Source organism: Corvus moneduloides, chromosome 12, assembly GCF_009650955.1.
Source record: "Corvus moneduloides isolate bCorMon1 chromosome 12, bCorMon1.pri, whole genome shotgun sequence".
Lineage (NCBI taxonomy): Eukaryota > Metazoa > Chordata > Aves > Passeriformes > Corvidae > Corvus > Corvus moneduloides.
Window position 1 is genome coordinate 20,909,948 of NC_045487.1, and position 143,061 is coordinate 21,053,008.

Genomic DNA, 143,061 nt, shown 5'->3' on the forward strand with positions numbered 1-143,061 from the left:
CAGAATTGTTAGTTCAACTGTAAATAAAAACAAAGGAGAGTTCAGTGCAGAAAGCATGCTTTCAGGTTCAATATTCACAAGGCTATCTGTTGTATGTCTCCAAGCCACAGGTACATTTTTCCCTACAGGACTGCTATCCAGTTACTTGAGTTGCCTAACTCAACAGGCACCGTTAGGGTGTGACCCAAGATTAACCTGCTGGCAGCAGTATAGGAGTCATCTGCAGTACAGCATTCAGATCAGAAGTTGCAAAAGAAAACAGCCAGCTATATCACAGTGTAGAAATTCATATGAGCCCCTTGCAGTGAAGAGAAGAGGAGCTGTTCCAGAACAGCAGTGGTTTGCAGTAACACTTTTTTCATATTGTGGAGGGAGCAAGAGTTGTCTCTGATCCAGTAATGAAACTAGGGCGGTAAGAAATAGCTCCCCACTGCTTCCACTCAGACACAGGTAAAGGAAGCAATCTGATTATTTCTCTTTATTAATCCAAGCATCAGAGACATCAAGTTACGGATGCCAAATTGTCTTGCTATAGAATCGTAAGTACCATCTGCTTCAAATATGGCAGTTCATGTGCTCCATCAAAGCAGCTGAGAATATCCATTAAATTTTTCAGATGTGTATTACTGCCATGTGTGGTTTGGGCTGTGGGTACTAAAAAATACATACACATTTTCCTAATTATTACAGATCAGTACAATATTTACTGAAGGAGTTTTTTCTAACCAGCTAATGTTAGGAGAATATCTGTGAGTGCTACATTAATCTTCTAACATGGTGCTGTGCTTTTACTCCATTATGTTCTTACTATACTTCTTGATGGATATATCAATTAAGTAAGTGTTCAAGTTGTCTCATTTAGACAGAACCCAAACCATCACTTTCTCATTATTAAATGTGTTTTTCTGCAAATGATGAATTAATTACCTACATGATTAGAGTGGTCACTCATGGTGTATCTGAGATGTCCTGCAGATAGGTGTTGAGATACATCACCCACTAGTATTGATATACCTCTCTGTCTTGGCTAAAAAGAGAGGAACTAACAGAATCCTCAAGTCCTTGGTTTAAGGAAACAGGTTAATGACATTAAAATTCTCCTGTCTTTATATCCCATATTTTTAAGCTTTTGTCCCAGGGTGCTGTGCACAAGTAATGACTATCAGCAGCAAAACAGCAATCTCACAGAGCATTGCTGCCCCCTGACACACAGATGAAGAACAATGAAGAATACAGGAAGAGTGAGCTTTTGTAGCCACTGCAATCTGTCAAAGAGCATCCTGCAAATTTGTGATCCCTGTCTCCATCCAGCAAAGCATCAGAAGCATATTCTGAATTTTAATCACACGAATAGTTCTGTGAACTCTCTGGAGCTCCTTACGATCTCACATCCAGCAAAGGCTTGAAGCCTTATTGAAAGGTCATTTTGCAGGACTGAACCCAAGTTATTAAGGAACAAATGACCAGGTAGTTTCTGTGTTAAAAGCAGTTTAACAACAAATTGTTTAGCAGCTACAACACACCTGCATTTTATTACATGCATTTATAACGTACATTACAAAAACCAAAAAAAAGCTACCCATTTTTCATTAAATAAAAAGCATCCATCTACCTCTATGCATAAATTTCAACTCAAATATTCAGAGGAAAGATATTTTAAAAATCTAGATTAAAGTCCAGTTTTCAAAGCAGTCCGAAAAGAAATCTGGATGTTCCAGAACGCTAGTGCTTCCTGAAATCTACAGAGGGGAAAAAGATTATGAGCATCTCTTGCAGGAAACAATGCTGTAGTCACTGCAATTTAAAAGAAACCTCGCATTGTTTTAGATTGAATGTCCCATCCTATCCAAAGTAATTCCTAATTCTTCAAAGACAATTTTATTATAGTGTCTAGAGGCAGATTCTCTGTGATTATTGCTTTAAGAATGCAAAGGTAAATTGGTTGAGTTTATTTAATGCTGTCGATATTCTTAAGAGTTGATTTGACATCTCTGTTGTTGCATCCTTCCTTCTTAGAATTGTAACAATGCCCTAAATTGACATAATGGTTTTCCTGTATGGCTGACTTCAAAGCGAGCTTACTGGGTGAAGACTCAGGAGATCATGCTGAGCAAGGCTTCTGGCACTGGGAATGACCTTCTTCAAAAGCATATGAGGAAAAATGATATGGAAAAAACATCTCCTGATAGTGTCACCTAGAATTCTAACTGTTACAATCCATTTGGCGCACTTTTTGTTTTTAAATCTAAATGAATTACCATCAGGCTCTGATTCACTGGAGCTAACTTTACATTTGTATGGCTGCTTATATATTCTCAAGACAATTCTTAAGGAATGTCAAACTCACTGACCTGAGTGGAAGCCTGTCTCAGTTTTGAGACAAATTTCAGGAGAAAATACCCTGGAATGAGCATTTGCTCTACCAAAAAAGGGCTTCAGTAACTCCTTTTTCTTCTGCCAATGAGAGAAATGGATACCAGAGGGTGAAAGTGAAAAAAACCTGTTTATTAACAAAAAAATAAAGGCACAGAAAAAGAAAGAAAAAAACCTGAATAAATGCTAGATATTGAAAGTGTGGATGGAACCTTACGCCCAGGAACCCAGCACCAGCCTCTCCCGGCCGCAGCCCTTTCCCCTGGGTGCAGCTCCGCTCGCGGCCGCCAGGGGCGCTGGTGGCTCCCGGCCGGGCAGGGCGGGTGCGATGGTTCCCCCGCGCCTGCAGGGGGCGCTGTGGCAGGGGGTCCGGCCATGTTTCTCCACATCTACAATGGCTGAGGCAGCCGGCAATAGAGATGGAGAAGGCGCTTCCTTTACAGACTCACAGCGGGAGCCGATCCTGGTGCCCCCTCTGGATAGCAAAAGGAGCTGTAGCAGGAACCTCTGGAGAAGCAAGGTGGAACTACAGGGCGGACTTACTCGGAGGTAGCAAGCAAGAGGCAGCAGAAGCTCCGCAGCTGTAGCTGGACCCACGGGTCCTCCTGGCAGGTGTGAAAAGCTACAGTGGAGCACAAACCTGGAGCAATGGCAGGGGTACGGCAGGCATTGGGCAGCAGCAGCCTGGCTCTTGAACACGGCAGGGGAAGGGTCCCCCGGGATTTCTCACCAGCGCTGGCTGGTCCTTAGGGTCCAGGCTGTGTGGAGGGTGGGAGGGCAGCCCCTGGTGGGAAAGCAGGGTGGTCTCCGGTACTGGCGCAGCACGCACTGGCTCTGGGCTTCCTGACAGCAGAGCAGCAAAAGAAGCCAAGGCAGTCACAGTACCGCAGGAAAACAAAAAAAAAAGAAGCAGGCAAAATCCACAGAAAGCAGCAATATCCCCAGTCAGCGGTACCAGCCACGTGTGTCCAGTTGAATAGCCTGTGCCAAAAAGAAAGGGCCTGCCCCTCAGCCTGCCCCAAACTCCCTCCGAAGCCCCAGGCTAGCTCCCATTCATCACGATAGTCCTGGAGCCAGGGAGGAGGGGGGGTGAGGCGGAGACAGCAGCCACCCGAAGCACAAACAAAACAAAAACAGATCAAACCCCCCCCAAATTATGAGATAATAAACCATCTCCCAGACAAAGCCTCACAGAACTGAGGTCTCAGTAGCAAAATTACCTTCAAAGGAAAATTATTGTTCAAAAAACAATCACTGTTCAGTGTAATTTTGGCCCGTTATCTCCTTTTTATAAGCATATGCTAAAGAACCCTAGGTTTAATGTCTTACAGATGAGTCTTTTTGCCTTTCTTAAGTAAGAATCTTCAAACAGAATGAAATTAATTAATTTTCTCAATTTTTTTTTATAACACATTTTTACAAAATCAAGAGCTGCATTAACAAGATGTAAAAGTCATAAATCTTGCCTTACCTTGGATATGTGCTGTTATTGTTGGATGTATTGCATCAAAAACATCCATGGTATTTTCTTTGTCTGAACCAGATACCCCATACTTCTTGTCACAGGAAATATTACATGAAATTACATCTTCAGGTTCTACTGTCCACTAAAGAGAAAATAACAATGCTTGAGGGTTTGAGAGAGTTTTATGGCAGACTTTCTATAACCTATAAGCAGATTAGGAAAGAAATCCTTAGTACCTTGTTTTGGTAAAAGCTGATTGATGTCTTTAAATCAAATTTTTCTATTTTTTCATTAGTAATAAACTTAGAATTAGACAAGGACACCCTGTTGAAATATTAAAATGTTAATTTAATCAATCTTAAATAAATCTTCTGAGATGGATTATTATTATCATACCCATTTGCATATGAAAAAAGCAAGACATGCTCATATTCAGACTTACCTGAGAGCAAGCAATCAGCAACACCAAAACTAGAATTGAAATCAAGCCTACTTACCCTAATTATATTTTATTGTGCTAACAAAGAATGTTTGTTTTCTTATTTCTCAATAACAAAGCAATAAATAGAAATTTTGCAGTTGTACCTTCTGCAAGATGCATTTAAAAGGATATATACAAGTATTCTTCAACATTTAATTCTGACAATGGTTTAACCTTCTCACATCCACTAACTGAAAGTAGATTCTTAATGGCTACAGCAAAAATTATTGCACAACTTAGTTGAAAAAGGGATTATTTATATTTCAGATATAAACTAAGAATAAAAATGTCATGTATGTAACTTTCAGTGCAAGCAGTCAATTCAATTTCATTTCATCATTACAATATATTTCATTACTTCTAACATTAGAATAAATATGAAGAATAAATAACCACTGAATAATAGCCATATGAAGCCATTATGAATATTTCTTTAATGAATGTGAACTGTTCACATCAGTAGGGTTTTTTGGATTTTCAGTAGTTATGTTGCTGGGTAACCCTTTTCCACAAATGCTGCATTAAACATCAAAGCTATTCAATAAAGTTTACTAAAAGTGGCAGGTTTCCATTAAATGGGGCAAAATTTTTCCCCTCATGCATTTTTATTCAAATATTCCCAGATATCCAAAGTAATATTTATATTGAAGGTCACTAGATGTGAAAAACATTTTAGTAACATTTTCTCTTTTTATTTTATGAAGTGCATAAACTATCACTTTTACATATTTCATCTGAGAAATTTGACTTGTTAACAAACAACTAAAAATACAACTATATTACTAAAATTTTTTTATTTTTTCCATGTGTGCATAATTCCTGCAACCAACACAATCTCTGCTCCTAAATAGAAATACATAAAGCACAAGACCACATGAAGTTTATGAACTGGCAGCATTTTTGATTGGAAAATTGTTTCACAGAGCTGTACACAATGGTATTTTACTTTCTGCTCAGCAATTTTAAAAAATATACACAATTGCAATACACAGCATAGCATGTGTACTATTTAGTGATCAAAAAACATATCAGTTAACATTGCAATCTGATAAAAATTGATTTAAAGTATGATTTAGGAATAAAATATGCCAGAAATAGTACCAGTGGAGGCACTACATGGCTACTTAACCAAATGTTAATATATGCTGCAGTTATTTTAATTATTATGTCCACAGATTGACACTGGATCAGGATACATTTCTTCTTTAATTGACAAGACAGGTTTAATGGAAAGGCTATGGAATAGAGAAAGAGAACTTTTCTGAAGGTATAAATCTCACTGACAAACAATTCCCTGAACGTTGGCTAATTCAATGTTGTTCTTTTATATAAGTGATATATATTTATATATAACTTTCAGAACACAGGGCAATGAGACTTCCAGCCCTGTGGAACTCGGAAGCAGATTTAGACAAGTCCTTTGCCCTGAAAGAGGCTACAAACTATCAAACTATTCCAACATGCATTTAAAACAACAAAAAGATTCCTGTTTGATTCAGCAGACATAATATGCAAAACAGAAATGATTTAAGAGATCCTCTATAAATTTTAGATGAGAACAAGGTGAGAGTTATGGTAGTTCATGTGGATGAAGGAAGCTGGTGGTAAACAGTCTGCTAGCAGAGTATGCATAGGATAAATGATTGTGCAATGATGGAGAAAAGTAGGAGCATGGAGGAAGGGAGTTACAAGACAACACTGGAACACGCTTGGAGCTGTGACCTCTACCCTGGGAAGGCTGTTTGAGTGCCTGACCACTCATTGCGGGAGAAATCTTTTCCTGACAGCCAACCTAAACCTCTCCTGATTCAGCTTCATGCTGTTTGCTCGGAGTCCTGTCCCTGGTCACAGAGAACAGAGATTGGTACTTGCCCTTGTGCTGCCCCTGGGGAGGATGTTGAAGAGCTCAGTGAGGTCTCCCCTCAATGTCCTTTTCTCCAGGCTGAACACATCAAGCGCCCTCAGCTGCCCCTCATAAGGCCTCTGCTCCAGACCCTTCCCCATCCTCATGGCCTCCTTTGCACACTCTTCAATGGCTTAATGTCTCTCTTATGCTGTGGCTGGTGATGTTGGGCCTGATGCCCTCAGGACAGGGATGTCCCTCCTGGCTGCCAGGGCACTGCTGACTCAGATCCAACTGGCCATCGACCAGGACCCCCAGGTCCCTTCCCACAGCTGCTCTCCAGCCTCTCATTCCCAGTCCATCCACACAGCCAGGGGTGCCCCCTCCCAGGTGCAGAATCCAGCACTTGCCTGTGTTAAACTTCCCATGGTTGGGGATTCTCCATCTCTCTCATTTGTCTGGGTCTCTCTGTAGGGGTTTTCTGCCCTCAAGGGAGTCAACAGCTCATCCCAATTTAGTGTGACCAGCAAACTTCCTTAGTGTTCTTTGAGCCCTGGGTCCAGGTTGTAATGAAGATGTTGAAGAGCACAGGGCCGAGGATGGAGCCCTGCAGAACCCCCCAGGCCCCCAGTCTGATGTCACCCCAGTCAGTGTCACCCTTTGTGCCCAACCCGTGAGCCAGCTGCTCACCCATCCCATGGTGTGTTTATCCAGCTGAACACTGGGCATTTTGTCCAGAAGGATCCTGGGAGAGACAGTATTGAAAGCTTTACTGAAATCCAAAATGATTACATCTACTGGCTTTCCTAAATCAACCAGGTGGGTTACCCTGTCACAGAAGGAAATCAGGTTTGACAAGCAGAACTTTCCTCTCATGGAGCCATGCTGGCTGTGACTGATGACTGTGTTGTCCTCAAGGTATTTTTCAATACTTTCCAGTAATCTTTTCCATGATATTACCAGTCACTGAAGTGAGACTGACAGGGCTGTAGTGCCCTATTCCTTCTTTTTAATACCAGCTGAAATAGAGTTCTTCCCCTATCACACACAGACTTCTATTTATCTCCTTCCTATCACAGCAGTTTTCACCAGAAATTTCTTGAAAAGAGTTCTCCTTAGACTCTCACATCCATGTCCATACCTAAATCCTAGCAAGTCTTTATTCATAAATTATGTGGCTTTCCATTTTCCTTCACATAATTAAAACTCAGGCTCTCAAGGCCTGCCATTCCTATATCAGTTATTGCAACATCATTTTCTTCATGAGTGCAGCCTCCCATTCTTGTATTCATGTGCAACACTCCTCCACCAGTATCTTGGTTTGAAAGACAGGTCTCTGCCAAGGAAGGTGGGAACCTCCCTTGGAGTGGAAAATATGACCCCCTTCCCTCCAAATTATTTTAACTTTGAAATTGAGGGGTTTTCAGGCAAAGATACGGGAAAAGAAATAACGGTGCTTTACTAATATGTATGACAAGGCAAACAAACAACAACAATGGCAGCAACAACAAACAAAAATCCCCAGAAAACCCAATAACCGTTCTCTTCCCCCTCTTTAAGCACGTTCCCCTTTGGCACAGTCCCGGTCACAGCTGGCAGGGGTGCTGTGCGATGACTCCCCCGCAACTGCAGGGGCACCGTGGCGCGAGCCTGGAGACCACGCGGTTAATGGCAGCTGTCATGGTAGAGGCAGGCACACCCAGGGTGACAAACCAAATGTAGCAGGGACCCAGCAGCCCTAGCAGGAGCTGTGGGGAGTTGGGCAGACACGGGGTGTTGGGTTAAAGTGTAACGAAAATGCCGGAGGCAGGGGCAGAAAACAGCAGGGCAGGGCAGTGGCAGCTGGGCTTCTCTGGAGCAGCTGCTGCACGCAGTAGGGGATGATAGACAGAAAAGACTCCACAACTCAAAAGTTGCAAAGTACGTATGTTTTAATCAGCTAAGGTGCATGGGGGAATCTCTCCTCCAAAGACATGCGCACGTTCAGTGGCTCTTGGCTTAGTATTTATCCAGTTACAAACTACATATGCATCAAATTACAAAATATGTCTATACATATTCATTGCCTGTCCCTGCTTCATATTATAATTAGCTCTGAAGTTATTAACATATCGGTGTGCTTGTGCAGTGCCACCTGGTGGTCGCAGGCTGGGGTCTCTGGGATGAAATAAAGGTCTTCCTCAGATGAAGTAAGTACTCGGGCTGAACTTTTTTACCTCGCCTTCTTAAGCATGCTCTCTGAGTTCCTGGCCCAAGTCCAAACTTCAGAGCTGGTTTGGGCTGGTTTCAGGGTCCGAGCAGGATCTTCGGTCACGGTTTCTTCCCCTTGCCAACGGTCCTGCATCCTCCCCTTATCCTCCCTTATATCCTTCCCTTCCCTTTGCCTGGTACACGCAATGAGTGTTAAGCAAGCAATATACATTGTTGAGCAAGCAGCTGCAAAATCTAGCAATACTAGCAATACCACGGTCAGTAGTTAACTCTTAAAATTCTAAGCCCCCTGTATCAGGGAGATGCGCCCTCCAGGAAGGGGTTCAGGGTCCCAGGTTTTTCTCCTGAGGCACCCAAGTAGATGGTGTCAGGAAAATTAATTCACAAACACCAGAGGTTTATGTCCAAAAAGGAGACAGAGAAGTCCTGTAACTTTATTTGAATAAAGGGAGAGGCCATGGGCATTTCCCATGGGGTTTCTCGAATTGTTGGGGGATGCAACCCCCTTTTTATCCTAATTCCTGGCTGCAGCACCCTCTTCCCCACTGGCTGAGGTACTCAGAAGGTACAGACTTCTCAAATCGCCTATTCTATGCCCCCCTCTGATATGCACCCCCCTTTTTGTTATATAAAAGAATAAAACCTATTAATAATTCTATTAAGTCTTTGTTCTTTTTCTCTAGGTTCAGGAATGCCTTGGCTGAGCAACAGTCTGTGTTGATTAGTAACACCTTCTAGAACTGAGAGTTTTCTTCTCTTACTTCCCTATCTCTAAGCTCCTAGCCCTATCTACAAGCAGATTCGCATGGTCTGTTTGTAAAGACACATTCATCTTATTCCTTTCAATGGTCCTTTCCAGTCAGATCCGGTGTTAATAAGGTCCCAGTTCAACAGCTGCTTTTCCAAGCAAAAGCCTCACTCACGGTAGGAGAAAACAGTAATGGGCTGGACTCCGCGATGGCGGTGAATTCTTCCACAGTAGCAGCAGCTTAAGTGTTTCCTCTGATCCGAGAGCAAGAGGAGCCAAGCCCAGCTCCTCGACCCCAGCCAAAATCTCGAAGTATCTCTGCCCTTCCAAGAGAAAACTCCTCAGCTACTAGAGTGCAGCTGCATCCTTCCCCCCAACTTGGCCACTTCTTTTGTCTCCTAAGTAGCAGTCATTATCATCTCTTAGCAACAAATGGCACAAAATTCTCTAAGAGAAAGGGAAAAAATGGAAAAATCTTAACCTCCAACACACAGATTCCCCTCCAATGTCTATTTTACGTCCTTCCCTGTTTTTTCATTGATTCCTCATTCTCAGTCACAAATACAAGCTCTTGTCTTCAAATACAAAGCTCTGTGATTTAGTCTCAGATATTCATCTCCCTTCTGCCTTACCTCTGATGCCATCCTTTGTCATTTAGTTGTTACATTTTCAAAATTTATGGGGTTCTCTTTGCTGTCCTTCATGATTTGAAGGATTCACCTATAAATATCTGGAAATCTCTCTCATAATAGAAAATCCCACTTGAACATCTGTTTTGTTTTGATACAGGAGCAATCAACAGATTGCTGAAATGCTGAGATAATGACCTATACTGAATTACTGGCTCATTTATCATAGAATCATTTGGGTTGGAAAAGACCTCTAAGGTGATGAAGTTCAACCAATTACCTACTGCTGCCAGGTCCACCAGTGAACCACATCCCTTAGTGCCACATCTACAATACCAGTCCCTCTGGGTATGATTACACCACCACTGCCCTGGGCAGCCTGTTATAATGCTTGACAAGTCTTTCCATGAAGAATTTTTTTCAAATATGCAAATTAGACCTCCCATGGGGAAACCTGAGGCCATTGTACTTCCCCATCATCGCCTATCTATTTACCCTGTTACACACAGAGTTTTAAGTGATTTCAGGAAAAGGGCTATCTTCTTGTTGTATCTGTATGACATTCAAAACATAATGCAATCCTAACCCATAAATAAAGCTTTGAAGTAACGCATCAAAAGCAGCATGGCCAGCAGCTCAAGGAAGGTGATCCCGCCCCTCTACTCTGCTCTGGTGAGATCCCATCTGGAGTACTGCTTCCAGCTCTGGGGTCCTCAGCACAGAAAAGGCATAGAGCTACTGGATCAGGTCCAGGGGAGGTCACCAAGATGCTCAGAGGGCTGGAGCAGCTCTGTTACATAGAAAGACTGAAATAATTGGGATTGTTCAGCCTGGAGAAGAGATGCTTTGGGGTGACCTAATTATGCCTTTCCAGTACCTGAAGCAAGCTTGCAAGAAAGATGTAAAGAGATTTACAAGGGCCTGAAGTGACAGGAAAAGGGAAAATGGCTTCAAACTAAAAGATGGTGGGTTTCAACTGGATATTAGGAGGAAGTTCTCTGCTGTGAGGGTGGTGAGGACCTGGCCCTGAGGACCTTGGCCCTCAGGTTACCCAGAGAAGCTGTAGCCGCCCCATCCCTGGAAGTGTCCAAGGCAAAGTTGGACAGGGCTTGGAGCAACCTGGGATAGTGGAAGGTGTCCTGCCCATGGTGGGGGGGGTGGAACTGGATGATCTTTAAAGCTCCTTCCAACCCAAACAATTCTATGTTTCTATTAAGTTCTATAGTAAAACAAATAAAAACATGAATCAAGATTTACAAATGGATCATGGTGCCCACCTGACTGTAAGCATCTAACACAAAAACCCATGAGGACTGCTGACGCACAGAGTAACTCACATTTCAGAGTATCACAGGATCAGTCATCATACCTTCACCTAGGTAAACCATCTTCCATTTCCATGATTAACCCAATTATTTCAATCAGATTTTTGTTTGCCTAAGTACAAAGATATTTTAGAATCAGTTAGAAAGTAGGCAATGTAAACTCCCTTCATGATGTGTTCTTACATTTGTCTTCAATATGAGAATAAAGTCTTGTACCTCTGACTACAACTGCCCTTTTTGCCATCAAGCCTCAGATCCAGAGCTGCTCCCTCACAAGGACTTTCACTACAAGCAGCTATCCTGCTAACTTGGCAGCTCTTGATAACAGACAAAACTCGAAAGTAAATTTATTTTTAACTTTTTCACTTATTTTTTCAGTGTGTGTCAATGTACTAACTGACACCAGAATGATTAGGAATGTCTCTAAGATCAAAGAAAAAAAATAGATCAAAGCTACTGCATGTTCTTGTTCTATCAAGCCAAAAAAGTCTTGCAGTCAAAACTACCCTTCTAGACTTACCCAGTCTTTGTCTGCTGCATGCACTATTAATCTTTGTTTTCCAAAAGGTATGTGGACTGTCAGTTCACAGAGACACTGTTTGTTGTCAAGAAGAACTTCAAATGCTTTCTCACTACAGCCAGTCATTTGGTATCTACTCTTTCAAAGGGAAAAAAGGAGAACGCCAGAGTGAAAATTGTCAGGGCTGGCCTAACCCCCCATGATCCAAATCCACCATACTCTCCTGAATTCTAATTGCTTCATCTGTTCCTGTAGGGGAGGAAATTAGGCTTGTCTTAATAAATTTTACATAATCTTGCCTATACATTGCTGTCAGAAAGTTCCCAATATTCAGGCAAATACTTTGAGATAGATTCTGAAAAATAACTATTGCTCAACAAGTGTTAAAGAAAACTTCCTTAGATAAAAATTACGAAGACAAAATTTCTTAAACAGAAATTAGATGCTCCGGGCAAGTGGCACATTATCTTTCCAGCAAAAAGAACATTCATGGATTTACTGTACTTGAAAAAAATTAATGGATTATCTTCTTATTTTCTGGTCTTGATTTCAGTTTCCTTATATGTAAGAGAGCTGAATAGCATTTCGCTAAAGACAGAAAAATGAAGTTCCACTTCTGAGTTCAGACAAAGCAGGAAAGTTTGGAACTCTCAATCTGACAGTTATTAAACTATAAATGTCATGACTAACACACTGAGACACTTACTTTTATATGTCCAATCAACAATATATGCTTACAGTTGCCACGTGCTGATTTACTTCAGATCTCATCATTAGAAGATGTGACTTTTTTCCTTCTAGATTTCCTGGTTTCTTTGAGCTAGCCATCCACAGCTCTTGGATAACGTAATGCTGAACTTTGTCTGGACTTTTTATGCTTTTGGGCTTCTTGGGCTTTTTCAGTATGCCTGGAAAAAGTTTTTGGTTATAGTAGAAACCTAGCACTGCACAGCAGAAAATCAAAATTTTACATACTTGATTAAACTATTTCATCTGAATTCATATGACATTAATGCACTACTACTCATTACCAATTCTTAGATTAAATCATGACTGCTTAATGTATGCCAGATCTCAACACCTGCCATCTGCTTAGCACAGATACAGCCATTTGCTTGCATAGCACTCACAGGTTCACATAACTCTATGTCTCCAAGCTATCTTAATAGACTTAATTTAGATTTGATCACCTGGAATGTGTACACTTTCCCAATTCAGATCTCACCATTCCTCTCCCCAGGGTGAATGGAGTTTTAGAGAAACCCAGCCAACTACACAAAACTCAAGAGGAGCAAGAAAAGAGTGCATGTCAATTGAGATTGAAATACAAGGAAAAAGACAGTGACAAGTATGAAAACATGGCAATGGTGGTAACAACTGTCCCACCCCTGACTTCTCCTACTCCCCAGTCACGTACATTAACAAGTCAAAAAAAGGAACTTTCAGGATAACAAGCAACCTTTGTGTATCAACTTTCACATTTTAAAATATTAATAAACTAGAGATCTTAGTGTATGCAACATGTGCTTACAATAGTCACCCTTTAATGCCAACGTGTTCTAAGCATGGAATAGGTGTTCTCCTATTAACTGTGATTGCAAAAACATTTACAGCCACTATTTTTAAACTTCGGTAAAATACCTTCAGAAGGCTCCATGATGATTCAGTCAATCTTCATGCCTGTATAACATTCTTGCCTAACTTCAGCTTTGAGATTCCTTGTTTTTTTTAATTTGTTGTTGCTGCATTCATAACATACGAAGAGCTTCACTGCCTAAGAACATGAAAGTATTTTTGTGTCTTCAAAGCAAAAATGGCAGGAGCTCACATTATCAGTGTCCTCCCAGAATTTTAAATGGAATCTGTAAAGAAACAATGTTTAGGAATAGTTTTCCTTGAGATAATTTTTGACAGTTTAGTCCATGAGGGGGAGTATGAAAGCAGGAACCATAGGAGAATGTATCCTAAATTCCACTTGACTGAGCAAAGTTCACATCCTTGGTACTACCTTGGAGCAGATTTACCGAATCTGGTTGAGAAAAGAAAATGTTGATGGATGGGTATATTGCATTTTTATTTTTCTGGAGGTTTGTTTTGGTTTGTTTTCCAACTCTTCTTCCACTCAAAAAAAAAAAATCTTTAAATCTCAGGAAGTCTCTCAAGTCTTTCAAACACTCGTTTCCTTGATTCTAGTCCACCAAAACGCAGCACATCAAGCTCTTAGGCCACACGTTTTAACCAAGACTGTTACAAATTTTGGCAAAGATATTTTGAAAAGTCATTTCTTCACTCATTTGGGAGTTTGCTCGTGACTGTCAAGCATGTATTTGTGTGAACAGAACTAACAAACACCAGCTGCTATAAGCATTAACCACACACAAAGGGACACAAAGCTTTTCATCCTCAGACTGCCCCGTGGGTGTGGGGCCTGCCCCAGCCTGCTTGCCTTTCCCGGACCACTTGAACGAGCCAACTCCTGCCAGGGCTCCAAGCTGGCCCCAGAGCTGCTGCCCACCACCTCTGGGCAGCTCAGTATTATTTCATGGCTCATATTTAAATTATTCTGCAATATGACAATTGCGGACAAAAAGTAGCATGAACAGTTTTCTTTGTAACTACATAAAATGAGGCAGATTATAATCATCGTACTAATGTTTTTAGCACATTAGCCATAATAATTTGTGTGAAATGAACTGCGCAGGGCCAGGACTTGGACTTGATGATCCTGATGGGTCCCTTCCAACTCAGCATATTCTGTGATTCTATCAAAGGTTTAGAGCAGCTATAGTAAATGTTAGACAATTTGGAGAGGCATAAATAATACCTGGATACTCAAAAACTGCAATGCGAAATTCTGCATTGGATTCAATAAAAATACGTGCACCCAATAAAAATTCTACATTGCTTTAGTTTTAACTTTCTAACTTAACTCAGACTGAAACTGATTCTCCAGCGTTTTAGAGGTCCTAGGCATAAAAAATTATCACTATACAAAGCTTATTTGCAATAACAAAGTTTATTAAAATGCTTTGTTTAATTAATTAAAACAGAGCCTGCAGTATTTCAGATTATTATGCCCAGAAAGGGGTCTTTTCAATGTTCTACAATCCATACATCTGGAACTCATGAAACATCATAAAATAAACATATGCACATTTACTTTCAAAGAAATTCAATATGAATACTGTATCTATAGTGCTTCACATTATACACCACTGATCTACCATCACGGAGGAGATCAAAAATTTGAGATCAAGTCACACAATACTGAAGAAAGCAAGAGAGCTCTTCAATACTGAAGTTGTTTTAACCTAAAAAGGAAGGAAAAAAAAGTCACACTAAACAGTCACACACCACATTAAGAACATTTCATTACTTGAGCAGTTTCTTAAACCTTAGTTTCAGAGAGAGATCTGAGTTACATTAGTTAAAAACATTTTCTCAGTGATGAGACACGCAAATGTGAAGATTCCAAAACAACTGTTTGTACAAAGAAGTCTCTTTTGTGCAAAATGCATAATAACACATTTTAGCTATTCAGAAATCCAAGTAGTAGATTGTTTTTTTAATAAGAAAACACCAATGCATAACTGACACTCAGTTCCAAAGGAATGGAAGGCAGAGCCCTTTCTAATGCCAGTTGGTACATCCATTCTACTCCACACCTCAACCCCAGTCACTCTGCCATTAGACCAGAGGGATGTGGTATTCAAGAAATACCTTGACACCTCTCTTTCAGCTAGTAAGAGACATTAAACAGATGCCAATATAGCAACTGTTCCACATGGGACGTGTTTGAAGCTGACTGATCTGCATCAGACACAGTTACGTTTGTTCCTACCTTACTTGAAGCATGTAAGCAAAATATTGTGAACTGTGCTCTTCTGATTTTCACATTTATGCTAGCACTATCTTCAAGTCTCTAGTTTATAAAAATGTAATGGCAGTCTAAATTTAGAAGACATGTACATGACTCAAGCATTGTTCTGCTTGCTTCACTGTCCCTTGCTGAAGCGCAGACTAGCTTAAGCATTGGTGCCACACAACAGATCTCTCTGAATGGAATCTTAGCACACAATGTTTCTTCAATGTTCCCAAGTAAACAGAAGTACATAAATGAAAATATGAATCTCCACCTGCACTTGTTCTATTTAAAATTCCGATTCAAAATACCATCCAAAAATATCAATCATCTTTAAGTATAATGTCCATTAGCCCTACTAGGGCTGTGTATATGGTGGCCTTTACCTTAAGAGGCTATCCTAGAATTAATTACCCTCTAGATTAAAACGTCTAATATTTGTACTCTTTCCTCACTGAAGTGAGCAATATTTTACCTTCATAAAGAAACTGGCTTATTCACATTTGCTGCAAATAGGTTCACTAGAATGACAACTCATAAATTGATGCTTTAATTATTCACTGCAAAGTTTGAAGTGTTAAAGTAACCTTTCTGCTTACCTTCTTAGAAGTTCTTTAGGTGACAAGCCTGTGGTATCCATATCACTAAGGCTGTCACTGCTATCTGTAGTGTCTGAGCTGCTGTCTTTTTCTGGTTTTTTGTTCTTGTGTTTTCCTTTGTTTTTCTGCTTCTTATGCTTCTTTTTCTGTAAAAAGAAGAGAAATAATCCTTTATCTCCTTGTGAAAGACTTGGATTTTTCAGAATGTCAACAAAAGACAAAAGTTTATTTCAGTATGGACCCAAAGCTTAACTGAAACAGAACACTTATCAATGACTCTTTTCCACTACTCAGACTGAGCTAAAAAAAAAAAAAAAAAGATAAACCAAAATTCATTTAATCCAAGCACTCAACTCCCCCTAAAATAGAAGTTTTATTACAGTTACTTGTATATAAGCCATGAATGCAATTCCCAGAATATGCCTGACATCTTCCACATAGAACATGAAACTACCCACAATACCATACCTGTAGTCACATATGTATATATGGAAAAACCAGCATCATAGCAGGATAATTTTCTGGTTTCAAAACATTAGAGAAATTCTGTTGCTTACATTCTAGTCCCGGTGTATGTATTTTTTTTTCTAAACCAAGCATAAATAATAAAACATTTTGAAAGGCAGATCAAAGAATCAACAAGTCAAAAATCAGTATTTAAATTTAATACCTTTTCCTTTTTGCGTTTTTTCTTAGTCTTGTGCCTCTCTCTGATTTTCCTATGTTTTTCTTTCCTACTAGGTCCAGGAAAAGTTGGTGGCACCGCTGTTTGTTGCTGCCAAGTAGTGCCTAAAGTACAAAGCAAATGCATAAAGAATAAAAAAAAAAAAAGACCAAAGAAGGGTAATTTGGTTATTACATTCTGTATTACTTTTAACCTAATATAATAGTTAAACAAACAAAACCCCTAAGCTTTAGAAAGGAAATTACATGTCTAAAACTCCTAACTGCAACATCCCTATTGTAATTAAATGACTTTGCAATCTGTTACAAAGTGAAATTGCTATATTTTCACATCAATTTTTTATCACTGCCTCTACAGACTTGAAACAAAACTGGTACACAGGCAAAGAGGTTCCTGTTGGTGGGTCATAGCATGGCAACAAAACGTTTGCTGATGGCTGTTTGACATAACACACACATTTAAGAGATAGAATGCCTACTCAGAAATGCCTTTTTTAAAGAGAGGTTATCATATATTTTATATACAATTTCAATGTGCAGAATTTACACTCTAGATGCTTACAGAACCTACCAGAAGAAAAAGCTGGTGGCAACTTTGGTCCGAATTCCTCTGTTGCATCCAGTTCCTCCTTTGAAGTAGGCAACGAAGAATCAGTTGCAGCAGTCACACTCTCTATGAGAAAACCAAAACTTGCTATATTTGAAAGGCAAATAAGGAAATACTTTTTCCAAGAAGTGTTAAAGAAAGTTCAAGGAGGCTTTCAAAAAACCTTTAAGAAAGCAAACTGATCAGCATCCTCTATGTCTATGGACTGCTTTGGCCAACTGGGTAGCTGACATTCTGAAACATGTCGACACACTGTGGTTTTTTTTTCTTTTAAATCAAAATTTACCTTTTAAATTATACAATTATTAATTAAATTATTATCAGTGCATTTGTTTGCTTCCATTTTGTAACACAGTACTATTTTTCCACTACTCAGAATGAATAAAAAACTCCATGAGATGTGTAAGGTTAATAAACACTGAAAGTTAAATGTCAATAGAACCAACTGTGACAGTAAGTGGACAAAGTATTTTCATTTTAAGCATGTTCTAACACTAGATGTTTTGTTCCCCCTCACTGTATAATAGGCATATTCCATACAGCAGTTTGCTTGTAAGATCTACACAAAAGGTACGTGGCAATGCTAATAACACTGTAACATGCAAGGCCTTATGCAGTGCTGTATTATTCACATTTTCTACATGGCCAGCTCCGTCAATCTCAGATGATCTGCACGGGAGCATCACATTGTGCTAAGAGTCCAAGAATGCGTGATTCAAAAACGAAACTTTTACAAGGTATTTATTTTATGCTGCATGAAAATGAACATCCATTAAGTATTACCTTGTACATTAGAGGAAGAACTGTCTGGTACATCAACTTGCTTGGTGGTTTCTGACTCTCTTTCTGAAGTAGTTGGTTGCTGTTCTTCATCACTCTCTTCTTCAGAGGAAGATGATTTTTCATCTGAGGAGCTCACAAAGATGGCCTTAAATAAGTCCATGGGTGGTCGCCCGCTTTCTTCCTCCTGATTCTTATCTTCATTAGCTACCTGCTAAATAGCATCATAACAGACTGTATTTAAACACTAAAGAAACTAACAATCTCTCTCTGATAAGGAATAACTTCAAGCATGCTGACAGGTATTTACAAAACATTTGGATGGCACAATAGCTGCGAAATAAATCTTAGTCCCAAATAGTAAAGCTCTGAAACACTGCAGAACTAAGCCAGTGTCCTGTAAAAGTAGTGCAGTTTGTGATGACAGATCCCCAGATATTATAAATTCTAATTCATTAATTCAAAGTTCAATTATATAATACTAAATTTAAGCAAAAGGAAAACATCACCTTTCTCTGCAAAACATGCACTCTCCTCTATGGAAAGGAGAAATAAATACATTCTGTGCCTGTGAGCAGAGTGGTGGTAAAGTCACTGAACTAAGTTCCCAGACTACTGAGCTACATTTTTTCTTCTTTTAAGCTCTACTTCAGGTATAATCAGATCTGCAGTCCTTGTAAGCTGCAAACATCTTGCATCCCAGATTTATAACCTCAAAATTCTTCAAAGTGCCATCTCATGCCTTTGCTCATCCTGAGCTAGCTCTCGTGCACACTGACCTGTATTAAATCAATTCATATATTGACCCATCTTATTTCTGGGTTGTCAAGGTTTACAGCAATTCCCTTTAAGTACAAATCCTATTGTACACTCACCGGAGTGGGAAGAGGTTCACTTGTCCCAGTTCCACATTCTTCTGTTATTGGCACTGGTGGCTGCTGATGAACATCAGCTTTTGATCTAGCAAGACTAATGAATTCACTGATAGAATCTTTCTTCTCCTTCTCTTTATCTGACACATCCCACCTTGAAGGTTTCTTTGGTTCTAAAACATCCAAAATATTCAAATCATCTGCATGCCAAATTGTTCTGCATTTCATGGCCTACTTGATTTTAAATTACTCTGCTTCTTCAGTCTGACATTTTTAAAATCTTTCTAATGAATACTTGACCTATAAATGTCTTCCAGGTAGAAGAAATTAGCATTATATCACTAACTTCAGTTTTTATGTCCGTGAATTTTTATTTTCAATTTCTTTGTTTTGGTTTTTTAAATGAAAAAAAATCACATGGCTAGGTTCTCAATGAAAAAGATGCTTTTTCTGTACTATTATCTCATGTATAGCTAAATTAATAAAGTAACAACAAACTTACTGTTGAGACTGTTACTCTCTTGGATCTTTTCGTTTGTTGCTTGAGTTACAGATGTGGTGGGCTCAGGCACAGTTAAGAAATTAAAAACAGAATACTTGTCTCGTTTCACTTTTGGTAAACCCACTACAGAAGAACTAGAGGGAAATAAAAGTGTTTGCTGATTATTGTTTTCAACACAGAAAAGTCCTCAAATTATCTACAACAAGCTGAAGCACCTACAGTAGTCCTTCAAATGCATGCTATTTTATCAGAGGTCACCATATTTCATGATGCAAATAAAAATATTAGGCAGTTCTGTATTCCCTCATAATACAAGAAAACATCAAGCCAGATTTTCCACAAGCAAATGAAAAACTCAGAATTTTAAAAAAAGTATTAAAAATGTAAGTATCAATTATCTTACTCAGGATATGGATCACGAACATTAAATCTTTTACACAGCAGCTTATCAGGATGCCATTCAAACTTGTCTCTTGTGAGTTTGCCAAACATCTTCATCTTCACAGCTGTTTCCTTATCATCAATATCATTCTGAAAAAGGTCAAACATTTATAGCTGCTAAATAAGTAACAACTTAATGAACTGCTGTAAGACTTAAGAACAGGACAAAGCCATAAATATTTAAATGCTGTTTAACAAATCACTACTCCGTATGCACCGAGCGTTTTCAAAAGCTGCTAAACAAAAGGGCAATAAAATAGCAACATATCTACCTAACAGTTTAAAAGAAAAACAATGTCAGGGCTAAGGCAACAACTGCAGCTCCAGTGTATTAAAAGACTGTAAACAGCATATACCTCTTGGTCTCGGGGAACTTCAACTTTGTCAACATCATCTTCATACTTGGCCCGGGTAAATCTGGATGACAGTGTTGAATTTGAGGATCTGTAGAACATCGCTGCACGAAAGAACTCCTCCTGTTCTCTTCCTCGCTCCCATTCTGACATATTCGGGTCTAAAAAGCGCTCCAATGTATCTATTGTAAGATAGGGAGAGAAATGCTTAGCAGAGATTACAGCTTACTTCAGGTCAACACTTTTCAAACAAAAAATAAGGTAATAAGCAAACATCCTTGCAAATATTTAATGTGTATTTAGCGTAAGGGTAGTATTAATCTCAACTGTTTTAATCCCTGATAAATGGAGGTAGTTTTTCAAGACAGCAAGAATGACAGCATTTGCCAAATCCAAAATGGATATTTTAAATAATTTTACTTGTAAAACTGATTCCTTACTCATTGCCCTCTAAAGAATGTTCAAAATACTTAACGGATTTCACAGGTGATTAAAACAAAAAGTATAATCCAAAGCTTCATCAATAAATAAAATACAGAATGAAAGAGTTTACGCCTGGCTAGGCTTTGGTAACTTTCAAGGGGCTTTCTGGTACATAAAGTGCCCACTGATAAATACAGAGTTTGGACACAGGTTTACAGCAACAGGTTCACTTTTTCTCCCAGAAGGAAGAGGAAATAATACCAGCCACGCAAATACACTCACAGTAGAACAGACCTTTGACCATTCCAGTTATTTATACATTCCTACATTTTCATCATTATGACTCAGGAGGCACTTAGAGTCATATAGTCATAATTGAGAATACTCAATTTTACCCAGGGAAAATCCCAGTCCTGAACAGAGGAACTATGGGTTCAAAGCTCAAGTAGTGTGTCCCAATGCGGCAACCAGAAGAGGCTACTGACCAGAAAATATTTATTTTATATAATGAAAAGGATTTCTAAAAAAACCCCCAAAAAACCCCAAACCACAACTAAAACAACAAACCCAGGTTTTCTACCTATCACTATGTGCCTTCCTCTGTCAAATTTTCCTGGTGCCCATCTTCTTCTTCCCCAATAGCCCCTGTGTACTTCAAAATTTGAAAAAAAACCCCAACCCCTTTTTTTTAAAGTTTATTTCAAGGCAATCTAGAGTCATGAGCTGATGATGAACTCCCTAGATCAATTTCAGCTTTTTATGCCTTACAGAAAAATCACAGTACTGGAAAACTCACCACAAGGCATCGCCAGTACCTGGTTTAATCTCAGATACACCACAGTATATAATTTAATAGCAAAAACCTAAACAAAATGGAAGGAGACTGAAACAGCATGAAAAGAGGTGATGAAGGAGATTGGATTTTTTTTGGTTTTGAGTAAGAACTCTGCATGTATGCTGTGTTTTTACAGTCATAAATTTTTCTGAGAAGAACATAAGTGACAGCAGAAGTTTGAGTATCCAAATGACGTATAATACAAGCTCTGACAAGTGTGAAATACTTCATTCACTTTAGGGTCCTTATCTCCCCCTGGTGCAGAGTGTATGGGGTTTCTTTTGATTCTACTGTTACCCAATTATCTTTCTGCCTTTATATGATCTGTCAGTTTAACTCCTCAAAGGGAAAGAAACTAAAGGAAAAGGCTTGTTCCTCTAACCAAAGCTGAAGTAAGGGAAATCCAGGAAATGAAGTAGAACTTAACTTCTGCTACATTGTAGAAGTATGAAATGTAATGCCTAAAATCAAGACTTTCTGACAATTGAGTAACAGAGCAGTTTTCCTGAAATCAACATGACTAAGTATCAGTAAAAAAAATCTGTTAACATTGGTCCTAAAAGAAGTAAAGGGAGAAATGCTGTGGAATTAAGGAAGAGAACTCATAGTGAATATAAAATGCACTGGGACAAAAAGAAAAAAACAAACGGGGAGGGGGAGAAAAAAAATTAAGCAAGCAATATTTCACCTTTTTCTCCTTTTTGAAGACTTTTCACAAAATTTTCATATCTTTTTTGTTTTTCGGGATTTTTTGCAAATGGTTTGAAGTCACTAGAACCAGCATTTGCTAACTGTCCCCCCAGCAGCATTTGCCATTTGTGAGCAGCATCTTCTGAAGAGGCTGGCTGGAATCTGTTTTTTGGTGACTGCTGAGACACTATTTTTGCTTTCATTTGTTGTTCAGATGCTTGTTTAATTTCTTTGAGTCTTTCTCTATCTTTCTCAGACAGATATTCCAAAATAGAAGGAGCTGGACCTAAAGCAGAAAGAAAGCAGTAAAAGATAAATAGAAATGAAAAATTACTAGAACTATTTCTTCCCCTTTAGCAGAGGAAAAAATCCTTACCACATGCGTATACAGTCAGATAAAATGCTCTTAAGCAGAAATTAAAAATAAAATGGCATACATGGCAGATAAAAATTTGGCCACTATTACATCTTTTATGCTATTTACATATAACTTAATAAAGTTTGCTATTGTAGATAAAAATGTGAGCCACAGTTACAAATTATCTTTTTAGTATATTTGAATGTATTTCAGTGAAACCTCATTTTACAGAAAAAATCCTCACAGCCTAGGATATTCAAAAAAGGCCACAACCCCCTCCACCCCCAAAACAAAACAAAATCCAATACATAGTTTTTGTCTTTAAGTAAATGAAAATACAGACAGTTATGTCAACAATTCAACTGCTGAGATCAAACTGAACAATGAAATGGTATTCTTGCTATGGTAACTAGATTTGATATATTTATGTTAGAAAATAAGCATTCAAGGCCAGACCAAATTATTACCGTTCTATAAACAAAAGGGGACCTGGAACACAAGCAAGAATATGGTCACGTATCTCAGTACCTTTCAGCTCAGTCTCTCCTAGCTGTTCCCTCCTCTGAGCTGCATTCAAAGCATGCCTGCTTTGCTGTGCTGGATCACTCTCCAGTTTCCCAGTCGATTCCTCCAATGTCTTCTGTAAATGGCAGTTTTCATTCCCAGCTATTATCACAGGTCGAAAGTAATGGACTGGTCTGTAATTTCGTGGCAGGCTGGGCGGTGGATAAACCTGGGGGGGGGAAAGGGGCAACAAAACAAAAAAATCCACTGAGGGAGACAACTTTGTATGCAATAACTATTGTGTTTCAGAAAAAGTCAGTTCAACCTAAGAATTCCTCAATTTACATCTTAGCAGTAAAAACAAATCGTACAAGCTACCAATTCCTTTAGACCCTGTCAGTAAGCGGCCCTGTAATACAAACTCTGGGAACAAACACATTGACAATATATTGTCAACTATGAAAAAATAGGAAAACACGCACATTAAGTGACAGAAAAATTAACAAGAGTCTTAAGATGCACTGCTTTTATTTGAGAAAATACCTCTTAACATTGCTTACTATTTTTTTTAACTGAAGTCAAATGATTTAATCAATTAATTGGACTACTGAGTACTTCTGTACTTACTATATTTTTATGTCTCTCAAAGTGTTTTTCCCCACATTCTTCATATAAGCTGTTACTTCAAAGGTTCTCCTGTGTTCCCTATACAATGCAATTTTATATACCACACAAATATTCTTCCTTTGAAAGAGGATACTGTCATACAATTTATACATACAATTCATACAAATATGTATGGCATGAATTATATCAACTTGAAGACAGGACTCAGAAATTAAATTGTCACCAAAATAGCAAAGCAGACAAAGCATGAGGCCTGATTCTTACAGAAAACTGAATGTTACATATCAAAGATCTAGAACCAAAATATGTAATTTTTTTTATTTTGCAGTTTAATTAAACCATTCCTCCAACTTTATGGCAAATAGCAGTGAATAGTCTGGAAGGCACTTGTTCAAAGCCAGTACACAGGCAAGGTTCAAATACCTTCAGGAGTCTGATAAATTTTAGGTTTTTCTGTTGAACAGCCCCCAATGCTACAATTTTGTTCATTCAGCAATTTTTACTGCTGACCAGAACATTTATTTCTAAGAACAGAAAAACACCGAGAAGTAGTAGAGTCTGCACAGTTCACATGATGAATGATGCTATTCTTAATACATAAAACATCACTATCTGCTTACCTTGATTGGAGCTGATGATTTTGATGCCAAGGAAAAACCATCCAGGATTTTTCCTATATATTTAAATTCTCTTTCAGGCCCTACAAAATGATCACAAAGTTGGTCAATATTTGAAACATGCATGTTAGGCAATTCTTTTTTTTCCTGAATATTTTCCATTTGTCACTGTCTATTATGAGTTATAATTGTAGTTCGTTGTTTTCACCACCTTTCATTTAAAATTAAGGGTTCTGATTCTGGATTAGTATTATACGAGTAAAAACTGCTACCAGAGTGATTGCTGCAAGTTCAACATGGTTTATAGTGAAGCAACAGTGTCCATACTGTGCACAGCAAACACCAGCAGTGCCATTCATGTGTACAGCCAACATGAACAGGTTCCCCAGAAATTACTACAGTATTTCATGCACTTAAGTGGTGCAGTAAAAATAAAGTGGTACCAAGATAGAATTTGCAAAAATTATCTGAAAATACAGAAGTTTATCTAAAAAAAAGGTTCTCTTTTCAAGAGCTGGATCATATTTTGTAACTGTGGTTCACCATCACTTGTTTTCTTCAGTGAAACCGAATGCTGTATCTCGCAAAGCAGCACATATTGTCCTTTTGAAATTATGCTTTGAGGGTTTAATCTGCACTGGGATTAGTGGAGGACTTTGGAAATTATTTCTGTAATTGAACACTTCAACACAGAAGGAGGACTAGTTGAATTTTCAGATATCAAGGCTGAAAATTAAAATACATAGCAAATAGAGACTACATTTGTGGGTTTTTTCCCCCCATATTACACTCACTCTTTAAACAGAACCACAGTTCTTACTTTTTTTGGATTTATACTGTTTCGGTGCTGTCCAGCCATACAAGCCATCTCCAGGCTCCTCATCCTTTAGAACTGTATCATATTTTGACAGTGTGTCAGTTGCATAAATATCATCATCTTCTTCCTCTAAAGCTCCTACACCAAAAGCCTAAAATATATATTTTAAGTGAGAATTTGAAAGTGTAAAAGTATTTTTAAGTCACGTATCAGAACACATCTGCATGTGCATCTATTCAACTATATAAAATCTACAGTACAAATATATATACACTGGGAAAAGTGTAGTTTCACCACAAAAATCGAGGTGGAAAAAAAGAACACACCTTAGTGAGCACAAAAGCAAACACATTCCACTCCCTTGGCAGAGAGGGACAGCAAGTTTGGTCTGTACAGGACAGGGACAGCAGACTAGTTCTAGTAAAATAACATGTGCAATCTGACTAAGACCAGGTTAAGTTCTCAAAAGGAAAAAAATACGTCAGTTAACATGGAAATTAAACAAGTAGAATTCCCAGAAAACATAAACTGACAGTGCTTCTAGATAAGAACTACAAATACCCTGGAGCAACACAAAACCTCTCTAGCTGACAGATACAGCATTACTGAAAGTACAATACACAAAACCATAAACTAAATCATACTGAATATTAGTTTTATCTAATCAAAGTAACACAAGATGTTTTTCCATCCAGCTACTCAGAGTCAGGTATTTCTTAGAGTTGTCTTTTATAGTTTCAATAAGTGAAGGCATTTGAGAGTTCTAAGGATTTTTCCACACATTCAAAGTAAGTTCTAAAAAATCCTATTCTCAAACCACACTTAACATTTTTTACAATAATACTACAATGACTAGGAGCTTTTCACGTAAGAAAAAACAAAATTATTTGGATTTTACTGCACTAATCATAAAACACATTAAAAAAATGTCCTCACCTGACCTGTAATACCTAGTTTTCTTCCTTTACTGTGTCTCAGATCACCAAGTAAATTGCTTGTTTCCTCAGAACCACCTGTGAAAAGATTCAGGTGTTCTCTTCCAGATACACCAAACAAAGCTTGTGAGGGGTCCAAACCCTTATAGCCAAGTCCATGGACATTGTCCTTTGGAGTCAAATCTACAGGCATTACATCTTTCGGTGCAAACGTCACATTCTCTGGCTGGAATTCATCCTCTTCATCCTTGTATAAAATAAAAGTTTATAAGAGCAAATATGACTAAAAGTTCTGTATGTTGAGCTTATACAACATTCAGTTAACATGAGCCTAGGCAAGTCTGCATTTCCTGAATTGTATATGAACTATACCTGCTTACGTAGCAAAAGAAGAAATTTAGATATTAAAACCTTTCTTCACATTAAACATAAAAAGTATTTATAAACACTTTTAAGAAGATTTGAAAATGCATTTTTAAATACTGTTCAAGGACACTGAAGAATTTGTTTTGTTTTTTTATATGTTATCACATATTCTTACATAAGTCAACAAACCAATTGTGCCTGTTCAATACCTCAGAAGCCTCAGACAGTCCAGGTGGTAATGCACAACCATATATTTTCACTGTAGGATCTGTAAGAGACATCGTAACACCACATTACATCAATAAAAGGAGAAAGTTGAAATCAACTTTCTAATCATTCTACTAATATTAACTTTCTACTAACAAGACAGTTAATTAGCTCAGGAACTTCCCTGAACTTACCAGGTTTCTGTCTGCATGGCTTTCTTTTGACTCGTGGTCCAATACCTTGTCCTTCTTTCCAGCCCATTTTTCGTAATAGTTCAACCCCAACTGTTATTCTACAAAGAAAACAAAAGGAAGCAAAACCCAAAATTACTTCAAACCACACCTTTATTATTTGTTGATAAATAATATACCTATATAATATTTGAACTTCTGTTTTTACATCCCACTTTAAAATCAAATCTGATTGTATTAATATTTGCATACACACTCCCATTTATAAATGTTTACGTGGTACCAGTCTGCACATTCAAGGTGGAGGCCACATAGGAAATGTAACACTGCAGGATCTTCCAGTCTCTCACAATTACTGTGATCAAACATTACTTTTCTAAGCAGTACAACACTTTTAAGTGAAAGGAACTGTTTGGCAAACTTTTATGTAAATTTACTTACTTAGATGGTCCTATTAAATCATCAAATGCAGTGATTCCTGGAATGGGAGCAATTACTCCTGCAATCTGTCTAGCTTTCTCCTTTATTCTGTCTTTAGCTTTAGATGCAAAATCATCTGTAGTTGTAATATCTTTTGGTGCTATCCCAAACTCACTAAGATCCTGGAAATATACACAAAATGAAAACATTTAGATTAAACATCCCTCAAATTCTTACTTACTGTAATAGTAAAGTAATGAAAATGGCACATAACGTTCATATTGGCTAATTTTCTCAAGCTACTTATACAGTAGTTTTTTCAATAGCTTTAGTGGAAATATCTTAAACCGCTTCAAAAGCATTTGCATTTTCTGATAAAGTGAAAGGGTTGAGTTCTGGTTTTATTATTTAATACTGACATTACAGGAGCTTCTTAAGTGAACCCGTGAAACCATCTATATGACCTAGTAGTATAACACCGTGTACAAGAAGTAATTTTAAAGTTACTTCAATTTTTGCTGTTATGGCAACTATTTACACAAGTTTTCGATTCCTTTCTAAATTTACCTCTTCATCCATGAAGTCTTCTGGTCCAAGAATGGTTCTATCTGCTCTCTTCTGCCGTGATGACACAAAAGCTGAAGGTGTCCATCCTTTAAAGAAGATAAATATTTAAGTAAGGTACTTAAGGCAACATGGTATTTGAAAACAATCCAAATATTTCAACCTTACATCTTAAGTATACATCAAAGAACATTTGTAAAATTACAGTCCAAAGACTCAAGGAGAAATAACTTCAGCAATACTGGCTCAACTGTTCACAGTATAAGGAATAGCAAGAACAAAAATGCTTAATGACAGTTAATTTGCTTTCACTAATGTGAAAATATGGTTCTCAATTTAACCATTCCCAGAAGACAGCAAAATATCTAACCTTCCTTTGTGCCAACAGTGTTAAAGTAACCAGCTGAAAAGCCACCAGTAAATGCTCCATGGAAACGCTGGTATCGTCCCTTTGCATCTTTAACAGTCTGCTCTTGAAGAGGAACTGGCTTTTTAATTCGTTCACCTACAATGAAATAAACCGAGAAAGTAAGACACAATTTTACATGAAAAAGAGACTTCCCCCTTCCTCCAGAAGCCGTTCCTTCAAGTAAGAACAGGATCAAACGCTAGCCACCCTGAAGTGGAAAGCATCAGCAGTTTACATTTATTTCCACCGCACTGTAACTATTTGTATACACCCTTGATGCACATCGCTAAAGGAAAAGCATGAAGCATTCACATCAAAACTCTTAATTCTACTGACTTCTGAGAACATTGGGGGTTTTTTCTGTGAAAGGACATTTTTAGTTTTTAAGTGTGCAAAATCTCTGGCAGGATTTCTTCAGTAATTGCTTGAGAAATTACACATCAAAAGTGTCTAAACTAAAACAAAACATAAAAGCCACAGACTTTGACATAAACATTTTCCCCTTTTTAACAATATTTCTTGAATAAAGTGGCACCGACTTGGGAGTCACAACTGTACATTAGTCCTTCAACGACGCCCTGTTCATCTCATCAAGATAAGCATCGGACGGTCAGATTAGCATAACTGCTGCGTACACTCGAACTTTTATACTTGAACTATACTGTCTGGGTGTTTTTGGTTTTGGTTTTTTGTTTGTTTGGGGTTTTTTGAGGCTTGGGGAAAGCACAAAAGCAAAGACTGGCACCCGGCTCCACCCAGTGCAGCGCCGCCACAACCCGGGGGTACCCCAGCCCCACCCGCAAACCGCTCTAGTGCCGAGGCCTTTCCCACTCCGCTGCCAGGCGGCTCGCTCTGTGTCGGGCCAGATCCTCTCCCAGGGCAGCACGGCTGCCGAGAAAGGCCCCACGCCCCGCGGCAGCAGGAGGAAGAGGAAGCAGGTCTGCGCTGAGCCTACACGCCGCAGTTCCCCAAAGTAAGGGATGGAGGGCCTTCAGCCGCGAACCGGACCGGACCGCGCAGGCCCTTCGGGATACCCTGGCCCCAGCGCCTCACGCCGGGCCGCTCCCCAGTGCTCGCCACAACGATTGACGAAAGGACGGAGGAGGAACAAACGAACCTCCCGGGGATCCCTTACCCTCCTGCAGAGGCTGCAGCGCGCTTCCATAGCTCACCAAATCCTCCTCCTCGCTGTCGCTGCTCTCCGCCGCCATCTTACCCGACGGTGGCCGCCTGGGTCGCGGCGGCATCACAAGCGGGAGGCGGGGCCGCGCCGCGCCCGGCACCTCCCGCCTCCGAGAGCGGCCGCTGCGGCGGATCGGCGCCCGTCAGCCCCGGGGCGCCGCCGGACGGACGGGAGCGGCGGCATCGCCGAGCGCCCTGGAACCCTTCAGCGCCTCTCGGCCTCATCGCGGCATTGGGCCTGCCCGCCGGGCACAGCGCGGTCCTGCGGGCCCCTCTCGGTCCCCCCTCCTGCGGGGAGCGACGGTAAAGCGGGGAGGGCACGGCGGGGGCCGGACCGTGTCCCGGCCGCGCGGGTCCCTCCAGCGCAACCGTGTTTGGCTGAAAAATTCCCAGCCCCAGCGGTCTGGGAGCTCTGCGGAGCTGCCGTGTGCGGCTCCACATCAGTGGTCCGATGGTTGTCTGGTGTCTTTAAAAATTACCAACGCTACATAATGTCAAACTCTCGGTCATCAGTAGCCATGCGATACTCCCTCGAATCATCGAGTGCACCAGATAGATCAGGCCCCCGCAGACTCAGGGCTAGGAAAAGGGCAGCAACGACTCTGAGAAACAGATTTTATTTAAATCAAGGTGTAAAGCGGACTCCATCCTGAATCAAAATCAAGGGAGTTGTGGATTTCATTGTACTCTTAACCAAATACATGTCAAAATTTGCCTAACCACGTTGTTTTACGAGCTGTTCAAGAAGAATTTGCACAGAAATCAGGGCAGAAGTCAGAGAGTTCAAACCTTCCTTCAAAGAGCTTCACCCCTGAACGCTTTCAGGTATCTCTGTACCTCCTTGGGAAGTCCTGTATTGAGAGAGAAACGTTTACTGAATGTATTTTGTACAAAGACCAGTATTCACCAGTAGGACCCAAGTGTTCAAAATTTGGATTTTAATTTCCAGTGTTACCTCTTCCCCCCCAAAAAAACAAACAAAAAAGAAACACTGCAATTTGTGCTGAAGATTCTATCAATCCACAACTTTTGTAAGTATCACCAGTTTCTTTGAAATCCTTGAAAGTAAATCAAAACAGAGTCTTCAGAGATTCCTGCCCTTAACAGGTAAGACTTCTGTATATTTTCTATTTCTGTTCATTTGTATTCATAGAATTGGTTTCTTTCAAAGTGAAACTACTGGAGTTTCATGTGATTTCAGGTTTCCATAGGAAATATTTACACGGTTCCGTGCGAATAGGGAGTGCTCTGTTTCATTTAGGTCTAATTCACTTAGAAACGATAGAGTGGAAGCCACAGACACGTATCGATGAGCATTATCTTTTCTCATCATTACTAAGCACTTAGCTAGAACATACAGTGGCAAAATGAGTTGTTAGTGTGTTTGCTGTTTCTGTTTGTTTAGGAAATAATTGTTCCTGAATAGTCGATACTATGTGACTTTGACTTAACACACCGGTTTAAATAAACCTTTTTTACACAATGTTAACAGAAAATCTTTTGAGCGTTTTGTCTGATGAATTCAAAGAGTTGGGGTAATCAAATACTGAAGCTTTTTTCCCCATTTTTTGCATCCCAGTGGTATTTCCTTCTCCATGGTAAACTCTCTCGTTTACAATTATTAAACCAGGTGACAATTGCTATTTGTTGCTGTTAAGTAAGACAATAACTCCAATGTCTTCTTTTTTAACTGCAATGAAACTAAAATATTAGTAGAACTGAATCGCTTATGTTTAAAATAATTTTTTATAGAAATTTGTCTGGTGAAAAAAACCCCAACAGTCTGCATTTTTTAATGAAAGGTCACATACTTGCCAGTGGATGTAAGGCTGAAATTGAGCCCTAAAGCCATAGGTGGACTTCAGGCTTTTGTTTTCCAATACATAGTTTTCCACATCTGGTTCTGTACTGGTTCATCAAAAAGATCAGGCATAGAAGTGTCTTGCTGTGTCTTTTGTTGTGTTATTTAAAACCACTTCTTCAAATAGATTTGTTGCTTAGTTGTAAGTCATGCGAGTCACTGGAACTTCAGACTAAAATTGGTATAATCGATGTATAAAACAAAAAAGCAAAAACTTGATTCATTTAAAGGCTTTTTAAACCACATTAAAGAAAGAAAACAAAAATATAAGTACAGGAAGTATAAAAATCCCATCTTTTTACAAACAAACAACAAAAAGAGACAAACTAATCTCTGCCTTATCTTGCATTCAATAGGAATGTTTCCCTGAATATTCCTCCTGACAACTCAGGGCTGTTGTATCAGTTGACAAAACAGTCACCTGAAGGTCAGCCCCTGGGGCATTGCTTTAGCTTCTCCAAAGTGCTACTTTAATTTTTTAAAGGATTGGAAAAAAAAAGAGATAACACATATTGTTCTTAAATACACAGACTTTCATCTATCGATCTCAGTTAAAGGCAAGGCATTAGCTGGGAAAAGTGGGGATGATTTTGCCCATGTTTCGTCTCAGTTTCCACATAAACTGCAATGTCTTGTTTCCATTGTGATTTCATAGTAGAATAGGCAACGTGTATTAGTTATTTAATAGTAAATGGGATTTTTTTCAGTGAAGATAATGCTGCAGTTGATACATGCAGTTAATACCGCTAAGGTGAAGAAGCAACAGTGGAGCGCTGCACCTACAGTAAATCATATTGTGGTTATCCAAAGCCCTGATACTGAGTTTGTGTACCATTTGCATATCATTTTACTGTTGCTCAGTAAATTTCTTGGCAAGGAAATCTTCTACACCATCTTGTAAATTTGTGACAGTGTCAAAGCAGATTCACATCACTGCTACTACTGTGCCTCATGCCCTATTTTTGCAATTTGCAATCTTTTTTTTTTTTTTTTTCTCCCCACAAATACTATTTGGAAAGAGAGTGGGAAAAAAATCGACCTATGATCACCTTTTCTCACTCCTCACCTAGTATTTGCCTACAGTAGGCAGACATTTGCTTCATTAAGAACTGCAATCTTCAGAAATAAAAGACTATACTAACTCAACTGAATCACTGCAGTGAAATTTATTGACATAAAGCAACAGGCTGTCAGGGTTACTGATAAAATCTTTTTGTCTTTCCGATCAGAATCTAGATTTAATATTCAAAGCCACCAACAATAAGAACTGAAATGTGTAGCCATCTGTCAGGTTCAGAATTCAAAAACCTACCTTGAGAAACAGCAGGAGTTGATGCATACTTCTCCCTTCATACAGTATAACTCTAAGGTGTTTTTGCTGGTAAGCCTCTGGGTCTCTCTGGGACAAAAGATGTCTTGTAGGCACCTGCTACCACCATGTAGCCAAAAGGTCTGTAAAATCTGAGATAAGAAACATTGTCTCACCAGAGAGCAGCCAGATTCCTATCTTGGGTATGGAACAGTGCATCAACAAGTACCCCAGCAGGAAATTAAATTCCCAAACTGGGACTATTTCGTAGTGGCCAAAGAGAAGATTATTGATGGGATTTCATATATTCACATAGTTTTTCATATGATGGGGGAGGAGAAGGAGAGGATTAAGAGACTGAGTGGAGTGATACAAACATATGAGAAATATGTACATATATATCATATATATGTGTCTGCAGTAAGGGTGTTCAGATTCTGGTCCCAATTCTTGTCCCTCTTACCTTTAGTATTGTGGGACAAAGAAATGGGACAACTCAAGCTCTGCCAATTTCCAGCATGGTCATTGTCTAGATCACCTGGCTGCTTTATCTGTGAAAATGCACACAGCCAGTTAGCACCTAGTTTTGCAAAACTAAGAGAGATACTATGCAGAGATAAGAATCATTGCTTTCAGATTCAACACTTCATGCAGAACTGTTTTGCCAATTAACGGGGCAACTTAAAGGACACAGACACCAATGGAAAGAATGCTCTTATTTTACTATGAATAGTAAGGCAACACAAAAGTAAAATGATACATTTACTAAAACGATAGCAACACACTCGGCTTTAACAGCAAGCAAAAATAAGCAAGTAATGCACTTAATCATTACTATGGAAGAAAGAAAATAGTGACTGAGAAAGATACATCACCAAGTGCCTAAATACTTTACCGTCATCCAGAGTCCACAATTGCAATCGCTGGGGAGCCCCACTTCCTGGAGAGGACCTGGAGAATTCTTCCTGGCAATTGGGAAGATCCTACACAGTGTGTCTACCCATAGGTGAAGTCTCCAAAATCGCCCTGAGAGGGAGTCCAGTTTTTATAGGCCCAAATCAGCCAGTCAAAGTGACTTGTTTATATTTTTAGTGCAGAAACACCTGGGTCTGATGGCCCACTTCCCAACTAGATGGGGCCAGGGCTTGGCCAGGGCCCAGGCATCGGCTTCGGAGGGTTTTCCCTAAAATATCATACAAACAAGCCTCTATTAATGTCAGTTGGGAAAGTTTCTTAAAATGATACATTTCTTGCAAATAACTACACAAAGTTATGTGAAAGTTTCTAAAGAAGCTGGTTTGGTGTTAAACAGCTACCTTAAGTGTCTTGGTCATCTATTTTTAGCTAAGTAATACTGATGGTGTTAGTCACATAGTGCCCAGGATTCATCGTGTAAGTCAGCCCTGGCTTGGGCCTGCTGCTCAGGCCTCAGCACATTAAGAACATATTGATATTCTTTAGATGCAAATTCTTAAGCATTTGATGCTTTCTTACAGATAGTGCATGTCCAGTGCACCAGATCATAGATTTTACTCTCTTGTAATATTAAAGATAAATGTCAAGCAAACATCTGTACCTACACAACCCATTTTCTGAATGCATTAATCTATATTTCTAGCCTGTATATCTCAATCTTTACAATGCAGCAACTAAGCCTTCTGATTCATGCAGTAATCATGAGAAAGTTTGAACCCAACTCTATTTAGGGATTCTAATAGCAACCAAAAAGTTAGTGGAGACAAGATGATGAAAAGAGCAGGGACATGGTTTTTTTGAGGGTAATCGAGTTTTGGAATGTTCTAAACTGCAATTTACATTCCAGGGTTAGAGAGCACTCCCACCCAGTCATTACACAGCTGAGCACTACTGAGACCATACAATCGATATGTGCCTTTTGCAAAAAAAAGCATCTTCACCATATGCAGACAAAACCTACAGTGACTTAGTTAAGAAATACTCTATCAGTCCTAATGCAGTCATGATGAAACACTGTTTATCCAAGTAAGGGGAAGGCACAGTCTAATCTGGCAGTTGTGAGGGTGCTGGTGATACACCCTGGACACGGACACTAACAATGGGGAGGAAGCATGTTATCTTGGACTCCTGATTTTACCACAGAATCTTACTAGATGTGCTGACTTTGCTTTATTCAAAGAATCCCCCAGCAACGAAGAAAGGCTGCATTTTGTCACCAGCATACATTAGAAATTGTCTTTGGTATTGTATCATGCAGAAATTCCTGCAAATTTTTATTTTACACATAACCATGATAATCATCATTGTTGTTAATTGAGCCTTTGGCCTGACTACAGGCTCTTAAGACTTTATTTGGAGTAATAGCTGTAGCCTTTCAATGAGATCAGTTTTCACTAAAGCCAGTGACAGCAGTGCAAACTCGAAAGATGGTCACATTAATGTTGTTTTAATTGCCAGATTGTATCAGCACAGCCTGCGCAAGCAAATGACTCATTTATCTTCAAATAGTTTCTATGTATTGCATTGGAATTTTATACTGATTTGCAAAATTTTAATTTTAAAATCCTTTTTGTCAGATAAGTACCTTTTCTAATAGCATAAAATTTAAAACATTTTTACAAACTCAGAAATTGGAGCAAGTTTCCTACTTTCACCTATTTATATTTAATACATATTTTGATACATTCATCCAGTATCATTAGAATTATTGGGGGAAAAAAAGTAGTGAGGTGAGAGTGAGCAAAATCACAGAAAACAACATTCAGTTGATTTCAAGACAGCAAATCTTTGGATCCCAATTTCTGAGTTACTGACTCTAGCATTCTTCCTTCAAAACGTCTAGTAGACACACAGTTTAACCAGCCTGCCCTGTAGAACCCTCTGGAGACCCCAGTATGTTCAAAGAACCGTTTCCTTTAAGGATATATTTCCAAGGATATTTTTTCATTTGGTAAAAAGATGTTGTCTCCTCAGAGTTTTTTGCTTCACACAACTACACTGTAATTCTAAGAAAGCTAAAAAAAGAGAGAGAATAGGCCAGGGGAGGTGGGGAGGAAGGTAAGTTTGGTAAATACCGATAGAAGTATTGCCATCTTTCAATGCTAACTATGCAGCAAGCTCTGTAGGTTAGGCATGGCTAGGAATAGGAACCAATATCGGCAAATTCCTCACACAAGTGTCCAATAGTATTTGTGAAACCGGTTACGCAATGGAGTGTTTCAGACAGGTTGTCTCTCTGCTGCACGAAAAACTGCAGATGTTGAGGTGGGTCCCGTAGCAGTTTCCCGGAACCTTTCACCGAGATACCGCTGCCCTTTTTTAGGGGCCCGGGCTCCGGGACCTCTCCCAGGCTCCTGCCCTTACACATATCAGGGTGCGGGCGGCCGGGGCCCCCCAGAAAGCCCAGGGAGAGCCCAGTGCTGCGAACCGTGCCGGCAGGTCGATACGCACCCCAAAGCCGGTCGCTGCAGCGCGATGTGGCCGTGTGGGCCCTGGGCACCACGACGGTGGTGCTCCTCGCTGCGGGGGGCACCTCCGGGGTTGGGAGCATCCCTCCCAGATGAACGAGCCTGCTTTGAGGGGCAGCCACCCGCGGGGAACCTCGTCTACCCAAGGCGGACCCCAGGGAAAGCTGGTGGCGGCCCTACGGTGCCGTCGCCAGGCTGGGCAGCGCGGGAAGCCGCGGGGAAGCGCCGGGAGGCGAGCGGTGCCTTCGCGGCAGCCAGCCAGACTCCGGCACGCTCCAGTGGAGCACGACCGGAGGGCCGAAAAGGAGCGAGCTGAGCTGCCACCGCGCAGCGAGGCACTGGGCTCCGCTCTCAGTCAGCCACAGCCACCGCCCGTCTCCGAACGAGGGGAGCCTCAGCCGCTCCGCCGGGGCTTTTACAGGAAGTGGCCCGGGGGTCGCTGCAACGACCTCGACAGGACCACGGGGCGGCGGAGGAGCAGCGCCGTGGGGTGGGGCAGCTCCTCCCCGCCACCACCGGAGGTGGGGCTGGGCGGTGCCGTGGGGCAGTGGCGGCATTTCCTCGGGGTCGCGGCTTCGACGGGAAGAGCTCGTCTCGCAGGAGCGGTGGAAGGACGGCCGGCCGGCCGGCTCGCTCACCCGCCCGCCCGCCCAGAGATGACAGACGCCCTGTTGTCCCGCGGCTGCCAGGCGGCGGAGCCGGCGGGGGACGGCTACTTTCGGAAGGTGGGAGGCTCGGTGGCTGGCCTGGGGCGGGTGGGCTGCGTGCACAGTGGGCTGTGTGCCCGGGGCAGCGCCTCCCGAGGATGGTTCAGGGCTGGGGGGCCCCCCTCTCCGTCGCTCACGGTCTGCTTTCTCCCGGCGGAGCGTCGTGGGCTCCGTCCCATGGCAGCCCACGGGGATGGGGAGCAGCCTTGGGGGGCGATGGGGCAGGGAGGCGAGATGGGGACCTCGCTCTGACAGAGCGCGGCTGCAGGCGCTGCCCGGCCTGGACTCCGGCGAGGGGATACGCCTTGAGCTGGCGGGGCGCTGCGCGGGGACCCGGGCGGCCCTCCCCTGCTTCTGAGCTGGGCGTCACCCTGAAGGACAGGAGCACTTTTAACTTCACGAAACGAGTCAAATTGCGCTTGTCGGCCTTCTTTTTGCTGCCTTTATTTCCCCCCTGCAGCCACCCGCTCTCTTCCCCGTTTGCTTCTCACTGCGTCTCCTCGCGCGCTCTCTAGTAAATTGCCTTATGTACCTGTAACAAAGTTTACTGGAATAAGGTAACGAAGTTAACAGATTCGTTAGGAAGTTCCTAATGAACACTTGCCCTAATTACTTTTCAGACTGACTGGGCGGCTTATGCCATAACCTGCACCCGAGTTCTTTCTTCACAACAGTAATTATAGTTAAGTATTGCTGTAATGCAGGCAGCCCTGTGGGGTCCTGTGAACTTCACTGGAGGTAAAGGGCAGTAAGTGCTGTTTTCAGAGAGCTTTGATTCGGCCTTCCCTGGCTGTTTTTAATGTTCTCAGCACCTGTAACTTTCGTCCATAGGTTTCAAGTCGGGGTGTAGGTACACGGGGGTTTTGGTGTAGATTCTGGATCCAAAACCATGAACCGTCTAGTCTGTGGAGGAGGGGGGAAAAAGCTGCATACATCAGGTTGTTGCTGCCCGCCTTTGCACAAAAATAGCCCCATTACACACTTCAGCAGCCACCTGGATGACATGGTAGGGAGGCACGTATGCTTTGCTTTGTTGCCATCTTTACAGGCTGTTTGATTTTTTTGCCGTAGTATTTATCAAATTCATAAGCTTGCAGGAGCTTAAACAACACCATTGCCCTTTAGCAGAGGAACTGTTTCTAGCTGAAAAGAGCCAAGCTTTACCTGTGCCAGCCATGCTGCAAGGAATCACTACCACCTTGTACATAACTAGACAGACTGAAACAAAACTTTGCCCAAATCTTGTCTGGCTTCTTCATTTGAGTAATTCTACTATAATATTTGGTGAGTAAATTACTTTTTTCTTAGTAGTCTGTAGCAGCTAATCATACAATGTGGCCAAGTTGTAGTTACTTAGTTTTCATAGCTATGTTTTCTACACTGTAGGAAGCTCATAGGCTGCCTTGAGGCATGTTAGTAAAAAAGTTGACTTTTCATGAACTTAAGTTAAATAAATCAACTTTTCCACCTATTTGTTTTTACTGATAAGGGCTAACTGAAGTTTAGTAGCCAAGTTGTGCCTCAGGTCGTAAGAGTAGTGAATCTCCTACACTCAGAGTTGCTAAAGGACTGAGTTATTTAAGTTAAGTTATTGTATGTTACAGTTAAGGTCACTGAAACAGTGTTAGATCAATGTAAAGCCTATAGGACAGGAATGAAGTTTTTCTCATATATGAAAATACTGTAAGATCAATTTAATATCTAATGATGAGCATCTTTCATATTGCTTACTGCTTTAAGACATAAGTAATGAAAATGTGGGAATCTGATAAAATCTGAGTGAGCTAAGTGCTGCAGTGAAACATTCTTTCCTCTGTTCCCTCAGATCTTGGAAAGGTTCAACCAGCTCCTAAGTGTCTTTAATAATGTTATGAACTTCAGATTAGGCTTGATGCTCAGAGCCTTCGGTCCCTAAAAATAAGCAGGAAACCAGCATACCTTGTTATACATTAGTTGAATGGTCTCAAAGGTCAGAGCTTTAATTCTGACTTACAAGTTCCAGGTGAAGGGGGGAGGAAAAACAAAACACCAAAAAAACCTCACTGAAACAATCCCACTCCTGGAATCTTTAACAGGTACAAGCTGTGAACCCAAGGAGATGCTTTAAATGCAGTATATGCATGTCCCTGTGAATGGTATACTTGGTGATTTCACGTGACTGAAATGAGTGATGGAGCTTTTGGTGGGTGTCCATGGGTCTTTCCCCCTTCCTCTCTGAGTTACCTTGGTATTGCTTTCTCCTTCCTTTTTAAATCACACTATTTGTTTTCCCGAAAGGATTTCAGGGTTGGTTTACCCCTTTTGTTGGTGCAGAATCACATCAATTTCCAAGGATAGTCCTTGTGTTTTTAGGTCAAAAGATGCTTACTTAATTGTTTTTGTTTTTTATTCTGTAAGTTGTGGAGCAAGGTGAAAACACTTGCTTTGCATCGGTCCTGCTCAAACATGGCTTCCAAGCACTATGTACACAATGAGGTTGCCTTAGACTCTTGATGTTTTCTTTTGATGAATGGATTACTATGGGAAGTGGGCTCAAAGTCTGTATTGCTCTGTTGTGTATTATGCTTTTTTTAAGTTTTAAATACAGCATACCAGAAAGCAGCCCTCAGTATCCCCAAGATGCAGTATGTAAAACAACTTATTTACTTAATTTTTGTTCAGTGCCTTTTTTCTTTTTTAACGTAGGGAGGGAGCCCCATAAAACTGTGACTGGCTAAAAATAGGGACACAGATGCACAGTCATGTTTCCTGCTCTGACTTCCATTGTCACACTAAAAAGTGACTCTGCCATGTGAGTCTGAGATGTGATAGGTGCCAGCAACTGAAGTCTACTTGCACCCTTTCTCAGATTTACCCTCCCCATTCCCTTCCAGTGATGTCACAGCTGCTCCAGAGAGACCTTTTCCTCTTTCCCTTACCTTGTCTTTTTCCATTATCTCCTTTTTCCCCATGGCAAAGACCTATCATTTATATATGCAAAATTAAATTTTTCCTTAAACCTGAAAGATGCTTTGAGCTGGCTCAATCCTTGTGTGTCTTTTGTTGGTGGTTTTCCTTTTTTGATCACCTAATTTAAAGGAAATTTACCTGTGCCACACAGGGTATGTATAACTCTGTCACTGTTGCCCCTATTCACTTCCTCTTATATCACCCCTCCAAAACAACCCTCTTCAGCTGTTTGATGAGCTGCAACCAAACTTGTGAGAAGAATTTTACTTTTAAAAGCAGAACAGACAACAACAAGAAATATCCTTGCTGGTGTCCTGAAGAGGATATGGCAAAATGGAAGAAGCACCTTACTTCCCATCAAAAAGAAGATGGAGCTTCTGCATGGAACTTTTTAAGTAATGTACCAGGAACTGGTTCTGCTACTGTTCTGTTTATCTTGCTTAGTTTAGTGTACATTGCCAGGGCAAACTGTACCTGTTCTCCTGGATGGTGTGAGTCCTCTTGGACCATCACCCTCATATCTGGACCTACTCTGTATGGAGTTTCACATTATTTCAGTTACTGATCTGTGAATCAACCATGCATATCCCACACATCCATCCAAATTTTGCCCCAGTCTTTCTTCCCTATGAAAATAATGACAAAACTAATGATAAGAGCAAAGAACAATTTGTTTTAAAAGTAGAGCAAAGCATTTAGACAGGAAGGATTTTTTCAACAGACCAATAGTAATTAAAGCAGGTCTGTTGTCATGTGCAGCTTTGCTTACATGAGATGCTTCTCCCAACCATGGTTATTTTTTACACGTGCTATGGTTGGTTCTGTGACGTCTTTCAGGGTTTTTTTAGTTACCTTAGAATTTTTGTGAGAGAAACAGCTTTCTTTCTTTTTTCAAGCTCCTCTCCCCTTCTATTTTCTTCTTTCTTTTTTTTTTTTAAATAGCACACCACCACCCCACTTAATCAGTAAGCTTTTGCAAAGTAAATATCCCCGAGACACATCAGCATGCAGAAGTCAGGATATTTATAATACAGTATTCATCCAGTCACAGGATCCAATGCTTGTGTGATGACCTATTAGTAGGGCTATGCCTGCCTTGTTTTTTGGGGGCGTTTTTTGTTGGGGTTTTTTTTTTTTCTTGTTTGGTTTTTTGGTGGATAGGAGCCGAGCAAGGAAGAGATACCTAGCAAGTTCTTTCTGCTCTATTTTTCCCACCTTGACTTACTGCTTTGTCACACCTTACACTGGCCATAACTTTTCAAATTTCTCTCATCAGTCAGAAAGTTGCAATAAATGGTAAGAAAAAGCCATAGTTAAATTTTCCAAGGTTACCATTTCTGCAGCTCTCTAGGTATTGGCTGGCTCAGCATGAAGCATCCCAGCTTCAATTTGGTTGTTCTGGATAGCAGTCCACTGTGCTACACAGAGGCAGAAGCAGTAGGACAGCTAGCTTAATGAATCCTTAGATTCTGATCAGTTGAACAACAATGCATATTTTCTCTTTTTTAAAGCTTTGCTTCCATCTGTGAGGCTAGATACTTATCATATAGACCAAGCCGATTCAGAAAGAAAGACTGTATATTAGTCCCCTGTGTCAGGGAAGAAGGCTAAAAGCAGAAGCAAGCAGTTCCATAAATGAAGCACCAGACTGAAAATGATAGGTATGGTAACTAGCTCATGAATCAGCACTTCCCTAATTAGCTCTGCATGTCCTTCCCCTCTTTTTGGGCTTTTTTCTGCAGGGCTTCCCCCCACCTGTTGTTAATGTATCAGTTTACCAACCTGCCACACCTGTCCTTCCACTGAGGTTTAGCTCATGGGGTTCTTTTAAAGTCATTAGTAGCCAGGCAACCGTCAACATTAGCATTGACACAGGAATATTTATTTGGCTATTTGTTCTCTTTCCACTTGTCTTGCAGGACAGAAACAACATAGCAATGATTCATAACCCTTGTCATCCCATATTCACACACATATACAAATTCATAAAACCTAAAACAGAAAGTAGGCCTTCATGTGAAACTAAGAATCATCTGAAACTTGGTTAGTCAAGAGACAGATGTCTCTGATGAAATATGAATGTTGATTTTGCTTAGTGCGTGGAGTTCATGTAGGAAATGCATCTTTGGAGTTCAATACAATTAGTTCTCTAACTTTATATTACTCTCTGGGCCAGGCACTTAGAACTATAAAACACTTGTTCATGGCACAAGTAGACCAGGCTGTGGAAGACCAGTTCTTCCCCACCTCTTTTCTTAAAACAAAAACCAACAACAACAACCAAATCCCTCAGATAAACCTTGTACTTCTGAAAGATCTACAGTATATAGCTAAATTTTCAAAATTGACCTAGTGGTAACATGCAAAAAGAAGCACTAATTGTAGTACTGGAAGAAAGTAAGGAAATGACGATTTAGCAGGACTTGGGATCAGTTCTAGAAATGCTGGTGTGAAATACGCTGTTTGCTGCAATTGGTATTAGAGCAGTTCCATACATACTTGTTATTTAAACATACATGTTTACATACCTGGAGGATATGGCCAGTTGTGTACACTGTTGGGCTTGACAAGCAGCACAGGCTTCACTGGCTGGAAAGGAATGTTTTCCTTTAAGTAAGGAGGCACACCCAGTTTCAACTCTGTGTCACCTTCAGACAGTGTGGCTCATCTTAAAAGTTCAAACCAATACTTTGTAAATCATATTTATGTTAATTTCAAATACTTACTGCTATTACTCATTGCTTGGCAAACAGTCATGATTTTTGCGTTCATCATGACTGATTATCTGATGTGAGCCATGTAGAAATGCTGTTTGGGAAAGCAATCTTGTACATGGAGGAAGATGAAACTAAGCACTTGTTTGGACCTGTTTGCTAAATAACTTTAGTATGCAGAATTTGTGCTTCACGCAGAGGGGTATCTTTCCCAGATGGTGTATTTCTTGTGGGGTTTTTTCACATATTGGTCATTTTTGCTGCCTTGTACACACACTTCTACCCATCAGTTTTATGGCAGCTTGATTACGATAAAGAGTTTAAACGTGCAAATGAACACAAACTAGCTGAGTGTCCTCATCCCCTGTGCAGGAGATGTAAAAAGCAACATTTTCCAAAAAGTGAAATATTAATTTCTTATAGGCCTTGTGAAGTTAATGGGAGGCATATGCTTGCAACAGGTGAGCATATCCTGAAAACAGACTCCTCTATCCATAAGAAGCCTTTTATCAAAATTGCTGCACTTGCAGGCACACTGGAGGTTATACAGATACCTTGGTCTGTCAGTGCCTTGTCCTCTTAGGGCCCAGGGTTGGTTTTCCTTCCGACAGAGATTAGTGCCTGGGGACCTGAAGTGCAGGGAAACGTCTCTTATGCTTTTTCTCTTTGCAGAGAGTTTCAGATCACTGCTGTTTCGTACTCATTGTTCAGTGGGAGCTTGATCAAAAGTTCATTAAAATGAACAAATCACTTCTATGAGCTTCATGGGCTTGGGAATGAGGCAGTGGATCTTCTGGAAAAATTTTCCAGAAGCGAAGCTGTAAAAGAAGTATTTGAACAATGTCATCAAACATGTTTGGCACACAGAAAGGGAAGGGAGTTTTGGGATGAAGCTGCAGCTTTACAGAAAAATAATGAAGGGCAAGGCAAGGATACATTTTAGAAGGATGCTTGAACTAAGTGGTCAAGAAAGAAGGTGGAAGGAAATACCTGTGCATGAATATGGAGATGACAGGTCTGAGATGAGAATTAAATACTCAAAGTGAATGCAAGGAAGAGGAAATAATTGGTGAGGTTCAAATGAAAAATGTCACAGATAGAATGGAAGAAGATGAGGCTTTGAATAGCAGTAGTAAAAAAGACTATACAACACAAAATGAAGGAGAAGCAAAGTGGGAAAGAACAGGTGCATCCCAGAAAAAGAACCAGACTAAGAGCAGAAAGCAACTTGTGGCTACAAGACCATGTTATGCACTAAAGTGTGCCTTGCTTATGTGTATAATTGTGTGTAAAGGAGCGTAAAGTATTTGGTAGTTAAAGGACTACTTCTAATCTGATGTGAATGAATGAGTTTGTGTGTGTTCTCTTGAGTAAAAAGTTCATCTTCTATGTGTCGAGCTTGCTGTGAGCGCTTTCTCAATGAAGAGAACTGTAGGCTTGTGCTGTGGGTGGTATTTCAATGCAGTAATGCAGTGTGGTGTGTTTTTTCAAGTTGTGTGCTTCTGAGGATGTTTGCACAAGGTTCCTGTCATTTTACCTATTTATTACAAACTTTTCAAACTACATATGTAAAATTAACAGTATTGGGTTATGTGCCTTCTCAGTTGAACTAGTGTAATCTGGTTTGATGAGCTCATTTCTCTGTTGTCAAGTCAACTGGCTCTCACTTGACAACAAAAATAAGAACTGAGCTTCGTGATTAGAATTTCATGTTCTATTTAAATACTTGCTTTTGTTTAGCTGATATGTCATTGCTTCAGCCCTCATAATTAGAGCTTGTCGATAGACTTTTAAATGCTCTTATATCAAAACCAATTTTTTCTAGTCAAAACTAAGAGGGAGAGGTCCAAAATAGCTCATAATTTAGTGGCTGGAATAGTTGAAAGAAGACTTGGAGAGGTCTGAGCCTCCTTCTTGTGTAGCATACAATCCAGCAGGACTCTGATAAGCTTTGTAATGGTACCCAGTGAGGCCACTCAAAAGGACATTCTTCATTTAAGGGTAAGCCTTAAAACAGTGGTTTTATTTGCTTCAGAATTAGTCTTAAGATTCAAAGGCGTTTGATACCTTTTAAAAAAGGGGTGGCAGGGGCAAAGAATAAAGGTGTGGAAGGGAAATTTCTAATGTATTTTAAAAAGGTGTTAAAATTGTGTTTCCCTTAAACAAACAAAAAGGACAAGCATGCAGTCCTATTCATCTGTATCAGTTTTAGCTTTTCAATGCTCACCAGAATACAATGGCTCAGTCCTGCTCAAACACAGGTTTCAGTAGTTTGAGTCTTTTACTTGTGTAAGGTATGCACATATACGGGAGCATTCTTGTGAATTCCGGATTTCACACTTTACTTTTTAAGAGCTTAATTTGATAAGAGTCTGAAGGTGTAATCATCTTACCCTGTTAAGCTCTATTTAGGTAAATTTGAGATGTAAAGAGATGAACCCGGGGAAGGAGGGATAGGAATTGTACTGAAGGTCTGAGCTACCAGAACGAAAGATCAGAGATCCTTTGAAAGGTTCCTAAAACTGGGAGCAGATTTTTGAGGCCCAAACTTTGAGCACCAAAGTCTATTTTGGACAGAGTTGTACTTCAAGGCTGTATATATCCCAGTATGGAACTCTGATACTTTGCAAGGGTTAAGCAGAAGCTTTGATGGGAGCTGCTGTCTTTCCAGATACTGTTTTCATAAAATCCTAGAAATTTAATAACATTCTGACAAATTTGGTTGCATTTGCAAAATATCTTGAAAATATTTTTAGGGGAGAAGAGACTGTGTACTTAAGATTTAAAACAAGTATTTTCTGTCTGGATTTTAATGTTAAAATGTACTGTGGTCATGGTTTCTTTTGGTTTAAATGACCAAGTTTGAGACGAGAAATACTGTCATCGATGTCAGATCATCACTGATGTCAATGTAGCTAATTTGTATTCATACAGAACGTATGCCATTAAAGTTCATTTAAATTCAGTGTTAGTCCCTCTTAAGTTTCTTCCGACAGCAACAAAAAACTTGTTTTCTTAATTCTAGGGATGTAATCCTCTTGCCGAAACTGGACGAAGCAAACTGCAAAATCAAAGAGCTGTTCTAAACCAACAGATCTTAAGAGCAGTGAGAATGAGAGCTGGTGCTGAAAATCTTTTAAGGTATAGATCATGCTTTCTTAATTCTCTTGCCCAAGCAAGAATTGGTTAATTTTCTTTTAATTTTGTAGGAGTCTCTTAGCTGTTGTGTTTTCTCCCTTTTCCCCCCAAACATGCTGCCTCTATTAATGTAGAATGATTTGTGAATCTCCCTGAATTTTTTCAAGCTATAGCTCTATAGAGTCATTACTTTCTCTCAAGTGCACTTTCAGTACTGCTATGTTGCAGTAAACGAGCTGAACGTTATTCTTTCTTAGGTTGCTCTCTTTGTTCAGCTTTATTGCTTGTGATAATGGCAAGTGAACCCTGCTGAATATTGCAATGAGTTCCTTTTACTCCTCAAATCAAATAAAGGTATTGCCACTATGCTCTTGGATTTTCCAAAGATCCTTTAGTTCTGTGCTGCATAGTAGGAAGGACTGTCAGTTGTCTTCTTTATTCCATGTAGTAGTAATGATAGAGGAATAGCAGGGTGGCACACATGTAATTTGAGCTGGGTTACCACCAGTTGCCACCAAATTCTTCTATGGTTTGGCATAACTGGAAGTGATTTTGGTCTTCATCTATTACATTTTTTTAGGATATGTTTTCATATGTCGCTGTCCCCATAGGCATAGCCTTATGTTGACCCTGTCTTAAGGCTGTTACATCCCGTGATTAACTGCTTGGCAAACAGTCTGTAGCTTTCCAATCTTACACAGAAGAACTGAAAACTATCCCAGTGCTCACCTGCAGTAGTTTCCTGTAGTGTCTGTTCCTCTGCAACTGAAGCAACAATGGGTCTTCAAAAACAAAACCTAGTAAATATACTTAAAGAAGTGAAAATGCTTGGATAAATTCAATTTTCTTAAACTTGCCAATAATCAACAGGTTGCCCATTGTCTGTTACCTGCTTTTATCTTCACTCTTGCAAGAGATGTGACAGGTTGAAAACTTTGGTAGTTTTAGCCTCTGTGGCTGACTTAAGTTTGCTTTGTTTTCTGGTAATTGACTTGGAATTTTACTACCTTTTGTATGGTTAACAATATTATTATATCTGTTTTTGAAATGGAATGCTTCATTCAGTTAATGTTTCTGCTTGTCTATTCAGGAGTGTTTTGGAAGGGCTAAAGAGATGAGTAATAGCTCATGTGAAAACTGGTAGCATTTCACCTAAATATCCTAAAGTTCAGTTTCTGGTGCCAGTATTTCTGCTGAAATACTGAAGCTGCTATTTACAGGAGTGGGAACTAAATCTACTTAAAAGTAGAGGAACGGACTTATTTTTAAGATTTTAGAAATCTAAAATGAATTTATACCTGTCGGACTATTAAAACTTGCTAGTTCTTTGAAAGAAGCAATTTTAAAAGTAACCTGATGACTAGTTGTATTTACAGTCTCATAAGGAAAAACATAAACAAGCTTTATGTTTGCAGATTCTATTTGAATTTCATCAAGTTCTAAGAGAAACTGAAACCAATTGCTGTCCACAAGGAGCCTCCTGCAGTAGGACTTGAGAAAAAATCTGGAAATGCAGGTTTCTTTACTTTTGGCTGAAAGCAAGCACTAGGCTTGAAGCACATGGTCCATATAGAGCAAAGACTTTTGTCCTTAGAATTTCTAAAAGTCGCCCTCTCCTTTTCATTGTCTTTTTGTTCTGAGAGTTCTGAGTTAAAATTAAATTCAGAGTAGAGTTATACGGATCTCAACAATATCACATTGTCCCTTTTGCCTGGTTGTCACAAAAAAGTATGTGTACAGTGTAAAAAAACATGAAAAGGTAATCAAATTAACTCTAATTGAAATGGATGTTCATAGCAATAGAGCCAATAGAGAAGTCAATCTGGATGGAACTTTGGGGTTTCTGAAAAAGATAATAGAATCCCTCCTGTGGAGGATGGTAAGCTAGACCAAACATGGAGCCTTAATATATCATAATTAAAGTGCTTGTAGCATCAAAACTTGCCCATTTATCTCTGTGGTGCTGCCTTTTTCAAGGAAGATCCACTCCACCATATGTTTGTATCCAGTTGGACTTATGAAGGCAACAGATGTTAACATTGCCTAATTTAAGCAATCCAAGGTATTCAATAAAGTACAGCATAGAAAATTCAGAGACAACTAATTTAGAATATAAAAAACAAACTTAGAATTTTAGTCTTGGAATAATTAGTTCTTCACCAAGGTGCTCCATAAAACTGGAGAACTGCTCCAAGCGGAGCCTAGATTTATGATGTGGTTGTTCATCAATATTCATGAGGGTGACTTTTGTCTTAAAATAAAGGTAAATGCAAAATGCTGCAAATTTAAGTTCGTTATTGTCTTAAGATTTGGACTCTAATATAAGGGTACAATATCTTAAGCATGGATACCTTTTATCTTAAACTCATACCTGTGGATTTATAGATACAGATTATTTAAGTATCTTGAAAAGAGTAATATTCTAATGAAATTGTCAGTATGGAGAATCAGGTTAGAAATTGTGATATAAATACACAAGTCATCACACAGAAGTGCTCAGGGGGTGTTAAATACCAACATCCATTGTGCTAGCAGTTCAAAGTGTTGCCATTTAAATACATAAATGGCAAATAAAACAAGCAAACCAAATCATATTTACATCCCAGAAAATCAAATTATAGAGAAAGTTGTCTTGTATTAAAAAGATGTGGTTGAAAGATATTTCTTTCTGTAATAACTTTTGGGATAAAGTTATTTTATTTCATTCTTAAGATCAGAAGTCTCAACAGATCTTTACTCAATTTATAAGGTGGGAAAGTCTCTTGAAAAATGTCTCCTGACTTCTCCCACCTCCACCCACCTATCTTCTTTTGGTGGGGGGGGGGGGGGGAAATCACATAATCTGAAAATAGGGTAGTGATTCTGTTTAGGATGCTTTAGTTTTGTTGATTAATGTATCTGAAAAAAGCTTAACCCTTAATCTTACATGGAAAATTTGGCATATAGAAAATCTTCTGTGGCTGCATGCTATTATCTGGAAACTATCCCAGGCACTCTCTTGACAGAAAAACCTAATAAATTCTGAAACATGAGGTCTGGTATCATCTCTTAAGGAGATAAAAAAATCTTAAAAATGCTGAGAATGCTTGCATTGAAGGTTGAAGGGGGGGTCAACCAAGCTTGTAGAAAACCTTTTCCTCAGCAATAAAAAATTGATATGTCTCTGCAGAGCAACCACCAACAACAAAGTACGAGAGCAGGTACTACTGGAATTGAGTTTTGTAAACTCAGACCTGCAGATCTTAAAGGAAGAATTGGAAGGACTTAATATCTCAGTAGAAGTTTATCAAAATGCAGAGTAAGTATAAAGCTAAGTTACTCAATTATTAACAGATCTTCTGTTTACCCTTCAAAATTGTTTCTAGGTGAGTGTGAATGTTGGACGCGAATCATGTGAAAGAACAGAGGGCTTGATAGGAAGAGCACAGATTTGATGGTAGATTTTGTTGACTAAGGGTTAGTCTGCTTATTTGTCCTTCTCTTGGGAAATGTATGTACCACTAATCCTTGGATATGAAGTTCCTTTGAAGAGAAGAATATAGTGAGAATTGAAGGCTCTTGAGGCTATGCTGCAAACACTTGTCACTTAGAATTTCCAGTACTGGAATGGCTAATTGGCTCAGTGCATTCTGGAGTGAACGAACTTAGTGATATAGTAATATTTCTTTTCAAATGTGGTGCATACAACAGTCCTCCCTAGCTGGAGAACAGAAACACAATACTGATTTGATATTCAGAGCAGATTAGGTAATCTTGAATGTGTGCCCTTCAGTGACAGAAAACCACAAATTCCTTGGCTAAAGCAGAGGAATTTCTAGTAGATGAAGTTGGATTTTTCCCAAGATATTTTTCTCCACTTTGAAGAGCACACTAATTTTTAAATTGCAATGGATTATCCTTCAAAGGTAAAACTTCAAAGTTAAGGAGTATTCATTGCCTGCATACTGAAATAATTTCTGTGACAGTTATATGTCTTGTTGCTCCTAAACCAAAATATTTTCTTTTTAACTAACAGCTACTCAAGGTACAAAATTGAAATACTTCATGTGATGGGGGTATAGTTTTGGGTCCCTCTTAGCACTGTTCTCAGTTATTTGTTAAACTTCGTGGTGGATTACAAGGAATTCTTAATGTTGAAGGATGAAGCACATTTCCAGAGAGGTAACTTCCAACTGAATGCTGACTTAATGCAAAACATCTACGTTGTAGTTTTCTCTAACAGAAACTTTTGATAAACTTCCTACCCTCCACCTCCATGGCAAACTTTGACAACTGTTTGATGCAAAAATGTTTTAGGGTTTTTTGGTTGAGGTTTGGTTTTGATTTTTGGGGTTTTTTTGAGATTTGAGGTTTTTGTTCAAGATTTTACTGGTCTTCATAGATGCATGTGAGCACGGAGAGCAGTTATGGAAATGAGAGCAGGGCTCCACAAGTACTATTTCTTCTTCTAGCTACAGACTATTAAAAATATTTGGATTCTCATTGAAGGATGAGCAGTAGGTCAGGCCCCAAGGCAGGCAGAAGCCTTGAGGCTGGACAGCAGTATGCTTGTTATTTTCTCCTGATCCTACTTGCCCAGTCTGTTTTGAATGGAGTTTTTCCTTTCTTATGCTTTTCATTCTAAGCTCTAAATGCTTTTTATGTTTCATCAGCTAAAATAATTAATTTACTCATAACTGCTCTCCAACCTTTAACAGCAAGTAGCTATTAATACTTGCTCTCTGACTATTGTGCATACAGTTGTCAACAGGAGGTCACACCCATGGTTTACTGGATTAACCTGTATTGTGTTAAAACAGTCTGAAGGGCTGGCCTTCCCCGTACTTGCACACATCTCAGCTGGATTGAGAAGCATGATGCTATTTCTACTCAGTTCTGGAAATTCAGGGTCACTTCCCTAACTGTTCAATACACCCATGACATTGGCTGCATGAGTGTGACACCTTAGCTATGGAAAAAAATTAAATTTACTTTCTTTAAGTGACCAGTGCTGATATCTACAAGGACTGTGGGTGGTACTAGAATTGATTACATCAGTAAGTTAGGGTTTCTTTTCCATGTGTCTCACTTCCTTTTTGAGGAAAAAGTCTTGATATAATCTGTAGTGGAAGTGTTGAGGTTTCTTCTAAAAGCCTCATCAAAAATCAGATCATTTGCACTACTTGAAGTGGTGTTTTGGCTCTGTATGCTGGAAGTCCTTTTCAAGCTAGCAGAGCCACTTTCTGGATTATGAAAGACTCTTCCTCTGCTTAGGAAGCTGCATTCCTACTGCCACCCTGTTAAGATGGAATAAGAAAGCTGGTTTTGCTAATGAGACCATAAATGAATGGGGGATTTTGTAGTTGGGAATGGAATGCTCTAAACAATGATTAGACAGTCAAAATGTTGTTTTCAGGAAAAATTAAAATATTATATAAACCTTATAATTACTTAAAACTGATCTGTTAAATCTACACAACAAACTATATATCTGGAAGCAATTCTGTTCTTTTTTTAAGTCAGTTCTCATCCTTATTGCTCTTTGATATTCTAGAGGTTGACTTGTCTAGAGGCTACCACCTAGCATTGTCTAGAAACTAAGTAGTTTTTGGACTTTGTACTCCTAGACCTTTCGGTATACTTTGGCCGTGCTTCTCCCTTTGTTACATACATCACTACATGTGAAACCATTGGTAGCACGTAAAATATAGATTATAACTACTGATACTTACCGTGGCTCTTACTGTGGCATATCTCCTAGCAGCTGTGGAGCTAAATTGCAGTGAGCCAGCCTTTGAGAGTCTCCTTTTCCTTGCCTGAAGGAAAAATAGGCTTAAATGAAAAAAAAACGCAGGCAAGGAGCTTTCTTCACTCTTCTTGAGAAGTCACAGGCCATTAGGCAGATTTTCTTGTGCAATAGGGAATTGTTACAAACTATATACTTTTCCCTTTACCCCATCAATGTACAAACTTACTGTCGTCAAATAAAACAAAAGTAACTATAACAGACAAGCAGAAAAAAAATTCTGAATATTTTTGCTTTTTTTCCATAGAGAGACTTTCAGTATTCCCTTGGTACCTCTTGGCCTGAAGGAAACCAAAGATGTAGACTTTTCACTCCCCCTCAAGGTAAATTTTACATATACGTTTCAGAATGAAGAGTTAACAGAGATAACTTCCATTTCAGATTTGTTTAAAGAAACAGAAGTAATTTAGGTACAAATTATTTTTTGTTTTGCCCTAAAATCAAGATCATGCTATGTTAAAAATTAACTACCAATTATTTGGGTCATTGCTCCTATCTAATCAGGACAAGGAGTCCGAAAATATTGTAAGAAATTCCCCTTTGGAGACAGAGTTAAACCAAAGAGAATAAAAATTCCTTCCGTGGTTTTGTTTCTAATAAGAGTATTGATTACTGATACAAGTGTGAAAGGAAGTAGTAATGAAGGTTTTACTCAGCATAATGTAGTGATACATCAACTTGCACTAACCAGGGTAGCTCAGTTGGGAAGCAGTGTTGAGCACTTGTTTGTTGGCTAATACACTTTGCTGGCTATTTGAGCCATTGTCTGTATTTTTTGAACTACTGTGTATTGTGCAATATAGATTTTTATCTCACAGTAAACCATCTTGTATTACTGTAGCATTTGTCTCTATTTTTACTTCTGTGGGTTAAATTCCATGGTCAGATCATGGTACCACTTCCTGTCATTGCAGCTTTGTTATTTTAAGTGGAATTGCCCCAGTACAGCTTACAAGAATTTGGCAGTCTCTTTCTGTTAACAAGTTTTTATGGTCACTTGATCCCCTTGTCATTTTAAATAACAGGGTCCCTTTCAAAGTGGTGTTATTTTAAAACCCACTGGAGCTGATGTAGGAGATGTTTGGTTCCTTTACATCACAGTGAAATTTCTTGTCTAAGATACCAAATCAAATTATTAATTCTACTGTCTTTTTGTAGTCTCGTTGCTAAATGTTACTGTACTATTGACTGGAAGGGAGTAGACACTGTTAAAATCACAACTGAATCAATTTTGTACCGTTTACAACTGCAGAAAAATAGTTTAGGCTAGTTTTAGATACTCCAATTTTTTATCTTTTTTTCTCTTCTAGGACTTTATTCTGGAACATTATAGTGAAGACAGTTCTGAGTATGAAGATGAAATAGCAGATCTCATGGATCTGAGACAAGTAAGTTCAAGTATGGTGTACTATGAGGTCTTTTAATATACAGTTGTAAATAACATTTGTATGGAATCAAAATATGATATTATCACTTAGGGCTTACTATGCTCTTACCGACTTCATTTCTGTGACATGGTACATGAATCTCCATTGTTCAAAAGCTTTATAATCTGAGTAAAGAAAAAGTGAAGAAACAGATGAGGTTATGCAAAATGATTGAGCTATTGACACAACTTTGTAAATCTTGTTGATCCAAGGCTTGTCTTACCTTACTACATTTTATTTTAAAGTATTTTAAATTTAGCAGGAAGAATGTTGAAGTGGATTAACCTGGCAAAATATTGTTTGTTTCCTGTATTATGCTAGAAACATAAGCCTTCTCTGTAGCCTTCATAATTAAATAAAGACTGTAGGTATTCTAATTTTGAGACTTGCCAAACAGCTTCTGTTTGCTTTTTTAAAGGTTACGTGCTACTTGTGTGCAGCTGAAAAACTTTTTGGCATGAATCCATATGGCTTTAAGCTTACTGTTCTCACATTGCACACATTTCTATAATATGCAGAAGTCCAAAGGAAGCAGAGCTTTATCTTTGGGATTTTGGTATTCATCCTGTAACTCAACAGTATGCACTTCATTTTAATCTATTGTATTTCAAGGCCTGCCGCACTCCCAGCCGAGATGAAGCTGGCATTGAGATGTTGATAAGCTATTTCCTGCAACTTGGTTATGTAGAAAACAGATTTTTCCCACCCACCAGGCACATTGGAGTTTTATTTACGTGGTAAGTGTGTAGTTCATATTTCTCTTTAGTCCTTTTTTTCCCCCCAGAACACTGGTTAATTATGAACTGTCTTTTGTTTAATCTGAAGCACCTCAGTGTGTCTCTCCTCCTGAATCCCTGCAGTGTGTGTTGTCAATTTTTTTTTTTTTTTTAAGTTAAGAGTAAACCCGAATACAATACACCCTTTTCGTGCTTAGAGTGAAACCACTGACTAGATTATGGTTTGGGCTACAGGTTAGCACAAGGCAGAAATAGAGAAAATAACCTTAATTTTGGACAGCTACAGATGTTTCCGAATTCTGAACCTTGGTGTACAAAATGAGGACAAGGAATGGAGTCAGACCTTAATTCCCCTTCTACAATTTGTTAAGAAGACCACTTGGGCCAGAAGAAAGAAAAGAGTGACTTCATTTTTTATAAGGGAATATTTACTACAGCTGTGAGCCAAATTTGACTCTGAATTGAAAATTTTTATGATGAAAAAACATGACTGCCATGTAGCCAAAAGGAACTGTTAAATTTCTAGTCATAACTGCAAATAGAAACTTTAAACACAAACAGTAGAGGATCTGACCATGCCAATGTTTGATCTTTGGCAACATATAAGTAGGAGAGCATAGCAGCATATATGGATACTTTCCTGGTATGCTTTTCACCTCTGATATTTTATAGGTACTTCTGAGTTAAATATAATGACATTATGGAGGCATTACTGTAAAACCTACTGAAAACTGTCTCAAATAATGCTGTTCTCTGGCTTACGTTAATTATGTGGGCTGTCCTTGCAGAACATAGTGGTGTTTCTGTTCACCTTCGTTTTCACTGTGGCAGAACAGTTAAGAATTCCACTACTCAGAAAAACAGAATGAAAATACTTGTTTTTTCAATGGACTCTGCCAATCTTAACACTTCTTCTAATTTTTGTTTCCCAAGGTATGATTCCTTTACAGGTGTCCCAGTGTGTCAACAAAATCTGTTGCTTGAAAAAGCTAGTGTTCTGTTCAACATTGGAGCTCTCTACACCCAGATTGCAACAAGATGCAATCGTCAGACCCAAGCTGGACTTGAAAATGCTGTTGATGCTTTTCAGAAAGCTGCAGGTACACATCTTGAAATACTGGAAAGATCTTCATGCAAATGTTCACAATCTCATTCTGATGTTGTACAGATTTCTGCATTTGCTACTGAGCTCATTACACAAAAAAAGAAGAACAGGGACATTCAAGAAGCCTAGTGAAGAGCTCAGGTGAAGCTTCAATTCAAAACCTGGAACTGTAGTCTGAACATACAGATAAGATAGTGAATACTGTGGTTAATGATTACTGAACTGCAGTTCAAAGGTCCAAGTTACAGCACTAGCATTAACTGCTTCATTCCTTCTTTCACCAACTTTTAACTGCTTTTACCTCAGTGATAGCACATTGGTGTCAAATCTGTACAAGAGACAATTTACAGCTTTGATAAAAACCCTTTAAGCCTGGTTTTTTATATGGGGGTCTTAAAAATTAATCTTGCTTTTTTCTCTGGTGAAAGTTGAAATTCACTGGGAGCTGACTACCTGTTTTCCATAGATTCCAAAGGTAAACAGGTCCAAAATAATCAATCTCTGTCCCAAGCAAGGAGAAATAGAAATTCCGTTAAAGGGAATCCTATCCCTTGAACTAATATGTTACAAAATCTTTTGGTTTTGTTGGGGGCTTTTAAATAGGTTTTCTGATTTGTTTTGTAAGTATCATCTGTGCTACACATAATACTTAAAGACGTGTCCTTTGTAATTAATATGTACTGTAAGATTTATTTCTGCACTAACAATATGTGGCTATTGGTTTGCACTGTATGGGTAGCTTTATCAGCTAAAAACTGTGGAGCACAGAGTTGAATTTGTATAAATCCCCTCCTTTGAATACACAGCTGTCAAAAAAAAATTATAGTATTTCTTCGTGCATATTTAAAATAAATTCTTTTTCAACCTTTGTATTTCATCTAAAAGAAATTTCAGTAGTTGGGAAATTTCTCAATATTACTGCTGCTCCTTCCATTTTGCAAATAAAAAAAAAATCACTGCTTTTCACTTCAACATGTTTGCAGAACAGAATTAATGCAAAAGTGGAAAGGTGTTATTTACTACCACATACCTTTGCAGGGCCCCATGTGCAGGAGGCATTTCATTGTACCTGTGCATGGTGCCGTAACACTTCATTGTGTTGGCAGAAGCATGATAACAGAGTCTGTGTTAACTGTTTCTCAGTGTTGAATGGAAGATGTTGCACAGAATTTTTCCTCAATATAAGCTGAAATATTTTGAGAACAAAAAACCCCATAATTTTTTCCTCCTATACTTTCGGTCTCTTTCAGTAGGGCACTCCATCAGTACTTGGGATATGCCTGGTAAGTCTGGGATTAATTTTTTTAGTGCAAAAAGGTAGGCATGGCCATATTTGAAATTTGTGTAATGGCATGTTAAAAATTCAGATAAAAGTGTAACATGAAAAATCAAAAATCACAGACACCGTTAGTAGGAAAATACTGCACAACATGGCCAGAACTGAGTGTAGTGGCAAGAAGTAAGATTACAGAAGCTGGAATACTTAAAAGGCAGAGGTCTTACTGTTACACTTTTTGCAGGATCGTCAGCATTAGCAAGCTTGTTGAACTCACTAAACCAGTCGGATGGCATGCCTACTGAAGGTTATGTTTCCATCCATGAAACTGTTACTTAGTATTGCACTACAGTTAGTGTTTGTTTTAAATTTGATATATGATAGAAATTATTAATATTTTGGTGGAACCAAATGTCTAGAGAAGAATCTTATTTTTACCCTGTTATATTTATAAGTATAAATAAAAATTGTAGTTTACAGGCATGGAATGGAGCTTTCACTGGGACACACAATGCACTTAGCAGCATTTGAGGAGGAGATTAATATTTCATTAAGTTTATATGCTTGTGTCTTTTCCTTCTATCCAGAGGCTCTAATACTGTCATCTCCTTACAGCTATGCAGATTTTTCTCTTCTTTGTTCCCTGGATAAGCCATAGCCTACCACTCCCACATACAAGTCACATTCAGTTCAGCACAGTCTTATGGTCAACCACAAGAACTTTTACAAGCAAATCTGAAGGCAGTGCTATCAAAACTTTCAGTTTCTGTTGCTCCTCTGAAATGTAATTTTGAGAACTGTACTTGGGGATGGTTGATGGCAATGCAAAGGAAAACCTGTAGGTCAGTCTAACTTCTTAAGTACCAAGAATCCCTTCAGACTGCTGTAGTACAGTACTAGAAAATATGCTTTCAATCCTAATTATTATGGTACATACTAGAATTAAGTTCACTTGTTTCTCTTTGTAATGCTGACAAAACCGTTTTGTAATTACAGGAGTTCTAAGCTACTTAAAGGAGACCTTTACTCACACACCAAGTTATGATATGAGCCCAGCTATGCTGAACGTACTAGTAAAAATGATGCTTGCACAAGCTCAAGAGTGTGTTTTTGAGCAGATTGGTCTTTCTGGAATACGCAATGAGTTTTTCACGCTAGTAAAAATGACACAGGAAGTTGCCAAGGTAAAATACGGGACTTTTAAATCTAGTCTTTAAAATAACTGTTTACAATGCTGTGTTACTACCTACAGCTTTTAGTAATATTAACGGAATTTATTAAATTTAAATGTTAACAACCATTACTGAAAACCAAAAATAACAAGGGACAGCTCACAAACTACAGTGAAAAGCACAATCTTTCAGAAGATTAAAACGTGAATAGATGAAATTTAAATGTTATTTTAGAGTTGTTACAATTTATTTAATTCATAATTCATGGCGTTTAACAGAAATATCTTGAAACACTCAGGCAGTGAACTTGCTGAAGGTTTTTTACAAGTTTTTTATGTTGGTCTTTCAAACAGTACTGTTTTCATCCCCAGAAGTACATATAAAAGGCCAGGGTTGTTTGTGTGGTTCCCTGTTAAGTATTGAACACAACCTCTCTTGCTTCCCAGTAGCTGAAAGGGATGCAAACCTAAAAAGCTTAATCTGAAAGAGTAACTAAATTGTTACTGAGGCAAGGATGATGACAGTCAAATTGGTACCTGCAGAGCTATCTTGGGACTTGCCAGAAAATGGGCAGATAGGCTTGCCCCAGAAGGTAGTGTTAATACTTGACTGAGTTATGTATCAAAAAAGAGGTATGCCACAAAGATATTCCTATGCTTTCTCAGTTATTTCAGAGTAGCAGATACATAAGTAGTTCCATACTAGAAAAACAGGCAAACCCTTTCATAGCAACCCTGTAAAGCCACCCTGACATTTCTGTAGGATTGATCAGCTGCAGGGGAAAGATCTTTTGATTCTGTCAGTTGGAGTAGTTTGATCCATTAAAGCAGCATTCACTGCTTGAAAAACTATTTTATTTCCTCTGTATAAAGGATAACATCCCAGTTTTAACTAGACCACACAAACCTAAGGCTATGTATGACTCCACAGTTTCAAAGTGAAGCACAAATCTACTGTTTGATTATGCTTCACCCTTTTTTTCAACTGAATTAATGAGATATATTTGTAAATTAAGACCTGTTTATTATATGGTGTTTTTATTTAATTATGAAGCCATATAGATTGACTGACTTAGTCCATCTGTTCTTCTACAAAATTGATTTACGTTTCTTGTGAGGGAAAAATCTGAGATGACATTTCAAATTTTTTTCCAAACTTATTTCCAACCCATGCTAACCATATTTTTTTCCTTCTTTGATGTGATTGCACATGAAATTATCTTAAGCCTGAATGTTATATCCCTTACTTGAGTTCCTAATACCTAGTATTAAAGTTCTCATACTTCAATTATGTGTTTTATTTTAGGTGGGAGAGGTTTACATGCTGGTTAACATTGCAATGAATCAGGAACCAGTGAAAGAGAATATTCCCTATTCCTGGTCTAAGCTGGCACAAATAAAGTCAGACCATTACAAAGCTCTGGCGCATTACTTCATTGCCACCATTCTGTGTGACCATGAATGTAAGAACCATACTTCTTTATATGTTCATATAAATAAAAATAATAAATGCACCAACAGCTATAATTTGGTCTGTGGATAAGTCTTGGAGACAAGAACTCTGGTGCTTCAATATATGTTAACTTGTGGTCATTTTCTCCATTCAAAAGAGGCCATGCTCTTTTTGTTTTTTGAGAAAAATGTGAAAGTTCAATAAACTAACTTTTACAGAAACAAAAGAAAAGTTATATCCATTATATGCTACTAAATAGTTCAGATTTTATCAATATGTTCTGGCATGTAAGTATTACTTGCATATTGTAGATGATAAAACCAAAACTAAAATTTATATATTTATATACACATATATAAGTATTATACTGCATTGGGAGAGAATGTAGTAATAACTACACAACAATACACGTAAAGGAACAGGAGACAAAGAGATGTGTATGGTTAATGTTTTTTATCCATTATTACAGTGCAGCCCAGCGATGACAAAGATCAGCAGGAGAAAGCTTTGTCCCAGCTGTATGACTGTGTGCCTGAAGGGCTGATGGTTCTTGCTGTTTTAAAGGACAAAGTTCAGAGAAAACAATTAGGTAACTGCAAGTTTCACACAGCTACTAGCTGCAATTTGAAAATTACCTTGTATTTATTGTCTGTGGATGACAACCAATGGTTTCTAATGTTTTCAGGGAAAGCACATTTACGCAAAGCCATTGTTTACCATGAAGAAGCTCTAAGAGTCTGTGGGCTATGCAAAAAGCTTCGAAACATTGAGGTTCTTCAGGAGGTTCTGACAGCTGCACATAAGCGTTCACTTCTCAAATATGCTCAGCAAGAGACAGAAGATGATTTTCTAAGTCTAATCCAGGCTCCAGATATACTCCGTAAGTGTACACAGCCAGAAATAAAGGCTGTCTAACCATACGTGAATATGCTTTCATGGGGATATGCCTTTAATTTATATATATGAATACATATATAATATGTTTCCACACATAAATAATGTGTAAGCATATACTGTACATTTGTAGAGTTCAGATTTCTTACGTTTCCTCAATCACAGATCAATATATTTTGATCAATATATTTTGTTAGAACTGTTTTACAGTGTTCCTGTCTCAAGCAACACTGTTTTTTGGGGTAGGTAACGATGGTGGTTAGTTAGAATCCAGCTTTTTTTGGTGACTATCTTGTGACCTAGGGAAAATGGGGAAACTTTAAAAGTTAAAATTATATGGGGGGAAAATGGTAGTAACTGTTTCTTGAGCCCAACTCTTGTATTAGTCTGGATTGTTAACTCAATTTGACTGCTATTTTTTTTTTTCTACCTTAATCCAGTTCATACACTTTTTCCTGTTTGGAAGCAGTAGGAAATTATGAGTGCTGGTTTTAAAAACTTCTCAAAGAGAAATAAATTAACGATGGGAATAGCACAGCTTTGTTCAGATGGATTTTTTAAAAGTTTTCTGTATTGCTACTGTGAGCTCTGAAAATATTTTTAAGGCAGTTCTGATATCTGTCTGACAAATTCCCACCAAAATTAATTTTTCCACAGTCTAGGAAGAATTTAGGACAAATTCCTATCTAGCTTGGAATGCAAGAAAAATAAATTTCTATGTCTCTTAACTAATACTTAATTTTAACTTTGTTTTCTTTTTGTTTCAGCTAAAACAGAACATAAAGTAGGAACAATTGCTCCTCAGTTTTCCAAGGTGAAAGTTAAAGACTTCTTTCACAAGCTGGTATGTAACATACTAATGCTGACCAACCTCTGCCATTTTGATAGCAACTATAAATTCACTCTTAACATGAGGGAAGGGACACAGGTATTATAGCCTGAAAAAATTATCCCGTAGTAACTGGGTTTTTTTCAGAAGTTATTGGAGAAATCACCCTTAGCTTTAGAGGTATAAGTCAAGAGCAGCAAAGAATAAAAGTGCCATTTCTATATGGCTTGCACGGTATTCAGTCTTGAAAACCTTCATAAAAGTCCCATGAAGTCTCAATAGATAATTGCACACAACTTAAAAGGGGGGAGAAATACATAGTATGTGGAGACAGGCATGGAGAACATGTGACTTGTGTGTGACACAGCCAGTCTTTCAGGTGTCTATGTGTCAGTGAGCAAAAGAACTGGGAGTTATGGTTAGGATCAGAATATACAATGTTTCATGAATTAGTTTATCTCCTCTGAAATGGAGTAATGTAGGACCTTAGAGCCTATGCAGCCAAAAGATTCTGCACACTGTAATAGAGATCCTGGAACAACTTGGCGGTTGCCTTTATCCCACTCTGTTTGAAGTAGCAACTGAACAGTCAAGAAATAGGATTTAGTACTTCAGGGGAATTAGCTGGAAGTTAACCTGAGTAAAAATCTACACTAGATGAGCTTAAAGCATTATGACTTACAAAACCAGAAATGCTTGCTTGAAGTGACAGTAAACCATAATATGCCTGCTGTTGTGTTACCTCCAGGGCCCACTGACAGTGTTCTCAGCCAAGCAGAGATGGACGGCTCCACGTACCATTCGCCTTCACAATGAAGTAGGAGAGCTTGGATTCAGTCTAAAAGGAGGTTCACCAGTACAGGTTTATTGTCTTGATCCAGTTTGTTCTGCAGCAGTAAGTATATTGGTGTGATATTAACGATTTCTCTGCAGACTCTAGCATTAAAATGTACCTTTCACTTGTTCATACTCGTGTCTGGAGTATTTATTGAGTTCTATATATTAGTATAGTCAATTCATATAATCTGAATGCATTTTCAGTGCTATATATGCTGTAGATTGTTGAAGTAATCATATCCCTGACATTACATGAAACAGAGTTGATTTCTTTCTCTGTTCATTCTTAAAAAGTCACAAATAATAAAAGCAAATGTTACTTCCTGTCTTATTCAGGAAGTTAGAAGGGATAAATGCTTTAACGAGTAGCAACAAGAATAAGGATCGGGAAGGGAATGCAAGGTGTAGCGTCTGCCTAAGGAAAGAGGGGCAAGAACATTTTATTGGCTTGTAATGTTGTTCTTTTGGGGAAAATCCAAAGGGATAAAGCAGCATGTAGTAATGAGCAGTTTAGCTATAGAAAAGGCAGAAGTATCCACAGAAGTACAAATAAAAATAATGAGAAAAGAGTAAAACACTGCAGAAAATGCAGTGTCCTGTAGGGGACAATAGCATAGCATAGGGTTCATTTACTTAAGAAGAAAAGTGAAAAGAACATAAAACCAGCCAACACTTGAGAATACCAGAATCACTTCAATGGTAACTCAAAAGGTAATTTGTGTACCTGGGAAAGTTGTGCATGTGTGGCTAGAGAATGGGCTTGTAGCATCTAAGAGTGAAATGCCTTTGGGGCAGATACTATATGATGACAAAAACATTTCACGTGTCTTTATAATTCCAGATAATAACCTTTGCCCAATTTTTTGACAGTCAGCTGGCCTAAAAGAAGGTGACTACATTGTTTCAATTGGTGGCATGGATTGCAAGTGGCTTGGTGTGAATGAGGTGCTGGAAAAATTAAAAAGTGTGGGAAAGCAGCCCATAGAGCTTGATGTTATTAGTTGCCAGGATACAGCGGCATCTTTGGTATGTAATGAGGGATATATATTTTGCAGATTTGATATGTGAGAGTTTTTTCACTTGCCTGCATTCAGTTCCTGATTAATGTTTTCTTCCATGTAGTCAGATATCCCACTCAACCTGTGAATATTTAAAGCCTTCAGACATGTGTTCACTTTCAAACCATCTGTTTAAACCATTGTGACCTAGCAAGCTAAAGTAGTCTGTCTGCATAAGAATGGTTGGGTGGTGGGCTTTTTTGTAGTGGAGTTACTTAGATTAATTGCATGATAAAATTGAAGACATAGTTTATTTCCCCTAACTTGTCCCAGAAGATGAAGGCACTACCCTGTTTAGCATTGAAAAAACCACAATTAAACAATAATGGAATGAAATAGAAAATCCAAGACCACATGTTTATTTTCTGTGCATTGTTACTCTAAATGATCTATGACTTTTGTATTAGATCATGGATTAATGTATGTATTTTTTGGTGGATTTTTAACTGTCTAGTCAGTTACTAAGCTACTATAGAAGCTGTAGACTAAGGGAAAGTCATCACAAGATTAAAAAATATTAAGCTCTAAATAACTTACTAGTTGTGTGGAAGAACCTGTAGCTCAGCTAAATCCACTCCATGCTTTTAACATTCCCTGGCCAGCTTAGACACTCAAGTAGTGTTGCCTTAGAAGCTATTAAGGTGCCCTTGCTGCTGTTAGGTTTTCTTGTTTTGTTTAAATTGATTTTCCGTATTGAAAATAAGGAATTACACCTCTGCCATTCCAAGTTGCAACTGGAAAGAATAGGCTAGAATAGAATCAAATTCCTTCAGGGCAAAGCTAAGATAAGAAAGAGAAGGCTGTGCCTTTCAGGTATTCCAAGAGAATGTCACACAAGAGCTCTTATAGTTGTGATCAACATAGAACCTGTCCAACGGTGGCAAAAGGACTCCCCTTCAGATTTGTGCAAGAACTACATACTTGAGCTATGTAGGGAGGTTAGTGTGTGTATAAATAGTTATGCTAGAAGCCAGTAAATGTTTAACAATCCATGAAAAGATTCACAAGTTCCTTTATGCTTTGCAGAGTGTACCCTTGAGACTACATGTGCAAAATACCAGGATCACAGCACTCTGAAGGGCCTTGTGCTCAGTTAGTAATGTCATTAGCACAGAAAGCTTGCTGCAGTCTGCCCTGGAAAACTATTTGCACAGTAACCTTTTGTTACTGTCAAAATTTTGACCCATTTTGGATGACTGATTCTTACAATGCTTCTCTTTTTTCCTACAGCATAGCAAGAGTGCAACTTACTCTATGGGAATGCAGAAGACATACTCCTTAATCTGTTTAGCCATGGACGAGGATAAAATTGATCAGACCAAGAAAGCTCCACTAAAACTCCCTTTTCTAAGTTGGGGAACTAAAAATAGACAGAAAGCTGCAAGTACACTCTGCCTTCCTTCAGCTGTGGCTGGAAGTTCTCAGATTAAGAAGAAGCTTTCTCCCTTCACACTTTTGAATACAGAAAGTTCATTGTACTGAATCTTTCAGAAGGATCTGTTAACGTGACTTTTGTTTAAAATGTATATGAAAATATTGATCAATTTTATCTTCATATGCATATGTATAAACTCAGATAAATACTGTTGACTTCATTTGCTGTGCATTGAGCCACATGAGAAGGTCAGAAGCTGGCAGAAACTGTAAAACTTAAGTATTTGAAGGTTAGAATGAAGTGGTTTGGGAGATATGCAATAACTAGATGTAGATTATAGAATTGCTGACAATGAGGACTGGACTCTTTGGAATTTCAAAATACAGTTATGACTGATTTTTTATAACTATGCTAGATGGGAGTTATTTATTACAAACTTGATGCTGAATGCAAAACAATAGGGGACACATTAAAGAATGATTTTGCCCTTAAACTTTAGGGTCAATAATAAATCACGTAACACTACTTTAAAGAATTATCTTAACTAACCACAGGTGAGAGGGAATAATGTTATTCCGAGAAACTAGTCTTGTGCCAAGGGGCAGCGTCATAGAGTTGTGTTTTTATACAGAGATGCTTCCTCAGAGTACTAGGTGTAGTCTACTGAATAGGTAATTTAATTTTGGAAGAGAATTAGAAGGCTTAAAATTTAAAATATCTTTTGAACTCCAAAAGGCTTTTACTCTTTTCTTTTTCTGATTTAGGTTACATTTTAAATGTCTGCAGATTCAGTTGTTAAAAACAGGCTTTATACCAAACATTATTTAACCTACTTACCTTAAGACTTGTACCTCACTAGCCTTGATAAAATGGATAGCTGTGAAACAAATCTCAAAATGGACATATTATAATATATTGATTCAAAGGCACATAAATTGCAGTGATGCTTTAAAATATGAAAAAAGAAGTGCTTGTGCTAAGTGGCAGAATATTTATTTACTATCACATCACGCAACAAAAAAATCCTTCCACCCTTGAAACAATTCACGAGCAAGCTCTATCTATAGTAGGGAGGGGGACAAAAAATAACTGGTGAGCATTTCTTTGAGAATCTTCTATTTCTTGAAATTAATTGAAAATTGCTAACACTTTAGTGTTAGTTAACATTGCTATCTACAGAGTAGAGAGATAGATACTTTAAACAAAAATTTGCATCTTGGTGTAAACTTTAAAGTTGTCATTTATTTTTAGTTTCTTGTGTAGTAGGTGTAAATATCTTGATGACCCTTATTTATGAATAAAAATTCAATGCTGTCATTTAGTAGTAGCTTTTTGATTCTGCTGCAGGTTGGAGGATAAAGTGTAATTTACAGGTTTTAGCTATTTACTGTTGCCAGACCATGTGTTTGTTTCTGTAATGTTGCTTACGCAGATCTAAGAAACTTCAAAGAGAAGTTCCTGTATTGTGCAATATAAACTTAAGAGTTTAAAACCAACTGCCTTACAAAGAGTATAAACATATTTCTAGTTTCCCTATAAAGGTTGCATAAAAAATAAGTTGTAAATTACTTGTGACTTGCCTATCCTTAGTAGTTACTTTTTATGTGTAGTGGTAGTAGTGTTTTTACACACACAAGCAGCAGCAGTCAGATACTGATCTGCACACCCCTGCCATACAGTATTCCAGACAGATGAGATTGACTTCACATGTGTGCTGAAATTGCTATCGAAGTAACAAAACCTTTAGCAAAGTAACACTAATCACCCTTCCAGCTCTTCACTTCTCTTAACCCACTATGATAAGTCTTCCTGGAACTACTTTCCCTCTTAGCTCCTGATTAACTGTCTTTCCCTTCCCATCATCACACTCACTTGCCCTTGAGGAAAGTTTGGCTTTTTAAAACACACCCCTCAATTCAAGTAAAAATTTGGACAAATACTCTTAGTATATATAGAAATACTCTTAAGTTTTCTGACAGCTAACGAAAGATTCATTCAACACTGAGTAGCCAACAGCTAACTAACTTGCAGTGAAATGAGTGTGTGCCTTGTATCTTGCTCAGACCACAGGAATTTTTGTAACAAGTCTACCCACAAGGATGTATAATGTTGCTGTAAAGCCCTAAAAAGAAAGGTTAGCAGTAGATTAGTAGTTCAGCCTCTAACTCCATTAATGGTAATTGTTACTACTTCAACTGAACTCTAATGCACTGAGCAGATGGCCGTTTGTCATAGGAAAAAGGTGTTTGTCTTGCAACGTAATAGCCACATGGCTTTAGACATGAAATCCAGTCTTAATAGCAAACTGACAAAATTTGAGAGAAGAGGGAATAAAATCTAAGCAAACCCATGTATAAAGAAGCTTAAGTACTCCCTAGTTCCCTGAAAAAAAGCAGTATCTTTTTCTGTACTTTTGGAAATTCTGATGTTTATTATTCACTAAATGAAATACCTATATCTAAGTTACAGACAAATTTTCATCCCAAGGACAGAATCAATATAAAAAACAGGTCTATCGGCTGTCCATGCTAACCAGTGTAAGAGATGACTTACAGAGGTGCCAAGGCTCCCACAAAAGGGAGTTGAAAATCCTACTGAGCTGCTTTCCTGCTGTGATCCAAACTCCCAAGTGGTATGAAAGATGCTTTTCACACACCTCCTCATGGAAAAAGGCAATTCTACCCTTAGAAAAGAGGATAAGAATATAACTTTTAAAAAATGGAAGCTGCCAGGAAAACCAATCCTCTTCACAAATAAATTTTCAAAATATTAATACTGGAAGAGTAGTATGAATTCTGTTCAAAGCTTCCCCTATTATTTCCTTCATAGTGTATATTGTAGTATAATTGATAGTATAATCAACATATTAAAAGTTATAATTAATATATCCAAGTATTTTGCAATTTATTATTAGTAGCCCAACCTATATTCAAAAGGACAACATGAATTAACAAAGATTTTGGATATCAGATGGGAATAAATTTGATAACATCCTGTGAACTGGAGGGGTAACGAGAGAAATAAACTAGTGTAAAGTCAAACCTGTATTGCAGTAGGACTTTCCAAAGGAACTCCAAAAGGTTACAAATCAAAGATGTTACTGTAAAGTAGTATATGCTAACTTTTTAAAAGCATGTAACATATTTCCAGTTACTGAGAAGTTACTATGCACATATTCATATGGTGTTCTGGAAGACCAAAGTAAGCAAGCATATTGCTCTTCCATTTTTTAACACAGATGCTGAAAAAGACAGCTTTCTTAGGTTTTTTGTTCCAGATAGATGCAAAATACTTTACAGCCTTCTCTCCAAGGCAATTTTCACAGCTTAATCTATATGAACAGAGCAGATGTAAAAAAGAAGCATCAGAGTCTAAACAATTAGTCAACATCCACCAGTTACTGCTAGCCATGATTATGGAAATTAGCATAATATGTGATTACTAAACCCAAAATTTTATGATTCAGAAGAAAAAACCCAAGTTTTGCAAAAGACCACTGCACATGAGCGTCAGGAATGTAAAAAAGTATAAATTTGTTGTGCTACTGTTTGTCCAACTACTTCCTCAAGCTCATTGATGGATACGTTACAAAGCCGGTGGATGCTTCCAAACCGTTGCAGTAAAAGCAGAGCTTTGGTTTTCCCAACTCCGGGTATCTGCTGCACTGCCTGGAGCACTGCCGGTTCTGCCAGCTGAGCACGCTGCTTGCGAAGGAAGGGGTTAGCGCCGTGATCCCTGCTCTGCTCTCGCACCTGGAGCCAAAGAGAGCTGTCAGCGACACCCAGCGCCTCTGCCAGAGTGCTGCTTCCAGGGTTTAAAATAGCTTCATCTCAAAACAGTTCAATGCAATCACTAGGGAGTTTTAAAAACAAGCTCCTTCCTTAGGTGTGCTCCCTTATTGGATGCAGTTTGACAAAATCTTACTAGGAAACAAACCATTTCATAATAGCAACAACAAATGAAAACAATTATTTTTGTCACCTTTTTAATGCAGTCAGAGAAAGGGTAAAAAGAAACAATTTAAAAACAGTTTCCCTAGCCTTAGAGAAAGCAAAATCTCAAGTTGGTTTTGACATTGAAGAATATGATCCTGGATTTTTTAAATCTAATCTGGTACTGAGGTGCCACTAGGTAGCATTGGGCAAATGTCAATCTTTTTTCTTTGTTCCCAAATGAGCCTTCTTTCCACTGAACTGTACTATCATATCACTGTTGCAGAAGATTTATTCCTTACGTTCAAATGATACTGTGTTCCTTTAAGATCCTCTGTATTCTCTCCGAAATGAGTGATCATTGATGAGATCTACCTACTTTCCTATACATCCCAGATATTAATATAACACAGAAACTTACTAGTTGAATAATAAGCTGAGAAGCTTCTCCTTGATTTGCCACAGGAAGCAACACCATTCCAAGTTCAAGTACAACAAATTTTTGTACTCCTAAGTAGTACTGATCACTGATTTGGGTTTTCTCTACAATTACAATTCCCCTAAGACTGCTGGCCTGTATTGAAAGGAAAAAAAAATGAGAAAAAACCTTGTTAATGACAAGCTGATGCAATGAAACAGAGAGAAATTCTTTCAAGTATGAGCTGCCTAATAGCAAATCAGAGGAAGAACATAAGTTGCAGCAGCAGGACTGAGGTTTAATACAGCATTATCACATAGCTGCAGAATTTTTCAATTTTCAGGTGAAAATTATCCCAAAAGTTCAGCTCCACTGGAATTGAAAAAAAACACAAGAAGAATGTCTTCAGAAGTGTGGAATAAACAAATACCAAGTGGAAACTTTTCTCTTTATATAGCACTTACCTTTCTAAACCTAACCAATCTTCGTTTGAATTCATCCCCTGCAACCAAATCTGCTTCAGAAATAAATAGAATGCAAGTTCTGTTTGAAAGATGAAAGTCCACCAGTCCCAAGCCACCTTCAAAGATGAGTCTAACTTTCCCTTAAGGTGAGATTGTTAGAAGAAAAAATACAGTAGTTAAAAATATAGTAATAATTGCTTCACAGCACAACCTTCCTAAAGTGTCAATAATTCTAGTGACTTCATAATGAACTTTATAAAAAGCCTTTTTTCCCTTCAAGTAAATCTATTACAAGCAGTCTGAACTACTGTGTCATGTCTTTAGTAATGCCAATTAATAGCAGTTCCAATCTAGAGATTTAAAATTACTAGAGCTGCTCAGTGAACTCTGGACTTGAACAAAAATATCACATGCTTTTCTGGAGGGATCATCATAACTTAGTTCGTTGTGCCAGCAAGACAGTAGCAGAGTATACGTGTAAATTCAAGGGAGTTCAGTGGAGAACAAAGCTCACAATAGCAGATTCTGCTGCTTCCCGACACTGCTCTGCAACTATGAAAACTGAGCGGATCGCATAAATACACGGCAAACAAACGGGATCTTTCAGCCTGCTAACATAGTCTGTACCACACATATGGGACCAGTCAGGCACAGAGTAAAGCATATTCCAGCCATTCTTAACGTTACTGGGCAATAGAGGGGAATGTTTTGCCTGACTTGCTTTTCCTCTTCCAATTTGCTTGTACTTACCTTGTAGCCTTTGGGCTACCTCTGAGCCTCTCCACTTCTCATTTCCAATCACGTGCCCGTAAGGGACAACTATAGATCCTGCTGTTACAGGAAAGTTCACTTTTGTTGTCATCAGACCTCCTTTAAAACCCTCCTTCAGTAGCAGTTACACCTTAGAAAGAACTGTGGAAAAATAGCAACACATTTTACAAGCCTGTTCCAAGCTTATACATTTTAATCCTAAATTTAGGATATAATATTCTGGAAGAGACACTATCTCCTTCCTCAAGCGTCCTTACAGTTAAGGTGAGCATATCAAAATCGGCCAGCAACTCCGTTCACTTTAATACAGGCTGCTGGCTTGCAAATTCCAGTTTCAGCTTTACCACTCAATCTGAAAAACGCCAGAATTAAAACACATAGATGGTGAGAAAACACACATTGCCTTTTCCGTGCCTTCATCCACTTTTGCTGGGAGAAAATCTTCTTGAATTGCAAAGCCAACTCCAAAGGCACCTCCATCCCTCAGCTGGCCGAAGTCTCCAGACGGATTATTAAAAGGTAGTTGCTGGGAGAGATTATTTTCAGGTTTGCCAGCTTTACGCGGTGTTCTGACTTTAAGGGGAATTGGGAGACTAAGGCATGATTTGAGGACAAGCACCACAGACAAGCCGGTACCACCGCAAACACACACACACGCACACCGAACCACTCGCAGAGCGCGGCCCACTCTGAGGGGCGAGGAGAGGCCTCACGGGCCGCGGCCGCTCCCGCGCTGAGCCGCCCAGAGGCGCGGCCGGCAGGAGACAACCGAGCGACAGCGCTGGCCGCGAATCGGGAGCGAGAGCTCCGCGGGCCGCGAGCGAATGAGGAAGGGGAAGCGGGCGGGCCCCGCCACGGGCAGGTCGCTACGGCCGAGCGGGGGGTGAGTAAGGCGCGTGCTGATTGGAGAAGTGCGAGCTCGCAGCAAATCCGCCGGGGCGCTGTTACCGGGGGATCGCGGAGCGAGAGGCGACCGACGCGACGAGGAAGCGGCCGTAGAGGCAGTGGTTGGAGCCGTCCCGTCCCGATGGCGTTCCTGTTCAGGAGAGGTCGGAGGGGCCCCTTCGTGAGTATCGCTCCGTCTAGCGTGGGGCTCCGTTCTCGTGAGTGGGGACAGCAGGGTTCTGAGCGAGTGGGAGGAGGGGCGGTCCCCGGGGCAGGCGGCTGTGCCCCGCGGCTGATGCCGGTGATCACTGAGCAGTTTGAAGTGAAAATCGGGGAGAAAAATGAAACCTAAGCAGCAAAGACAAAATGGTGTCCGGGGGCTGGTGCGTTCCTTTCCCTCAGACCCGGGCCTGCCCGGCTTCTTTAGAAACGCCGAGCTTCGGCGGGGCGGGGGATTCGCGCGCCCTCCCCTCCGGGAAGCTCTGGGCGCTGGCCAGGGCTGGCAGTGCAGCGCGCTCGCTCCCAGCGCTTGCCGAGGCGATCCTCGAAGAACACGTTCAGTGCTGTAAAGTGAACTGATAAAGCCTTCTGATCGAAGGCTCAGAGCAGCCAAAGGCTGTAGGGTTGTCAGCAGTTGTGCGGGTGTTCTCTTCCAACGTACTTGTGAAAGGGTTAAAATCATTGTACTTAGGCATGCTTGGGTATACTGAGGCTAGAATAAGATACATTGTAACCAATGTAGAGCTGGCTGAGTAACTTGGCAAAAGATAGGGAACAGAAACTTGCTAGATCCAGTGAAGAAAATGCTGGAACAGCTAGTAAGAGACTGCACATGCCTAGGAAAGAAGGGTGAAAAGTGCAGAGCGAGGAAGACGTTCAGCCTTCATCAAATGCCCACTGAGCCTTCCTCAGGGCGGCCACCAGGGAGCCCTGGGCCTGCGCTCCGTGTAATGATAATAGCGAGTTCTAAGAAACAGTTTGCATAACCACACCTTTTCTAGGGAAAATGATGAATATGAATAAATGAATATGCATATTGACTGTGCAACCTTATATTGTAATCTGCCGTGTGCCTGGGGTGTGTGCATGTTAGAAGGAGCGATCCCCGCATAGACAGCACACTGAACAAAGCAAATACCCGCTTCTTGGATTTTGCCTCGGAAGTGTCTCTTGGCCCAATTTGGCCGAATCACTTGAACTAACTGAATTATTTTTTATTACTAGAATGGAAGTATTTATCTTATGTTGTTGTTACACTTTTACCGTGGAATGACTTCGGCTTTAGCTGTGTTCCTTGGTAGTCATAGTAGGGTCAGTCATAGTCGTATCTACAGTCAACAGCCTGTAGTAAATGAAATGGTGTGTGCCAGACAGACATGCAGAATTAGGGAGCAGTGCAGTTTCAAAACTGAGTAAAAAGAGAATCTTTTAATGCACCATTTAATCATTTGATATTCCTTTGTGCAAAACCAGAAATATTTTCCAGTTTGCATCTTCATTCTCCTGTTGGAGAAGTGAATTAAAGAATAATTGGGGGAAGAAAGATCTGTAGCAGAAATAGCAGGAACTTAGCCTGTTTCACTCCATAAAAAAGTAACATCTGTCCGAAGGCGATGGACTTTATTATGGCATAGTATTTTCTGATGCCTAGAGAGAGGACAAGAGGTAGTGACCACAAACTCAAACACAGACAATTCAACTTAAATATAATAATAAAATACTGTGAGGTGGTTCAGCACTGGACCAGGTTGGAGATACATAAGACATGACTGGACAGGATCCCAAGCCATCCTCTCGTAGTTGACCCAGCTTTGAGCAGGAACTTTGACTAGACAATCTCCAGAGCTCCCTTCCAACCTCAACCAGTATATGGTTCCCTTCACAGTACTTTTTGTAGGAACTCTGGTCCCAGTTTTTCTGAGCTGGTATTTAATATTATCTTATTTTTAAAAAAAATTACTGTGTTTTCCGATTAAAATGTATTCATTTTGTTTTGGTTTTTTTTAAACTAAGGTTGAACCTTTGACTGCAAGACTTAGTGGTAGGGGGTTTTTTTTCCATCTCATGCTGCTATGACTGAGGATTGACAAACTCTAGAAGAGGGGGACCAATATTGTTACTCTGAAGCAGCATTCAGATATTTTGAAAAAAGTTATTTTCTAGTCCTGTTTTTCTTGTACATATATAGGAAGAAATGGTAAGTTAAAATTCTGGTTTTGCAAATTGTTATATAGTGGATAGAAAACATACATTCATGGGTCTCATGTAAATTACATTTCTAACCTTCAAGAGCAGCTGTTCATAAATGTTAAATGAACTTGCCAGCTTTATGCGGGGTTCTGATTTTAAGGGGAATGAAATGCCATTTCAAGTCTTCTGTTTACATTAATTGCATGTAGTTGTTCTTCCTTTTTATATTATTTTGCATAGTTAGTTTTTGTGCACATTCAGTTCTGTGGTTTTTTTCACTGTAATCCTTAAAGTCATTGTCAACTAATTTTATTTTAAATCATTTAGAAACATATAGCTCATGGCCTGGTCCCTGCTGCTACCATAGCTCCTAAACCTGCAGTTCCCCGCACCCCTCCCCCTCGTAGTCCAAACCCTTCTCCAGAAAGGCCCAGGTATGTTCTGATGTTTTGATTTTTTTTTCCCTGCTTCATCAAGTATTGTAGCATACTAGAAAAGCCTGATTAGAAGATTTGCATGTCCCTGCAATATTTACATAAAACTTTTCATAAGAATAATATATTTTTAAGGGGGGCAGTTTCCCACTCTCAACTTTTTTCCCCACTCCTAAGCATGGTAAATATTCAAGACAGTGACTATTATGAACATGTAACTTATCTGAGTCAATTAAAGACGAATGGACTCTTTAAAGTTAGTGTAATTTTTAATTTGGCTGCTACAGTAGTGTGTAGGACTGCACAGCACTAGTGCTGTGAGTCAGGAAATATTAGCCCATTAGAAAAACATAAATTAAACCTTGCTACCGTACCAGGGACTTAAAAAATTGGCATGTAAAACCACACTGGCTTGGAAAAAGGCAGATTATTTTTCTTTAAAGTTGTAGTTTTTACAGTTTTTATTCTATGTTTTCTCTGCATTTAGTTCAATTCTGGTTGTTTTCCATGATCTTCCTAGTGTCTGTAACATTCCTACTTAATTCTAGTTAATTTCTTCTTCCTTTTTGGCCTCTAGTTCTTGTCATTCATTTTACAGTTCTCAGCATTTCACTGCTTTAATCTTAATTACTACTTGTTTTTCTTTTCATCATATCCTTCTCTGTACTCCATAGCATCCCACAAATAGGCACTTTTGTTTATGTATGCTTGTCCTGGTTTGCAGTATGCCAACATTTATTAACAATTTCAGAGTCATCAGTAAAAGGTTCAGAGTAGGGAAAAATGGAGACAAAATAGCAGGATATGGAACAAGTTTTCAGTACAACACCAGGTAGTATTGTTATGGCTAAAGTGAATGCTAAATACTGTAAATTATTAATGTGAATTTTGGGAAAGTAACTCAGTATATTCCATAATTTTCATGCATGTGATTTGCGAAAACCAATAGGTATTGTACCTTACTCTTGGATAGCTGCATTACAATAGCTTGCCCCATTTTGTGCTTTACTTTGGGAGGTAATAGTTTATAACCAGTCCCATAGCATTCAGTGGTATTTATGCTTGTTAACTGTGAACATTTTGCTTTGCTTAAATAGTGAAGACATTTTGCATAGGAAAAGATATAAAATGTGGAGCACAGAGAAAGCATCAGAATTGCTTCATTGCATTTTTCTGTTTTCTTCCAGGTCTGCTCTAGCAGCAGCTATCCTTGCAACAGCACTAACAGGGCGTACTGTTGCTATTCCTCAGCCTCGGCAGCGATCACTTTCTGAAAGTGATTCAACCTACTTGGAACAAGAATGTTTTGAGCCATATGCAACAGTCACAGAGCTCAGAATAGGGTAGTGTGTGTATACTTTCTGGTTTGATACCTTACATTAGAAATGGAATCTGTCAATGATCAATTTTACCAAAGAGGGACAGCAACTCCTGCTGTTACAACTACTTACTTTTTTCTTACCGCATCATAAATTGAGTTTGAAGTGTCTAACAATCCTTATTCCATTTCTTGTAAAGTGGTGTCACACATAAAATCTTCAGAGAGGCAGATTTGGATTGTACAACAGTCATAAGTAAAGCACTATTTCTGTCAAATGATGATCAATGTTACAAAATATGATGAACTGAGGAATCACCTGAATTACATGTAAGATACTTCCTTTGTGCTAAAATGATTATTTCAAATTGTCTTTTTGGTAGAATTAGGAACCTTCTATCTCTAATCTGTCTTTTTAAGATAGAGAGGAAAAGGTAGTACCAGTGTTAATTGTCTGGTTTAGAGCATACATAGACTACATTCCTTGTTTGCAGCTAACAGAAGCTTAGATAGCTGCCTCTTTGGACTTGTGTACATTGTTAGACTGATGGTTCTACTTTACTAGTGTAGGGTTTTTTGAAGAGTAAGCAGTGCTGAAACAGGCATTAAATTGCTTTTTTGCAGATCTAACTGGAGACTTGATGGTTGTGACAGATCTCCTCTACAGTCCTTGGAAATACCAGGCAATTATGGTGAAGATGAGGACATGGATACATATCTTTCAGATGATGATAAAGAGGCAGAGTCCAGCTGTCAGAGTAATGAGAAAAGGGAAGGAAGCTTTAGCACCAAAGCTATATATGCTGTTCCCCGCAAAACTAAAAAGGTAGGATTTTTAAATGCATTGGTTCCTTTACCATCTTGTAATATGTTAATGCACGTTAATATTTTGGATACTTTGTATTCTCTTCTTACTCTTCAGATGTTTATTCAATATTTATTTCATGCTAACTTTTGTGATTCATTTACTCTTACATGAGTTAGGTAGGTTTGTTGGTTGTCAGAGTCTCTGCCTCTGGTTATTAGGAGCGCACTGGTATTGTATATAATCATCATGCGTAATTTAGTCTTGTAAAATGTCCAGTAACTTATATTGAGCATGGTACTTACATAGTAGATGATTTGTTAAAAGCACTAGTAACTTTACTGTTAAATGGTGAAGGCTTAGTTAATGGTTCAGGATTGCGCTAATGAGCACAGACCTATAGGGAGATTCAGAATTGAACAAAATAAATTAACCTTGTCTTGAAGACCAGGAGATTTTTGTATGCTATAATTTTGGATTGTCTCAACCAGCAATGAACTTAATACTCCTAAGGCACATTTAAAGTTAAATCAAAAGTGATACAAAAATTTAACAAACACAAAGAAGTACCTGAGTAGGAAAAAGGCAATGAAAGATCTCTTAAAAAATGCCTCCTCAAAAAAACCCAGCACTAGTAAAGTAGACTGACTTATCAGTCATATAATATACATTGTATCAGTCTTATAATGTGCATCACGAATCCCAAAATGTGAAAGAAATCAAAAAACACCACAAGGTGAAGAAACAGTAGCTGGTAAGAGGAGGGAAGGGGACGGAACAAAAAAAAAAAAAGGGTGTGAGTAGAATATGTGGAACGCTGGTATGTGATCAGTGGGAAAGCCAGCAAGGATAATGTTAAAAATGGTTAATTAATCCCTCACTCCTGTGATATAGTAGATAAATGGTTGATCTTTTATTAAGATCAAGATTAGGTATGCCACAGCAAACAAGCAAACAGAATAATTTCATGGACTCCTGTAACCGAACAAGAGAATACTTGCCCTTGAACTAATCACTATCATACTTGCTAACCTCCTGTTGATCATTGTAAAGCTAGATTTTATTTACATAAAGTCCTGAACAACACCACTACCACCACAAAAAAAAAAACCACAAAAAACCCCCAAGAAAACAACAACAAGAGAAGAAGTAAATCTTATCATTTATTATCTTAAAATATTAGTGAACAATTCTAAATGTGACAGGGACGTTAATACACTAAATGTTTCATACAGATATCAAGGTACATGGGCTATTTTAACAGTGATCTCATGATTTAGAGAGGTTTGTCTTATTTTTACATAGGAACAGTTTCCACCATCTCCTGTTCCTAATGCTGACAAGAAAGGGGTTTCTTCCCAGGAAACTGAGTGTCAGGTGGTGGTGGATAAGTCAAGTGTGCAAATAGAAGGTAAGTAAATTTACTTTAAGACAAAATGCCATACCATTTCCATTGGGAAAAATAACTTTTTAATAAATAAATTTAATACTATATTGTAATGTTATATTCCTTTTTTAAAAGGGCAATTAAAGAAATGCTACTAAATACTTCGCAATTTCTAATAGTTACAGAAAATTAAAAACCTTCATAAAGAGGAAAGATTGGTCTATATTCACTGTGGAATGAACTGTCAGCCACTGTAAAATGAGGGGGCAGGGAGGAAAGTTTTGTGAACTCTGTCTTGTCAAGTACAGTCATTCTCTACTATTTTTGTTGCTATTTTTGTTGATATATGTGCCAGAAGCAGTCACTTTTGTACTCTGGAACCTATTGGAGTGTTACTGTGTAAAAAAAAAAAAAAAAGGAAAAAAAGCAGAAACTATAGAAACTAGCAATGTTAAAAAAAGAAAGCTAGAGATAGAGGAAAACATTTTTAATCAGTAATTTTACTTGTGTGAAAAAATGGCATGCCTGAAAAACAGTAGCAAAAACTTTTTGAGTTTTTTAATAATCAGATGGTGTGATAGTAGTGTTGTTTATCCTTTCTACAGAATTTGTATCATTATTGCTGTCTTTTAAGGTCTGGGCCTTAAAATTGTACATCAGGTCAGAGAGGACGTTTCTTCAAAATAGAGAAATAAGCATGATCATCAGTCTCAGGCTATCACCCTAAGATCTGAATTGTTAAGCTTCACAAATAATTTTTTTTAAATAAGTAATTTCATTAGATTAGGGACATTTGGGTTGTTACTGGACCTGTCATTGGGTTATTTTCTTGTAACAATAGAATATTGTGGAGAAAATAATTATAACAATAGACCAAGACCAATGTACTTGTATAGAAGTTTTCTTGCATAATTATCTTGTCTTTTATTTTAAAATTGGGAAAAGGAAATAAGAATTCATTTCAGAGCTGGAAAATGCAGTTTTTACAGAGGATGGTAGCACTCTGTAGCTAGTGGATAGGAAAGAGGAAGCAAAACGGAGTCAATTTTGAAAAAAATTGTGTCTCTAAATTTTCTTTATGTTGGATCCCAGCATTTTTTCAGTATTAGTTTGGTGGAGTAATTTGAAAAGTTTTATAGAGAACAATATTCAGAAAGAATGGGTTGCTTTGATAAAATCATTTGAGAAGTGAGGCATTAAACTGAAAAAATACAGGATATATACACTGTTTCTAATCCCTCTTCTACATAGTAAGTGCTGCAGGTCTTGAAAGCTGTCAGAATTACAATTGCTTTGTTCAGAGATGCAACAGGATTCAAGTCCAGTAAAATCAATGAAAATATTTCATTTGTTCTTCAGTCAAATTCTGAACTTACAACGGAAGCCAACAATACAGCTTCGTTTCTTCTACACTTGCATCTATCCAGTGTGAGGTAAAGTGAGGTCTCACATCAGTGTCCTGATACACCGTGAAAGAGAGAATGGAAAGTTAGTGATCTAATCTGTGGTTTGGGGAGGACTTTCTTACATTTATTTGCATGTATAATATGTGTGCATACATATCCTTGTGAACCCTTACAGTTTATGGACTTAAAATAGTTTTTAATTGACTGAAAGATCTGTTTTTCTTTGACAGAAGACCAACATCTGGGCTTGAATTTAAAGGTAAGACTTAAATAAAACTTGATTTAGGATGCATTTTGGAAAATAGGGTGTCATAAAAAGCTGCTAAATTCACAGTCACAGAAAACTAATTTATTGCCACTACAGAATCTTCTTCTTTTGGAGTACAAGAATGGCTAATCATTCCTTTTGAAAAAATGCAACTGTATAGGTAAATAGGCCATACAAAAGTTGTTGAGGGTTTTTTTTATAGTATGTGTTCTGTTACTCCTCATGTGAAAGAAAGAATCTGAGAATGAGAGACAGCATGTGAGCAAGAGAGAGCTCACACTGATAATTTTCAAATTCTGAACCTGACTTCACCACATTTTTCTATAGTTTTCTATTTGGGCTGATCTGACTGCTTTCATAAGCTTGAAAAGGAATACCCAAAAATTTAGTTTCTCAGATCAAGTTGCTAAAGTATTGTTTATTAAAACGGTCAGTTCTTTCATTATAATCATAACTTTTTTCTACAAGTTCTTGACCACATTTATTTTTCTTTGAAACTGTTCATGAGTTTTGTCTCATTAAGTCACTAGTGTCACTCAGTATCATCAGTGTGTTAAATTACATGACAGCATATCCTTACAAAACTTCATTACTGTTTCATAAAAACAGGGAGAAAGTCTCTGTATCACCTTCACCTCAAGTAAATACATTAATATAAATGACACTGTAATTCTTTCCTGGTGAAAAAGCCTTCTGAAAATGTACAAATACTTTTGGTTTTTTCCAGCAAAGCAAGAACAAAGTTTTTCAACTTCGAAAAACATTTTACATTTTAATTGATTTGCTGATATGCAGTTAGGGACTGTCATAATTGACTAGTCTAAAGTCATACTTTATACAAACTAACAAGTGGGAAGAATACCCTTCCTGTTTTGTCAAGAAGGTTTGTGTTTATGTGACTTTTATGTCAGCCGTAAAAAAAATGGTTATGACAACTGCACATTTCTGACAACTAAGGATAATAGTGAGTTTCAGGTGTCTGCAAGTGACTGATGGCAGTGATAAGTGACAAAATGATGTCCAGATGAGTAAATGATAAGTTGTGTAGTATCAGCAGTGAATCCAACCTTCAGTTTTGTTGATATAAAAGAAAGTTTTATTTCTTAAGTTCTCCACTAGCAATGCTGTTAAAGCAAATTGTCTCATTTTTTATTTCTCTGCTAGGAGGAAAAATTAATAGCTGAAAATCTGGTACATGAGAAACTTCCACCATCCCCAGGTACTTTGGATTTTTCTATGACTTCACTACACGTTTTCACTTTATTAATATGCATGCGTATATGAAAACACATTTTCCTGGTTGTATTCTCTAAGCCTAATTTGTGTGTGTGTGTGTGTGTTTGTGAAAGTATTTTTCCTGTACAAGAGATGAGAAAGTGCTCTGTGATATGTTTAAAAACGATAGTTTCAGACTTTTTATGTTAGGTGGTTTAGACATGTTTTTATTTTCCAATCTGAGTGACTTTTGAGGTCTAAAGTAAATAAATGATTGTGAAATGATATAATGAAATTAAAGTCATATTGGACCTCTCCAATACATTAAGTTCAATCTACACTAGAAGATGTCACCATTAAGTATCCTATCACAATTGAAATTGTGAAATGTAAACATACAGTCACGAGATACGTGGCCTACCTTCAGCTAATTTGTGTGTTTCTGCATCCACCTGGCAACTTCAGGCACAGTACTTCTGAGCTCTGCGTGTCTCATGATGGAAATGTGCCTATTACGAGTTCATGGGGTTTTATGTGTGTCTGTGCTGTCCAAGTATCTTACGCCTTTTCACAGGAATTTAACAGTGGCCAGAATTGCCTGAGATAGTACTGAACACCTGAAGTTATTACACATCATCAGTACAATAGATAGCCCTGTACTGGGTTTCATATATATGAGGGAACTAAGGAATTGTCCTATACTTAGTTGTATTGATACCTGTATGCTGTTAAATTGTGCTGGTATGGGTAAAATCTCTGCCTTCATTTCAGCTATTTACTCTATACAGATGGAAAGGAAAACTTGGAAGTGAGATCCATTATTACTGATGCAACAATATATCCACAGTTTTGCAGATTATCTAAAAGTTTACTTTTATAAGAATTGTTCAGTGACTTCTGTTCATTAACATTGAAGCTGTTCAGTGGGAAGGAATGTAAAGCTTTCATTGTATAGGTAATTAAAATTTGTAGGGATCAAGAATACTGACTAGTCCATGCAGGGCACAAACACTTTGCTTATTGCAGTGGACATTTCAGTTTTACCTCTCCAGTCACTGATGTTTGGGAGAGAGAGATCTGCTGACATGATCTTTTCCATTTGAAGAAGGAGTGTTTCTGGTGTCTGAGAGAAAAGATGGGAACTTGCAGCTACTCCACAGCTCTCTTTCCAAATCCACTTTTTTTATTCTTTCCAGTCTTATCCTTTGGGAGCCATGAGCTGATTTAGATCTTACTATATATATATATATCTATATATATATATCTATATACATATATAGTGCTAATATTAGAAAAAAATGGATTGTAATTTGCTGAAACTCCTATTGCAGTCTGGATAGCATTTAAATACTTTGTACTGTGGCACTACAGATGCGTCTGTTCGGCCAAGGCAAGCATGGGAAAATACAATCAAAGAAAAGTTCAGAAAACTAAAACAAGAAAACTGGTCTCTGAACAAGGCATACCAAGCTGTGGTCCAAGAATTTGAGGGAACAAAACAGCACATAGAAGAACAGCAATTAAAGCTGAAGAAACTAGAACAAGAAAACAGAAGACTTAAAGAAGCTGCAGAGAACTCACATAGAGAAGGTGGGAGAAACATAAAAGCTATTCTGTAGTTATCTTGTTTTGATTTTTCTAATTTCTTCCAACCTTTTCCTCTAGTAGTAGGTTTCAAGTCATTGATGTAGGCAAGTATCCATGCAGAAGTAGTTTCCAAACAGTATTTTCTACATTTGTAGAAATTTTGTCAAGGAATACATGCATGATAAGAAAAAAAAGTTGCTTGGTTGTTTGATATATAATGGATTTTTTGCTAGTAATTTTTCATGGTATTTTTCCATAACAGTATTTTGAGAGAAGTTATTGATCATTATTCTAGCTTATTTAATTTTTTTCATTACAATTATCAAATTGTTGTGAACATTTCTTGAATTTTAATGGAACTTTCTTTTTGGACATTTGTTTTAATAGAGGAGGCAACAGAATTACTTTCTCTCAGACAACAAGCACAAGAACTGGTAGATGAAAATGACGCTTTGAAAATGATGGTCCATCGTTTAAATGTAGAATTAAGTCGCTATCAAACTAAATTCAGGTCATTGTCCCAAGAAGAGGTGAGAATCATGGTTATCAGGGCAGTTTCTACTGAAATGTCCCATTGTCTGTTATTTAATCTTTGAGTTTTTATGACTGTTTTCTCCAAATTTCCAGAGTCTACAAATTGCACAGGCTTTTTCTGAAATTTAAAATAATTTAGAATAAGCATTTATCATTGTCTAATATAAAGAATTCGGTATTATTTTGTATCAATAATATACTGAACTTCCAGTTTTATTGAGTATGTGTTACATATGCAACACATCTAATTAGAAACCTAAGCTTGTTTGGGGTGATAATTGGGACTGCAGTGGGCAGTTGCTGGTGCTTCAAAAAGCAGGAAGTAATGTCAGTATCTTTTAAAACATCTAGAATCTAAAGCTGAAAAGCTTACCCATGAAAGGACCACCACCACCATGGCTGGTAAGTCAAGTAATATTTTCACTTAATTGTTCATTCCTCTCTAAGTAAAGTAGTAGAATTTCTTTCCTGGAATCAAAATATTCAGGTAATACTCTGCTGAACTATCAAATACTAATAGAATATTATGAACATTTCTTCGGTTGCAGAAAAATATGTAGGGCAGAATTCTGTAATGAATGTGTGCAGTTCCAGTTGAATGTACAGTAAGCTACAAAACTGTACATAGTCACCAACTTTGAGCTCTTGAAAAGTATTGTTACACTGAGAATCATAAATGCCATCTTCACTTAGAATTGTCTAGCATATAGTTTGCTTCAAGATCTTTCAAGATCTATTGCTTAATTGTTAAACTTCTTAATTGTTTATCTTTTGCTGTTATTATTTTTAAGTTTATACTAAAAGGAAACAGAATATTTCTGATTGTAGGAATGGTCATGGGTCCAGTAGTAGCCTATGAATTTCTGACAAGGGGAAGGCAAATAGTCTGTGAAAGGGAATGCATTTGTAATGTGTAAAACAATTTCTCCTTGAAATACTAATCAGATCTTGTATTTTCCTTCTTCACTGTCACTGAGAATTATACAGAATGGGAAAGTTCTCCTGCTCTGTCTTTATAGCCATAGTAGCCAGTAATCACATATGTATGTATTTAGTCTTAAAGATGCAGGTTTGAGAGTGTAAAAATTCCTTTCCCACTTACTAATGAATCTGGGATAATTTTTTTTTAGTAGTAGTATTCACTGTAGTGTTTGAATTTTGTTTTGTATTCATTTGCATCTACATTCTGCTGTGCTACATATGGTGATAAGTTAGAGCTGCTTTTCAGTGAAGTAAAGGTGCAAGTAAGCATGCAGTCTTTTCCTTTCCAAAACTTGCTCCTAACACAGTGCTGTTAAGTGTTTCTACAACATTGTTCTGCATATGGTTGTCTGCATGCTTGTATAAGTTCTGCACTTTAGTCTACAAGTCTTATTTGAAACCCCTTTAACAGCTTTCAAAACTAATAATGTATAGCAGCAGTAAAAAATACAGATGAAATTATGGCTTGTAATTAATTTACATGTATTTAATTTTTAATTTTCTTTTAAGTTGGATACAAAGTATTTGTCACCTCTTCTATTGGCGTATGAAGACAGAATAAGAGAAAAGGAAGATATTATTCTTGAACATGAGGCAAGTTGCCATTTGGAAAAAATATACACTAAAGCAGAAATAAATTACTGACTTGTTTTAAAGGGAATTGCCAAAGTTGTTGTCTGCCTAAAATTTAAAGTGACTTTGTTTTACTTTTCCATGCATAATTATTGTGCTGTCTTATCCTACTTGGCTTGTTTGATTTTGTCAGCCTGTTCACATTTAGGAGCACACACTACACTGAGTAAGTATGTAAGATGTGCTCTAAAAATAGAGCAAACTGTCAGGAAAATTAATCCACAAACACCAGAGGTTTATGTCCAAAAAGGAGATAGAGGAGTCCTGTTACTTTATTTGAATAAAGGGAGAGGCCATGGGGCATTTCCCCTGGGGTCTCTCAGATTGTTAGAGGACTGCAGCCTCCTTTTTATCCCAATTTCCTGGCCGAATTTCCCACTCTCCCTCTCTTTCCTCATTAGCCGAGGTACTTGAGAGGTACAGACTTCAGAAACTACCTAATACAGACCCCCCTTCTAATGTATACCCCCTCTTTTTCTTTTCCTATGGAATTCATGGTTCTTCCCATTGCTTCTTTCACCTCTCAGCATCTATCTTTACCTATCAGCAGAGCCACAGTTTGTCTGTTAAGACAAATCCCTCTCACTCCTTTCATCAATCAGTGGAGTTCCTCCCATTGTTTCTTTCACCTCTCAGTATCTGGCTTTTACCTGTCAGCAGACCCACAGTTTGTTTGTCAAGACAAATCTCTCTCATTCCTTTCAAAACTAGTCAGTGACTAGTAAACTAGTCAGTGGTAGAAAGAATTTACAACTGTCATTCATAATGGGACCTCAGTGCTCTGTATTGCTGCCCTTCCAGCTGCTTGTGGGTTTTGTGGTAGAAGAATACTTACTTCTAGGTATTAAAAGAATGGGTACTCTTTTTTGCTTTTTAGCAGTATTTTTTTTTGTCACTGAACCGTTGAAAAATAGCTATGCTTCAGAGCAGAACTTTCCTAAGTTTTAAAAATAAATGTATTTCCCTGAAAAACTTAAGCCATAAAATTAGCAGAAAACAGCAAGGGTTTTTTATATTACTGTAAATTCACTGTGTTGCCTTACCATATTCAAATCCATGTCACTCCCACTGAAAATGGGTAGTATCATCCAGTAATTTCCAGAATTCAGCTTTTTAAACCTATCTTCTAAAGATCTACAACTTGCAAAAATGTGGCACAAGTCAAATATCAGTATTATTTTTAATCAAATATTACTAGATTGATAAAACAACTTAGAAATCAAATATGATATACCTGAATTAGAGATGAGTGAGTAGTGAGATAATATTTTGTTAAGACAAGAACGAAGGCACCCAAGCATGTGTACTTACAAAATTTTTTGTTGATGTAAAAATTAAACTAAAATACTTATAAAGAACTTTATATTAAATCCTTTGTCTTCCAGGAGGATATGAAGAATTTTAAAGCACAAGTTGAAGAGTTGGTGAAGGAGAATAAAGATCTGCATGAGCAATTAAATAACTTTATTACCCCTACAGAATGGCAAGTTATTATACTAGAAATTAATTTAGAAGTTACTAATTATTTTGCTTATTTCATACAAACTTTTAAAATTACAGAAGTTTTTTAAGGAAATTTTTTTTTGCCCTCAAACAAATTGTTTTTCTGAAGAATTAATAGTGATGAACGGAAAAGACTCCACTCCTAAATAAGTAGTAAAGTAGGTATGTTTATTCCAGCACTGGGACGAATAGGGGATAGCTCCATTCAGCTTGGTATTTATCGGGTTACGAGTTCCATATTCATTAAGTTTCCCAACACGCCTATACATATTCATTACCTAGCCCCGCCCAGCCTCGCTTCGTATTAAAATGAGGCCAAAAGTCATTTACATCCACGTTGCGCTTGCACAGTGTTGTCTGTTGGCTTTGCTAGGGGTCTCCAAGGGTCTTCCTCCGATGAAGTCAGGAGTCTTCCTCGTCCTGAACTTTTCACCTTTTCTCCCTGCGCATGCTCTTTATACCCCTGGCCCGAGTTTAAGCTTGGAGACTGGTTTGAGCTAGGTTTGGGTTGAGCACAGGATGTCTGTCCAAGACTCCCCCTGCCCTTATCAGTGGTCTCTTATCTTCCTGCTCTGGTATGCTGACCAAGCTAGATGCATTGTTCCTAACAAACTAACTCTTCTTCTTCCCATCCCCCTGATTCAATAGCACCACGGTTGTCCTGTTGGAACAGTGCTGATCTGCAATGCCTGGAATAATTTTGGAGTAAAGATTAAATATGAAAGTGGAGTTTTGCACCTGCAGCCCATGTAATTCTGTCCCAGATATTGCAGGTTACATACCGTTACAGTGTGCTAATGATATCAGTTTTCCACTAATATATAATGGCATTGGAATGTGGCATTAGAAGAATTTGACGTTCTTGAGAAGTGAAACAATGCAAACATAATGAAGTTAAGTAGTTGTTGGAAGCTAGGATTTTTCCTTTTTTTTTTGCTTTTCTTTCTCCCAGGGAATTTTCTCCCATTTGTTGCCTAAGAGATGGTAACGATGATACTTGGGAGACAAAAGATGTGGCTGGGAGGAGGAGGAGGGGGAAGGGTGCAGCTGACTGCAGTCTCTTAGCTGAGGGGCTTTCCCTTGGAAGTGCAGATACCGCAAGATTTTGGCTGGGGGGTCAGGGGGCTGGGCTCAGCTCCTCGCTCTCTTGGTCTCGGGATCAGAGTGGACAGGTGCGGTTTTGGAGCCAGACTGTTGGTGCCCAGAGAATTCGCTGCCACTGTGGAGTTTTTGTCCTTCACTGTTTCTCCTACCGTGGGTGAGCTTCTGCTCACAAGAGCAGCTGTTGAACTGGGACCTTTTCCAACACCCGAGCTCACTGGGAAGGGGACCCTGACCCACTCTCCCCTTCCCAGAGGGAGCGTCTCCCGGCTGTGTGCGGCAGCTGCTTGCAGAAGCCTGGCTGCCACTGCCCAGCCCCGCTGCTTTCTGCCGCTGCTTCGGGTTTTGCGCTACATTTTAACCTGACATCCGGTGCCTGCCTGGACATCCCGCGGCTCCTGGCACGGCTCTGGAGTTTTTGCTACACCTTGTTTGCCACCCTGGGTGTGCCCACCCTGCCGTTCCAGGCTGCCACTCTGAGGTTCCTGCTACAGCCCATTTCGCTCTCCAGAGGGGCACCGGGACCGGCTGCCCGCCGTGAATTTGTAGAGGAAGCCCCTTTTCCGTCTCTCCTGCCAGCTGAGCCAGCCATTAACCAGCTGCAGTGAGGCGGCCGAGCTGGCGCCACAGCGCCCCCTGCAGGCGCGGGGGAACCATCGCACCCGCCCTGCCCGGCCGGGAGCCACCAGCGCCCCTGGCGGCCGCGAGCGGAGCTGCACCCAGGGGAAAGGGCTGCGGCCGGGAGAGGCGGCGCTGGGTTCCTGTTTTTTTCTGTTCATTGTTAGTGATGTTGTTGTTTGTTTGCCTTTTTATTTATATATATAGTAGTAAAGAACTGTTATTCCTTTTCCTATATCTTTGCCTGAAAGCCCCTCAATTTCAAGTTATAATAATTTGGAGGGAAGGGGGTCATATTCTCGATTCCAAAGGAGGTTCCCACCTTCCTTGGCAGACACCTTTCCTTTTAACCAGGACAGTAGTAAAAAAATACTTGAGACTTACTAACAGTTTACCTAAGTGAGATATTCATCGGTTGGTAACTGAGATGGAGAAGAATCTGTTTGTACTGGTTCATTGAAAGATGACTGTCAGCTTTTTAGGGCAACAGCTATAAAGAGAAAGAAAGGTCATGGGGTATGTTAGAATAGGTCCTTCCAGTAGAGGTTAGACAATAACAATACAGTTGTATGGAAATCTCCAGAGAGTTCACATATTTAAGTACAGAGAATCAAAGCTGAAAGGGTGTGTGGTGTAGCCAAGGAAATGGAGAGCCTCTTTTATTTGGAACTTAGGCAGATTGGCCTTTCTCACTTACAGAACAAAGGCTGAAAAAGGAGTGTTGCTCTGTATGTGTACAGCAGGAGCAGGAGACATGGCGTATACAAAAAGTTCTTCTGCTGCAATTATGGTACTCAGGATGGTGTTACTAGGACAACAGCTGGGTATTCATTCACCATAAACAAACAAAGTGGAAATTGGAAGATAATTCCTAACCAGTGTAACAGGTTTTGGAACAGCATCCCGTATGAGTGAACATAAAAATTCTTCCTGCACCCATGACACAGGTAGTTGCATGCAAGTGCTTGGATGACACAGTGTCTACATGAGGAGGACTTTGGAAGAGATGGTGTTCATCATAATCTTAGGTCTTTCTGCTGATTCACCCAGTAGCATAGACCTACTTTCAATGAGGCAGAAGTACAGGTGTTAGTATTTGTATAGATTTGGTTAAGCAGGTTTTTACAAAGGTATCTTAAGTGTTGTATAGGTGCTTTAATAAAATACTGTGGATATTTCAGGTATCCTTAGCTGCTTATATACTGTCCACAAATTTCAAAACGCTCTTCATAAAGGTGTTCCAGCTTCTTAAATGTTAATTTTTTCAGTTAACACCTTTGCTTTTAATTTTGCCCCTCTGCAAATGAATGAGAGAAAGTCATAACTCTCTGAGCTATATCAGGCTGTCTATAGTCTCTATCTGGGAGCTGTTTTTTAAGGGAGGGTTACAGCAAGGCGTGGAAGCCAGCAGCAATATCACTTTAAGTAGCTTTTGCTCTCTACCTTCAGTGACTTCTTCACACTCAACATTGCAGTGCAGTGCTCTTTTATTTGTATTGACTGCTGCAGGAATGTACTTTCTACGCATGAAGGAATTGGTCTTCATCAAACTAATCCCCCTTTTGCAGCAATTTTTCAAATTTTTTTTTAATAAAATAGCCTTATGATGCCAGGCATAGCTGAGGATGAGGATGTAGCTTGACAGCTATTGACTGATTTTCAAGTGGCTGATACACATTTCCTTTCTTCTCTTATGCCCAGTGCAGTAAATTAAAGAAGTCAGCTAAACTTGCAAGCTTCTGTACACAGAGGTTTTAATGAATAGAAGTGTAAGTTGACTGCCATTTCTGTGTTTGCAAAAATCTTCAGGGTAGACTGTTTATATTTTTCTGCTGTCAATTGTTAGCTGTATGCTTTAGCTTCAGTTTTAGTCAGAATATAATTTGATAGTAGGGGAAATTGTCCCTGTCTATATTAGTGCACAATGGGAAGCATTTTTATGTAGGTCAGGCCACACATGAACAAAGCAGATACACACTGTGTTGTTAGTTCTTATCATCAGAAATCCTTGTTAAGAGTCTCTTTTGCTACATTTTGTTTGGGTTTGGGCTACTCTTACTGACTGATGAGAACTTCAGTTTAAATTAATGTGCTATCATCTGACACTTGTACTGTATTTCTGCATGCCTTTTGGCTAATAGTTCTTTTTAAGCTTTTACTAGAACAGTGAATAGTTTTTAAAGGGGTTTTTTTTAACATCAGAAAGACTGGTATTGTTTTTTTTAAAAGCTGAATTAATAAAAGTTAAAAAACAGAGAGTTAAGTTCTCTGCTCAGGATAGTTCATTTTAAACACCCATGTTCCTTATAGGCCCATAAAACTCACTGGCAGTATTTTTCTACAGATCAAAGTCAAGTAAATCCAAATCTTATAAACATATTTGGAAACAAATTTGCTTCAGGTACTAGTTACAAAGATGTCTGCAAATCTTGCACCATTATGTAGCTTTAATTCTCTCTTTCTTAATGGCTGGGACCATTTCACCTAGAGAAGAGTAGGTTCAGGGAAGGTCTTATCGCTGGATATCAATGCCTGAAGAGAGGGTATAGTGATAGAGCCAGGCTCTTTTCAGTGGTGCCCTGTGAAATGACAAGAGGCAACTGCCACAAACTGAAATATAGGAGGCTTCCTTTGAATGCAAGGAAATAGTTTTTCATGGTGAGTGCTCTAACAAGCAGTCCAGAGGCTGTGGAGTCTCCATGTCTAGAGATATTCAAGCCATCTAGACATGGTCCTGGGCTGCTGGCTGTAGGTGCCCCTGCTTGAGCTGGGCAGTTGTACCAGATGACCTCCTGAGGCTGGAGGTCCCTTCAAACCTTAACCATTTTACAATGCTATAATCCTAATTCACACATACTTATTTTTCCTTCTTTTTATAGGGAATTTTTGCTTCCATTACTCAAAGATTTTAAACATTATTTAAAATAAATCACATTTTGATTGTTAAGAGTTCATGCCTCCAGTAAGCTTACCTCAGGTCCTGATATTGCTTTCAATAAGGATTTTTAATCTGTTTTTTAAAGAGGTTCAAATATGATTTTGTAAGTTTACACTGTTGAAAATCAGTTGTGTTTGTTCTTTGGACATAAGTTAACATTAGCGTTATATTTTATTTATAAGGTGGTTATCATTGCAGGCAGCAGCTGCAAACTCAGGCCAAGCTGGTCTTGGATGAAAATGGATTGTTGATGGAGCAACTCGAAATTCAACAAGCTAAAGCAAAAGATAGTCACAGACAGCACGTTCACGAAGGTAAAAGTGCTTGAGTTGCTAGTCATCTGAACTACACTAAAGATGGTACTGCAGGTTTAGATTTTTGTAGGGGTTTTTGTTTGTTTTCTATTGTCATTTTTTGTTTTGGCAGGCTTGGTGGAGTTTTGGTTTTGGTTAGCTGGGGTTTTCTTTGCAACTTTATATATGCCTAAAAAGCATCCTTGAATGTAGGTAACGTTAATAGGAGATCATGCTCTGCATGTCAACTGATACTGAAAAAAAATGTCGTTATCACCTATTGACACTACAAAAAATACTCCATTCTGACTTACTGCTTCTGAAAAAGTGAGAAGAACTTTAAGTTAAACAGCAATACAGTCCTTTTCATAATTGAAGAGCACTTTAAACTGAATCAGAATTTTTCAGAGTAAAATGACATTTCAATGAGTTTATAGCCTTGAAAAGAAGTATTCTTGAAGTTCCTGCACTTTTCCAAAACAAGTTGCTTGAGACAGCAAAAAATCAAGTCCAAACTGTTAAAATACAAATTGACAAATCCACTGTTACATAACGTTGTGAACAACTAGGAATTAATGTATTAATGGTTTTGTTGGAGTTTCACAAGTCATTGAATTAGTTCTGCTATACCCAGTTGACATTTTTTTTTTTTCCTTCCACAGCTTCGAAGTTGACCAAACAAATAGTAATCTTAGAAGGTAAGAAACAGAGTCAAGAGGAAGAAATAGCAGAGTACCAGAAGCAGCTAGAAACATTGTGTTCTAAATGTGAAGAGCTGAAAGCCAAAATGGATAGCAGAATAACAGCAGAGGAGCACTTGGCTTTGGTGAATGATTTAAAAAGGTATGAGTTTACATATGGTGCACAGAGAAACATTGGTGCAAGGCATGCACATGAACAGAGCTGCATACGTAGCACTCTGAGGTAGGAAGCCAGTGGAAACTTCTCCTGGTAATCCAGGAAGGTAACTACCAAAGCACAAAGAAAGGTAAAGAAGTATTTAAAAAATACTGTCTTGGTTTTTAGAGACATTTAAAATGACAAAAAGGAAATCCCAGATCTAGAAACATTGGTAGAAGTGTTTTTACCATAGAGTACATACTGCTAATTGTACCATTTTAAATAGTAGAAGAGGAGGCATTTAAAATACCATTTTTGTCAAATCTATTTGCTTCTATCAATACTATATATTATAAAACGTTTTCATTCTTGTGTTCCCATCTTTGGAACATGTCTAAAGGATCCTGAAATTCTAAACTAGAAGTTCTAAGTTTCTCCAGTTGTGACAATATGGAAATTACACAAAACAGCACAACTCAGGAGTGCTGTCATGCAGCACAGAGTGCAGAGTAATGTTTTCATGAAGACATTCTGTAAATTTGTATGCTTTCAAGCCTTTGGATAGTGCAGATTACTGCTTTGTAGTACAGTGCCATCCTGAGAAGTTCTCAAACCTTGTATTTTGGCATTGCTAGTAATTTCTTGGGGAAAAAAAATTACATCTGGACTACATATTTTTGTAATTTAAATAAAGTGCAGTCCAAAGGAATTACTTGAATAATTGTCGTGATTTTGATATGAGATTGTAATACCTCTGATGTCATCACTTAACATTGAGCATTCTCAGTGTATCTTTTTCAAAACTTCAACATGGGTATCTTCCTGTAATTTAGCATTTTAGTGAAGTAATCTATACATGACACCTGTTGGTTTTTGCAGCTGTTTACAACAGGAGCAGGAGAAAAAGCGCTGCGAGGTGGAAGATGTAATGGGAAAGACAGCATCACTGCAAACTGAAAACAAGAAACTGCTCTTAGAGAAAAATAACTTAATGGCTGACAAGAATATCCTGGAAAGTGAGATGCAAATGATTCAAAAGACAAACAGGTCTTATCACAGTCTCATTTTCTTGTATAGAAATACTTTTATTTCTAAAAACAACAGAAACACCTGAAAAAATACCATCTAACTTCCCATAAAGTGTATTTTCTACCTACTGCAGAAAAAACATGTTTCCTAAACATATCTTTGTCATGTCTTGAGGCCTGGTTGTCATATTTTGCTAACCTTTGTATGTTTTCCTGCTCACTTTTCTGTGTCTATGTGCAAATTAAGAATATATATTTAATTTAGTAGTTAGTAGTTAGCTATAGCAATTAATCATTAGGTGTACTCATCTGAAGAGATGATGAGTAGACTTACACTATTTGCAGATCTTCTCATGCACCTAGTTGCTTAGAGATGAGTTCACAATATTCTAAAAAGTAAAAACAATACTATTGCTCTATATCTTAAGAATTATGAACTTGTAGCCATTGCACAAACTGTTCTTTTGAATCATTGTTACTGTTGTTATTCAGATAACATATTGTAAAGAAGAAACAGCCCCAAAAATTGGGACATGATACTTTTGGCACTGCAAATATTCTGGGCCAATGCATTTTTAACAGTATGTTTGATTGTTTGAGACTTGTACATGTTGATTTGCACATGTGATGCAAGTTTTTTAAGGCCATTATTAATTCCCCATCCAAAGATTTTCCTTTTTCTTTTATAGACGATTAAAGAAGAAAATAGGTCTTTTGCAACTGCAGCTGGAGGAAGCAATGGAAAAAGAAGTTACAGCCCATCACTATCTAACAAACCTTATTGGGCTGGTGGAGAAGATAGCTAAGGAACGTGATCATCTCGTATTTTTGGTAATTACCTTTAAATAATTAATATGCATTAATTGATATTTCACACAATTATCATGCTACTGGCACAAGTTATTGCTAATCTGAATTATCAAAAAATAAAGCTATCATTTCAGTTTAAGGATTTAGTTCTATTTAAGTAGACTTCAGCAAATACAATGGGAGCAGTGAAAGATTTTTTTCTAGAGGAGTAATTAAAAGCAACTACCCTTATTTCTGAAGTTAAGATAATTAAGCCTTAATTCACATGAGCATTAGGGTCTGCAATGGCACATATCAAGTTTAAAAGATTTTTTTTAACCTAGTTTTAGAGGTTGATGTTGAGCTACATGTATTTAAAAATAGCACATGATCATAAAATTTTAATGCTTGTTTTGAGTCTAAGGGTGGACTGTTATCCTTGAAGTGATCTGTATGGACCTTCTGCTGTGAATGCATATGCATATTATTGCTCCTTATTGGTTAGCAGTCATTTTAACAGGCTAATTGAGAGTTTTGGAACAACTTCTGTTTAGTGGAAGTGCCTGGCATGGAGGTTTCTAGGCTTTTTGTAAGCCCATTTTGTTTTTTTTACAAGGCATTGGACACAATTTCAATTTTTCATATTCATACTCTTGTCTTCAAATTGAATCTGAAATCATTTCACAAAACTTTGTTAAAATAAAGCTTCTTTTACTTCTGTTGTTCAGGTGGTAGACAAAGGTTGTCATCAGCTTTGGGTAAAAAGATACAGCAGTTAATTCCTAATTCTAGAAGAGGAATGATGGTGACACAACTCAAATCTTTGTCCACTACAAACTGGACTTCAGGATTGTGAAACTGGGCACAATAAATGTCTCCTAGGAATTGGGGGAACTGATTCTTAGATCTCAATCTCTGGGATACCTACTTTTAAATATTAGGCATACCATATTAGAAATATCCTTGCCCAAACCTCTGCCAGTTTCAAGGGCTTGTTTGAGAGCAACTTGCATAATGTGACCCGAAGGATGTCTCATGTATAAAAATGGGATCCCTACGTATACATACATATATCTGTAGAAAAAAATCACAGAATTGGTTGGGTTTAGAGTATGTTTCATTTCAGAATAATACTGTTTCATAGTATTCACAGTCAGTTGACAAATTATTAATGAGCCATTAGGAGAATAATTTCCAGGACTCTTTATCCATGTTGCTTCTTCAGACTGCTGGAGTTCGAAATGGAATTGCTGTGTCTCCCTCAGTGTATGCATTTTATCTGCCCTGACAAATCTAATGATTACATTATTTTAGCTTATTTAGCTTTATTAAAGTAGCTTTCTGTACTGCATGGTTGCAGGCCAGATGTTTGGAAAATGAGAATCATGGTGTTCTCAGGAAAATTATAGAAGGCAGTCTACGCTTAGGAAGATTGGAAGAAAAAGTTAAGGTAAGCAGTGTTTCTAAGCTAAATATCTACTGTCAAATGTTTGAGGTTTTTTAATGAGAAAAGTAGTAAATCTATGTCAATGTTTTTAGGAAAGACTTATGGATTATCTTTAAAAGTTTTGAAAAAGCAAAATAGATCATCATTATACTTTTCACTAGTATCTTCTTCCATTGTATTTGTGCATTGCATGCCTGCCAGATCATCACGTTTACATCATTACCTGGAGAATTATGACTAGTTGTAATAATACTTAAATATTATTTGTATTTCATTTTTTGCTCTGTAGTGTAACCCAAGTATTCTGTCTTCTACTTTTTTGAGGCTGTACCACTCCTTCAACTTGAAGTCCATTACAATTAGATTTGGAAGAATGAAAAGCATTGTCTCAAGTGTACAGTTACCATCAAGTACTTTCATGTGACCATAGGGTAGAAGGTTTAGAAACTCAGAGGATGTTCAAACATCCAGCCTAGTTAGAGAATACATTATAAGTTATGTTTACAACTCCCTAAACAAATAAAAAGCACAGTATGTAATTGCAATATAACAGTGAAATAAATTTGAAACATTTATGTTTTAGCATCTTTGGTGCAACCATGATTTCCTTTACTGTAATCTTAAGAAAAGAAAGGAGAAAGATACCTGGCATATTGATTTCTATATGTAGAAAGTAATGTATATATTACTTTCAAAAGCTGTTTTGTATTAAAGCAAATTTGTTCAGTTTATCCTAAAGCAGAGAGTCTCTGTATTACACTTTGCCAGTCAAGACCTCCGCTGTTATTCCTGCATCAAATGACACAAATGTGCACCACCACTATGTTAATGGAGACCAGCTCCTTCTGCACTTTCCTTTTAAGGATTGATACAGTATAGAAATTAGCAATAAAGAAAATAAATTAAATCCAAGTTTAAAGAGAGAGCAGTAAGCTGAAAAACAGTTTGAATTTGTAAGGAACCCTTCATAAAATACCTGAATGCATGAAACACTACCCTAAAAGATTTACCTAATTATACTGATAACAGCCATAAAATGTTTTTAGGTTTTTTCACCCTCATTCATGTCTGGCTCCCCTACTAAGGCAGTGGCTTGTATTCTTGTTAAATATGGATTTTATGCAATGTAATAGATCTGTGATTACTGTAAGGGATAGAGAAGAGGTTGGCATAAAATAAAGAACATTTACATGTAGTGAATTTTTAAGTGCAAACCCAAATTAAAAAAATCTTCAACCCATCAACTCTTAATGGAAATCAGAAAAAAGCCTGTAAATAAAGTTCTATTTCATTTCTATTTAGCAAAAGTAAGACTAATCTACTTGCAAAACATTTTCATTCTTTATTTTTGTCAGTAAAGCAGAGGGTTTAAATAGTCACACAACACTTACAAACATATGCTCTTTGGTTATCGTATTAATGGATACATTAATATATTTTAGCTTTGCTAAAAGCTAGTATAATTTATTTCTTTGCTGCTTTAGGAAATCACAAATTGGGTAACTGTCCTGTATATTGAGTTTTGGGATAAACCTCTTATGAGGTATTTGAGTGTTATCTGTCTCCAGTGATAATAGTACTTAAAACGCATTAATTCTTCTGAAAAGAAGACACAGTTATTGACAATGTGTTAAGCTATTTCTTATCTTAGAAAAGGTTATTTTGTTTTGGCTTTTAGCTATCTTCCGATATTTCCACAAGATAAAAGATAAGAAATACAAATTACACATATGAAGTAGAGCATAGAGTCCTCAGGTTATGAGGAGAGAAAAATTTCTAGCCTACAGCTTTGAGTTACTGACAGACTCCACTGTAGGCACTTGTATTTTCAATTTTTTAGACATAACTATGTATACTTATATTTGCCTTTTGCAGAGTTTGTTGCCTTGTATCTCAGGAACAAGCTCATCCAAAACTGTTACAGGTCAAATGCAACCGTGTGTGTCTAAAAACGTTTTCCTGGGGCTTCTTTCACCTCACCGCAAATCTTTCTTGATGGAAGGAAAGAAGGAAGGCTAGGTGGGCCAGCCATTCTCCACTGGAAGCACACGGCACACACTTCCCTCTGAAGTCAGGTCATTTGTGCCTTGCGCATAAAAGTGGATCTGGTCTTCTGATACAGAGTTCTCCCTTTTAATTAATTGTTTTGGAGAAAGTAAATTAACAAAATTCTATGGCTTTTGTTTTTCATTGAGAAATCTCAAATCAAGATTTGGCAGATCTGTTACCTAAGACAAAAATCTTAAGCTAAGTAACAGATTATTGCTAAAATAAAACCCCAAACTACGTCCATATTTATATACATAGCTTTATGACATTTTAAATTGTATATGCTGAAGTTATATAGGAAATTAAAAGTAATTCTTTTTATAAATACCCATTTTTAGTTTGGGATTTGGATATTACTGTAAACAAACTTTATAAACTCATTCACTGTGCAAAATATTTTGTAGGCTACCAGTATAACCACATGAAATGTAGAGAGTGATAGAGCAGAATCAAATAAGTTGAATACAAAATAAATCATTTTTGTGCAGGAACTGTGTTAAGGAAACAAAATTTAGTTTGGTATTTTAGTTCTGAAAACATTTTTAGGTTTATTTCTACTGACTTATGTCAGATAATTTTTCAGGCAGATGGAATCATGCAAAGTGTTAAAGCTTACTTGAAAACTGTTCTTTAGTTGGCCCTCTAGGATTCAACAGTTGTAGAGCAGAACAGTTCATGCAACTTTATTTCCCTTTGACATCAGAAAATATTTGACTCAGACCTGAAGCAGCTTATAAATGGAACTTGGTTTGGTTTTTTTGAACAGTGATACACAGAATATTTCCAATCTCCATCTGTTTCTAAAAACAGTGACAATGTATTTAACAGGATTTTTTTTAAACAATAACTAACCTTCAAATATTTGTTTTATTAACAGTTAATGAGATGGTGGTCAAAAACCCATCTGTAACATCAGAATCAGGTGATAGTAACCACCATCCTTTTAGTAAAAGGAAAAACACAGTACCATGTTGCAATTTTGCCAATATTCATACAAATTATTGTGCTTTAACAAAAATACATACATGGCATATTATATGGATTTTTAACAGTCTGTAGAGGTCAAAGTTTGTGTTCAGTTAAAAATTTATCGATTGCTAAAACACTACATACCATATTTATGAAGAGGAGTCACAAATTCCATGGCAGATGCACTAAGCCATATATGACACATACACTTAGAAGGAAACAAAACACACACACCACCTTTTGAATCACTAATAAATAGACCCCAAGAGGGAGGGAACCAAAGTAAAGAAATCCAAGCAGCCATACCAGTATACTGAGTGCTTGCTTGCATAGCTTGGAAAAGGGCTCTTGATCCAGCAGACTCTGAGCCCTCTTGCTAGCCATTCAGGTGAAGGGAGGGGCGATTTGCAGACAATTTACAAAAGGCTCTAGGGAGGGCAAGCGTCTCAAAGCACAGTGAACAGGAGTGGGCAAGCAGGGGCATGGCAGTCTGTGAGGGCATGGAACGGCAGTTTGCTCAGCAGTTAGCAAAGGCAGGGTTGCCACCACCCTCCTGGTGGTGGGTTGTGTCTTTTTTTTTCCCCTCTCTTTTTTCCCAGTAATTGTTTTCAAATTATCAAAAGCCATTGCTAGTAAAAGCATACTAACAAACAGAATTCTCCAAGAAGTACGCAGCTGTTCAGACCTCTGGCTGCAGAGAGTGTCTGAGCCTGGTGGTAGTATCAGAGGATAGTGCAAAAGACCCCTGCGTGCAGTGTGAGCAGGTGAATGATCTGCTCTGGTGGCAGAGCTTAAGGAAGAAGTAGAAAGGCTAAGGACTATTAGGGAAAGTGAAAGAGAAATAGACTGGCGGAGTTAGACCCTTCCAACCCTTAGAGAAGCCCTGCAGGAATCAGAGGAGCCCCATCCCATGCTTCTTACCATCAGGCAGAAGTAGGAAATGTAGTAGAGGGGGGAGAATGGAAATGGGCCCACACTCAGGGCAGTAATAAAATTCCCTCCTGACCCCCATCACCTTCCCAGGTGCCCTTACAGAATAGGTACAAGGTCCTATTGAGATTGAGAGGGTCAGGCGGATGACACTGAAGAAAATAATCTGCCCAGAGAGCCTCCCGATTGTCTGCCAGACAGATCACAACCTCTAGTATTAAGAAGAAAAGAAGGGTAGTTGTAGTAGGTGACTCCTTTCTGAGAGGAACAGAAGGACCTGTATGTCAGTCAGACCCATCCCACAGGGAAGTCTGCTGGCTCCCTGGGGTCCAGGTATGGGATATCACCAGGAGACTCCCTGAGCTGATTCAGCCCTCTGATTATTACCCACTGCTGGTTGTCCAGGCTGGCAGTGATGAGGTTGACAAGAAGGGCACCAGGGTAATTAAAAAGGACTTCAAAGCTCTGGGTTGATTGGTTGATGGGGCAGAAGCATGGTGGTGTTCTGCTCAGTTCTTTCAGTAGCAGGGATGAATGATGGAAGGAACAGGAAAGCCCACATTATCAATGAATGGCTTAAGGGCTAGTGCCATCAGCAGAATTTGGGGGTTTTTGATCATAGGGCAGCTTTGACAGCACCTGGCCTGCTGGAGCCAGATGGGCTCCATCTATCTAACAAGGGCAAAAGGATTCTAGCACATGAATTGGGGGGTTTGATTGAGAGGGCTTTAAACCAGGTTTGAAGGGGAAGGGGATGCAACTAGGCTCTCCAGAAACAAGCCCAAGGGTGGCAAGCCAGAGTCAGCCCAGCTGAAGTGCATGTACACTAACACACGCAGCATGGGTAACAAATAAGAGGAGCTGGAGGCCTTGGTACAGCAGCAAAGCTGTGCCACAGTTGCCGTCACAGAAATGTGGTGGGATGACTCGCATAACTGGAGTGCTGCAATGGATGGCTACAAGCTCTTCAGAAGAGACAGGCAAGGGAGAAGAGGTGGAAGCATGGCTCTGGAGAGTGGGGAGGCTCTCAACACCATGGAACTTGAGATTACTGACAATAAGGTCGAGTACCTATGAGTAAGAATCATGGGGAAGGCCAAGGTGGCCAACATCTTGGTGGGAGTCTGTTATAGACCACCCAACCAGGATGAAGAGGTGGATGTGTTATTCTACGAGCAGCTGGAGGATGTTTCAAGCTTGCCAGCCCGTGTTCTTGTAGGTAACTAACCTGCCAGGTATCTGCTGGGAGCTCAACACAGCAGAGAAGAGGCAGTCTAGGAGGTTCTTAGTGTGTATGGAGGATCACTTCTTGTAGCTGGTGAGCAAGTTTAGGAGGGGTGGGGCCCTTTTAGACCTGCTGTTTACAAACAGAGAAGGGCTGGTGGGAGATGTGATGGTTGGGGACCGCTGGGGAAGTGACCATGAAATAATAGTTTTCAGTATACAGTGAAACAAGGAGGGGCATTAACAAGACTTCCACACTGGACTTCCGGAGGGCAGACTTCAGCCTATTCAAGAGACTGATTTGGAGAGTTCTTTGGGAAGCAGCCTTTAAAAACAAAGGAGTCCAGCAAGGATGGACATACTTCAAGAAAGAAGTCTTGAAGGCACAGGAACAGACTGTCTCTATGTGCCAAAAGATGAGCTGGCCTGCATGGGCAAGGAGCTTTTCAAGGAACTAAGGGGAAAAAAAAGGGTGTATCACCTTTGGAAAGAGAGGCAGGTAACTCAGGAAATGTTTAAAGATATTGCTAGGTGATGTAGGAAAAAAATTAGAGAGGCAAAATCCCAATTAGAACTTAGTCTGGCCACTTCTGTGAAGGATAATAAAAAATATTTTTGTAAATATATTACTGGCAAAAGGAGGGGCAAGGAAAACCTCCATATTTTATTGGATGCAGGGAGGAAAAGGCAGAGGTACATAACACCTTTTTTCCTCAATTTTCAGCACTAAGACAGGTCGCTCTCAGGACAACTGTCCTCCTGAGTTGGTAGATGGGGACAGGGAGCAGAATAGCCCCCCAGTAATCTAGGAGGAAGCAGTCAGAGATCTGCTGAGCCATTTAGATGCTCACAAGTCTATGGGACCAGATGGATCCATCCTAGGGTGATGAGGGAACTGGCAGATGAGTCTGTGAAGCTGCTCTCCATATATCATCAATCCTGGCTCACCAGGGAGGGCCCAGATGACTGTAAGCTGGCCAATGAATTGTAAGATGGCCAAAGAATTTGAGGAAACCTGTTCTCAAGAAGGGCTGGAAGGGGGATCTGGGTAACTCCAGGCCTGTCAGCCTGACCTCGGTGCCCAGCAAGATTATGGAACAGATCATCCTGAGTGCCATCACACAGCACCTACAGGATGGCCAGGGGACCAGACCCAACCAGCATGGCTTTAGAAGGGGCAACTAACCAACCTGATCTCCTTTTATGACCAGGCGACCCACATGGTGGATGCAGAGAAGGCTGAGGATAGTGGCTACCTGGACTTCATCAAAGCCTTTGACACCATCTCCCACAGCATGCCCCTGGAAAAGCTGGCAGCCCACAGCTTGGACAGGTGCATTCTTCACTGGGTTAAGAACTGGCTGGATGGCTGGGCCCAGAGAGTGGTGGTGAATGGTGCTGCATCCAGTTGGGAGCCAGTCACTAGTGGTGTCCCCCCAGGGATCAGTGTTGAGGCCGGTCCTGTTTAGTACCTTCCATGATGATCTGGATGAGGGGATTGAGGATTACAGATGACGCCAAGCTGGGTGCAAGTGTCCATCTGCTGGTAGGAGGTAGGAGGGCTCTGCAGAGGGACCTGGACAGGTTGGATAGATGGGCTGAGTACAACAATGTGAGATTTAACAAGTCCAGGTGCCAAGTCCTGCACTTTGGCCACAATAACCCCCTGCAGGCTGGGAACGGAGTGGCTGGACAGTGGCCAGGCAAAAAGAAACCTGGGGGTACTGGTCGACTGCAGCTGGACATGAGCCAGCAGTGTACCCACGTGGCCAAGAAGGCCAATGGCATCCTGGTCTGTATAAGGAATACTGTGGCCAGCAGGACGAGGACGTCATTCTTCCCCTGTACTCGGCACTGGTGAGGCTGCACCTTGAGCATTGTGTCCAGTTCTGGGCCCCTCAATTTAGGAAGGACATTGAGATGCTCAAAAGTGTCCAGAGGATGGCAACACGGCTGGTGAAGGGTCTGGAACACAAGTCCTGTGAGGAGCAGCTGAGGAAGTTGGGGTTGTTTAGCCTGGGAAAAAGGAGGCTCAGGGGAGACCTTATCACTCTGTACACATCCCTGACAGGAGGTTGTAGTCAGGTGGAGGTTGGTCTCTTCTCCCAGGCAATCAGTGACAGGACAAGAGGACACAGCCTTAAGCTGCACCAGGGGAGGTTTAGGCTGGGCCTTAGGAAAAAATTCTTCACAGTAGGAGTGATGGGGCATTGGCACGGGCTGCCCAGGGAGGTAGTGGAGTCACCATCCTTGGAGCTGTTTAAGAGAAGACTGGATGTGGCACTCAGTGCCATGATTTAGTTCATAAGGTGAGTTTAGGTCATCATCTCAAAGGTCTTTTCCAACCTAGTTTAGTCTGTGATTCTGTAAACTGAGAGATACTGATTCAGTGCCATGGTCGGCATGATAACCTGAGCCAGTACTTTGGCTGGGGGTCTCTTTGTACTTCCATAATTGTAATTACCAAGCAGATTTATGATCCATGACAAGAATTTGAGGAAGCAAATTTTTCTGGTATTAAAACTACTTCTTTACAGTCAGAATTCCACACTGTTTTCTCTTTTAATATGAGCTTGGACATAATGTTTGTCTCATCAGGGAGTCCTTCAATTTCATGCAAAAGGGACAGATAACACAGGAAAATCTGTGTTTTTTATGAAGTATTTTAGTCAAACGTCTAGTATAAATTCTGTGAAAACAATCCAAGATTTTGGACATAGAACCGTGAGCAGTAAATCTCTGATAACAGAATTTGCACTCCAGTTCATCATTAGACACCTTTTCCTTTCCTTCACTGCAAGTGTTATAATCTTTAAATTATGCACACACTGTTAAAAAAAATAATTTAGATTACAACAAGTTCATTGATTCTGAATCTCTATTTGATAATAATTTTGTTAGTCATGAGGTTTTAGTAAAAACAGAAACAACCTTTGTACTGAAGATACCTACCATCTAGCATCTCCTACTGTAACTGCCCTCATTTTCATGCAAGTTTACTAGTTCAGCCTTAATTTTTTTTCTGCCATTTTGCTACCTATTGCATTTAGAGTACAAAATTGTCATTAGTGAAGAGAAAGCAATAAAGATTTATTCCTAACACTTCCTGATCACTGAGGAGCTGTGTATTTCAGAACTACGTGTACTCATTGCACAGCTTCGTGTCTGTATAACCGGTTGCTGATGCCAGCACAATTGAAGGAGACTATGTTCCTATTACCAGTGTTCCATTTAATACTAGATTATTTTTTGTCAAAGGTCATGTACAGACAATTCTCTTATACCTTTGGACATATAGTTTTGAAGATTCTCCAGTATAACTCCTTTCCCTTTTTATTGCTTTCCCAACTATTTACTGTTCATCTCTGTGCCAATATCAATCTGCAAATAAGGAAGCTTATTTACTCTAGCACATAATACTACATATTAACTTTTTCCAAAAATATTAATATTTTTCCCAAAATATTGATTTTGTTGGCTTTTGAATTTAAAAGTTTCTACAGTTTTCCCACATCTTTTTCACTGAGAACAGAGAAAGTATTTTTCCCCTATTAACACCACAGTACTGTCTGACAAAACTTTCACTAAACCTTCTGAATATATAGGCTGTCACTTTTCAGTTGTCCCAGTCCAGTTGTCCTGGGAAGGCTATAGATACAAGCACTGTCATCATCTACTACTAAGGAGGAATTTCCTTCCCCAAGCCCCATGTATGATTTTTTTACACAGCCCTGAAGATAATTGTCAGTGATCTTAAAATATTTTAGAAGTTTTTAGGTGCCATGGGAGAAAATTGGCAGTGTTCTGTAGCACACAGTAAAAATTTCATCAGTACTTCCATTACAGGGCTGTTCTGTGAGGATCAGAATTATAACATTTTCTATAGAGAAGTGGGACAGTTTTCTTCAGATGGTACTTTGCTCTCTTTTGAAAGGGACAATACTAATTTTACTGGTAAACGATGGGAGAAAACACAATTGACAGAAAATATCTTTGTTACTTCAACAAATGACCAGATCATTGCATATATCATAGCCAGCAGCCTGTGTTTGTAGAAATAATGTTTTGTTGGCTGTTTATTCAGAGTTCTCCAACTTTCAGCTTGTAATTCAGTACAAAAGGTGTAACAGAACTATGGTGATGAAGAGGATACCTTCCTGAAACAACTTTAGAAGAGTGTAAATTATGTCCTCTTCAGTACCAGCACCTGCATCCATGATCATTCCTCATCTTGCTTACTATGTACATGGGATGCCATGACCTTGGCCATGGCATGCCCCATCCAGCTCTAGAGGAAAATATTATGACTTCGAGCTATGTGTTAATATCCTCATCCTGAAAACTGTCATCTCAACCAGTCCGTTTGCTGCTACTTGCTTCACTTCAGAAAACATTAACAGGTTGTCTTTAACAATTCAAAGGTAATAGCCTGCTGCGAAGGCTCTGTAAGCGCCAGCTACATGTGTCAGTGTGTCCAGAACCAGCCCGACCTGCCCAGGCTGCATTTTACACAGACTTAATTATAATCTGTCCATAGAGGCAAGATCAGAACTATGTATCACTCATATCTAGTTTCAGACTATAATCATATGGCCATAAGAAAAAGGTGCACTTTTGCCCTTTGATTTTGCAGCCAGCAAAGACTCAGCTTCAGTTGGCAAAGGTAGAGCAGGAGTGCAGAGCCAACAGAGGCAGCTGTGGGATATGGAGGAGCCAGAGGCCTGAAGCATCTGAAGCAGAGTGCAGCTTAAAACACAAACCTCAGCTTAGAACACAGACCGCCCGGTAGCTGAATAGTCAGTGACCACCTGATGAAAAACGGGGTTTCACCAATGCTACACTTCACCAGCCCTTTTTCGTGATAAAATTGAGAGAGGAACTGTTCTCTTGTTCTTTGAAATTATTATGGGCATCTGACCTACAGAGGGCATTTCAGGTCCTGCACCCCGAGCTGGACCTGTGTAGCGGGTTCAGTTCGAAACCGGGCAGAAACACCAATTTAGTGTAGTGGTTTGGCTCAAAATATCCACCACTTAATTATTCTCCCTCTATGAGATAAGGATTAGAAGAAAGCAAAGCAGGCATAAACCTTAATCAGTTGCAGTACAAAGAAAGTTTTATTACTAATAGAATTAAAAGTAAAGAGAAATAACAAGAAATTAAAGCAAACCCCCTCCCCCTTTCCAGCACTTTCCTCCTTTTACCCAACTCACACAAAGGGTAACATGGGATGTTAGTCAGTGTTGCAGTTCTTGATAAGTCTCTTTCTTATGCTTAAGGGAAAAAGGGTTTTCTTCAGCTGCATGTGGTTCCCAAACTGCCACCAACAGCAGACCCGCCCGGAAAGAAACAATCTGCTGTGGTATAAAGCATCTGTTCCATGAAAAATCTCACAGTTCCTTCACACTGCAAAACATGGGCCATCACATGGGGTTATTAATTTTTAAGGATGAGTTACTTTGGCCTGAACACAAAGGCTTTTTTTCGCCACAAGTCTCTAAAAAGCCTCTCAATGCTTCTTTGTAGCCTGGCATAGGCACTCTTCACAATTTCCATGGCCCACACGTGAACTTTTCATCCCCCCATGTACTTCCAATGGATCAAAGAGACAAACAGTTTGTGGTACTACAGTTTCTTACCACGGCATGCAAGAAGGTTTTTTAAGCTCCGCGCGAGAATCGCGGCACCGCCCTCTTTTCTCCCGGCGCCATTTCCAGCTCCGTCCCACAGGACTCATTTTCTCTTTCTCTCTGACTCTGAAGCCGCCGTGTTGAAGAGTGTTCTTGTTCAGGCTTTACGGTGGAGAAAGCCTCGCTCCCTTTTGTGCTGCTGGCTGCGTGGTGTCCTCTTCAGTTCAGCACGGAGTGTGCTGGCTGCAGACAGGAGGCTCCGCCGGCTCCCGCTGGCTCCGCCGGCTCCGAACGGAGAGGAGAGGGACCCGCCGGTCCCAGGGAGCCGCGCTGGGTGGGTTTAGCTGTGAGCAGTCCATGGCTGGGTTTAGCTGTGAGCAGTCCATGGCTGGGTTTAGCCGTGTGACAGTCCATGGCTGGGTTTAGCTGTGTGGCAGCCCATGGCTGGGTTTAGCTGTGTGGCAGTCCATGGCTGGGTTTAGCTGTGAGCAGTCCATGGCTGGGTTTAGCTGTGAGCAGTCCATGGCTGGGTTTAGCCGTGTGGCAGTCCATGGCTGGGTTTAGCCGTGTGACAGTCCATGGCTGGGTTTAGCTGTGTGACAGACAGTCCATGGCTGGGTTTAGCTGTGTGACAGTCCATGGCTGGGTTTAGCCGTGTGACAGTCCATGGCTGGGTTTAGCTGTGAGCAGTCCATGGCTGGGTTTAGCTGTGTGGCAGTCCATGGCTGGGTTTAGCTGTGTGGCAGTCCATGGCTGGGTTTAGCTGTGAGCAGTCCATGGCTGGGTTTAGCCGTGTGACAGTCCATGGCTGGGTTTAGCTGTGAGCAGTCCATGGCTGGGTTTAGCTGTGAGCAGTCCATGGCTGGGTTTAGCTGTGTGGCAGTCCATGGCTGGGTTTAGCTGTGTGACAGTCCATGGCTGGGTTTAGCTCTGTGACAGTCCATGGCTGGGTTTAGCTGTGTGGCAGCCCATGGCTGGGTTTAGCTGTGTGGCAGTCCATCGCTGGGTTTAGCTGTGTGACAGTCCATCGCTGGGTTTAGCTGTGAGCAGTCCATGGCTGGGTTTAGCTGTGTGGCAGTCCATGGCTGGGTTTAGCTGTGTGGCAGTCCATGGCTGGGTTTAGCTGTGTGGCAGTCCATGGCTGGGTTTAGCCGTGTGGCAGTCCATGGCTGGGTTTAGCTGTGAGCAGTCCATGGCTGGGTTTAGCTGTGTGACAGTCCATGGCTGGGTTTAGCTGTGTGGCAGTCCATGGCTGGGTTTAGCTGTGAGCAGTCCATGGCTGGGTTTAGCTGTGAGCAGTCCATGGCTGGGTTTAGCTGTGAGCAGTCCATGGCTGGGTTTAGCTGTGTGGCAGTCCATCGCTGGGTTTAGCTGCCTGCGGCTCTGGGACAGTTCTCCCCCAGTGACCCAGGGTCCGTGCCGCAGCGTTGGGAAAAGGGGAGAGGGCAGGGGCCCTGGCAGGGCCCGGAGGCTCCGAGACCCCCCCCCACCCTCTGGCAGGCGAGCTGGAACGAAAGGCAATTCCCGCCTTTCCGTGCGGTTTAAATATGTAAATTGTGAGAAGCGTCATTAGTCTAAAAGACTGTCCATCAACTCAGGTTCAACCCACTACAACCTGACAAATGCTGGAGCTTCTACTGACAGAAGGGAAAGTTCAGCTGTTTCCTTATACTCTGCACTTCTTCTAGGCTGGCTCTGACCAACCTTCTGTTCAGAAGGAACTTGTTTGCCTTTAGCCTTCGATAGCATTACTCTGCATTTTGAAGACTTCTCTGGGAATCTATAAAGTTGAGTGATGTGACTGGTTAACTTGCAGGCTTATTCTATTAGAACTGTCAGGGAAAAATTAGGATAAAAACCCTATGTAAGTCAACCTTAAGTATTGAATCACTAATATTCTAGGTAAATATTATTATCTATTATTATCCTATTACTTCTAGAAAATTAAACTCCACAATGCCACATTTTGCAAGAGCCAGAAAGGAAACAGTTTGTGGAAAGGATTATATAGCCTTATTTACAGCACGTCTAAAAATGCTTTTTTAAAAATTCCTCCAAAAGGCAAACTCAAATCTTTCTCCCCCGTTTCAGATTAAGATTAAACCTTAGTGATTAGCACCTGAGATAAAACGTTGTATTAGCAACACATAAATAGCAGTATTTTCAAAGCTTCACTAAATTAGTTTACGGTTTTATTAAAGGCAGTGTTTCCATCCCAAAACTCTGTTCTATAGCCTGTAGGAAACATCATACTCTGCAGAGAAAATAACAGTTTTAGCCTTCTGTTTGTAATCATGAGACTAAAAGTTAATATTGGATTTTGGTATTGTCAAGAGCAGCAGCATCTAGAAATGTGTAACAATACACAAACAATATTTTTCAGTTTCTTGTGTGCTTATGCAATTTAATGGGGATGTTATGTCAGAAAGCAAAGTTACTTTGTACAAAAATTATTTCTTATTTTTGAGATGAGACCAATCATTAGTTATCATTTAGTTGTTAGAGCCAGTGATCAAAAAATCACTTGTGCTTCACTGAACAGAAGGACTGTTATGTGAAGCAACAAGCAAAGCTATTCTTTTCTTCCTCTTAGTATTAAGATTAAACAACTAACAAAACAGAAACATTTTTTCTTGGTATGTACTGATAAGTAGTGTTCAGCAAGTGGTAAGCTGTAAAATGTAGCTTTGCATCTTGGAAAACAAACCTTTTTTTGCAGGTAATTCTGTTCACTATAAAACAAACATACAGTATGGTATTCATTTTACACACTAGTTTTATATGCAGAACAAAATGAAGTGTAATACCTTCCAATTAACAAATAGGTTAAAAAATCCCATAATGCAACCTACCTGACATAATTAAGCAAGGCAGCATTGATGTAAAGATTAAACTGAAAATCAGTATCTCTAGCTGTTTCTTTTGTTGGTAATGATTTGTCCTTATTTCTCCAATAATCCCATTTTTTTCTATTAACTTAATCCTTATAGGTATATAAAAAGAAAGCAGCTGGGAAGCTTGGAGATGTCAGTCTTAAGATGACTGAGCAGGAGAAAGAATTTTCCAGGAAGACTGCTCAGTATGAGCAAGAAAAGAAGCACCTGCAGCATCTGCTGCAGGACAAACAGGAAACCCTCAATGAAGTACTGGAGCAGAACAGGTGAGTGGGGCACAGCCGGGAGCAATCCAAGTAGGTCCGACAGGTAAAGGGACAAGGGAAAGCACCTGCACACAGCCACCAGCGCTCACTTTCCAGCAGAGTCTTCACGTGGTATGTTCCAGGTCGCTTTTCTCACTCATTTTAGCAATACTGAAAATGCTGAAACCCTGCTCGTAATTCCCAGCTCCAGGAAACATCTTTTGAGGGAGGAATTTCTTCTAGATGGCTACTGCTGTTTTTAAGACTTCTTTAGAAGGATATCAATCTGAGAGAATCTTGGATAATTTGAAAGGATTCTATAAATCAAGATATATATTAATTTATGTAATAGCACCTTCTGCTAAAGGCTGAACACTTTCCCATTCACACCCCTGAACAGTTTTCAGAATAGTAGGGTATTAAGGGAATCTAATGAGAAAGATCTGTTCTGTTTTGAATCTATCTTACTGACCTATTAATAAGTGACTTAGATTGGCTATATGCAAAATGAAGAGAAGAAATTATAATTTAACAGATTTATAGAAGATTATGACTGCAGTGTTGAAATATCCTTTGAATATAGAGTCCTTTAAGGCTATTTTTCCCCTCTGATAGTGGAAAGCTTCATAGCACATTCACATTATCAGCATAAAGGAAAAACTGTTTTACAACTGAAAAAAAGTAATAAAGCAGTCATTTCTCAAGTCATCACTGCCATTGTGAAATAATAGATTTAAATAGATTTTAACAGACAATAGAAAAAAAAAGGCTTGGTATCATCTACCTTTATATCAGCACAGTTCCTCTCAGTTACTTTATACAGTGCAATTAAACAGGTGTAAGTAGCAGAGTTGTACAATGAACACTCCATTAATCTCTGAAATTTACATTAAAAACCAGATTGAACGGATCCACATTTCTCTGGAAATAGTTATTTAGGATTTTTAACTAATTAAGTGCCTTTCATATCTCTAGGTTCATGTTACAATTTTTTACTGTAGAGAACAGCAATTAAATAAAGAGGGTTTTTTTTCAACATAGGATAGAGCATAGTTTGAAGTCCCAAAATATGGATCGTTCAAAATTCACCCTTATAGCCCCAAAGCAGGCAAATTAGATGGTGTAACACAGATGTGTAAAATAATTAATTACACTTTCCATACAGTATACTAAACCACTTTTACCTTTTCAGTCTAAATTAAGTCATTTTTTCTTCAGTAAACACACACAATTAATACTTGCAGCTGACTTTTAAGAAACAAGGTCTGCACCTGGAACTACACCACTGTAGTCCATTTAACTGTATGATGATGAAGAAAAGTGGTTTATGGAAACAAGCCCAAGATGAACCCCAGCAAGATATGTCTTTCATTTCTCTAGACTCCAGCATTAGTGAACAGTGTGACGGGTGACTGCTTTTTTCTGGTAGTAGTTGAATCTTAACAGTGATTATTAGAGTATAATATAATGAACACAACTCTAAAAATAAAAAAGAATTTTTAGAGTCATCTTTCAAGTGGTATTTTGGTTAACCTCATGATTCACTATTTTCCTTTGATTACTATCTAAAAAAAACATAGATTAAAAAAAAAAAACGTTACTGGTAAGTCAGCTGAGTTCTACACCTATATAAGAAATAATAAATTTTTATGCTTGTGAAACAAAATCAATAAAACCAACTAACACCATGGCTGATACTGTTCATATGAGCTAGTTTCTTCATATTCCATTATTCTTCTCAAGTACTGCAATATAAAGTAGTTTCCCAAGGTAATCCAAATATGCATCTACTCTTTTATGCCTATCAGGCAGAAATTAAACATGTATTTTGGTCAGCTTTGTATATTTCTGATTTTACAAGGCTAATTATTTTCTCTCTCCCTTCCCTCCACACAGTCACAGGAGTAAGGAAGGGAAAATTATTTGTAGTTGAGATGTTGCTCATCATCTGTAGCTTGGCAACCAAAGTTGCTAGTGCTAGGAAAGTACCAAACATTTAGATTTATTGTGACTAGCTGTGTTTACAGAGCAGAATTTTAGTCCAGAATACTGTCTAGCTGATAATGTTTCTGTGCAAAATGCCTACATAGACATTAAGATAAGTGCATACAATAAATATTTATTCTCTAATTTCTAATTTATTCTCTAATTTTACTGTTAGGTAATGGAAATCAAAGTAGCATGCCACATTTTAAGCAGAAAAGCCAGTTTACTTTAAAATCTAGCTGAAGGTATGGTGAATCACTGTAAGCAGGTGAAGACAGAAAACTCTTTCATATAATTTATTTTGCTCTTGCATTGTTTAACAATATGGAGTTAGGAGATGGGGCAAGTCTGACTTAGCTGCCACCATAAAATTCTTTATCATAAAAGCATACTGTACCTATTGTTGCTGGTAAGTTTTCTTGTAAAGCAAAGGAAGGTCCCAATTCAGATCTGCAAACTGCACCATTCTTTCAGTGAGACCCTGCACAGAAATAAGCAGCCCCACCTTATTAATCTGGACAGGAGTGCAGCACACCTGAGTGGTGGCAGGTCACAGCACATTGCACAGCCCCTTGTGTGCCCAGAGGCAGAGTTGCTGCAGTCACAGCATGGTCAAAAGTAATGCATGTGTAGGCAAAGTAGCAATATTCATGTGCTGTTTCTCTGATCATTCTATTTTTAACAAGTCGACATCCAAACTAGCATGGGCTTTCATCAAACATAACAGAGATGATTTGCCTTTGAAATTTTCTCCCCTCCTGCATTCTTTCACCTCAGGACTAAAACCAGGAGTTCCAGTACTTACCCATTGCATCCAAGGGATGAGAATTTTTCTACTTGGTTTTCAAAAAGAAACACAGATGTAGTTGTACTTTTGATACATAAAAAACTTTTAAAGATATGCAGAATTCCCTTCCTGGAAGCTGCTCTGTAGAGCTGTAGTGGGTTTGGTTTATAACCGAGCAGAAACACCAATTTAGTGTAGTGGTTTGGTCCAAGATACTCAGCACTGTTTACCTTCTGTGAGATAAGAATTAGGAGAAACGCAAAGCAGGCACCAAACTTGAAAGAATATAAAGAAGTTTATTAACAGACCTAAAAGAAGAAAAAAAAAAATCATACCACACTTCAGAACACTTCTCCTCCCCCCCCCCATGCCTTCATGAATTTACAATGGGTACTCTGATGCATCATAGCTTTACAACAGAATTTCAGCTTTAAGCATCTCCTCTTTCTCTTTCCTCAGGTTTTCAGCTCTTCACAGCACTAAAAGGGTTACTCTCACCCAGGCCTTGCAGCTGGAATGTCAATTATCGCTGTTGGTCACACGTTCTTTTGCCAGACAGCAGGGCAGCTTCAGCTGAATCTTGGCCGCACTGGAGAGGGGGAGCCGGGCCGCTCCGGCTGCCCACAGCAGGGATGGGGGGGAAGGGGGGGGGTTCCGCAGGTGGAACGGGGCCCATCAGCTCCAGGGTGGCCGTGGCCCGGCCCGGCCTGGCCCGAGCAGGGCCTGGGCTGGGCCCGCCAGCCCCCACACGGGGCCCAAAGCGTCCCAGCACCGGAAACGAGACCGGCCTCTGCCCCCAGGGTTTGTCTGTTCTTAAGTGTGGATCACAGAGGCGGTCACAACTTTAAGTGGCTTAAAAAATTGTCCATATTCAACCTGGCCAGCTGATAGGTTCTGTCAGGTCAGGTCACAGAGGAAGCTGTCAGCACCCCTTAGCAAGAACATCACTTCCGGGACTATGCTTGCTAACTCATGACAAGAGCCTTTTCAGTAATTACAGCTTTTGCTAGACAATATTGCAAATTCACAGCAACCTTTCACCTAAAGCAACTGATAAGAAAGCAGTAGCATTTTGTTCTTCAGGCAGCTGATAGTGACATCTTTAATACTAGTCACTGAGTAACCTTAAGAGAGATCAATATCACATACCTTTCCTTAAGGAAGAGGTTTGAGATAATAAAAGAAGTTCATGATGGGATCCTAGGGTTAAAAAACAGGTTCATAAATGTTTCCAGTAATTTGCCTTTATGAGTTTTCTAGGTCAAAGTTTATTTCATAAGACTCCTGCAAAGAAACAGTACTTCAAGGTAGTTACAGCTGCTTTGCTTTGGATGCAGAAGGCAGGTTTGAAAGTGCATTAAACTGTCCTTAGAAGAAGGTCAACAGCAGAAAAGCTTTGCAGTTGTGCATAGGCAAGGGGGAGGAGCTGTCTTACCTGTGAGGTGACATATGAAATTATAACCATAATAAAAACTGTTAATCTTTGTGATAAGGAATATTTAAATAAACTGTTACAGGATAGATGAAAATAAATTCTTGAGCCAGCCCAAATAAGATTCTGAGATTAAGGCTGAATTAATTTAGTTCAATGAGGGCAGAAAACTGTCTTTTGTAAAGAAGAATCTGCTTTCAGAACCTACTTCTGGTAATTTTTTCATCAGACATCAGTGGACATTGGCATTTTGCTTACTCTCAACAAGATATAAAATCTTACATTTTGGCTAGGTTACGGGTTGAATGAAATTTTTATTTTTACTTATTTAAATAATAACAGCCTACATTAAGAAGAAATAAACTTAATGCCTTTTGACTAAAGACACCCAGAAACAGCTCATGTATCTAAACAGAGCATGTATCTAGTTTTAAATGCCAAGTGGAAAAGACTTTTGTTTTAAGAGGCGAACCAGCTGTAGAGGCAAGGAAATTTTGGTGTTGATAAGAACGTACAGACCATCAGCAGCTGTATTAACCAAGCTGCTCTGTAATCCAAATTCCTTAAGGGAAGGGAGGTTGTGACTAGCAAGAATTAAGACACCCTCTCCCCAACCCATTCTGCTGAATGCATTTTTAAATTTCCATCAGGTCAGAATTTTCAAACAAAATCCCCTTGTGTAACTACACTTGGGATGCAACTGCTTCTTCTCAGGTGCCCACCTGGAGAACAGCTGAACTATGAAGCAGTACATTGTGCCACACTGAAAAGCCTTACCTGTGACTGCAGTGTGCTGTGTGCAGCAGGGGCTCTGACTGCTCATTCCAAAGCCAAGTCAGTTAGCACTCTGGCTCTTCATGTCTCAGCTCTGTTTAAAAATTAGTCCTCCAAGAAGAGTATAGATAAACTGCTACTTCTAAAGGTATCTGTTTTCTTTCTACTGAAGTAATTTTAAGCATGAGGACACTTTTAAACTAACCTCTTTGAACTAATTTTTTTCTAAAATCAATGCAGTTGCCATTAAACTGAACACATGGACTGAAAATGGCAATCCTATTTGTCAGGCATGCTGACAGCATTAATGTATAATTCAGAACTTGGTGATCTTTAGTTTCATAATCTTACTTCAAATTTTCTATGCCTTAGGCCCATGAAAGCATTAACAATGAAACAACTGTAAAAAACCAAAGAAGTCTCAATTTCAGAAATTAGCAGATGAAATAAACCCTGGGTAATGATCTGTACTACAATAATGATAAACCAGATTAAGCTCTTGTGTATTAATTGTCAAACATAAGAGTGCTGTGCACTGCCTGAAGACTCCAATTAAAGACAAGGGACAACAGAGAACAGGACTGTGTCCCTATCAAGATATACAAGTTCACTTAAAAACAAGATGCTGAAAATGTTCCAAGATCACAATACAGAGGGCCAAGATCAACCAATGAGTGAAACTGAGGACTGCCAGTTGAGGGTGTTCAGTCATGTGGTGCATATGCCTCAAATCTCCCCCAAATGTAGGCTGAAGATAATGGTAAATGCCATTGTGTAAAGCATTTTGAAGCATATTCTGGGCACTGGTAGTATTAGACAGTCTTGGAAAAATATACTTTCTGAGAACAAAGTCATCTACAGTTTTGGTGTTTCAAAAATGAAAGACTGCTTCTCAATGGCTTTTTAGTGACTTGGCAGAAAGGGAAAGGTCCAACCCATTACCTGTGGCTTCTCACGTTCTTGGGCAAAGTCTTGAACTGTTAGCCAATTGTACTGCTTTCACCTGCCACCTTTTGCTTTAATTCCATTCTCAATGGTTACTGATCTTCTCCACCACCAAAAGTTCATTCCAAGCAGTATGTACAAGAATAATCTTAAGTCCTTCTGCATAAGGTTATTTTATCTTCCATCTATATATCCAGTCATAAGGTGAAACACAAGGTGGGCTGGTACTATGTCTGGGCCACTTTTCATCACTTCATTCTCAATGTTATCGATCACTAAGGATTCTGTAAGATGTACTGATTCTGTATTTTCTAGTGTACACCTTTTGCCCTCAATGTAGACATGTAAATGACAGCATTTACTCTCAACTCATTTATGTTCTGCATTGACTTGTTTCTCGATTTTAGAGCCTGGTATTGGGGACAATTTGTATAGAAGGCCAGTTCTATTCAGTGCTTCAGAAAGTGCCCTCGAGGGGACTGTATTAGTCTATAGTATTAAAATGTGTGCTCATTTTCCATGCAACAGCTATGCTTTCCACATCAATTGATCTTCATTTCTTTATTATTTTGTATTTTGACATACACTAGGAGTCAAAGGAAACCCAAGTTCTTGGGCTTTGTCTACCTTCTAAGTTTATAGCACTTTTGTTTGGTTCCCACAAGGATGCATTAGCTGAGCACGGAGTCTGACACTCTGATCAGACCCTTTGGGCCTTGGAGTGGAGAGCACAGTGCTCTGGGCAGAAGGGGCAGTGTTATGTGGGAAGCAGAGCTGTGGTCACGAGGGAGCCCAAGTCAGTGGAGAGTGGTAGTCATGGTATTTGGGTCTTACATGTACTGCTCTATGTGCAGACTTAATCCAGCTTGTTACATGGGTTCAATAATGGGTAATTTTACATGGGTAATTTTCTGGTCATATCCTATTTAGCATTACATTTAATGAGCTTTTTCAAAAGCAAAGTAGGAATGAATTTCAATCAGATAATTTCAAGCACTTAAATACCGGCCATTTCTAATTTGCTTATCCACATACTGTTATTCTGTACTGCTGAAATATTGTTAAAATTAGAATTTCTCTTCATTTTTTTCCTAGGAAAACAGAAGGGGAACTTGAAATCATGTTGGGATCCACAGCCAAAGGAAACAGGAGAATGAGAGAACTCTTACATAAATCCCTGAGGAAGAGCAACATGTGGAGTGCTGTCACAGTTCATGAAGCACACTTAGATGAAAGCTCTCAGAAGGATCTAGTTTATGGACATGATTTTAGCTACTGCGATGTGAAAACTTCATCCCCTACTAAAAATGAAATTCAGCAAGAATCTCAGTGATAAGAACCTGCATCTCATCCAAGAAAGAGAACTTGGTGCCTGAATTTGACTTTTTCAGCAACACAAGATGTAATGGAATGTTTACTCTCTTCAATACAATTACTGTATTTTTAAGGTCATCAAAATGACAACAACATATGCTCTACTTGTACTATGAATAGTGTAAATCTAGCCCAAATTATTACTTTGGTATTTGAAGAAAGGGCTATTCCTCCTTAAGACAAAATGTGATACAGCTTTAAGTTAACAAGTAACTAGTTAACAGGATAAGCAGCTGGTAAGCATGGTGTTTAGCCCAGACACATGCCTTGTCACAAAACAAGTGAACAGCGAGATAGTGCTTATTAAAATTAAAAGGACAAATTTCAGTAAATTCTCCCTGGAACACCAAATGGAGTATGATCCAAGCTGAAAAAAATTGTGTGGCTTGTACTTTTTCTCATGATGAAGCATCTTGACTTCCTAAGATGCAAGGATGTCCTTTATACTAGATCGTGTGCCAAAAAATCTTGTCATCTCAAGGACAGAGAAAAACTTGACTGTGAAGCAGACAAGACTGAAGCATCCTCATGACAACTGCTGGTGCCTGAATGCACAACTGTCCACCATGTAGATTTACAGGAACCCTGTAGGTGTTGGGAAGCTCCTACCATGGTTTTGCCAAGGGGATGAGCTGCCAGCACAGGATGCAGTTCTCCTCCAGATTGTTTTGTTCATCCTGCTTCAGATTCAGTGGCTTCAAAAGCCACTTCTTTCCAAAGTATTCTCTGAAGCAATGCTTATTGTTTATGTCTTTAGATTATTGACATGTATTTGTCTTAGCTTTCAGAATTGTTGATTTTTCACAATATTGCACATCAGCTTTGTTACTACAAATTAATTACTATTATGTGACTTTATTTTGGATTTACATATAACTTGCTGGATCAGCTTTTTGGTTTTGTTTCATTTTCACAACAAAATGTAAATGGTACCAGAAAACTGTAACAATACAAAAACCCTGTAACTATTATAGTTGTGTAGTGTTATAAACATGTATTATAGTATTGGCTTCTCGCAAAGTATTAAGGTAGATATTATATAATGTTAGAAATGCTTTTTGCTGTGTGGATGTTGTTTTCTCTCTTTTTAGCAAGAATGTTAGCAAGTGTGAGCAAGTAAGAGAACCTCCAAGCGAGCAGAGGATGAGGCCCGAGAAGCTGCTGATCAACACTTTGTCCGGGGAACAAAAGGGCCCAAAGGCTGCTCTGCCCGGAGAACGGGCGGCCAGGAGGGTCCGAGAGCCGCTATCACCGCTCTGCCCGGGGGGCAAAGAGGCCCAAAGCTGCAATCAGCCCTGACTGTCTGGGGAATTAAGAGATCCACCCTACCATCGACTCTTACCTAGCGGGCCCAACCCCAAGAATCAAATAAAACCACAAGGCCGAAGACTACACATGCTCTAAAAAGGCGGAACCAAGGAGTGGCCATGCAGAACAGCTCCGGGAAAAGTTTGAATATGAATAGAGAACAGACAGTAAAAATGGTATAAAAAGGACTCATCTCTAGCATCAGGTGTGCTCTTGGCAGAGCGCCAAGGCACCTGGCCGTTATCCCTTTGCTTTATTTTATGTGTCTCTTATTGTCTGTATATTAAACTCTTTAAATTCTCACAGGAGAGTGAACCTCGTTTTTCACAGTAGTACTAGAAATAATGAAGAATTTCATTGGCTTTGATCAAAGTGAACAAAAAGAGCAGAAAACCAAGTTAAAATACCAAAAGAATTACATCTTGTTTGTGTCTAGAAAGGTTCCTGCAGCAATTTCCTTCAGGGTAAGGCCATGACTCAGCAGAATGGCTTTATTCAGGAGAGGGTGGGGACAGCACTTCCTGTCACACCATGATGTTCACGGACAGATAGATGTACAACTTTCAAAGCCAGGTTCTGCAGTACAGTGCAAAGTTAAAGAATCTACAGACTTTCAAAACACTGGCAGAATCTCAGTGCACTCAGATACTACCCTGATTATAGGAAACCACCAAAGTAGCTAAGTCATATATATGCAAGCAGGATTTTAAGATGTGCTTTAATTACTTGCCTTTAATAGGAATAGAACAAGTGCAACAACCTTACCAGCTCATCAAGATACAACTTCAGCATGCCAGAGTCATTACGACACTGATTAACAGAGCTAGTCTCTTAACAGCACACTATCATTTGGTCCACGCCCAGAGACTTAACAAGAGCTACGCCTTTGAATCCTTTCGAAGCCTCTCCTGGCTTTTTCAACTTGATTATTTTAGGACTCTATGCCTCAACATAACAACCAGAAACTATTTTTAAACACAATCTTAAATAACTTCATTAATAAGTGAAATTGGCATGGGGTTGGGCTATTGCTAAACCAGTCCTGTCTCCTCTCTTCCTTGAATTTGACCAAAAAAAAAAAAAAACCTGATTTGAAATGTCAGGTCTGAAATACCTCTTAAATATTAAGAGGTAAGTTAGATACATACATACACACTCCTCTTGTTTCCACACAAGCCTCAATCTGCAGGTGTGCAGACCCTGGAAGAGCATCGAACATGGCTGTACCCACAGCTTTTTATGTTTTTGAAGGCAGGTTTAGAAAACGAAGCCTCTCATGTCATATTTTTTAATATAAGCATCTCTGAATATGCACATACAATCTCAGAACTGATTTAATATTTACAATATTCTCATCTGGTTTTAATTGTCCTTTTGAGTATGTTTTAAAAGAGTTTGTAAAAATAAGCAGTTTCACAAGGAAAAACTATTGTATTGGTAATTCCTCAGAAACAGAAGCAATATTTTCAAAACTCTCAATATTGGCCTAACTGTTCTTCCACTGAAGTGATCTGGCAATGTCTTAGAATTGTAGTTATGCCACACCTGCTGCACATTTTCACAGCTCTTGTTTTAGAGTAAGTTTTAATACATGGTTCAAAGGGCAGCACCTTGACAGTGACACTCTTAAGACTTCGTTCAGAAATGTTACACTTGCTTTGTCATTTGCTTATCATTAAAATATGGTGTTAAACTTTATATGAGCTAACATTTAATCAAATCCATGGGTGATTCTCCATATTCAGTTTCCTGTTGGGGTTTTAGGAGTTCTCCTAGTTTTTTTTCTGTTAAAGGAATTTCCCCCCCATACTGTTGCTAGGAGGACAGTTGCTGGGTATTTAACGAAAACAAAGAGCTACCCCACTGGGGGTAGGGTGCACCTGGCTACTCTTTTGTTTCACCTGGGTGTGTGGGCAGTTCGGTCCCCGAACTCCGGAGAGGGAAGCTGTTTTTTCGTCGGCTGTTTTTTTTCCTTCTGTGGAGAAAAGACCCCAGGATCCCCGGCCCACCTTCCCTGCCCCACTCGGAGCCACGCTGTGGCTGCCCTGCCCCGCCGCTGCTTCGAGCTTTCGCTACGCTGTAGCCGTGCTCGCCCTGCCTGCCCAGACCTCCGGGGGTTCCCCATTTGGATACACCTCATCTGCCATCCGGGATTTGTGCTTGTCCCTGCCGTTCCAGCCTGCTGTTCCCGAGGGTCCGGCCGGACACCAGGATCGGCTGCCCAGGGGTTTGTGAAGCCTTTGTTCCATCCCTTCCCGGGATCCCGGGGCACCGGTGCCGCGTGCTCCCCGAGCTCGCTCCGGAGCGCCCCCTGCAGCCGCGGGGGAACCATCGCACCTGCCCTGCTCACCGGGAGCCGCCAGCGCCCCTGCCGGCTGCGAGCGGAACTGCACCCGAGGGGAAAGGGCCTGACAGCCGAGAAGGCTGGCACTGGGTTTGTGATTGTTTGCTGTTACTGCCAGAGTTATTGCTGTTTGTTTGACTGGTTATACACATATAGATATATAACAGTAAAGAACTGTTATTCCTATTTCCCACATCTTTGCCCAAAAGCCCCTTGATTTCAAAATTATAATAACTTAGAGGGAAGGGGGTTGCATCTGCCATTCCAAGGGAGGCTTCTACCTTCCTTAGAAGACACCTGTCTTTCAAACCAAGACATTTCCACAGGAAAAACTGAGAAAAAAACTATGTCCCATGGATGAAAAAGTCCTTTTGTGGCTCAGGAACACTTTTTTGGCATAACAAATAATCCTGTTATAGGATATTTTAAATACATATGAACATATCACCCATTTGAGATACTTGGACATTAAAATACTGGAATTGTTTTAGATCAGCAAAAGTAAACACATTTGCAAGTGTGCCAAGTGTTGCACAAATAGAATTGATGATTAGAACAGGCGCTTCCCTCCAGTTCCTTCTGACAGGAAAGAAATTGATTCTCTCTTTTATTAACAGCTGAAAGAATTGGTTTTCCTGTAAATCTCTTTCAGAAGAAACATAAATCTTATGCTTTGTATGTTTTTCATCTTGCATTAAACCGCTTGGTTTTAATATATTTCTGTGTACAGAAAGTACACAAAATAATGCTTATTGCTGACTATTGATTTTAGGACTAGAAAAAACATTAAAAGAATAGCATTACATGTATAAATATTCTTTTGAAAACGAGAAAATACGGTTTTATTAAAACACGCAACGTTTAAATATAAAGGAAAAACAAAAACCAACAGAAAAGTCCTGCTAAAATTACAAACAAAACTGATAATTTTAGGAGCTTAATTGCTTAGCAGGCAATACCAGTACCTAATCAAACCAAATCCAATGTCTCAAAAGCTAGATAGAAGGGAGAACTTAAATAATGTATCTCCATCACTTCCTCACTAAAGAAATAATTAAAAATAAGAAGAAAATAATCTTTTAGCACTGAAAGGAAAAAAAGAGTAACCACTAGAAACCAATCCAGTTAGAGACATTTTGTGTATTTTGGCAGTTAATCTTCTCAGCTTCAGAATATCAAATATTGAGGATAATTCTAGGAGGTGCAGTTAAGGAGAGTTTAATAGCATTATTTGGTAACCAAATGTCACAAGGAACAGTATTTCTGAAACTCATTTTACTTTATCAGAGCAACAGAAAAAATAGCTTAAATAAAGGGGTATCAGGCAGACAGGTCTGAAGACAAAGATGCATCTCACCATAGTGTGAAACACTATATAAAGGATAGAGTGATCAGCAGTTCCTCAGTACAGCCACCAAGGATTTGTGAGAAGTGATGAGGCAAGACAGTATTACACTTCTTGGTTTTGTACAGGCAGGTTTTAGGTAGCAGGGGCGCCACAGAGGTGATTCTGTGCGAAGTTGCTGGAAGCTTCCACCTTGTCCAGCAGAGCCAATCCCCAATGGCTCTGAAGATGGACATGGCACTGGCCAAGGCTAGGCCAATGAGAGAGGTTGGTAACGCCTCTGTGATAACAGATTTCAGAAGAAAATCAAAACAAAGAGGGGCACTGTTAATTCCAGCTAGAGAAGAGGAGGAGGTGAGAACATGTGAGGGAAACAACATGGAGACACCAAGGTCAGTGAAGAAGGAGGGGGAGGGCGGTACTCCAGGCCCCAGAGCCAAGATTCCTCTGCAGGCCGTGGTGATAACCATGGTGAAGCAGCCCCTGGGGATCCACAGGGAATGCAGAGATCCACCTACAGCCCCTGGGGATCCACGGGGGATGCAGAGATCCACCCACAGCCCCTGGGGATCCACGGGGGATGCAGAGATCCACCCGCAGCTCCTGGGGATCCACGGGGGATGCAGAGATCCACCCGCAGCCCATGGGGGAGGTGCCCACGCCGGAGTGAGTGGATGCCTGGAGGAGGCTGTGATCCAGTGGGAGACCTGGTGGAGAGAGAGGGTCCCCGCTTCCAGGCTGGTGCAGCCTGTCCTTGGAGGACTGCACCCCGTGGAAGAGTGACCCATGCTGCAGCAGTTTTGGGAGGACTGTGTGCTCATGGGAGGGATTCATGTTGCAGCAGTTTTGGTGCTCGTGAGAGTGGACCCATGCTGGAGAAGTTCACGGAGAATTGTCTCCTGTGGGAGGAACCCCACGGTGCAGCAGGGGAAGGATTCCTCTCCCTGAGCAGTGCAAGAACTCGGCTGATGAACTGACCAAACCCCCATGCCCTGTCCCCCTGCGCTGTCGGTGGGAAGGAGGGAGGGGTTGGGGGAAGAAAAGGTGTTTCAAGGGCTTATTTTACTTCTCATTATCCTCCTCTATTTTGTTAGTAATAAACTCACTTTGTACCTCTAAGTTGAGCCTGTTATGCCCTTGGAGTGTTTTCTCCTAGTCCTTAACTCATGAACCCTTCATTTTGGTTTTTTTTGTCTCCTTTGCCCAGCTGTAGCAGGGGAGGGCGAGTGAGCAGCTGTCATGGGTGCCTGGCATTTGGCCAGTGTCAAACCACAACAAGCTGTTAGACACAACTGCCTTCCTTACCTTCGCCTTTTGTAGCTGTATTAAAATCCCAATTCAAACATGCTGCTGCCTTGTGCCCAGCAATTCCTCTTCACTGTCATACTCTTGCTGTGCTGCAGGACTCAGCAGGAAGGCAGGAAAGAGGTGCTTACAAGAGTTAGAAGCAAAGTGGACAAGTTAGGATAGGACTTGTCCAATCTAAGTCAATCTAATGTTTAATTAAGGATTAATTTTGATCTAAAGATCAAAAGCGAAAAATAAGTCAGCACTTCCGATACAAAGATGGATCTGTGAATTTTTCCCTTTTACCATTCACTGTGATAAGCATTTTGTATACATACACGTGCAAGTGTTCTGAACACTATTTAATACCTATTAGTTCTCCTCCCCACTGGTCATACAATTTTAATCACCTTGCAATTCCAAGCAGAAAACCAAGCACTTCTCAAATTTTGGTAGGAAAATAATCTTAACCTACATAATCTAACATAATGCAGTCAAAAGGATGTGGAATCACACTACAAAAAAGTAATTGAAAATTAATTCTTTCATCCTGCATTTTAGCAATGTACTAGAGATAGTGCAGAGGCACGAACTGGCTAATTGTAATTAGCCAGAATAAACAGTTCTGTGTTAGCACATCCAAACATCCAGGTTACAGAAGGTATTTCAAAAAACCAACTTAAAAAACACACTTGCCAGAGAAAGCTTCAGCAAAGAAAATATGTATTCCACACAGTTGCTAGGAAAAAGATGCAGCTTTTTTACCATTACGCCAAATTTTTTTTAATAGAAAAGCTGACTAAAAGCAACCATAGAAACTCCATTCAAACTAAACCTGCATGTGGAAAAAAGTATTTTTATGATGTTGAACTCCTTGAGTGATAAGATACCAAATGAGGAGAAAACTGTATTTGATGGCTTCAATGTAGCTGTACAGTGCATGAACAACAGAATTCTACTCCTAGGGCTTGCTGTCACCCTGTTTTAAGATACATGAATTGAAACTACAAACATTTTCAGAAGCAATAGGAATTCAGCACTTTTTCAAACTGCATATATGAAGCTTTAGTTTTCAGAGAAGTTGACCTCACAAAGGCTGTGATCCATATGGACAGAATCCCAGAATCATTAAGGTTGGAAAAGACCTCCAAGATCCAACCTTTGACCAAACAGTACCTTGTCAACCAAACCAGAGCACTGAGTGCCATGTCCAGTTCCTTCAGCACCTCCAGGGATGGGGATTCCACCATCTCCCTGGGCAGCCCCTCCCAATGTCTGACAGTCCTTTCAGTGAAGGAATTCCTCCTGATGTCCAGCCTGAACCTCCCCGGCCCAGCCTGAGGCTGTTCCCTCTCCTCCTGTCCCTGTTCCCTGGGAGAAGAGCCCAACCCCCCTGGCTGCCCCCTCCTGTAAGGGACCTGTGCAGAGCCAGAAGGTCCCCCCGAGCCTCCTTTTCTCCAGGCTGAGCCCCCCAGCTCCCTCAGCTGCTTCTCACAGGGCTTACTCTCTAGACCCTTCCCCAGTTCTGCCCTTCTCTGGACAGGCTCCAGCACCAAAATATCTCTCTTGCTGTGAAGGGCCCAGAATTGGACACAGCACTCGAGGTGTGGCCTCACCAGTGCCCAGTACAGAGAGACAATCATTGCCCTGGTCCAGCTACACTATTTTTGATAGCAAGCCAGGTGCCATTGTCTGCCTTGGCTGCCTGGGCATTCCTGGGCTCAGGTTCAGCCACTGTTGACCAGCATTCCAGCCACTCTTCCCCCAGTCTGTAACACTGCATGGGATTGTGCCCCAAACGTAGGACCTGGCACTCCACCTTGTTGAACCTCAGCCCATCTATCCAGCCTTTCCAGATCGCTCTACAGGACCTTTCTGCCCTCCAGCAGATCAGCACTCCCACCCAGCTTGGTGGTGCCTTTGAAATGACTGAGGCATACTGGACCTTCACATCCACATAAAGGATGGATGCTTGGAGCAAGATGCTCTGCCCTGGAATGTGGTCAAGCAACTTGGACAATGCCTATTTACAAGGCTATCAGTGGTGGACTGAGAGGGGCTCATGTGCTGCTTTTGGTGTTGAATTAACCTAAAACCAGCATTACACATCAATCCCAAATTAATATCCTGATGATGAGGCAAAGATTTGGCAGATAAGCTGCTAAGCTACCTGGAGACATATGACTGGCAGTCAATCACTTTAAACTATGAAAGTCCAGTCCCACTTCCAAATGGCAGGTTCTTCTAACATATCCGTTCTTGGAGTTTGGATAGAGATTCCTCCTTTGGGTGGAGACACCCCTCAAAATTACTCCTCAAGACTGAGTGAACAACATTTGCCCCAAGTTGTTGTATAGGTCAGTTACATAAATCTTTACTTAATAATACAGGTTTTTTGCTAGTTTTGATACAATTGCTTTAATACAATTGCTTTGCTATAGGGCATTATCCTATCCTATGCTATACTATACTTCTATACTGTGCAGTAATTAATTCTGATTAAGATCTTTTGTCTAATAATTTATCATAATAAATAATTATTTTTTATATAAATATATCTAATTTGCCATCCTTAATTCTGCAGGACAAAGTTGTACAAAGGTTCAATAACACGTCTATAATTCCTTAGATTTAAGTCACTGACAGTTTGGGACTAAGATTGGATCCAGCTGGCCCCGGGCTCCACTCTGAGGAGTTTAGAAAGTACAGGGTCCTTTCTGCACCTTGTGACTCAGTGGAAGCTTCTCTAATAAACTTCATCTGAAGTTTCCACTCCACCTATGACAATATTAAACAGGACTGGCCCCAATACTGAGCCTTGGAGAACCCCACTAGTGACCAGCTGCCAACTGGATTTAACTCAATTCAGCACCACTCCACTGGCCCAGCCGTCCATCCAGTTTGCAACCAAGTGAAGACGCACCTGTCCAAGCCATGAGCTGCCAGCTCCTCCAGGAGAATGCTGTGGGACACAGTATCAAAGGCTTTGCTTGAAGTCTTGGTAGACACATCCACAACCTTTCCCTCATCTAATATGTGGGTCATCTGGTCATAAAAGGAGACAGGGTTTGTCAAGCAGGACCTGTTTTTCCTAAATCCATGCTGGCTAGGCCTGATCCCTAGGTTGTCCTATATGTGCCATGTGATGGTACTGAATAAGATTTATGACAGTGTCAAAAATCATTAAACAGTTTTAAGACGAAAGCCATCAGCTTCCAGAATGCTGGGTTGATTACAACAGGATACACTTAGAAGATATGAACATCATCTAGACTGAGTACTGCTATAAAAAATGAGAGCAGGAACATGCATGTGAAAACAGTCAAGGGCTACAATATCAAGATAGTAGCTAATCTCCTGTGATCTTAACACCTTTGCAAATCTTTGACTTTTTTTGACTGCAAGGGATGTTGTGCTTTCACTTAGATTAAAAAGCACTCACTGTGTTACACTGTACCTGCATCTGCTGGCTGCTGCTTTTGCATTAACATTGATCCAATGCCAACTGACACTCAGTAAAACCCTTCTGCCATCTCTTGCAAAAAGCCATTCAGCTGGTCGGTACTGATGGTACAGACAGCTCCACCCACCTGGCTTCAGCTGAGAAAGAAATAATGAAAGCAAACAAGGTGAGAGAATAAGGAGTAAACAATATAGTGTATTTTACTATAGTGAATTCTTACAGAATTAAGAAATCTAAATGTATTATCTCATACACCATTAGATACAGCTGCAGCTGAACCCCAATTAACTACTTGGATCTGGTTATCTTATCTTTCCTTCACAGAGTGAAAGATGACTTACAGAATCACAGAATATCCTGTTGGAAGGAATCCACAAGGATCATTGAGTCCAATTCCTGGCCCTGCACACACACACCAACAATCCCACCCTGTACCTGAGAGCATTTTCCAAATTCTCCTTGAGCTCTGTCAGCCTTAGGGCAGTGAGCACTGCCCTGGGGAGTCTGTTCCAGTGCCTGACCACCTTCTGGGGGAAGAACTTTCTTCCTAATACCCAACCCAAACATCCCTTGATACAGTGCCATGCAGTTCCCAGATCACTAGTCACAGAGAGCAGAGATCACTACCTGCTCCTCCACTGCCCTTCATGAGGATGTTGAAGACCTCAGTGAAGTCTCCCCTCAGTCTCCTCTTCTCCAGGCTGAACAAACCAAATGCCCTCAGCCACTCCTCATACAACTTCCCCTCCAGACCCTTCAACATCTTCGTAGCCTCTTTTGCACACTCTTTCATAGCTTTATATCTTATATTGTGGTGTGGCACACCAAAGTGCCCCCAGCACTCAAGGTGAGGCTGCCCCAATGCAGAGCAAAGCAGGACAATCCCTCCCTTGCCCAGCTGGCAGTGCTGGGCCTGATGCCCCCAGGACAGGGATGTCCCTCCTGGCTGCCAGGGCACTGCTGATTCATACTCCACTTGCCATTGACCAGAACGCCCAGGTCCCTTTATGTGGTGCTGCTTTCCAGCCTCTCATTCCCTAGTCAGTCCATACATCCAGGTTTGCCCCATCCCAGGTGGAGAATACAGTGTTTGCCCATGTTAAACTTCATACAGTTGGTGATTACTCAGTCCTCTAATTTGGCCAGGGTCTGCCTTCAAGGGTGTCAAGAGCTCTTCCCAATTTAGTATCAATCATAAACTTGCTTACTATCACTTTGAGTCCTGCATCCAAATTGTTTATGAAGATGTTGAAGAGACCCTGTTGAACTCCCACTAGTGACCAGATTTCCTCTGCTACTACTGTTTTTTAAACTCCCTAGTCTAATATTGACCAGTTTAATTTTCTCCACTCCTTGCTATTACATAAAAAACTGACATACTTCTAAAGGATAAGCAAACGAATAATCTGGTAACATTTACTGTAGTGTCATATTTGGAGGGAACCTCTGGGTTATAGATTTTAAACTAGTGTGGTGTTTTGCTTTAAAAGACAGGTCTCTGCCGAGGAAGGTGGGGACCTTCCTGGAATGGGGAATATGACCCCCTTCCCTCCAAATAATTGTAACTTCGAAATTACGGGGCTTTCAGGCAAAGATATGAGAAAAGGAATAAGAGTTCTCTACTAACATATATATATACACACACATATATACATAGATATATAAATAACAGGACAAACAAACAAACAACGGCAGCAACAGCAAACCAACCCCGCAAACCCAATAACCAGGCTTGCCCACTCCTGAGGCGCTCTCCCCTGGGTGCAGCTCCGCTCGCGGCCGCCAGGGGCGCTGGCGGCTCCCGCTGGGCATGGCGGGTGCGATGGTTCCCCGCGCCTGCAGGGGGCGCTGTGGCGGCGGTCACGGGTGGCAGCAGGCGGCGATTGCCGGCCTACCGAGCAGAGGTAGCCCGTACGGGGACACCCCACACGTTGGTTCCGGACCCCCCAACCGGACAGGAGACAAAAAATTAAGCAGACTTGCAGTGCCGGAAACCGCAGCAGACCGGGATCTCGGAGTCCAACACACAGGAGTGGCCGCGGCAGCGCGTCGCGGGCAGAGGGTCCGGCCGGAGCTTCGGCACCACCCGCGCTGGCTCTGAGCTCCGGGCAGCCAGGCGGAACCAGGCGAACAGCTCCTTCCTCCCCAGGGCCCGGAAACAGGACCAGCCAACACCCAGCCAGGCCTTCGGGCAGCCCCCTTACTTTTTTCCACTCGGTATCAGCCCGCCCCCAGCCAGGGCTATTTCAATGCAATGTTCTGTTAGCCAGCTACATCTTTTGTTTCCTAACTGCCCCATTTGTCTCTCAGGCAGCGCTCTCCCCCTGCACTGTCCTGCTTCCAGGTAGCACATGGGAGAAAAATTCACTGAAAAAAACAAACCCAGAGCATGTGGGAAAAGTAAGGAAAAAAAAAAATTGTAATCGTTCTTCATTTTTCTGTTAACATCAAGAATGGAAATAAATTACTTTTAGTAACCTTTGAACCACACTAAGTAATGGGTTCAAGTTCATGGAAGAAAATAACATCAAAAGCACAATCTGACCTATACAACTGCCGTAAGAAACTCAAAATGCTGAAACTCGCAGAGGCTGCAGAACTTCTGTGATGCATATTCATGAAGAACTTGTTACCTAAACTCCAGTGTACTCTGTGGACATTATATAGATATTGTAAACCCTTAGAGCTTGTACCTCCTGCAGCAATCAGCTAAACAAAGTTCTGCTCTCTCCTCTCCAGCTGGCATGATTTGCATAGAAATCACATACCAGAGCACATTCTGGAATCCTGCTTGATGTTCACAAGCCTGAATTCAAAAGTTTTCAGGATGTCTTCTATACACGATAGCTGAGGAGCCACAAAAGCTTTTGGTGATGCTAACTATTGTGTCTCATGAAGGTGGCCCACTTGTTCTCATTTTTTTCCCATGCTTGGTGTAGTTTTCAGAAAATCCAGGATGACTAAAAAATGCCTTTATAGGAGGATTTACTGGGTCACTACTGCCAGATGATGTTTCATAAAAGGTGTGTAACAATGAGAATTTTAAAATCATAGCTTTGCCTTGTTTCATAGATATTATGCTAAATTTAGATGACTTAAGAAATTGACTTTTTATTCTAGTACAATAATTCTACCCATGACAATTTATTCTTTTTCTGTTACCCACCTGACAATAGCAACTTGCTCTTTTCCCTTGACCACAGCTGGCAGAGCATCCTGACTCCGTTATATTGCACCTGCCTTCCAGTTACAATATCTTCCAGATCTTCCGGTCAGTAAATCGAATCCATTAAGTAGTTTCAGCTTCCTTTCACAAGACAACATTAAAACATTCTTCCATTCCTACCAAGAAAACAATTCAGGATTTGTGGAACTGTAGTCACATTCAAGTTTCATTGATGCATTTACAGAGCATATTCTGTCCATAATAACTAAACATAATGTTGCCATAATTTGGAATAAGTAATGTAATTATGTATTCAAAAAGCAAACATTGCTATCACCCTTCCAAAACCAAAACCACAGGAGAGTTCAGAGTAAATCTCAGTGGTTCCAATGCGTTTGTCAACTACTGCTGAAATAGTAGCATTACTTCTTACTCTACTGTCAAAACAAAGCATCTCATATTCTGTGTTTTGGTTGCATAAATACCTGGAAGAGTCTGACGCTCAGCAGTCACATTAAGGTAAGTATGTACCAATGTCCTGTGAACTGACAGAGCATTGACATATACTTGCCGTATCATTTTTTCCAGTTTCTAGAAAATTTCCCCCAACCATTAAGAAGTCATTTAAACCCAGCTGTTTTCTTTTCCCCTACCTCTATTTTCAAGCCTGGAAGATGCTGTTTTTCAGGCCAGCAGATTGCCTTTCACCAGCTCAGAAGAGAGAACCCACTAGGACTTTTTCACTATGAAAAATTCATGCCATTCTCCTGGTACATTGCATCAGGAGTTCTAAGAGCTTTTCCCTCGGGACTACAAATCCTTGGCCAGGCATGGCTCTTCCATTTAGGAGAATTCTAAGCACTCATCCTTCTCTCCAAATCTAGTGTAAATAAGTATGGTAAAAACTCCATGGTGTCAATCAGCTTGAATCTGGAAAAGCAGATGCACTTTGAAGGCTTCTTTATGTTCAAAAATGTGGTTTCTCAGGGAATGAGCTCTCCAGATTTTCTTTAGTCCTGAACGTTTTCCTTCTGTACTAAATTTATTTCAACATACCCATATAAGCACACTTTCAGATATGAAATATAGAAGGATATCTATTGTAGCAATTAGAGTTGTTTTATACCTCAAGTATTTGGTTTTGATAAATGTAAAATTAAATGAGACTTCAAAAGTAGCACAGAACATCATGACCTCAGTAGAGTGCTTCAGTATTCACTGCTTTCTTCCTCAGCTAGAGATGGGCACAAGACAGATGTGTCTTCCAAAATCAATGTTACCTGGTAATCCCTCCTTGGTGAAAGGCCAGTGGAATGCAATGTGAGTTTTGGACTCAAAAAGGAGATGAAAATCAGGCCTTGTTTTTAAAAGAGAAGCTGGTTGTTTATCAGAAAAATCATTGATTCTGATCAGACTTTGATGCACTGTTAAAAACTTCACAGTCTTTGAAAAAAAAACCTAGTGTGACATACTCAAACTGATTTTCTTCAAAGGCCATCAAAATTCCCTTAGAATATCCTTATGAAGAGACTCCTTGATTTTTTAATGACCTTTTGGATAGAACAACGTACCCAGCTTTTAGGAATTTGTTAAGAGTCTCTGAACAGCTGCGCTTAAAAAATGCATTATACCAAAAGAAATCTCTCTGTAGACTGAAGACTCTGCACTATTCAGGTAGATATAGTACAAAACCTTTAGCAAACCTGAATATCTTTTCAAAAGCCATATTTGTCACAGAAAAAAAACCAATTTCACTGTAACCAAGAACTATGTAGAGAAAGGGGTATTTAAACCCCATATATTCTGTTAAGAACCATAGTCTATTAAGTAGTTCTGTTAAGAACTACAGTCACCTAATATTTCCTCTTGACTTCCACAAGATGCAAAGATCTTGCAATCCGTAGCATAACTCAGCATCACCATAGCTATTAAATAAGACCTTTTCCTTATATTCCACTTGCAGCATACCTGCAATTACTCAGAAAAAAAATGCTTCTAAGGATGACGTTACTGAGATCACATCATAGAACACATCTATTAATGGTCAGATTCAAACAAGGCCAAATACAAGGAAACACACTGGTCCTCTCATTAAAATTAAATAACTTGTAAGCAGGAAGGTTAGAATGGAAAGTATCCACTCTGAGATACTGCTAAGCTACAATTAAAAGCTGCAAGTTAGGATGATCCTTATGGTTTGCTTTAGTATTGGTCAAAGTAGAACATGCATTACTGCAAGCAATAAATACCAACCCTAACAAACATTAACCTTTATTATTAGTAACTAATGATAATAAAGTGTATTTCTACACTGTGCCCTTGCTATTTCCTGAAAGTTTCCTGAAAGTTACTTTTTACAATTTAATTGGTACAATTTGAAAACCTTTGAAAAGGTTCAAACTACTGTGTTTAAATAGGACCAGCCCTGGAGTGTTTGCCTGTGTAGTCCTTCGAAATTAGAACTCCTTCATCTCTTCATCTGTGTACCTATTTGAGAAGGAAGGACTCTTTTCCCAGGGCTGTAAAATGTCATTTCTCTTGTCTATGAAGGAAATACTATTAGAATCCTTGAAATCAATGTTTATTTTTAACTTCAGTGGCTGAGGAAAAGAAGGACTGCTGGTAAAATTGCAAATCTTTTAATAGGTTTACAACATCCCAAGAAGAGTAACCCCTAAAACAAAACTAGACAATAAACGAAGATACTTTTCTATTTTTATAAAGAAACACAGACTAGTTAAGGTCAAATCACTGCAGAGACTTAAGACATCTATTGAACAGGTGGGAATTCTCCAGATGGACATTCCAGGTTGACTAAAGAAACTGGTTGCTTAGGCAAAAACTCAAACAACATCTTTTCAATGTTGCTTTTATGGGACCTGAAGAAACAAAATGGAGTACAGATCTGAAGGAGAAAGATAAGACAACTGAGGCATACATCTACACAAAAAAATCAAAGACTACCTACACTAAATCTAAGAAAAATTCCCAAGCAAAACCTTACTTAACAGAACATTAAAGGTTACATACCCCATTATCTTCATCAAAATTACATGTTTTTTCAGGGTTTTTTTTTTTGTTGTTGGTTTGGAAGTTGCAGGGTAGAGATGATGTGAAAGATGTGCCTGCTTCATTTCAATGGACAATGGTAGCCCCATAATATGATCCTCCCATTCTTTTTTTCTTTTCACGTTAGCTATTTCAATAGTCTCTGTAGCATTTCATGAACAACATAGGAATGATAAGATTATAAATCTTCATTTCAAAATTACCAGTATAAGGAACACAGAAGTACATTACATAATACCTGCTCCCAAATGAGGCATGTGAAACCAGTGTTTCACATATTCTTAAGAGTCCATGTTTAGTCACAGATTTACATCATCATTACAGAAGAAATTCCTGTTGATCAATCCTGCATGCTTAAAAAGTTAAAAAAAAAAGTGAGGAAAACGACTATCAAGTCATGCTAAGGATAGTTTTGTTGATACTCAGGCCAAGCAATTTGGTCTTGTTTCCAGCCCTGTACTGCCTGTTTATGAGGCATTATCTCAAGAAGGCAACAAACGTTAAATGTTAACATCAGGAACCAGTATCTGAACATCTTTTAGCTTTTAACAGTAGATATTTATTGAAAAACTCATCTGCATTTAGAGGGGTTTGGGTTTGAATATCATACAGCAAAGGAGTTGTTCAACTGCATTGCTAAAAACAATTAAGTGATTAACATGAATAAGGGGTTTTTTTCAAGTGTTTTAGGGATGACTAGCTCAAATGAAAGCTGTTGCCTTATTACAGAATTCAGGATAATAATACTTTTTTTTTCCCTGGATATACAACTGCACAGAAATAGAGAATGGCATTTTTCACTGAAGCAAGATTTTTAAATATTTACAAAAATGGAAAATATTTGTAACTGCAAGCAAAGGGAACACAAGCTGCCCACTCAGCTGCCTCAGGTTAATGAAAAACAAAGGAAACATTTTTTCTCATGCTTCTCTACCTTCTCAAGATAAAAACATCAGCTATTTTTATAGGATTCAAATAGCATCTGTACAGATGGTTTTAATGCACTCATAATATGACAATTACTTCAAGGTTATCTTTCCAAAGCATTTCCTTAATTAGCAACTGCTTGCTATAAAAATCATCAAAATAGACTCTCCAAATTATGGTTCACTCCCACTATGTAATACACTACTTAGGCACTGGAGAAACATTCTCACAAATGGAACAAAGACAGGTTTACTTGTTTTTGAAGATAAACTACTTGGACTATCAGTTTACCTGTGGTTCCTAACTCAAAGCTTCTTGGCAGAGAATGGGTTTAATGATTACCTTTTTTAATGGGTTTAATTATTACCTCTATACTTAAGCTGCTGCTCCTGCATATTCTGGTTTCAGACATGGACATTCCTTGCTTGTAACTGGCTGGGAAATAATAGGAGAAATACACTTGACAAGAATTCCCGGACTCGATTAACGCCAAACAAATATAAATAAAGAAGGTAAGTGAAAGCAAGAATTGCTAAAGGTGATAGTTGAAGCAGTCTAAATACATGACTTTAAAAGAGAGATGCTGGGCACAAAGCTATAATGAAGTTCAGGGACCCAAGCCCTGCATTCTTCATGTGTTTTCTATCATAGGTTTAATCTTAAAAGTTGGATTTGTTATGATTCTTTAAAAAAATCTTTAATTCAAAAGATAAAAAACATCAAAAAGATGTTTTTATAGCCCAAATGTTTCTGAAGACCACAATACTGAGATAGGTGTTCTGTCAATTTAAAATGGTGCAGTTTTTGTAGCCAGTTACTACTTAATTTACAAAAAACCCCAACTTAGTTTCCTAGACATGATGCCTTCCAGGGTTACCATCTGTATAAAAGCATACTGATCTTCAGCATTCAAATTCAAGAAATTATAGTTGTAGAGTCTTAGGAGAGAAGAGATTCTGACTGAATCCACTTTAGAGACTCAGGACCTAACCCGATCTATTTCCTTCACTGTCTCAGACTGTATTGTAGGCCAATACTAGGGGAAACAAGCAAAATCCTCACAAAAAAAAAATTGTAAGTCTAAATTAAAATTTAAAAACAAACTGTTTATATTCCTTTTCTAAACAGGACAAAACGTTGAGTGGAAGACATTCATCCTGAATCAACACAGAGAAGACTGGTGACTCCTGAGGCAAAGAGTTGCTAATTAGATAATTACAGTAGCCCACACTCTGTTTATCAGATCCTTCCATCTCCAAGGAACTGAGGCAAGGCCTAATTTAATGAAGAACAGAAAGAAGGTCTCCCAGATAAGAAGAAAACAGACTAGCTTTTGGGAGCAAGATAAAATCTGTCTGGACATTTGGAGGAATACAGAGGAAGGACCGGCTATAAAAGCTTGATCATTCCAGTAAGGACATCCTCGAAACTGAATGTAGTCTGCTATAGAAGACACAGATATTCACTTGCCGGGTGGGTATGAGGAAAATCCACAGCAGGTCAGACATCAGAAGTCGACATAACTTCTCCTCTTCGATTTCTTCTCTGAGTAGGCAGTTCGATGGAAGTCCTTTGCCTTTGAGCGAGTGTGTGCATGTGTTTGTTTCCTGGTAATATTTACCTACACTATTTTGGACCCACATCATCAGCAAAAGTCAAGCAACATTATTATGCTAGAGTGAGATTTTGTTTTTATTTCCTTAGAAATTTCAACAAGAAAAACAAATGGGTGAAGAAAGCTTGAAGAAAAGAAAAGGAGAGCACAAAGGAAGAGAGGACAGACAATCCATTCAGAGTCATGAACCCCAAACGATGAACCTACAAAAGCAGGCAAACCTTTTTCTTTTCCCCTTTGATCCACGTGTGAGGGGTTGGCAGAGGGAGGCAGAAGGGGGCATTTGTGCATATGCATCAGCCTACAAAAACCACTACTGTGTCCCAATTTAGCAGAAATATGCTAATATCTCAACAATGTGGTTGGTTTAAATTTTTAGAAACTGCTAATTACTATAGTTAAATAGTTCTGATATAAACAGAATAAAACCCTAGGAATATGTCATTTAAGTTATCCGATATAAAAAGAATTCAAAGACTTATTCTAAGTCAATAACTGAGGCATTTCATAAACTTTACTTTTTTTTCCACATGGACTTTTCAGAAGTTGTAGTGGGTTGTCCAGCTCATTGTTTATGAAAATTTGTTAGTGTTTACAGCCAGGAAATAGGCACTGGTGCTTGAAGACAAGTGAAAATCTGTCTCCTCCAGAAAATTACAGATGCTTTAGAAAACAGTTGTATCACTTCCTCTCAGGATGGGAGTGGCATTTCTCTTAAAATTAATTTAAGTTACCTGGAAAAAGATTCTGTAGGTGGTTTTGATGTAGTTTGATGGCAAGACTGGAAAAATACTGATGTCATTAGAGTAGCCATAACTATCAGAAAATATTAAGTTGCCTGTGCCACTTGTAGGTCACTACAAATTTAGGAGAACATGATCTTATCAGCACCTAGCAGTATCAACACAATTCCTGTGCACAAATATTTAAAGCAAGGAGAGGAAAACAGCTGCTCAAAAAGAAAAAAACAAAACAAAAGCAGACTCCATCCATGAAAGACAATTCTAGAAAATTCAGAATTCACCAACTGCTTGTAACAGAATGTCATTGCTTAATCAGAGAGGAAAGGGCAAATTCACCCATCCAAGGTTATATTTGAGACCCAATCCAAAAGACAGTTTAATAAAGGAAATACACAGGCAGGCAGAACACAAATAGATGTACTTTTGAAAACAGCAGGAGTACACCACAGGGTACACATCGATCTTGGAAAGAAGAGTGAAACCTTGCAAAATTGTTTAATACATTTCTTTATAGAACGATATATTGAAAGCCAATAAAAATAAATCAGTAATGACAACTACTATAGTTCTATGATACTGAGAAGTAATTGCTGAATTACTAGAAATTGCTTACAAATACATCTCATTTTATTTCAAGGTGGGCCTCGTTAGTGGAATCTGTATGATTGTTGGTACCATTATTGGTTCAGGTATCTTCGTTTCTCCAAAATCAGTGCTTGCCAATGTTGAAGCTGTGGGTCCTTGTTTAACCATCTGGGCAGCCTGTGGAGTTCTGGCAACATTAGGTAAAACAGTCAACAAAGAATCTGAATCTTTGCCTTAAATCTTTATATCTGCTGTTTCTGCATACTACTGTCATTTCACAAATTAGCTAATAGCACCTAGACCAAAATCAACTAAATCCTGCTGTATATATGCATAGCAGTACTCCACCATAAATTTAAAACGGGGTGTTTATAGAAGACAAATTAAGTTTTTAAAATTGTAAATCACACTCTCAATTTATTTTGAAACAAAGTTTTAGTTTTGCCTGCTTCATCCACTGACTGTAATAAAGAGAATACTCTTCTACTTAAATAACTGGCAATATGTGAAATTTACTGGTAGTGAGCTAGGTACTTTCTGCTAGCTTTCTACTTCCATGATTCTAACTCTGTTATCTGAAAATTTAGCACTAAGCACCTCAAAATATTTCAAGAAATAAAACAAATAAATTTTTGAGCATTGTATCAAGGCAGACAGCATACAGAAAACCTTTAATTCAAGATGCCACATACAGCAATAGAACAGGAAGTATCACTGTACTTTAATGTTGTACTTAGCAGCCATTTTATTTCAAAATTGTGCAGAAAGTCTGTTTTTTGAGGTTTTCAAAAGGTATGTCAGCCACTTAAACACTTCTTATAGTGTTCATTTCTTAAACAGAAATCCAATGAAATCACGATGTTTGTTTGTACTGGTTTTGGTGAAGTCTGAACATCAATTGTAGTAATTTTTAGACTGCATCTTAATAATTCCAGGGTATTTTTTTCAATTGCTCACAAGTAATTAAAATTTTATTTTGCATATACAGTAAAATATACAGAAACTTGAAGAGAGTAATGATGCACTGTATATATAAATTTCCTTAACTTTTCTACCTATTAAAAAGTGATCATCTCTTCAAGCAGTCCCAGGTTCAAAAGTGTATTAACTGAACCTGCTTTTCTTGTTATTCAGGTGCACTTTGTTTTGCTGAGCTTGGTACAATGATCACAAAGTCTGGGGGAGAATATCCTTACCTTATGGAGGCATTTGGCCCAATTCCAGCATTTTTGTTTTCTTGGACAAGCTTACTGGTTACAAAACCCAGTTCATTTGCAATCATTTGTCTCAGCTTTGCAGAATATGCATCAGCCCCTTTTTATCCAGGTTGTGATCCACCCCAAGTTGTCATCAAGTGTCTTGCAGCAGCTGCTATTGGTAAGACTCACACTTTTTAAGACAGACCAGATCCAAAACTGCATAGTGACTTGTGTCTGGCCCCATCAGTAAGTGCATTTCCGTACCCTGAAACTTCCTTAGGTTCATCTTCACAAAGACACCAGAAATCTTTAAGACACAGTCCAGTAAGTCCTTCCCACAATAACTAATTCAACAACATAAAAAGGATAGGTTTAAAAATGGTTTGTTCCTAGTCCAAGGGGTTTTTAATTCTTCATTAAGATAGATGCAGCTGTATAATTCTTATCTCTAGCAGAAAAGGAAGAAAAAATAAGTGTGGAAATACTATTTTTTTTATTTATCAGAATGCTGTGCAACTTCAAAATATTTTTTGTAAAAGGTATTATCAAAATCTAATTCATAAATATGTTTTTCCTCACTATTTTAAAAGTTATCCAAACACAGTAATTAAAAACTGTATATAATATAGACAAAAAGTGTGAGGGAAAAGCAGTACAGTAAATAAGGGGAGGGGCACCTTTTCTTTAAATTCTGACAAACAATGCAAATATTTATAATTTGATTTCTTTTAGTGGTAATTACAATTGTGAATTCACTGAGTGTGAAGCTGGGAAGCTACCTCCAGAATTTTCTCACAGCTGCTAAAATGATCATTGTCACAATCATTATTGTAAGTGGAATTGTTCTCCTTGCAAAAGGTAATAAAATATACATTATTTGAAAAAATTCTTTTAGCTTTTGCTATGATCATTAAAAAGTTCCCCACTGACAGAAGTGACACAGTAATAAGGCACAGCCCTGAATCTCTTCATTCAGAGTTTTAGTTTTGCATCTTTTGGAAACTATGGTATTTTCTTTTAGAGAACGGGGATGGGTGGGAAATGCAACACTACCAATCAATTAATACAAAAGGGTATTAATTAAAGTGAAAAGTTTCAAAACATGAGACATATGTTGGAATGTTTTTTCATCTAGTGGGGATTACAAGAATTAGTTTTAACACTGATCAGTAATCTTCCTCTTATTTGCAGGAAAAACTGAAAACTTCAAAGATTCTTTCAAGGACAGTAAAATTTCTGTTAGCTCTATCAGTCTGGCGTTTTATAATGGACTCTGGGCGTATGATGGATGGTAAGGAATCTTTATTAGCCTTAACAGTTACACTTTAACAGCCTTTAACTGGTTTACTCTCTCCCTGTGGAACTCTCTGAAAAAGTTAACAACTGACTTGTTATTAAGAATGTCTTGATGAGTACTGGAAAAAGAACACTCGTTTGGTTAAAAACCCCCCAAAACTCCACCTTCTTTTAGTTGCTGTTTACTAGGGAAAGAAATTATATTAGACCCCAAAAGGACTACTACTACTACTGCTTTGCTGCTGAAGGTGCTTAGAAACTGAAGTGATGAGGAGGATATAACACAGTTTAATTCCCGTGGGTTAGGCAAAATAGCTTTCCCTGCAGGTTACCCCATCAAATTCCATTTCTTGCAAAATATGTAGTGGTGTTTGATTAGTACAGGAGAACATAAAAAAGAACATTATATCAGAAATTATGATGTTCAACCTGCAGATTTTTTCTTAGGGAATGTCAGTTGGCATAGTGTTCTGTTGGCACAAATCCACTGATATTCTTAAATGTACAAACTGCAAAAATCTGCATATAGGTCTGTACTTAAAAGCTTCTGAAACTGAATTTATTTTTAAATAGATTTTTTTTAGGTTCTATTTCCAAGCTTGAGTGTCTCAACTCAGGCATGTAAGTCTCCTAATTCAGGCACTCATATGGACTTTTTAAAAGGGCAAAGAAGCTAATTCTTAAATAATTACTTGTGTATGTAACCATCAGGCACTAACATTTGAAAATTTGCCTTTTGAACCATAAATACTAACTCTTCCCATTTTCAGAGCAGATGAATATAAAAACCTTGTTTCAATTTGTCTACATGCTCTAGCAAAAATGAGTATTTGGAAATTATAATTCAGATAGGTATAATCCTTAGAAAGGTTTTCATGCTAGTATGACTTCCAGAACCACTGTGAAACACCAGCAGACTTGCTTCACTCCTTGCCCTCAGCACACTTTTGCTTTTATATGAAAAAACTCAAATACTGCAAAGCTTGAAGTTGAAAGGCAATCTTGTAAATCTTAGAGTCTACCAAATTTTTGTTTGATTACTCTGGGATATTTTATCCAAGATTTCAGAGTCTCAGAGATAATAGAGATAATGCAGAAAGAGATGGTGAATCAAGAGGCTGACTTTTGGATAAGAAGCTCACACAGGTTTTGTCCTGCAGTTTTCCCACTTAAAAGTTTGATTGTACTTTTTTTTTAAATTTTTTTTAAACTGAAAAGATTAAAAACAATAACACAAGAAATAACACCTCACCTTATAGTATAGTCATATTTAAACACTTGACTGCTAAAATACTCTATGAATGTTTTTCCTTTCAGGAATCAACTCAATTACATCACAGAAGAACTTAAAAATCCTTACAGGTAAAACTATGTAGGAAAGCAGTGTTTTTACTGGCAAAAATCAAACACTAAATATTTTTCTACAAGCAAGCATATATTTTGGTTTGTTTTTTAAAAACACTAGTTATTCAAGGTTTGAGCACTAACAGACAAAGCTAATTAGCCTGTTTTACAGGCTTTGTATCTTTGAATAATTTATAGTTTTCTTTTTATAATCCTGATTTCCTTAGTTCTACAGTAAAAAAAAAAAAGTAAATACACCTAAAGAACATATCAGGAAAAGAAAGAATCCACAGTTTACTATGACAACTGTACCAGTGATACAGCAATGCTGATGGGATCTTACTTTTCCATTCTTTAGAAATCTACCACTGTCTATAATTATTGGAATCCCCTTGGTTACGGTTTGTTATGTTCTGATAAACATTTCCTATTTCACCGTAATGACTTCAACAGAACTCCTGCAGTCCCAGGCAGTTGCTGTGGTAAGCTACTTAATTTTGTAATAGAACATCTGAAGAAGGCTGTGTGCATTGAAGTCATGTAAGTCATTCAGTTCCATTAATTTTTTTTAAGATAAAATTGATTTTAGTGTAAGATGTTAGTGCCACCTTTCCCCCCATTATCTACTATCATTTCTTAATCTAAAATTTCAGTAATGGTTAATTTAAAGAGTAGTTCTATAATATCCCAATAGGAATAAAAGAAGGAAGCAAAAGTAGTACAGTCTTCAGCAAATGTTTTGTAAACATTGCAGCTCAGAGGGTGACTGCTTTCCATAGGCATCAAAAAGATGGAAAGAGAAATAAAATTTGACAGTTGCTTTGCCATTTTCAGTATTTCTGAGAAAGAAGCACATGCCAAATGACAGTAGATCAAAGTTTGTTGTTCTGGAGATAACAGCAAATGGTCCATCATTCACTTCCCCCTTATTCTTTTTGGGTTTTTTTTCTTAACAAATTTGAAAGATAAAATTTTTACATTTTTGCAAGATATACTCTTACAGGTAGAATTAGAAACTATGTAAGTTTCTGAAACCTTAAAAAACACATCTGTCCCTTCAGTTCTGCTCAGTAAATTTTCCATGTCTCTGAAAAAACTGTTGAGGTCATGCAACAATTTTTTTAATGTTCGTCTTCGGGGAAAACAAACAGTATATAGGGTAGCAAAGTGAAGAAGTACACATGTTGAAATGCTTAAATTTTTTTTAAATAAAAGCTTTTAAAATTTAGATCTTCTGTGCATTTCAGCAGCTTGTCTGCACCAGGAGTTACAGCAAAGAATGTATCAAGTTAAATCTTGTTTAAGAACACAAAATATATAACATGTTTTTGTTGGTAACATAGCTCAGATACCCATTTACTTTACCTACAAAGAGGCTCTAACATTACTGAATATACTAAATGGTAGTTAAAATGCCAAAATTATTAATTTTAATCCCATATCCCAGACATTTGGAGATAGAGTCCTTTATCCAGCCTCTTGGATAGTTCCTCTCTTTGTGGTATTTTCTACACTTGGATCTGCCAATGGCACCTGTTTTACTGCAGGCAGGTAAGTTCCCATTCTAAATATCTTCAAATGAAAGTTTTTGAAGGATGGAAAAATTTATATGCATGTATCTACAGACATAAAGACATTCTTCTGATCCACATTATAAAAAATGTAATTTAGAATTGCCTGTAAATCTAGCCTTATTGATTAATTTTCAAAAATAAACAGTGGCTATTCAGGTTTGAAAAATTAGAAAACATGGTCTCTTCTCAATTCTATGCAGGTATAGCACTATAGCACAAAAGGGTTTTTTCATCAATCATCAGTTTTAAAGATGAGAATTAAACAGTTAAAAGTTACCAGTAAAAACATGACTACACCAGCAAAGGTAACTGAGAAGCTATTCCTTTCTATTAGTTGTTCAGCGCTTCCATTTACTATTTAAAGTATTTTAAAATTTCAAAACCACCTGAAAACAATGCGGATGTAAAGGCCATTTTTAGAGAAAAGGTTGTCAATATAGGTTTTTGCTATGAAGCACATGAAAAAGGAAATATTTAATTAAAAGGGACACAGTAGGTAACATTTCCCAAAATAATTTTCAACTATATGTGCAAAATAATGATTCTGAAATTAATTTCAAGTGTACTATTTTAATACTGGTTCAGAATTTGTTTTAGCTCACTGCTTTAATACTGGTTATTTCCCTTATTTTAAACTGCTACAATACTCTTTAAATCCCAATGCATATCAAAGAAAATACTGATTAAATTAGTCAGATGTCTATTTTTAGTAGTGCCACTTAAAGTCTAGGTGCCACACTAACTACATTGCCTTGTTTTTGTTTTGTCAGACTTGTTTATGTTGCAGGTCGTGAAGGGCACATGCTAAAGGTACTATCTTACATTAGTGTTAAGCACTTAACACCAGCACCTGCTATCATATTTTATGTAAGTATATATTCCAAGTACAGAAAAATTATCAACAAAAATTCTCCAGTAATACATACTTTCACAGTTTCTTACAAGCAGTCTTGACACATATCTTTAACTATCTAGACAAGAAAATTGCTAAATACATTTTGGAAAAAAGACTACATAAAACCCCCAACTTCTGTAAATTGAACATACTCATTCCAGAACTGTATTTTAAAAATCAAAATGGTTAAGGATCAATGGCATGAAATCAAAAACTTAAATGAATGGTTAGTATTACAGAATCCTTTCACAGGATGCTTGCAAGCAAGCTATCACTGCCCTGTTTCCTCCACATACGAAATTTACATCTCACTAAAAAAAATCCAGTCAGTAAATACATTTAAGAATAAATCTAGAACATCTTGTTATTTTTATTTTACCCATTTATCTTCAAGGAAAAACAAGATCTATTCAATCCCAGTAACATTAAAAACCTAAAAATACATTTTGTATCTTCCAGATATAAAATTAACAATGCAACAGATTTATGCATAAAAATTATAAGCATTTTGACTTAAAATGGAATTAAGATTACATACAAAAATAACCACATGTTGGCAGGATGTAGTCACAATCTTTAAAGGTGCTGCAATACATTTACACCCAAATGTTTAGGCAAAAACATTCACAGTTCATTCTCTGGAACACTAAGCATGCAACAGTATTGGGAAATAAGTAAAATTCAGCCTTCTTCTATAATAGACTATACTAATTTTTGTTTTCATTTTTAGGGTGCCATTGCCATTATTTATATTATTCCTGGTGACATTGACACACTCATAAATTACTTCAGTTTTGCAGTCTGGATATTTTATGGTTTAACTGTACTTGGACTAATTGTTATGAGGTTTACAAAGAAGGAACTCAGGAGACCTATCAGGGTAAGTTCTGTATGGCTTTTCCTCCATTCCATAGATGCTGTAGCATGGATTCACCCTAAGTATCTGGATATTTAACCGGGACCCTTGCGCATTATCCTCGTTTTTTACTCCCCCTACCTGAAATCTAGCTATTTAATAGTAGTTCTGCACTAGGACTAAGCTCATAAGGACTGGGAAAAGATGTTGATTTTCACTTGTATAGACCACAGGGCACAAGCCAAATTTTCAGAGATGTGTAATTGCAGTCAGCAGACTACCGCTGAAAGAATATCCAAAATAAGACCCCAGGTCATTGCACATAAGTCAGGTCCCACATTTATTAAACTGCAAACTTGTACACTGCAATTTGAAATGCAGACAAAGAGATCTTAGTGAATAATTTAGCAGAAGAGTTTTCCCTATCCATACTTCTGCTACTCCTTCAGTTGTCCCGTCTGATTCCAGAAATTTTAAAATTAAAAAATGCATAAGATGATCAAAATATTCTTTCATACAGGAAACTTCTGTAAGAACAGCTAAAGAATGAAGAAGTGATTTTATTCTTTGTATCTTGCAGATACCCATCATCATTCCTGTCATAGTGACACTGGTCTCAATTTTACTGGTATTGGCACCAATCATCAGTGCACCTGAACTGGCCTATTTGTACTGTATTTTATTTATACTTAGTGGACTTATAGTTTATGTACTTTTTGTTCATTTCAAATTCAACTGGCCCCAGAAAATATCAAGTAAGTATACATCAGGTAGCCAGCTCCAAACTCAACAGAACATTTACTAAACTTGAGATTAATTACTATAATAAAGCTCACTATCTGGTCCATCCCTTCTAAAGCACATGAGCAGGATGTGGGGGGAAACAATTTCCCTAGCATGTAGTGGGCTTTACTGAAGACTGTATTTTACTTCTTCCTGTTGAAAAGAAGTAATGTCTGACTTGAGGAAAAATTAAACTTAATTCACAAAAAACAACACATCACTGTAGTAGCACAAAGAAACCGACTTTTAAAGTTCACGGAACTAATTAGTCCGTAAAGTTAGTTTTTCAGTTATCTGTATTTCAAAACATTGCTTTAGCGATTAACTAAAGATTAGCAGACATAACTTCTTATGCCACCAAACACTGGGCTCTTAACTCTGATTATTAATTTTACAATACTTACTAAAGAAAATGTTAACAGCATTAAGATAAAAAAATAATCCCAGTGCTGATTATAGTGAAAGCTGCAAGAACCCAGCATGACCATTTATTAACTGATTGCATAGTCGCTAGAGAAACTCTGATATTATCTCAGGTAAAACAGGATACACAGGTATTTCTAAGAGGCTAATTGGAACTGGCTGAATACAACAGGATTAGTAGTTCTACAGCATTCAAAAAATCCATCATCTGTCTCTCTTGTCCCCTGGGCCTATTAATGTATTAATAGAATTAATTATAATTAAATATATGTAATGAATTATAATTTAAATTACGTAATTGGAAGTA

General features: G+C 39.0%; 5 protein-coding genes and 1 long non-coding RNA gene across 18 annotated transcripts in view; 3 read left to right on the forward strand and 3 right to left on the reverse strand.

The window, feature by feature from the left end:
• Positions 1-11,591: 11,591 nt before the first annotated feature.
• On the reverse strand, positions 11,592-29,564 carry GPATCH1 (G-patch domain containing 1). 3 transcript variants are annotated; one of them, XR_004242578.1, is made up of 21 exons: positions 29,394-29,562; positions 28,220-28,354; positions 27,853-27,938; positions 27,307-27,467; positions 26,869-26,966; positions 26,677-26,735; positions 26,103-26,348; positions 25,170-25,317; positions 24,353-24,432; positions 23,130-23,334; positions 22,242-22,529; positions 20,299-20,477; positions 19,905-20,032; positions 19,502-19,635; positions 19,003-19,172; positions 18,131-18,341; positions 17,312-17,413; positions 16,727-16,845; positions 16,057-16,202; positions 13,237-14,906; positions 11,592-12,503 (listed from the first exon to the last, which is right to left on the reverse strand). XR_004242578.1 is itself a non-coding variant. In XM_032121855.1 (20 exons), the coding sequence occupies exons 1-20, from the start codon at positions 29,503-29,505 to the stop codon at positions 14,885-14,887; spliced, it is 2,826 nt and encodes a 941-aa protein (XP_031977746.1). In that variant the 5' UTR covers positions 29,506-29,564; the 3' UTR covers positions 11,592-14,884. The 3 variants fall into 3 exon arrangements, 2 of the variants coding, with proteins under 2 accessions (XP_031977746.1, XP_031977745.1); XM_032121855.1 differs by having other exon boundaries at positions 11,592-14,906; positions 18,131-18,338; positions 29,394-29,564; XM_032121854.1 differs by having other exon boundaries at positions 11,592-14,906.
• A 477-nt stretch (positions 29,565-30,041) lies between these two features.
• On the reverse strand, positions 30,042-53,041 carry LOC116449915. Of its 2 annotated transcripts, XR_004242582.1 has the most exons (10): positions 52,843-53,041; positions 51,273-51,356; positions 46,291-46,358; positions 42,978-43,241; positions 42,238-42,298; positions 33,506-33,793; positions 33,074-33,161; positions 32,614-32,762; positions 31,252-31,473; positions 30,042-30,291 (listed from the first exon to the last, which is right to left on the reverse strand). It is a non-coding gene; the product is annotated as an uncharacterized LOC116449915 (long non-coding RNA). The 2 variants fall into 2 exon arrangements; XR_004242583.1 differs by lacking the exons at positions 42,238-42,298; positions 42,978-43,241; positions 46,291-46,358; positions 51,273-51,356; positions 52,843-53,041 and adding an exon at positions 36,037-36,473.
• On the forward strand, positions 30,291-64,825 carry RHPN2 (rhophilin Rho GTPase binding protein 2). 2 transcript variants are annotated; one of them, XM_032121867.1, is made up of 15 exons: positions 30,291-30,547; positions 45,449-45,564; positions 48,731-48,859; positions 51,594-51,669; positions 52,657-52,734; positions 53,386-53,510; positions 54,444-54,610; positions 56,888-57,075; positions 58,369-58,525; positions 58,985-59,104; positions 59,201-59,395; positions 60,177-60,253; positions 60,987-61,133; positions 61,946-62,101; positions 63,364-64,825. In XM_032121867.1, exons 2-15 carry the CDS (start codon positions 45,536-45,538, stop codon positions 63,613-63,615), a joined length of 1,896 nt encoding a protein of 631 aa, XP_031977758.1. In that variant the 5' UTR covers positions 30,291-30,547; positions 45,449-45,535; the 3' UTR covers positions 63,616-64,825. The 2 variants fall into 2 exon arrangements, with proteins under 2 accessions (XP_031977758.1, XP_031977757.1); XM_032121866.1 differs by lacking the exon at positions 30,291-30,547 and adding an exon at positions 36,601-36,778.
• Positions 64,826-65,919: 1,094 nt separating this feature from the next.
• FAAP24 (FA core complex associated protein 24) lies at positions 65,920-69,868 on the reverse strand. Of its 2 annotated transcripts, none has more exons than XM_032121877.1 (5): positions 69,497-69,868; positions 69,073-69,234; positions 68,323-68,462; positions 67,862-68,014; positions 65,920-67,260 (listed from the first exon to the last, which is right to left on the reverse strand). In XM_032121877.1, the coding sequence occupies exons 2-5, from the start codon at positions 69,182-69,184 to the stop codon at positions 67,018-67,020; spliced, it is 648 nt and encodes a 215-aa protein (XP_031977768.1). In that variant the 5' UTR covers positions 69,185-69,234; positions 69,497-69,868; the 3' UTR covers positions 65,920-67,017. The 2 variants fall into 2 exon arrangements, with proteins under 2 accessions (XP_031977768.1, XP_031977767.1); XM_032121876.1 differs by having other exon boundaries at positions 69,492-69,868.
• A 151-nt stretch (positions 69,869-70,019) lies between these two features.
• CEP89 (centrosomal protein 89) lies at positions 70,020-115,501 on the forward strand. 7 transcript variants are annotated; one of them, XM_032121859.1, is made up of 19 exons: positions 70,022-70,159; positions 72,496-72,602; positions 73,790-73,945; positions 74,545-74,746; positions 76,031-76,136; positions 77,749-77,777; positions 78,951-79,005; positions 80,373-80,591; positions 80,976-81,118; positions 81,474-81,524; positions 82,614-82,697; positions 84,122-84,219; positions 89,095-89,210; positions 89,852-90,032; positions 90,909-91,076; positions 91,747-91,888; positions 93,207-93,296; positions 107,086-107,255; positions 114,254-115,501. In XM_032121859.1, the coding sequence occupies exons 1-19, from the start codon at positions 70,121-70,123 to the stop codon at positions 114,489-114,491; spliced, it is 2,394 nt and encodes a 797-aa protein (XP_031977750.1). In that variant the 5' UTR covers positions 70,022-70,120; the 3' UTR covers positions 114,492-115,501. The 7 variants fall into 7 exon arrangements, with proteins under 7 accessions (XP_031977753.1, XP_031977750.1, XP_031977755.1 ...); XM_032121862.1 differs by lacking the exon at positions 72,496-72,602 and having other exon boundaries at positions 70,020-70,159; positions 73,790-74,250; XM_032121864.1 differs by lacking the exon at positions 114,254-115,501 and having other exon boundaries at positions 93,184-93,296; positions 107,086-107,249.
• A 16,338-nt stretch (positions 115,502-131,839) lies between these two features.
• The window catches only part of SLC7A9 (solute carrier family 7 member 9), an 11,664-nt gene continuing 442 nt past the window's right edge, over positions 131,840-143,061 (forward strand). Inside the window, exons 1-13 of one of the 2 annotated variants that reach the window (XM_032121872.1) lie at positions 131,840-131,953; positions 132,570-132,914; positions 133,146-133,271; positions 134,437-134,584; positions 135,519-135,761; positions 136,316-136,441; positions 136,775-136,874; positions 138,197-138,241; positions 138,582-138,705; positions 139,671-139,774; positions 140,568-140,664; positions 141,423-141,572; positions 142,129-142,303. In XM_032121872.1, the coding sequence (XP_031977763.1) occupies positions 133,167-133,271; positions 134,437-134,584; positions 135,519-135,761; positions 136,316-136,441; positions 136,775-136,874; positions 138,197-138,241; positions 138,582-138,705; positions 139,671-139,774; positions 140,568-140,664; positions 141,423-141,572; positions 142,129-142,303 (1,417 nt within the window). In that variant the 5' untranslated portion in view covers positions 131,840-131,953; positions 132,570-132,914; positions 133,146-133,166. Of the gene's footprint in view, positions 131,954-132,569; positions 132,915-133,145; positions 133,272-134,436; positions 134,585-135,518; positions 135,762-136,315; positions 136,442-136,774; positions 136,875-138,196; positions 138,242-138,581; positions 138,706-139,670; positions 139,775-140,567; positions 140,665-141,422; positions 141,573-142,128; positions 142,304-143,061 lie in introns of those variants that run through there. The other variant, XM_032121873.1, reaches the window with a different exon arrangement.

What these genes read in the sequence shown, in the direction of transcription:
- CEP89 (XM_032121859.1), top strand. Translation starts at nt 70,121, where the DNA reads ATGGCGTTCCTGTTCAGGAGAGGTCGGAGGGGCCCCTTC. An exon ending in ATATTATTCTTGAACATGAG is followed by an intron (nt 82,698 to 84,121) that starts GCAAGTTGCCAT and finishes TTTGTCTTCCAG; the next exon opens with GAGGATATGAAGAATTTTAA. An exon ending in TTTATTACCCCTACAGAATG is followed by an intron (nt 84,220 to 89,094) that starts GCAAGTTATTAT and finishes TTATCATTGCAG; the next exon opens with GCAGCAGCTGCAAACTCAGG.
- FAAP24 (XM_032121877.1), bottom strand. Translation starts at nt 69,184, where the DNA reads ATGACAACAAAAGTGAACTTTCCTGTAACAGCAGGATCTATAGTTGTC. An exon ending in GGTAGCCCAAAGGCTACAAG is followed by an intron (nt 68,463 to 69,072) that starts GTAAGTACAAGC and finishes TCTCACCTTAAG; the next exon opens with GGAAAGTTAGACTCATCTTT. An exon ending in CTCAGCTTATTATTCAACTA is followed by an intron (nt 67,261 to 67,861) that starts GTAAGTTTCTGT and finishes CTTTGGCTCCAG; the next exon opens with GTGCGAGAGCAGAGCAGGGA.
- RHPN2 (XM_032121866.1), top strand. Translation starts at nt 36,710, where the DNA reads ATGACAGACGCCCTGTTGTCCCGCGGCTGCCAGGCGGCGGAGCCGGCG. An exon ending in ATTGGAGTTTTATTTACGTG is followed by an intron (nt 53,511 to 54,443) that starts GTAAGTGTGTAG and finishes TTGTTTCCCAAG; the next exon opens with GTATGATTCCTTTACAGGTG. An exon ending in CCAGGCTCCAGATATACTCC is followed by an intron (nt 59,396 to 60,176) that starts GTAAGTGTACAC and finishes TTTTTGTTTCAG; the next exon opens with CTAAAACAGAACATAAAGTA.
- GPATCH1 (XM_032121854.1), bottom strand. Translation starts at nt 29,505, where the DNA reads ATGCCGCCGCGACCCAGGCGGCCACCGTCGGGTAAGATGGCGGCGGAG. An exon ending in GCCATGCAGACAGAAACCTG is followed by an intron (nt 26,736 to 26,868) that starts GTAAGTTCAGGG and finishes TGTCTCTTACAG; the next exon opens with ATCCTACAGTGAAAATATAT. An exon ending in AGAGAGTAACAGTCTCAACA is followed by an intron (nt 19,173 to 19,501) that starts GTAAGTTTGTTG and finishes TGGATGTTTTAG; the next exon opens with AACCAAAGAAACCTTCAAGG.